General features: G+C 35.0%; 2 protein-coding genes across 6 annotated transcripts; one reads left to right on the top strand and one right to left on the bottom strand.

Moving 5' to 3' along the window:
* Positions 1 to 2525: 2525 nt before the first annotated feature.
* Positions 2526 to 66447, bottom strand: atos (atossa). 3 transcript variants are annotated; one of them, XM_068765649.1, is made up of 10 exons: positions 66223 to 66447; positions 9632 to 9787; positions 9211 to 9321; positions 8692 to 8825; positions 7497 to 7634; positions 5560 to 7197; positions 5323 to 5441; positions 4744 to 4907; positions 4128 to 4366; positions 2526 to 2928 (listed from the first exon to the last, which is right to left on the bottom strand). In XM_068765649.1, exons 2-10 carry the CDS (start codon positions 9785 to 9787, stop codon positions 2613 to 2615), a joined length of 3015 nt encoding a protein of 1004 aa, XP_068621750.1. In that variant the 5' UTR covers positions 66223 to 66447; the 3' UTR covers positions 2526 to 2612. The 3 variants fall into 3 exon arrangements, with proteins under 3 accessions (XP_068621750.1, XP_068621751.1, XP_068621749.1); XM_068765650.1 differs by lacking the exon at positions 66223 to 66447 and adding an exon at positions 23461 to 23507; XM_068765648.1 differs by lacking the exon at positions 66223 to 66447 and having other exon boundaries at positions 9632 to 9802.
* Positions 66448 to 67035: 588 nt separating this feature from the next.
* LOC137922809 (testis-expressed protein 9) lies at positions 67036 to 80904 on the top strand. Of its 3 annotated transcripts, none has more exons than XM_068765886.1 (6): positions 67036 to 67210; positions 67279 to 67681; positions 69889 to 69986; positions 71292 to 71432; positions 72554 to 72721; positions 80712 to 80904. In XM_068765886.1, the coding sequence occupies exons 1-6, from the start codon at positions 67106 to 67108 to the stop codon at positions 80865 to 80867; spliced, it is 1071 nt and encodes a 356-aa protein (XP_068621987.1). In that variant the 5' UTR covers positions 67036 to 67105; the 3' UTR covers positions 80868 to 80904. The 3 variants fall into 3 exon arrangements, with proteins under 3 accessions (XP_068621987.1, XP_068621985.1, XP_068621986.1); XM_068765884.1 differs by lacking the exon at positions 80712 to 80904 and adding an exon at positions 74013 to 74228; XM_068765885.1 differs by lacking the exon at positions 80712 to 80904 and adding an exon at positions 74013 to 74228 and having other exon boundaries at positions 67282 to 67681.
* Positions 80905 to 123385: the final 42481 nt, after the last annotated feature.

Consider the following 123385-nt stretch of genomic DNA (forward strand, 5'->3'; position numbering starts at 1 on the left):
ATTTAATAAATTAATCGTTTTCCTGTATTACAAAAAGTCTAAAAGATAATATATGTGACAATATTTTTACTATTATAAAAGGGAATACTTTTTTTGAATAAGTAAGGTTCATTCATTTTAATGTTTACATAAAACCACTAAGTGCATTTTATAAATTAAACTAAATTAAATTTGATTATTCATAAACAAAAAAGATTTTAACGTATTACGTAAATATAACAATTTTCATGTTGTAAGCAAAAAAGGGTGTAATCTATGTTTGTCCTTAAAGAACGAAGGGGGCAAAATAAAACCTATTTTCATATACAATAGTCAACTATTCTAGCTTTTGTACCTTATTTTGATCACAATGTCAACTGCAAGGTATAAGCCTCCTATATAGATCGTCACGATGATCGCTCTTGCGCTTTCGTCCGAATTCCCGACAAATTGTCCATTATCGGTAAACCTAGAAGGTGTAGGGGGAAACTACCCACTCTTAACTGTTGTATTTTTTACTTATCCTTCATATGAAACTACTGTACCGTGATATTTTATAAGTTACAAAATTAATCAGAGACATCTTGCAAATGTGCTAAGCAACTCTTGTGAACAAGAACTATTTTTAAAACATATAACCAGAGGAAATGAGAGAATTTATTGATTATAATTAACATAAATTATTTTTTATTAGTTTTAATTCCGATATATTTAAATAGAATGCTTATATGTTTGTAAAACATAGTCATATATATAAGATACGTGTGAACTGATATTTTCTTCCATCTTACTCAATTTTGGGTGAGAAAACGCAGTTTTTCATAGCGAATGTATGTGTTAAGATGTAATAAAATTAACTTATTTTTATTATTTATTGTTACTAAGTAAGCAAAGACGGTTTGATCGTATTTATTTTGTGTGATTGAAATATATTAAGTGCATTTGAATATCGTTGTTTTAATACGGACTTTTATAGCCATTTACAGCTTTAACCTTTTAACCATAGACCAGTTTACAATGAAAACAGTAGAGGGCTTCCCGAGTAGTTTAAGATGTCTTTAAATTACTTATTACTCCAGATTGAAAGGTCGATAAGCTCTTAGGTGGATGCTTCATGAAATGGTCGAAAAAAATAGTTCCAATTAAAGAATGGCACATATATAATTATATAGTCCTATATCTCCCAGAGCGACAGGATGTAAGTCTACAACTAATGTGTGTTACTGGTGACGACTTCTGGCATGTGGTGGACCTTGGCAAGAACAGTCTCTTCATCCTATTGGTATGTCCAGAGAGAATTCGCTAAACCTTCTTGTAGTACTGCAAGGGGAAAATATGTGAGACTATAAAAAGAAACAAGTCCGATAAGCAATGAAAGGAGAAAACGTAAAATTAAAAAACCTTGATAGAAAGTGTGATATGGAAGTAGGAGGACCGGAAAGTAATGTCGTTTCTGTCGATATATTTTACAGAAAAATCGATTAATTTTTACCGCTTCGGAATTGAAAATTTGTGTACTAGATGGCAAAAGGCTGTTGATAACGAAGGTGAATATATTGTTGATTAGAAATAAAAACATTAAAAATTTAATCGTGTGAATTTAACTTAGGAAAACGACGTTACTTTCCGGTCGCCCTAATAAAATAATAATTAAAAAGTAAACATTGAGAAAATAATCAAAAAATAAATATAAGGAATAAATTAATTTGTTTTCAATAGTATTTTGGAAGATTGACACCGGAAACGATGTATGGAAGGACAAGGCATGGAAAAGAATATATAGAAAAGGTGACGAATAATAGAGGAATGAATTGAAGACTAAGACGTAGAAAAAAGTAGAAAAAAATCCCTGTCCGTTCATGACAGGAGAGGCCTTTAAAACAAAGCTTACAGTTTCTCAACGAGCAATTTGGAGGAACATGACCGGGAACCCCCCCTCCCTTTTAATGTACCACAGAAGATGACGTAACTATGTTTGTACAATCTATTTAAATATGTTTTTGTCTGCCTACTATATCTTTGCACTACCTTAGGTTGACTGGTAGAGAATGCCTATAATTCAATAAGTCCGCATTTGCACAAACTGCCTCAGGGTCAAAGTGAATATGTACTTATTGAATCTGCGGATTCATCTGCGACCACATAGTCGTTTTCCATCAGGCAAGATATCACAAAGAACCAGTCTTTATTGTAAAGCTATCGAAGATGCCTACGTCCAGCATGCAGTCCAGAACGCACTATGCTTCAACTACTGTTTTAACTAATGATGCTATATATAATTAAAACAGATATAACTAAGACTTAAAAATATTTCATTATTACTACCGGTAGCGAGGCAAATAACGCAAACGAGGACATGAAAGCCAAAGAGAATTTGTAAAAAAGTATATATATATATATATATATGCATGTATATATATAAATGCTAACTAAAGTTTTTAGATTAGAGGGTCTTATATGGTGTATATGGTCCCGTTATACAAGTTGTAAAAGATTTGTATAAATAAATATAACAAGACTTTTAGGTCATAAAAAAAATCACAGAGTCTATAAAACCAAAAATATATTCATCTCATTATTACATACATATATTAACACATAAAATCAATGCAGCGACAGGCACATACACGTATTCATCGTGGTGAGTACTTTGGGTTGTCGGGGGCGTATGTGAAACTGCGAAGTTCGTAAGGCACGCCGGGACTGTTTTCGTAACCGATTTCCGAATAATCACTCTTGACCTCCGTGTCGCAGTCGCCGCAGCCTCCGAACACGCGGTTTGGTGTCCTACTACCCTCTCCCTCGTTCTGAGGTTCGCCCTCCTGGCTGTTCTGTATTGGCCGGAAGAGGGCGGAGTGGGCAGTTGCAGTATCCAAGTCAGCTTTCCTCGAAACTATTATTCGTATGTCTGTATGCAGATACAATTTGCCGGATTTTGAGGTCATAAATCTGTGGACAGAAATTATGTTGTTAAATCATAAGGTATATGCAACAACATGTATATATAAAACAAAATCACAAAGACTCAGTTTGGTAGGTCACTTAGAAAGAACGAACCACACTAGGTTTATGGACCCAAGAAGAGGTAGCAAGAATATGTTAAGGAAGATCTCAGGAGTATCAGAAGGAAGACACAGGCAAACAGCGGCAAGAATAGAACAAGATGGATGAGGATCGTAGAGGAAGCCAAGACTCATAAAGGGTTGTAGCGTTACAGGAAGAAGAAACAGTCCACCGTTACTTAAGGTAAGCAAATAATTAACGAGTGTCTCTGTATAATTTTAACAAAATTACCTCCACATTGATATAAAAAATCAACAGACGCATATGTTCATCTCTAGTTCACGCCGGTGACAAATCCTCATATGTGCGACATATCAGAGACATTATCAGCTTACATGGTGATGATATATTGAGACCACATGAGATCTTAGAATGTTTCCCAACCTAGGGCCCAAGCCCCACAGGTGGGCAATTTGATTGTCATGGGGCGTAATACAATTATGAAACAAACACGAGTTTAACCTTTCGCTTCAATATAAAAATCATGTATTTCCTAGGAATTTCAGTAAGTCTTAGAGCCTTAAATTTATATGATTCTATGTCGTCATTTCAGCCCATAAACGCCCACTACAAGGCATAGACTCAAAAGTTATATCAACTCAAAGGTATCTATGGGTCGATATACCTTTATAGCCACGCTTGATAGATAGGTTGGCGATTGTAGTGTGGTATTATGGTACGCAGAGGACGCTGCTGTCAATCCTCTAGAAACTTGTTTCTGGGCTACGACTGCTCAATTTAATTGCTCGATTCTATATATGCAATTATTAAGTTATATAATTATCGACCTAGGATTTTTTAAAGTGAACACTTACATATGTTAAAAGAAGAATACCATACAAGCCTTATGTAATAAAAACTACAGACAAAGGCATCCTTCATATTAAAGCTACGCGGGGTTCCAAACGCACTCCGATCTTAAATGAGCCCATAGTAAACTCAGACAGGTTTTTATTGTGGTCAGTTTTATAATTTTCTTATTGCGGTTGTTAAAGCTATGATCGATTATTATTAAAAAGCTCCATCACACTATAATGTTTAATTTAATACATTAAAAAGAAGGTATGAGGATATAAATAACTAACCGAAGGTGTATGAGGTAACGGAGCCACTTGTGGTGGTCTGGGGGTGGGGCACGCGGCGCGGCGGCTGGCACGTACAGGGTGCGCTGCCGTAGGAAGGTGCGCGCGCGAGGCGGCATGTGCGTCAGCTCGTACAGCACCACGAACATCTTCACCAGCGTTCCGTGCGGGTTGAACAGCGAAACTTGAACGGTGCCAGCACGCGGCACTCGGTAACCACCCGCTCCGAGATTTATGTGACCCTGGTAACATCAAACCAATTTAGTTAAATAAAGAACACTAAAAAAACTAGAGTTAGTATAGAATGAGGAGTTCTGTAGACGAAAGAAAGTTAAACACAGATCAGCGGATGAGCAGGTTGAAGTGGCAATGGCAGTACACATGGAGCGCAGTTCTGTTCTGGACTTAAACCCACTGCCTGGTTAGAGCAGTAACAGTAAATACAAGCAGGAGCCAACTGGTCTTATTGGAATTCCATGGCATAGTCCCATGTCCAGCAGCAGATGTCCTCCGGTTGCAATGATGATGAAAAAAAGGACAGCAAAGAAAATCATATCTTGAGTGAGAATTGCCTATCTTGCCTCTCGGTCGTCTTATTTGTCTATCTATTGAAACGTACCATGTAAGGCGCGTTGGTACCACCAGGTGCGTAGAAGAAGACGGTGACTGGCAGACGGCGGTGCGGAGGGCAGAAGGCGCCAGAAGCACCCAGCTCCGCCGTGAAGCCATGCACCGTCGCAACAGGTTCCAGTCGACCCTTCAGAGCAGACTCCTCGAAGCTACCTGAATAGTCCAGAAAAAAAACTTGACCAAAAACTCAAATTATTTTTTGCAAATGTATATATATAATTATATAGATGTTTTGTATGTATACATTGACTACCCACTTCCTTCCACTATTTCCAAACTATGGTTATCCCAAAGATGAAGTCTGTCTAAACGATTTACCGGCTTCCTATGTTTCCGAGTATTATAACCCAGGTCTCTTCAGGGGTAGAGTCAGTAGATATCTACTGGGTGTGCGTACTTCATGTTTGACCACATCATAGGTATTTCAATTGCCAGTGGGCAGGCCCACTTCCAACTACTCCAATTGGAAATCTATAGGAGAGTCGTAAGTCCAGCAGTGGATGTCTTACAACTGAAATAATGGAGATTATTGTACCCAAGGATTATCTAGTAAAAACAACTAGCTCACCAAGCAGGCCGGTGCTGGAACCCACGCGAAGTTTGGGCTTCTCGGGCTTGCGTGGAGGAGGAGTCGGCGTCCGGGGAGTAGTTGGAGCTTCGCAGCTCGCCGGGGGGTGAAAGAGAGCGCTAAGAAATAGAAATTTTTATCAGAACAATACATAGTGTTTAGGTTGATGTAAAGTAAATTTTATCTGGGTAGCAATAAGGTTGTAAATTGAGTTTTAGTATTGAACAAAATGCTCACCTCTTGATACCAGATACACCATTAATAGAGTCATCAAAATCGAAACAGTTATTGCCCCTTCGCAGGGGCGCGGGACTAGACGTCAAAGGGAGACCAGTCTTGGAATGGAACACCATGGAGGTGGCCGAGTCAAATCTCCATCTAAATCGATCCATCTCTGTGGGGGACGGAACTTGGTTCTCACTCTTGGGCTCGGGGAACTTAAACCCGTCTTGCTCCACCGCTTCCTTCGGGGAGTCGACGTCGCATTTGTCGAAGGTGCCATAGTCGCAATTCTCATAAAGAACGTAATCCTCGTTAATAGAATAAGTCTTCTGTCTCTTCGCGTCCGGCTTGGGCACGGAGAAGACTGTGTCATCGTCTCTCAGATTTAGTTCCTCTATGTCCTTCTCCCTGTGCTCCGTGTCGTTTTGGGTTCTGTCCGCCACAATCTTCTCAATCCTGCCGACGATCGGGAAGAACCGTCGCAGCTTCGGCCGTTTAATAATGGACTCGTCCACGGGCTTATCACTAACGCTACTGTCTACTAAACTATCTATATCACACGTTGTATTACTGCTAGGGTTATCACATTTGTGCTTCTTCAACTTCTTGTCGTCCTCCTCGCACTTCCTCCGCGCTCCGTTCTCCTTGTCGACGGACGCCAGGTTGTAGTTTGCCTCCGACCTAACCATTCCTCTATCACAGCTCGCACACTTCATCTGCAGGAGAGTGCCGCACTGGCAGGACATGTCCTCGGTCTGTGTGGACACCGTGTTGCTCTTTCTGAACTCTGAAGGCGGAAGGCTTTCGGTTTCTATGAAAGGTGATTTACTCTCTATCCTGCTTGCTGGCAGTGTGAGATATGTCTGGTTCCTATAGCAACCGATCGCCCTGAACCTGTCGAAGCGCGACGCTTGCAGGATCGGTATTGAGGTATGTGTGGTCTTCAGCTCTCCCTCGGAGGAAGTGCTGTCACAGTGCTTTTTCAGCTTGCTCTCCTTCCTCATCCGTCTCTTATATTTAGCTATCTCTTTCAGCCGCCTTTCATCTAACTTCTTCGTCTCCACTGGACTTACGCTAATGGAAGATCTATGGTTCCCGTCAGATTCCTCGTCACAATTGCACTTGTGCTTTCCGCTTTCGCTGCAGGGCGTCAGCATTCTGTCATCTAGTATCTTAGACTTGTCGGACTCTGGGTTGGAGGTGTAGACATATTCGGTGGAGCCTGGGTTGGAGACGATGGAGAGGCGACGACTCGAGGTGCCTATATTGGAGTTGATCGCGAACTCGGAATACTTGGAGCACCTCGGGCCTAAAGTGAGATCATTGAGCTTGCCTACCAGCTCCTCATGGGCACTGAGGGGCACTTCCTTACTGACGCGTCGTTTGGGCTGGCAGGTGCACTTGACAGTGGGGATGTCTTCTGTCCGCGGCAGGCTCTCGAGGACCACCTTTAAGTACAGGTTGCTGCCGATGTTGGTGACGGGGAAGTGGTGGTCGGTGGGGGTGCGACTGAACTCCGCCATTTTGTAGCTCTCCCCCGGGATCTTGATGGAGTAGACGACGTTCAGCTTGCGCTCGTCGGAGGGCAGTTCCGCGTCGTCGCAGTTCGCCTCCAGCTTTTTGTAGTTGCACGTTTCGCGGCTCAGCTTCCTCCTGAAGTCCACCAAGTTACATTACATCAGTCGTTTTTATAAGACAAACTATTAAAAATCACTTTATATGTCATTGCTTAGTTATTGTATCTATATGTATATATAAATGAAAACTATACCAAAATACCTCTACATGCAAGGTGGGTACACCTTTTTAAGGTATTCAGAAGTCGCTGCATGCAATTTGCTTCCATCCGGTCTTATTGGAAATCCGGAGGGAGGGGGGAGACAGACCTATGCCTAATAGAGGATGTATGATATGATTATGATGATATGCCGATCACAAAAATCGAAAGTTACCGTCGTTGGCCGGGATCCTCGTCCGGCAGGGTGCGTTTGAGTCGCGCACGCCACGCCGCCAGCTGGGAGAAGTGCAGCTGCGAGCGCACTGCGTTCAGCAGCCACTGCGACGAGCTGAACCCTGGCGCCTCGTGGCTCCTGCCACAAAACTGGTCGTCAGTGGCAATCAGACCCGTCATTCCCGAATCACTCCCGTCATCCAAAAGAGCCAAAGAGAAACAATTTAAAAGTGACATTTATTTTCAAGATAAAACATTGTTATGATTTTTTTTTTTAAAAGTACACCCTGAATCTTACCTTATAATTTAAATATCTATACAATCAAACCTCTTTGGTACTATCTTTTTCTTTTACATACATAATTGACGAAGTTATCAATAAAAAATATAAATTGATATCTCGTATATCTAGCAACCAAGACTTATATCCCGCATTCGGGGGACTCCGGCACGGCTTCGAGTGCCGGTCTGGCATTGAAATCAGGGAGGAGACAATACCCTTCCTGATAGGCGGAAAAGAAACCATGAAAGAATTCCTCAGTTATTGCAAAAGAATTATACAATATGCAATAGAAAAAAATAAAAGTTAGGCATCAACAAACAAAAAAGAAATGTAAAAATAAATAATATTAAACTGTAATAAAGATAAACATAAGAATGTGATACAACAAAACTAGAAATTAAGAAAATGTAAAATGAAAAGGGGATGAAAGAATGGTAAAACAGAGCAAAAGGGAAAGAAAGCAGAATTGTGGTATAAAAGAACAGAATGAAAGATTATGTAAAGAATGAAAGAGAAGAGAATGAAAATAAAATAACTAAGTGAATAAATTAAATGCTAATAAAGTCCCTATCCCACCATAAATAGGGGTACGAGAGGCCCCCAATAGCGGGGGTCATAAAAAAACCAAGACTTATAAAAGCGTTTTTAATCCAACAATAGCCGTCGAAAATGATCACCGACTACGTGGTAACTGAGAAAGGTAACTTATATCGTGTGGAGCAGTAACTTGAAGCGACGAATGAATTATGAACGAGTTTACTGCAAGAAAGCTCGTGTATTGTCTTGCTATTTTGTAAGGTTCGCAGTTTTTCTTTACATGATAATCCTCTTTTTATTTATACAGGGATCATAGAACTCCCGAAGAATCTAACTGAGAAGATAAGTGCGTAGGAGATAAAAAGAAAATGCTCACTTGTTGACGAGCGCGCGCATAGTCCAACGTTCCAGGAGTAGCGCCCTCTGTTGGGCGTGGTGAGCGTCGTACGCCAGGTCGTCATCCCGAGTCAGTGCAGCGCAACACTCCTGGCATTCGGGAGCCAGCAGGACCTGCAAATCGAAACGTCCTCCCTTGAGAAACAAGTCTAGAAATCCTATCCCATAATGCATTGCCACGTAGTCTGTTTTACAGCTAACGACCCCACATATTTCCAATAAAACCGATAGGAATTGGAAGTTCATTGACTTATCTGATATAAGTGTAAATAATACTTTGGCTACGTTATGAGGAACAATTTCGATATATCGAAAAATGATTTTCCAGGGTAGTATAAAAGGCTGAAGCACCAGACAAGTTTGCTACGTACCAAGTGATTTTCTCTAAAAGGGATCTATCTTGATTATTAGCTAAATGCCTTTGATATGAGATATATGAAGAGAGAGAGAAGGGTTAAGAAGATTGACGGCATCGTAGTAAATCAAGGTATATTCTCACCTCAATGCAAACGGGGATCTGCTCGTTCCAGAGTGCCTGCACATGGCTGTCCAGCTGCGCCTCGATTCCAGGTGTTGGCTCCGAGGGTTCCACTTTCTGCTGGGATGCCACCTGTAATATCAGACGAAACGTTTACCATTAATTTGTTACAATTTTTTTCATGAAATCGGAAGAAAAATTTTTTACAAGGCTATTGAAAATTTGTCGAAAGATAAAAAAATCTAGTAAGTTCCTCGCTGGATGCAAGCAACGCAAGATCATCGTGGCGATCTTTGAGGGAGTCTTAGGCCAACAGTAAAGGTCTCTCGGCTGATATAATGATAATGATGTTGTTGTTGTTACTTCAGTAATGTCACATATGGCTATGGGCTGAAAAAGAAGAGGTATACAGTGACCATAATTTTTGTCGGAATCAAGGTACCTGGCTGGTGGATGGGTGTGCGGCGCGTAGCTTGGCCTGCAGTCGGTCCGCGGGGCTGCGCGCGCGCACAATGAGACGGCCGAGCTGACGCAGGAGGGCGGGGCCCGAAGCGGGCGCGCTCGCCAGCGCTGCTGGCAGCGGCTCGCAACTGTGCATCTGTTGACCGTGCATTAACATTTAAAGTAACTGTATACTATAGTCGTACTAAATGGTACGACTACAGTATACAGTTACTAACTCAATATTAATATTACGCTCCGGGAATTTCTATGCAATGTCTATGCCTTACTTCTTTGATAGTTACATCTATACAGACTAAATATTCATAGTAACATTTATACTGGACTATTTACAGTAAACTTTTTTTTAATTTAACTAATAGTGGAAGAAAGTAGTTTACATAAGAATGTTATATATTAACATGAATGTAAAATTTCAATTAAAATTTAAAATAATGCTTACAAACACCTAATTATTCCAGTAATGTATAAACTTTCTTTTGAGACAATTTTTTGGTTACATCTATAGTAAATAAAAATTACAACTGGCTGTCTATACAGACGGTAATGCCAAATGTTATTGGCCTGACCGCATTCCTATAGAAAAAAAATTATTGTTACATATTTTAGAGTTGCCACTTTATTTTGATTATATGTAAAATCGATTTAGTTGTTAAATGACAGTATAAATCTTCAACGCGTGATCTGTCAAACGCGCAAAGTTTAAATAGTGATCGAATATTTAAAAATAATTCTCAAAAAATATGCAATTTTCAAACTATTTTTTTTTAAATACAGTACCTTTTTATATATTATTAAATCTATATACAATACAAAAGAAATTTTATGAACTACTGATTCATCACGATATCTCTTGAACCATAATGTTTAGAGACTTGAAATTTAGTACAAATATTCCTTTCCACGAGTAAACGTCAATTAAGTTTTTTTTATGGCGCTTACTATTCTTCTCCGTCTTCCGATCCCTCGTTCCACCCCCTTTTTTATTGGGAACAGAGTTGTGTTGGGGCAATAGATTTTCCAGTTCCTTTTTACACTTTCGTTGCTCTTCTTTCGCTCTTTTAACATTTGCTTATTACATTTTTCATTTCCTTTATTCGTCACCCCACATTCTAGTTCTATTTTATTATTACAAGGCATTACATTATTATTATTTATTCAATTTTTTAAATTTTTTTTGTTTCCTTCAGATAAGAATTTTATAGACACGTGATAAATACGAGAAAAAAATATAAACTCGTAACGTCTAATTAAGTCTTCAAAATACAAATCCTTTATGGTACTAAGTGTACGTATATATAATAAAGTTCCACAAGATGTATAAAATCTTCCATTTTTAATTTTTAAATCTAAAATCAGATCTCATAATACACTATTATGGAAAATTTGTGAAACTTGATTTGTTGACACATTTACATGGTTGATTTAATAATCCACGTATGAAAAATTATTAAGTTTTACCTAATTGAGCAACTGCTGAGTTTCTTCCCGACTCTTCTCGGCATATCAGCGTTTCGAGCTGGTGGTAGCTTATTATTTATGTTAAAATAATCGACAATTCTAAAGCGCACGTAAATGCCCACTTGAATAGAGTAGGAGTAGGAGTTGATTTTTATTTTAAAAAAAAACATGGTTACACTCATAATTAAAAATTATAATTTGTTATACTTCCCGGGATTTTGCAATATAAATTTTAGAATCAGATTAGCCTAGTCATCCCTCCGCCTAAAAAATCCAAACCAAGAATCGAACCCGAAGACAGACATTTTAGTCACTCATCGTATAATACATTCATATTTATATTAAGTAATAATACAATACAAACCTACATTCTAATAATAAAACGTCGATAAGATAATTCGCGTTATCTGTCATTATAGCAGGCAATAACGATAACGGGCCTCGAACGGTAACTGATACCAGGAACGCATACACATTGAAGAGGTAAAGATATGCGAAAATAAGCTATTTAGGTTAGTGGGTTGCAACAAATAGTATGAATAATATTAATGTTTAGTTATTTATTTCTTATACAATGATAAGTTATGTTAGCTTAGTATTTTAATTTCTATTTCGTACATTAAGTTCATACATAACTAGAATCAAATTGAGGATCCCCTATAATAAATGGCATTTTTACATAGGCGGAAATGATCATCATACACACACACACACATATATATATAAATTACGTATTCATATATAGATAGATATTTTAAATTACCAAGTATTTACAATTTAAATTGATGAAATAATTCATTTTTACTAATTCTAATTAAAATATTTCAAAAGTGAAATAGATTTATTCCTATAGCAACCACAAGTCAGTCAGTACTAGGGTTCCAAAATTCTTAGACTTAGGAGGTCAATGGATTCAGATTTAGGGGTTCAGATTACTGCCCTTCATTTTGCTGTGACGTAAGATTTAAGAAGGCCGCCACAAAGCAACGCGAAAGGCTCGCGCGTCACGGACAAACTTGGCCCACATCGTGACCCCGCTTGCTTACTTTCAAACAGTAACTCCATGAATGTCCCACATTACCAAATTAAGCTAGTTGACCGACACTAGGATATCGTCGTTGTCAAAACAAAACCTGCTATTTACGAAAATTATTATTATAAAGTATACATCGTGATTGATTTTATAACTAATTATAATACACCTACATGTGTGTAAGGGTATGAATATATAGCTATATATATATATTTTATATATTATAAAATGAACACTAAGATATATGCATGAAGAGATACCACAAACATTGAACAATGAATAATTCCAAATCTAACATGACCGACCTTTTAAAATGTCTAAATAATTCATACATTGTCCCCCTTTACATGTGAGTTGAAATGGAATTTACATAAAATTATTTACCATAAATATCAACGGAAAAATGTCAATATTAGTTAGAAGTTAAAACAAAACGCAATAGAGTTAAAAATTCTTTGCAGTAAACATAACTCCTGTTGCCATCGCCCGATTTTAAAAATAGAACGCCACTGAATTCAGCGGCTGCAGCGAACGCGCATATTTCATGGTACTGCACGTAGCTGTACGCAAAGCGCTTAAAGCGCTAGTTGCTATGCCGAATCGAGGGCGGGGGTGCAGCGGCGATGTGGGTCAAGGACCGCTTGCAAGCGACCACGCCCTGACCCGTATTCGATTGCTCCACAACGCTCACGTTTGCGTTAGAATCCAAAGGGTTTTTGTACTGAACGTTTACGTAAACGCGACGCGTCTACGCGTTTCTATTGCGTTATGTCGTCCTGGTATTACACGATGTATACATATTGTGTTTTATCATTTTTTTTAATTAGCTCTTTCTTGCACAACATGAAGAAAGAAAAATTAAACGATATTTTTTAGTTACTTTAGCCTTATCAATAATAATTAACATATATATCCATATTATTTATAAAAACATTCTCTCTCACATAATACTCGACTTTGACACACACTTGTACCTTTAAGATTACAAGCTGTCAATTTTTGACATGTGACTGACATTTTGGCTAAAATATCTAAAAATTTATTGTATAAAGAATGTTTCTTTAGCCTTAACAGAGAAACAGTTAAGTTTGTTTCAATATTCTCATAAGATTTCAAGAGATTATTTAAAAAAACAGCGTTTTCTTCGAAACCTTCGCAGGTTTATTTAAAGTTCAAAAATAATATCTTAGTGGAGCCCAATTTGACTCTAGTTTTATCAAGTTAGGCTCTTTTGGCTAACTTCAAATACGCAAATAATTATTACAAATATTGTAAAATTGTATATTAATAAATTTAGAACTTACATAAAATTAGAACAGTAGCAATCTTATGTCCACTGCCGGAAAAGCCACCCCGACATATTTCCAATAGAAAAGGTTGGAAGCGAAGCAAAAATATTTGTTTTAACTTAAAAATATTTTTAAAAGAATATTTTTATCAATGGCAACTCCAAAATAATAACAGAACAAATACATGACACCCCTACATTTACACAGATTAAACAGTAATTATCAACAAAGACTACGATAATATTCTGACATAAACAGCGCAGAAAGCGTACCTTATCACTTAGCAGGCATTCGACTGAATCACCCCACACTACTAGATGTTGGGGCTACCAGAAATGATTCAGAATTACTAATTGGGTTTTCATATAATTTCCCGTGTATAACAATACAAAAATGTATATAGAACCTAACAATCCCTAGCGACACAAAAAAGTACAAATTTTACTACATGTTTTAAAAAGTAAATTACATAAATTTTATACACAATATACTTTTACAGACTATATTTCCCAGTCGTTCAAAAATTACTGGCCAGTCACAATCTAATAAAAAAATAATAATCAGTAAAACGAATTCCAGAGTGATCGACTTTATTTATTGATTTAATATCTTAATAATAAACAACGAAATGTGTTTTATTTTACTTTATGGTATGAATTTTTTTTTAATTTTATTAATCATTTTTTCCGCTTTTTCTCTTCATTAAAACCTGTCCCTTATTTTAACAAAAACATATATAAACGTTCGCGAGTTTTATATTTAGCGACATATTTGGCAATTTTATTTGGTACAGGTTTATAGGAAGATTGGGTATAGGTGTAAAAACTTTACAGGGGTGATTTTACTGCTAAATCGTTAGTAAAAAAAAACTTTAGACCAATTGTTACATTAATTTAATTTTTTTTTCTATTTTAATGGGATAGGACAAAAACTTTTGGCAGTGCAAAATTTGCAGGGATAGATAGTAAATCCACCACCACTAATAGCTATAAAATGACAAGTAAAGGTAGTCTATTTACCGTTATTTCTGCGATCCTAGTACAAGAATCAGTAATGACACATTTAAATCAAAATTATTTGAATCATTAAAAAAAAAGTCCCGTACATTATGATAATGTAAATAGATTGTATGATATATGTTAAAAATACTATTTCTTTAGGTATTGAATTAAAATGCATTTACATTTTTATTTTTTATTACAAACTTCAAGCATTTAGTTGTCTGGCAATAAATATCTTATGTTGTCGTATCTATCATACATTTCAAAACGACTACATGACATTTCAAAAAATCTATAAATTAGTAATTTAAGGCACAGGCTGTGTCTAGTGTAGTTTTTTGTGATGCAGTGGGTTTTATTGTTATTTCGTTATGTTATATATAACAACATAATTGTGATTATTTGATCCTTGTGTACCAATCTTAATGCTGAAAATACTCTAAAAATAAATCCAAAATGTGTGAACGTAATCCCAAAATATTATGGAAGTTTACCAACAACGCAAAATCTTTATAGATATCGTTTAAATATTCTTACGCAACAAAATATAGTAGAATTGTAAAACAACATGAAAACCGTATCCAAGAAACTTATTAAAGATGCGGAAGTGTCCAATCTAAATATAAATTTCACAATGTTGACAAACATTAGTCTGTTCTTCGCACGCGTTGTTTGTCCATATTACCATCCCGCTCTAACAGCAACAAAGATGGCGGACGCGGCAAACTACAAGATCCACATGTTCGCGAATATCATGATTAGCATTTTAATTGTGAAATTGTCTTGTTTAGCTTATATAACTAAAAGTAACTAACTCGTTTCCGTATAAAATATTTTAACAAAGTTTAAATTAATACAGCTATTTTTGCGAGTTGATAAATTTTCATACAAAACGTTCTAATTTTAAAACGGACGGAAACATAAAAGCGAAGTCATTTTTTTATTACAATCAGGTCAGTGGCTCTTGAGATGAGGCCAAAAGAACAAAGGAACCAAACGTTCCGTTTTAGGTACGTTACATTACAATGGCCGCATATTAACAGATGGAGTTATTCTTAAAATTACAAACAAATAATAGTTAAAACCACAATTAACAAAATATATACACAAAGGCCTTAGGAAACGTATTAGAAAAAAATATGTAACATTTGAGTTATTAATCACATAACACGCGTGCAAAATCATGATTTATAACTAGCCTACAAAAAATTGTACGTAATTTTTTTTTCGAGCGGATAACCAGTTAAATGAATCTACAGGCTAGGACAAGTCATTGACACTGCTATGTTTATTAGTATGTTATTTAGTACATTTTATAGATAAAAAAAAATATTTTTCAACATTTTACAAACGAAAAATAATATAGTCGTCTTATAGACATTCGAATTGAATCATGTTTATAATAAGACAATGATATAGTCTAACTACGCACAATACAAGCAATGAAGCTACATGAACAATGTTAAATAGAATTTGATGCAAGTAGTAATTATATTTTTTTAAATATATAATAATACATTAACAATTATAATAATAAATTAAAAAAAGAATATTTCTAAAATTAATTTATGTTAGGAAATTTCGCGCATTTAGGACTGCAATTAACTTTTATATCGGAAGTAAATTAGTCTTTCTCGTTACAACTTTGTATAGTATCAATAAAAAATATTCCGCCTGTTTGGCAAAACAGGATGACGTCATCACTTTTAACCGTTAAAGGATCGATTTTCCTTGATAACTATTAATTCGCGCAAAAGTACTAGGGCAACAGAAGACAGCAGAATATGGAATTCGCACACGTCTACCGGAGTGCTTTAATCAAATCTGTGCTCTAGTACTCAAACAACAAAGTTCAAGTTCAATACCCACAGCGGTCGCCAAATAAAACCGCCACACGGTTATATTGTTTTCATATTAAGAATGGACGACAAAGTTTTAATAAATGTAATTTGAATTTTATTTAAAACTCTATTACGACTACTTAAGATTGAAAACGGTATTTCTTTGATAACTAAACGAACAAATGTATTAAAAACCAACATCAACGATAATCCACTTTAATAATTAATGACTTAGGATACAGTTGAAAATTTAATGCATACTAAGCAACATACGACCTTCTGATAGCAACAGTGTTTGCAAGGCAAAGCAAACTTTATTAACGCACACCGAATTACATCTTAAGAACAAGACAAAAGAGTTTAAACTTAAATAACGCGTGAAAGATAAGCCGTATTTCGAATTAGGTTAAAATTGAATGCAGCGTTACGTCACGCCGCTCCTCACCCCTCCCGGGCCCTTCTGACACAGATACGCTGTCGTCAAGCAGAAAATTCCGCCTAAAGCGCTGTAGTGAAGTCTTTGTTTAGATCGATCTAATGCACAGAAGCGCTGCACCGCTGATGTTATTTAAAAGAGAGACAGTTTATTAAACATACATTCTACAAATCGAAAAATTTCTTCAAATCAAATACATTGCTGATTTCCATATCAAAATAGTAATAGCGACGAGTTGTCTAGACTTCTGTCCCTAAAGCATGGCTAATGCAAACAATAAACCTTGGCATAAATGTATGTGCACGGATTTGAAAATGTTAAAATAATTTTATAGGCACGACATTGAACCTTATTTCTTTGTCTTTACAATCAATTTTACTTTGCATCTGTACTAGTATAGCAACACGAATCTCCGTTAATTTCTGATTACTTGGTACTATTGTGAGGTGAGAGGATATTCTTTTTGTTGTTGTTTTTCTGGTATTTAGAAAATGTTACCATATAAAAATAGTTTTAGTGCATTATTTATATATAAATTATTATTATGTTTGAATAGGGATTTTTTAAGTTGATATTATATATATATTCATTATAGTTACATATGTTAAAATATATAAATAATAATGCTTATCGCTATACACATAACCAATTCCTAGTATAATAATGTAAATGCAATCAATAGGCAATAAGTTATTGAATTTCATACGTGCGTAAAGTGTGAAACGGATTTAACTTATGCAGTTTCCATTTAAAAATCGATTTATACCAGTGTATCTAAATGGCATGTAAAACAATAAAAATCTCTTAAAGAATACACACAAAATTTTCACAATTATAAATAAAAAAATCATACATTCAGGTATGATTTTTTTTATTTTAAATTATATTAAACTAAAGAAGATAATTGTATAGTACATTTGTTGTCGATTAATGTATGGTATATCCCATCCAATATTTATTGGTTTCAGAGACAAAAGACGGTGATCAATTTAGTAAAAAAAATTCGAAATTCGAATTACTATTTTAAATTTATTACTCTTCGTTGTTATTTAATAAACAACATATATTGGCGAGCGAGTGGACTATATAAACATATTAAATAAATGAAAATGATGCTGGTAATTTAATTATAATTTTAACAATAGACTGACAGAACAAACAATAGCATCGCGACACTAACTTTCAACTTAAAAAAAAAATATGTATGAAGAGGTTTTAAATGATTCAGTCAGTCGCCAACAACATCTATAGGGGATAGGGGGTGTTCGGAAAGTAATGTCGTTTCCGTCGACATATTACAGAAATAAGGGTTGATTTGTTACCACTCCGGCATTGAAAATTTGTATACTAGACGGCAAAAGGTTGTTAATAACGAAGGTGAATATATTGTTGATTAGAAATAAAAACTTTTTAAAAATATAGTCGAGTGAATTTAACTTAGAGCGACATTACTTTCCGATCCCACTATATTTCCTGTAAACTTTGTACTAGAAGTTATTGGTCACTAGTATATTCAATATTAAAAATACATAACGTAATATATTATCATATAACATCATATACAACCAAAAGATCCAAAATATTCAACTTATATGTCAATATTAACAATAGAATGTACGAAAAACCGCAATCTTACAAAGAAAGACCTAAGAACTAGTTCATCATCAGATCATTTGCTCATTATTTCAATTTTAGGAAGTCCACAGCTGGACTCACGCTACTCACAGATTCCCAATAGGAAAAAAAGAGTCTATATCCAGCGTCTTGTGATGACCTCGACAAGGTCATCTGCTCACCTTACGTGTGGACGTTCTATACTGCGCTACTTCGAAATCTCCATTGCAAGAAAAAAAAATTAAAAAGCCAGCCGCCATTAATTTAACACGCTATGTGGTCTGTCCACTTTCATTATTTTTTTAAGTTATTTATTTATTTATGATTTGGCTCATATCGATAGCAGTTGGAGTTGAAAGGTTCTATTGTTGACATCTCCCAATAGGCGGATGATCCTCTGCAAAGTTAAGGTCGCGTCCATTCGTAGTATGCCTTGCAGTATATATTCAAGCTTAATTTATATAAGTATATTATAGAACAATAAAACTATATGTAAATTAAAAGCGATAGAAAAAAATATATTGCATGTAAACGGATCTTTATTTTTCATTTCAATTGAAGCCCACTACAATCATATATATAAAGGGCTGTTGAAAATGATTTATACTATCTCAGCAATTACAATACAGAATCTAAGACTGATTGTTGAATATATAAAAACGTGGACACAACACAGCGTATAATGCCACGTAACTAGCAACAAAGGTTGTAAAGTATACGGATTCATTACAAACTATTGTTTGAATGGAAATTTCCTACAGACTAATTGTTTCAATGTACTGTTGTGCTAACAAAACAACGTAAAAGATCTCTAAATCCGTTTACTTTCCAATTTTTTACACGAATTTCACCTTGTATTCCCTATTACACGAATAAACTTCGGACTCCTATCGAAGTTATACGTTTAAATACGTTTAATACCACGCCGATAGATGGTATTTCAGAACTGAATTCATTAAATACTAAATTTATTTATTTCAAATCATAATGGAATGTAACTTCCAATACATAGGATTTCTTTATGAATTCGACCTATGATAGGATTTAAAATCTCAAGTCAATGACATCAGCAAATAATAAAACAAATAAAGAATATATTTCATTGTGGAGAAGATGCTAATTTATATTTAATTTTGGAGAGCAAATTAAATATTATAATTTTAAAGTCAAATGAAAATATACTTCTTACATAAGAGTGATGATTACATATAATAAATCTATAGACACACACAGACAAACAAAATAAAAAAAAAACCTTTAATTGAATGAGAGCCGGCGAGAATCTCAACGTTGCTCTTTACAAATATAGTTTTTTTTACTAGGAGTCCATGACAATAATTAGCTTCCTGAGCAAGCATCAACAAGATTTAATTCCTCGTATTAACATCAGTATAGTAGTATTCTTGGATAGAATAATACACTTTTTTAAATATTTTTTTAAAATAATAATTTTAATTCTCTCCAGTGGCAGATATCTGCTCTAAAATTATTTATTGTATCTTTCCGCCATAAATTAATTATTAAATTTTTAAAGACTAAAACTAGGAGTACACAGTTTATTTTAATTTCCTTGTAACATAGTGTCGGCCATTGTTGTTTTTTTAAATAATTTTGAATGTTTTCGCAAAAAGACATTTATTTATTTATTTGTAGCGGATATATTTATTTATATTAACACATTTCTAAGTACAAATTATATGTGAAAAATAATACTAAGAGTACATAAAATGTATGTGTCAGTAATTTAACAGGATCGTACCAAGTAAAATAATTAATATCTAGTCAAATTTGAATATTTAAAAGATTTTATATTGGTCTTTATTGGTCTTTTGTATTTGTACTTTAAAAGCCAATAGGCAAAAATATCGCAATGGTCACGGAAGTGTTGTATGTACCCTCTCTTTTACCGTTTCTGCCTCTCTTATTGCAGGAGTTATTTGACTTCTTCCATCCATCATGTAGAAGGGTGACTTCTAAATCTCGAGCCTTTCAACGTAAACAACAGATGGTTCATAGTATATGTTGTATATGATATCTATATATGTAAAACAATTTTTATTGTTACAGTCAGATTCATGTTTGTCTGTTAAAGTACCAGGATATCATGAATCGATTGGAGATAATTCGTTTCGAACAAGATAAGGATTTAAAAGGTTTTATACACAAAACGTAACACGGTTTTACAATTAACTTCAAAACGATAACTTTCGAGCGCACTCTTCCGCGTTTATCGAGCAATTGTTCAAACAAGAGGACGACCTTGCGAACGGGGAAATGTATTTGGCACGAAAACAACAAAGCGACGCGGTGTTTACGCCATTTTTGTTGTAAACAATTCCGTTATGGTGCAGAATCATGATGAACAAATTATAATACTTTTTTATTCGTGTGACGCGTAGATACTTAAGATTTAGTTCTGGAGAAGAATGCTATACTTCACCTGGAAGTCTTGATACTTTAAAAACTCAAAATGAGGCTTTCATCTATTAACCTACAAAATCCTTGAGTGTTTTTGCCAGTAAAAAGATTGATGAACATCACGGTGATAAGCTCAATGCTCTGGACAAATATTTGCAGTATTTGACGGCGACAAAATGGTGTAAGTCAGCTAAGTTCATCACCATTTCAGCTGTCGACTGAACTTATTCTTCACCGTTTATAAACGTTTTGATGTTCGTAGTATATAATCACATTACCTTGTACATCTCTCAAAGATTCCTCTATCAATTTTCTCCAGGACACGTTCATAACGTGCCATCATCGCGAAGTATAAATAAATAACATTGTTTCAGTTCTAAGTCCACAGCTGGGCATAGACCTCTCTCATATATTTCCAAAAAGGTACCAGTCGGAATCTGCCTGTTTTGACTGTCTTCCGACGACCTTAAAGAGGTCTGTGGACTTCCCTTCAGAACCTTAAAGTCCGAGCGGCCATTGTACTTGCAAAATCACTCTATTCTATGGATCACCTCATTCCCTAGTTAAACTACCACAGTTTTTACATAGATAAGTATATTATCATAAGGAAATAAACTAGAAATAGAATTATTACTAGTTTATACAATCTCTTACATACAGAAACTAGTTAATATAGATAGACTAGAATATCAAGTACTCCACCGGATATTACGATACATTCGCAGTAGAGCAGACATTTTATTACTACTAATTAACTCTTTACTGCGTTACGTAATCTGACATTATAACCAACAAAGTGTGCAGTAGGGTGACTATGAATAGTCAAAATTTGCGGAACGTATCGAGTTGCGGTTTCGATTTCCGTCACACCATCCTGGTCACCTGACACCTTCGTTATCACACCGACCGCGCACCGCAACACTATCTATTACACTGATAACATATCGAACTATAACCATCCCACAGCTGGGGTGACACATTTATATGTACTTAATACAAAAGTCTATTAAATCATTACTAATATTGATAGTTTGAACTGGCATTGTGAAACTTTGAAAGATAATACACCTACCCCCGATTTACACGGTATATACGTTCCTGAGAAAAACGTGTAAATCGAAAATTAAAAATTTTCAATTCAAAACCGTGTAAATCGAAAAGCTTTCAGAAAATGCATAATTTTGCTATTTAACAGTTGTGATTTTTTTCAATATTTTTAGGTGTACATAGAAATAAAAATTAAAATGCATTGTTAAAATATTTAATATATAACGGAAACACTGTTTCTTTATTTAATTATAATACATTAAACAGAAGGACAAAAAATAAAACCAAAGGTGTTTTATTATTTTTATCACTGTCAGAAATTACTCTCATTCTTGTTTTAGGAATCGAAGGTTCGAATTCACTTTCATCACTCGAAGTTATTTGTGCCGATTCGATGTTTGAAGCAGAAATATTTACATTATGAGAGATGGTAATAGGATGGGTTATTAACAATTGCTTAAATTTTTTTGTGAAAAACGTGTAAAAGCGAAAACGTGTAAATCGGGGGATAGGAGTATATTTAAAAGTAGTACTCTAGTAAAGGCGGAGTGAAGAAACTGACGTAAGAAATGAAAATGAGGTATAGAAAGGAATGGAAGAGAATGTGATGAATAAAAAAAAGATAATGTAAAAGATGATGAAAGAATGAAAATAATAAAGTGAGTAAAAAAATAATTGAGGATATTTTATTCCCTCGTAACTAAGACAGGGGAATATACGAGAAGTTCCCAGTAACGGGGGCCTTATAAGAAATCTTTAGAAGACCTATGTCTTGCAGGGTGTCATGATATGGACTCTACTTACCACGTATAAAATAACGGTCGTGAAAGTTAAAAAAATACTGTCGTTGGTCTGGAGAAGACATTAATCAAAGATGACGTCCTTGCGAATGAGGCTTTCACCGCACCGAGGCTGCTGTTCGCCGTGGTGACCCAGATTCGATGCCCGCGCGAAACCAACTGTCATTTGCGTAATCAACGTCGATTTGTAGAAAAAAAAATGCACATCTTTGTACTCGATTACTGAGAGAACAACACGTAACATATCTTTTCAAAGACTTAGACTTATTTTTTTTCAGCACCTCTAACAATATCCCTTGACTGAAAACGTACTAGGGTACCAGAAACATCATGGTATAAAATACACCATAACAAACATGTGTTTTTTATATCTCTTTCACAAATATTCTTAATACAATAGCTAGAGTAATTTCAAGATGTATTACTAAAAACCTTTGAACAATACAATTTAAAGGTAGCTGTGGACACGATCGTAGAACAGAAGGCTTTTGTAGTTTTAATATTTTTAAGTGGAAATCGCGTACGGCAAGGTTGTTTTTTTTTTCGACTACATATAGACAAAGGCAAGTTAGTATAGGTCCTGTCAAAATCGGTCCATCCATTTCAAAGACGAAAGTTAAAAAATAATGTTTTGGTATATGTAGCGTATATACATCCATACGCATATAGTAAAAAAGCGGTCATTTTAATGTTACAAACAGACACTCCAATTTTATTTATTCGTATGTCATATCGTTGTCGAGTGTTCTCTGTCAATGAAGATTCTAACCGCGCGATGCTCCTTTTATACATGCGGAAAACAACTAGCGCCATCTGTCGACGCCTGCCGAAACTATAGTTTCGACTTTGATTTAGTTATAATAACTTACCTCCAGTAACTGTGTTGCATTATCACAAGTTTTGAAAATATCCACACACTGACCTGTAACAAATAAAATATACATTAACATTACTAATATATAAAGTAGGAATACTACTACTACTACTTCAGAAACAAACAGGACATCAATTATTATAAAATAATCATCGGTTGACTTCAGCTTAGTATTAAATAGCTTTTAAGATAGTAAATAGTTTAAGAGACATACACTAACATGCAAAAACGTAAACCAATTTTTTTTTCGAAATTCTAAAAACAAAGGCACGGACTCTAATGTCTGTGTAATATGGATAGACCCTAATAGACCCTACGCCCTTGTACCTTAATTGGACCTAATATCGGCCAATTTAACTGGACCCCTAACAAATAACATCTAACCATGAATCAACGAGGCAACCTTATGCCCATTTAACCAAACTAACTCTGTACTTAAAGTCATGGTCGATGACGTCACGTTTTTTAACCATCCAAGATTAGCGCCCACGCGTAAATTTAACTACTTCACAACAAGACAACGTTATATTATATATATTTATTGGTTATAGGCGTAAAAACAAATAAAATGTAATTATATATACAATACCCGGCGATATATAGCACATCGACCTTTAGAAAGAGACAATCGGCTAAATTCGGCTTCCTAGAGCGTTATCTCTGTCTCACGTCTAAAGTAGAGATCGATGTGCAATGTTTATCGCCGGGTATCGTAATTCATTTGATGTCACTTGATGTCACTTAATGCAGATCTCCGCAACCTTTTCTCATCTACGTCACACCGAAAGCTAAATTTGAGAGACGAGTGTCACTGTGTCTCAAATACAAAATATATGTACAATGAAAAATTATCATATTTATATTTATTAATTTTTACCGCTGCGCACTTGTTTTCGACCTACGGCACACCAGTGTGCAACAACACCGATTTAATCTACACACTATCGATAAATAAAAAGTTTCAAAAGTGATAAATAACATATGTAGGAAAAGTGTCATCAAAATTCGGATTTCTACAATAAAATGCTCTTAAAGATTTTGTACACGGAAGTTATTGGCCTGCCACATTCAAAAAGAATTTACTCTGAATTAACATATGGTGTACCGTATCCAAAAACAAGTTTACAAAGGAAGGGCAGCCGTGTTCCCTGTGTACCATAATATACTGCGACCGCCAACCCACCTGCCATGCGTGCACTTTATACAAGGTTGTTGGAAATAGTTTTAAAAAAAAAAACCTTTATACTGCCGGTAAGTCTATTCGTATATATTTAAAAAAATAGCTTTAAATATTTTTAGAAAAATTATAGTAAAATATTACAATTTTTTATTAATTATTAGTTAATTACAATATTACAATTTATTTAATCACCAATATATAGTTTCACCAATAATCAATTGACCATCCGTAACCTTCACCGCGCCTCGAGTCAATCGACTGTCCATACGTGTCGTTGCTCCGACATAAACATTTAAAAAATAAAACCAAAAAGTTTATATAACAAAGATTCTGAACGTCGAGACTTATTTAATGCATCTATCATTTCCCGACCACCGACACCGGCGGACCTCACGAGGGGGGAGGTCTGGGAGTCTAGACCGTGTCTAGACCCGGTCCTGGGTCAACGTTCAGACAACAAAGGGTAGAGGAAACGAATTACTTTTGTCGGTGCCTTGCATCGACTAATACTTGGCGAAGTTTATTCATTTAAACACACATCCCTTGATGGAATATACATTTACTAAATATACACTACCAGCTTCGTGTGGCACTGCCATTTTTGATCGTATCCAATTCATCTTATCTATCTTAAGCTATTTTTTTATCCTTTACAGACGAAGAATTCAACCTCTGTATCGCCTGATGATAAGCGAAGACGAGGTCTAGATACGTGCCTAAAAGAAACCAATTCACTCTTTCTAATGCTACCGGCAATTTAACCTTTTTAAATATGCATCTACCTACGTCATAGTTACGAACAGTAGCTGGATACTCGGAGCATCACCTCGGTGAACGTTGACGAAGAGCTGTCTTCCAGTGGAGGTATATAGGTAAAAATATACACAGATCCAAACACAAGAAAAAAACTATCAAAGATAAAACAAATAATTATCTATGCGTTTGCTGATTGACACCTCATTGATTTATACGGAGAACATACTTCTGGTATATATCGCCTTGAAGAGTATAAAGACATACCTCCAAATCAATATTGTGTGCTTGTATGAGTCGAATAACATCCTCAGGAACATTTGTTCGAAACAACGAAATACATGACTGATATAACAACAGTGGCCGAAGACATCTGACGCCATAAACAACAACATCAACGTCTGACACAATTCTAATCGGCTTGATTCTAGATAACTTGACGACCCTAATTTGGTTAAAAGATTGAAGATAAACCACGTGCTTTTATTATACAGTGAGACCTTTGACTTGCAATCTATTAAAACACACAGTCACATATCACACCGGATTATAAACTACGACTAGATGCACATGAAAGTTTTATGCTTATATGAACTGAAATATGCATTTTTGATCAACTCTTCCTTATTCTTTCGGATGGAATTTCGTAAAACAGCTTCTTAGCTGACCTCTTAGAGTCAAAATGAATATTCCTTACAAACTTCAAGTCTCTAAGCCTTATGGTTATTTTTATATCGTGATGAGTGAGTACACATGTGGAAATCTCTTACGTATCTTAGATAAAATACATAAACATTTATAAATTGGACAACACACTTTAATAACTATAGACCAAAAAAATATATCAACTGGAATCATGGTCAAACTTCATCGCCGGGAAAGATCGCCACGTTGGCCGGTCTAACCCGCTTCTGGATTCTTCTTAATTCACACGACTACATTTTCAACAAGTTTCTATTTCTCATCAACAATATATTCACCTTCGTTATCAACAACCTTTTGCCATCTAGTATACAAATTTTTAATACTGGAGCGGTAACAAATCAATCGGTTCTTCTGTAAAATATATCGACAGAAACAACATTACTTTCCGATCTCCCTAAAAGTACTAATAACTTTTAAAACGTTTTTTCTCACTATATTAACATAACGCCATAAAAAAAAATTACAACAATAAACCCTTAAATGTTTACGCGCTCTTTAAGCGTTAATATAATTACGTATATAATCTGTAACACAGATAAAAAATAATAGGACTGTATGAAATAATTAAACAAACATCTTACGTAACTAACGCATGTTTAATGAGCGCGATAGATGCACCCCGGCAACCTCCGGGAGGCTGCAATGCGGAAGAGAGAGGGGGGAGTAAATGTACCAACCCCCTACACTTCATTAGTACGCGAAAATTTTACAATTATAATGAAATGTTAGCAAAGCTCCTAAAGCATAATAGAGTTAAAAAAAATAATGTCCAATTGACGTCTCTCAACTAATCGTGTTGATCGTTCATTATTATATTAATTTCAACTGTGTGACTGTTGGATTTCTTTTATATCTAATTCTGGTCGGACCAGTAGAAAACGGTCTAATTAGAAATTATATATATATATAAGATCTACCTCCAGTAGATTTTAATACAAATACTACTTATTAGAAACATAAATAAATAGAGATATATAGTGTGCTATAATAATGTTTGAAGATAAAGTTCTTTGACCAATGTGTGTTGTCGGTGATGACATATGAATCCGAGATGTGGTCACTTATGTCGGGCCTCGTAAGGACAACCAGAGAGCTATGATCCGAGTTTCGCTGCGAGACCCAATCACAATCGAAGAAATCCACAGAAGAACAAAGATAAACGACGTAGCTTGGAACATTGCTCGTCTGTGGCAGTGAGCAGGGAATTAAAGTCGCGGGAAGTCAGTAGATGGGAGCAGCCCAGGTCTGGTCATCGTGGTGACATTTGGAGGAACCCAATGCCTTGCAGTGGACGTCCATTGTCCGAAAAGAAGTGTGCCACATTATACGTATATAGGATAGGAAATGAATATCATAAAAAAGCAGTAAACAGAAAAATAGTTTGAATAGATTAACATTTACCAAAAAGCAATTTAAATAAATAATAAGGAAGTTATTACGAGATACCGCATAGTTAAAAAAATTAATATAAGGAATAAGCGGTAAGAAAAAATGTAAAAAGTAGGAATGACAATAAATTTAACAGATATAAAATATATCTGTTTTTTTAAACCCTGGTTTTGAGGGTCATGAGGTGCATTACAATTATCAAGTTAAAAAGTATTATATCTGTTTACATATATGTTACTTCTTTCATACTCCATGATCTTTTATTTTCTCTTCTGTCATCCGTCAGAAATTCGGTCATTCTTTTGTTTCTATTTCTTATATAAATCTTTCATTTTGTATCTCTAATTTTAGTATCTATATTATTATTAGTACTTTTTTTAAATATTATTATTTTTCATATATGTTATATATTTATATTACTTCTATTATAATTTTATTACTAGTTCAATTTGTAAATATCCGTTTTTTCTCCTTTTTTAAAAAAAAAAGAATACATCAAAGTGCTGCCAGCATTTGGTCAGGTGCAAAAAAAAATACAAATTGCATGCGATCTTTCTATATTTTGAAATAAGAACACCGGAATAACATTTACTAACAATCACAATATTAAACCTACTGCTTAGTGAACCTCTATAGATACGGCTTGAATGCAGCGTCGCACAAATGAATCACTTTCAGTTTTCAGCGCTTTATATACATAACCTAGATTCTAAAGCCTTGTTTATAATCGGAAATAATAAGGGTATTACTATACCGTATTCTATTTATATAAATATTTATTAAAGCTATCTCACGAATAAAACAAAAAAATCAACATTTGTCTTATCTATTTCCATATGTTTTTATGTCTTATTTGTTCTTCGTTTCAGCTCATAGATACGCCTATTGGAAAGTATAGGTCTGCCCCAAAGATATCTATGGTGGGATATACTATGATCCCCACGCTAGAGGCAGATTGGCGACCGCAATGTGGTATTATGGTACGCGGTGAAGTCTTTGTTCAACTTTTTAAAACATATTAGTGAGCAGTGGCAATCCTATATAATTAATACACAGTGTAAATATAACATTATGTTCTGGGAATAGAAACCGCGAACTACGATATCAAAGCCTCAATCCTTCACCGCTGTGTTAGACAATAAAAAAAAATTAAAATAAGTAGATATAAATCACTATGTATAAAATTGTAAATTAAAAATGCTGTGAAAAATTTATTACATAGATAATATATTATATGGTATATTATTGTACGAGAAGGAAAAAAAATTGAATACTTTGTCTAATATTGTACTTGGGAAAGAAAGCCACATGGCACTACCATAGCTGTGAATTAAAATCTTCAGGTCGTTGATTCGAAACCAGATAGACGCGCTTTAAAGGGTTTTATGTATAGCTTATTTACTGTAAATTATTATATGGTGCACCCTATACAAAACTCAATGATTTAAAAAAATAATAAATAACTTTATTATTTCGTAGTTAAAAAAGCGGATTTAAAATTCGAATAACATGCAGACTTTACTAACAAATGTTACTGGCCTATCGCATTATGACAGAAAAAAAAATCATTTCCAATGTGAAAACATTCATGCTTTTTACTGATTAATAAACTATACGTTCACCCTATTAAATCGTTTACACCTATAACCAATCATCCTGTATAAAAGCAGTACGATGAAAAAAAAATCGTGAGAAAATATTTAAAACCACACTTGTCCCGCATGGCAGATTACAACCTTTAAACTCCGAGAAAGACGACTTTGTATATAATAGGAAAATAAAAAAGAATTCATTAAAATAGTTCTGGTAAAGAACCACCAATCTACATTAGATCTTAAATCACAACAAAGACAATTAATAAATTTAAATGAATAAAATATCTGTTAATACAGTTTTTTATTATATATATAATAATAATTAATGTACATATAATTTCTTTCTTTATACGTATGTGTTTATTACTAAATAGATTATAAATATACTATTTATCATGTTTATGTAGCATCCAGTATTATGTATTCAAATAATTTTCTATAACATACACATCTGGGTACTAAATGTCTCTATGCTAAGTTAGCCATTGTGTATGTAAAAGGAATAAATAAATATACAAAATGTAACTTAAAATTGAAAGACGAATGCTAGTGCGAAATGAACTGTTCGAAACGGAAATGTCAGAAAAAAAGCACTTCCATTAAAAAACGAATAATCATCAGTGACATCTCAAGTGGAAGCGAAGCGAAACAAAAGCAGGGCTACACATGGAGAACAACTTCCACTCAAAAGCACCAGTGGGGTCCCTAACGTCCCCCGTAAACGCACTCCGTAAACAGCCTCTCTGCACAATGACTGCATCAAGTCATCAGGCGATGTAAAGTTAAAATGTACTTACGCGGGCTGAAGAGACAGAACATCTTGAAAACACTAAAATACTCTCTCTCTTATCCGGAAATTTTAAATTAAAACTTTATTAAATGAACCGTATTTATCGTCATCATTTCAACCTTCGGACGTCCAATGTTGGACGTATCTTGTAAATTAAAATATACGAGAAGTTTTACATAAATAATACAGAGCCCTATAAATAAATCATAAACAAGAAATTAATTTAAAATCAACACCAGAATTATTGTTTTTCAAATGAAATATAAAAGCGAAAATTATTTTGAACACTTCATTCCGGTTTTATCATAAATATACGAGAGCGCGCATGTTGAACGGGGACGCAGAGCGCAAGTCCTCTCGGCACGGCGTCTCACAATAAACTGATCTCAAGCGCAGCAGACTATCAGCTGTTGAGTGTTTCGAACTACCTACACCTACCGGTTGCACCCGTCTAGACGTGGGGATGGGGGCGAAGTTTGAATCGAATACACAGCTTTGATTGGATTTATTATGCATTTCGACGGAGGAACTTGCGGGTCATGAACTTGTCACTTTTTTTTCTCACGATAAACTAAGTTTTAGTATTGCTTACGTCTAAGATAAAATGAATTATATTTTATTTTCTGATTATTGCTGGATGTACGTAATTTTTTTTTAAAGATATATATTTGGGGCGCGTGTTGTACTCTTAAAGCGGAAGCGGGCATTATTTCAGGTGCTATTGTCTAAGATGAACCGTGATTTTTTTACATACCTTCCCTTTTATAGATTGTACTATAATAATGTATAATATTTTTATTTCTGGCACTTGATTTTTCCATACTTTTCCACTTTTCCATATTTTTCCATACCATCCTTAAAAAAACACTAATTAAAATTAGGGTGCGGTAAACCGATATCGGTGCAAATCTAGGGATGCGACAGTTAGCGAGCCGGCTGTTTACGGTTCGGACGGATTCGATTGACCTAGTTCCCGGGAGGTCGTACTTTTTAATTTGTTTAAAATACATTTCGCACTAAAGCATTTTCGAAGCGGCGCTATTCGAAATTTAAACGTAACATTAATCGCACTAGTGATGCCGTTTAAACAGTATTAATTAATAAATACAATTGCTTTTACTTTTTATTGCGAGGTCAGACAATATTTAGTATAAAAACCGAGATCTCTTTACGACCATCATCATCACTTCAATTATAAGAAATCCACAGCTGGACATAAATTTCCAATAGGACCGTTTAGAAGCGCCCTGCATCTAGTGCAGTGATTCCCAAAGAGGTTTATATCGACCCCTAGGGGTCTATGACAACCTGCAAGGGGTCTACGTCAGCGAAAAAAAATTTGGGGGTCCATGAAATGAAAATGGGTGTCCACGATAGTGGATCTCAACACATACACTGTTATTACCTATTTACTTACATCATACTATCTTATAATATCAAAACATTTACATTATTTATAAAAGTACCTATGAAGTATATATTTTATGTTATTTTATTTATAGTTTATTTAATGTTACGTATATTTTACATAACAGATACAAAATTTTATTTTGAGTAGTTTTAATTTAAATTCAATTAATAAATGTATAAATTAACATGTGTTTTTACTTTAAGTTTTTAACACTAAGCTTCACTACAGTTAGAAATTTACAGGAAATCAATATCAGGTAAGTAGGGGGTCTACCCAACACAGAAAAACATGGCAAGGGGTCTACGACACAAAAAAGTTTGGGGAACTCTGATCTAGCGTATTCCTATGATCTTAACACGGTCGTCTGCCCATTTTGTGGGCTAACGTCCTGTGTTGCCCTTACCAGACTGTGGTCTCCACTCCAGAGCTTTTAGTCCTCAGGAGTCATCTGTTTTACCAGTTACTTTCGTCCGTCTACTAATTTCCCCATCTCTTATCTCGTAGAGAAATTCAGAGGAAAACCATTTCCATGTTCAACAGTAAACTACTTACCGACCATACTATTCCCCAGTTTATTTTAATTGAAACATCCTTCCGCGCAATAGATTTTTAATTTCCGAAATACACAAATATGATTAATCAAAATCAAATTATTCTTTATTCGAATCGGCCATTACAGGCACTTTCGAATCATCAATCAACATAAAATGTCTTTGTTGTCTATACAGGAAGTTACCACCGGCTCGGAAGGCAGTTCTTCTGAACCGGTGAGAAACTCAACAGTTTTCACAAATATAGTTTTATAAAGAGCGATTGACAATAATTAGCTTCCTGATCATCAACAATGTTTAAATCCACGCATTAACATCAGTATTTTTTTGGATTTAGCCTGTCCAATACTTAAAAGGCTTTTATAGTTTTCTCGAATTCAAAGGTCAGGATGCAGATGACTCAGATATTACTTGCATATTATCGGATTGAATTATCACCAAGGTTTTTGATCGCTTAGATGGAAGCTCTATGAAGTGATATAGCGGTAGAACCTCCGAAAGAGGACCAGACTTTGACTTCCTCAGTTACTCTTCCTCGGCTTCACGAAAATAAGTTGTAATAATTTTATTTAGATTTGATTTTCAATGTATTTCAGCAAATAAAACGATTCAAAATAACACAAAATCAATAATAAATAACTTAATGATAATATACTGAAAAAAGAGCGTTATTAAAATTCAGATTACTACATATTAAAATTATTAATTGTTTACTATTTGTTACTAAAGAATTTTTGTTGCAGGAACATATTTGCCTGAAGCATTTCAATAAAAATTAATTTTATACATATTTAAGAGAGATCAATTTGTACAGAGTGATTGAAAGTTTGAGTTTGTACAGCCTGTATGCTGCTAGTTAGATTTTCCCGGTTTTGTTCTCTAACGAAAATTTCATTCAATTTGTCGCTATTATCATTCACTCAATGTGATCACTTTAAATCAACAATGTCTCTTTCACGAAAACAACTCCCGGCTTGCCTAAATTTAAATCGGTCAGTCACCTTTCGCGGAAACGTAGAATGAGTCATAAGGGAAGCGATGTGTATTGTTTATAAATATTTGAAATTCGAACGAAACTTGCCGTGAAATGGGCCGATATCATTTGAGTCAAGACAGTGAAGTCACACATGAGTCAGAAATTTGACTCGTCGAATAGACCGCCTTTTAGTCCCGTTGGTTTATGGAAAGCAACATTGGGAGAATCTATTAGTCTTAGAGAAACAATTCGCATTACGATTTTTCTTCGGTGAAGAAAGAGAAATTTATGCCTACATAAGGCAACATGCACTTGTATATAGCGATAACATAAAGATAAAACTCATTTATCGATCGTAAGAACTTTTAACAGCGATTGTAGTGATCGTCAAACTATTATTTATTTATTTATCTTGTCTCATGTTATCTATTTTATTTATTTTATATTCTTATTTATTTTACTTGACTCTACTCTGCTTCGAAATGTGTTATAATTGTGGAGAAGAATCAGCAAGAAACTCCACAACAAAACATCTTTTAATAAAGTTTAACAATACAGATTTATACATGTACACTTTATCAGATATAGCCTATAGAAATGATCAAAACAATCGGGCAATATCACTGCCAAGGATTCAAGTAATTTAAATTTTCGTTTATTGAATAATAAGCCTTTTCCGTACATTCACTTATAATATGAGATTTAAATTTTATAAATCGTAGTTCAATAGTGTTTTACGGAATTTTATTTAAAAAATGAAAAGTAAGTGCAAGTCCTTACACCAAAAGAGTAAAAATGTCACGGCATTTTTCTATGTATATAATAAACTGTGATACGTTTATGTAATACTGAGGTGTTGAATTTACAAATAATAAAGTAACTTGATTTTAATTTTACCAAAAAAACCTTTTAAATCTTATCCAATATTCCTCAGTTCCTTAAAACGAAGAGGTCCACGACCAATATGTGTTACTGGTGATAATTTACGGCATTGGAAGGTGGTCTATCACTTCAGGAGTCATTGGAAAGCTCGACATTCGCTGAATACGTCATGGAAGAGATTCACCAGGACTTCTCTACCAAATAGAGTCAGGCATGAGGAAATACGTAGACGAACAAAAACAACGGACATAGCCCATGGGAGTGACAGTGGGCACTGGGGTTTTTGGGTTCGGGAGTTTTGATCACAGATCAGCAACAGTAAGACGTCTACCTACGATGATCAAAATATATATGTGTTAATATTGTATAGAAAATATTTTGGCAAATACTAACTAATGCACATCCCTAGTGAATTGTTTTACCTCGAGTGTCAGTTACCCCTCCGACGAGTAATAATAAGAGCAAAAATCAAGCCGCGCTAGTGTTGGACGCTTTCATAAAATATCGATATCGACATTATTATTTTTTTGTAATTATTATTTTCAATTTAAATCGTATTTAATTATTTATATAAACTGGCAGTAATTGTAGAAGCTTATTAATATTTAGATGCACGGAATTTGAAGTATAGTAAAAAAAATAGCAGAGATGACAGTTATTTTTTAAAATTATGATAGCATTATCAATGTGCATTAAGGTTAGCAATAGAAATAAAGAGAACTCATCTGAGAAGAATCCACAACAAATTAGATCATGGTCATGTTACTTCACTAGAATCCCAAAAATTATCAGGACAGATTATTTATTGATATAGATAAAGATAAAATTCATTTCTTCAACATTGGAACTTTTAACAGAACTCTTATTGATCGTAATAAAATTCTAATCTATTTTATTTTAGACTCTACTCTGCTTCGAAAGGTGTTATAGTTGTGGAGAAGAAGCAGGAAGAAGCTACATATCATTATTTAGGATCATCTGTAATTAACACGAGTTTGAACACGTCTGTATGTCGTGAGAAAAATGTTAAGAAATGATATCGTCTCCTAACAAATAAAATGAAAATCGCCTTTGTTATTATTATCGGATTTTTAATTATTTGCCATCTACGAGTTCCAATACACCTTGTCTTTTCCATAATTTTAAGGCTTAAAATGGCGGAGATAGGCAAAGTTATCTTTTTTCCTCTAAATTAACAAGGTGTACAAACAAGAACAAATAGATTAAACGCAAAGCTTTAAAATGTAAATATTAAAAGATTGTTCGATATAAAATTAGCTTTACATACAAAGATTACAATTTGAATTGTATCAATTTTTGACATATCACCAATATTTAGTTTGTCTCTCCTGAAAAGTTGCATTTACGGACTTATCACTTATTTTATTCGTCGGGCGTAGCGATTTGATAGGAACTTGAATCAAACTGAGCTTTCATAGCATCTTTAACTTTAAGTTTCGGGAGCCCACTATTAACTTTGACTGGTCGCGTATAAACGCGATTAGTTTGACTTATATCTTTAATACAGTAAGTACAATTTTTTAAACTTTAATATCAATTTAAAAGTTTATATTTAAGACACTTTTAGTTCAGACATAAAACGAGAGTGTTTTGTTAAACCGCACACATAGGCGCCGGATAAGGAGTTTGATCGATGTGGTCTTCAACCATCGATATAGCCACAAGAGTTTCAGGGGTACTGTGACAACACACCTTAGGACTCGTCAGGATAGCACCAGGAGCTGTGGTGATACTTTACTTGGAGATACACGGGTCCCGAAAAAAGAGGGCGACCATCTAGAGGATCTTTATGGCTATAGCACCCACATAACCTAACAATAAAACACTCGAATCTGTAGTAAGAAAAGGACCAATATTTAGCCACTTCCGCACATGCAGTGGTAGTCATGCAACAAAGTGAACCGCCCGCCAGTCCGCTGATAAATGCATATGCGGCAAACAGTGCGAATTACACAACTGCCACCGTTAAACCACTCAACACGTGTTTCACCCCTCCACGGGGCATCTTCAGGAGTTATATTACACCGATTAGTGCCAAACACAGGGTCTCTGTGCATGCGCGGAAGTTTCTAGCTGGTGGGCGGTGCACTTTGTTGCACGACTACCGCTGCATGTGCGGTGGCTAAATATTGGTTCTTTTCTTACTTAGAATGGACTTTGAATGGAGAAGGTAACGCCTGATTCCAATAAATACTCGAATCTGTCTTATGACTTCTATCGATATCTCTGCATCACACGTGTTTATATCGATATAATATAAATAGAGTTATAGATCAACCCTAATCACTTTATCGGGCATTCGTTGAATATCACAAGCTAATGAAGCTCGCGTTGGGGAGACGGTTCGAATGTTTTCACCGATTCGGCGCGCAGAAATCAGGCTCGACGCAATACGAACGCTTTTGTTTTGCTCCCGTGAAGTTCCGGTTCGTTAATTACTTTTCGGACATTTGCCTCAAACGTATCGTTGTATACAGGATGATTGGTTATACATGTGAAAGTTTTAAATGGACGAATATAGCTCATTAGTCAGCTAAAATCTTTAAAGACTCGGTGTTTAGCACTAATCTGTGTAACAACTCCTGAAGATGCCCCGTGGAGGGGTGAAACACGTGTTGAGTGAATTTACGGTGGCGGTTGTGTAGTTGGCATTGTCTGTCGCATGCGCATTTACGAGCGGGCTGGCGGGCGGTGCACTTTCATGCACGACAACCACTGCATGTGCGGAGGTGATATTGGTCCTTTCTTATTTAGGATGGACTTCCGCAATGTAACGCCTGAATCCATTAAATCTTTAAAGATTTGACACCTGTATCTAATCACTCTTTATAAAGTTAATCTCTCTGTAACCAAATATGTTACATTATAATTTTTTTTTGCCCAATAATTTCTGGCACTATAAAATCGGATAGTAAACAATATTGCATTTTAATATGTACTTAGACTTTAATTTAAAAAATGCTTACTATTAACCAACATAACTTTATTTAGTTATTATTTCTTATTTCGTTATTTATTATTTCTGTAACCATAATAGGTAGACGTCGTCGTCGTTGCAGCTTAAAAACACCTTCTGCAAAGTATTACGCCTCTTCTTTATATCTGTGGACTGATATCTCTTCTTCTTCTTCCTTCCCTTTTCCCTTTATTTGGGGTCGGGTCTCCTTATCAATTTGCGCCAAGCCACTCTATCCTGGATTGTCTCTGCATCAAGTTGAAAGGTTTCCAGTTCCTTTCTGATATAAGACCACCACGTAGCTTTTGGACGCCCTCTCCCTCTTGGGAATTCTAGGAGGCTTAAGGCAGTTTTTACCACGTGGTCATCTGGTTTTCGTTTAATATATGTGGACTGATATCTATGAAGGGATATACCATAATCGCCATACTTGGTAGGCGGGTTGGCGATCGCAGTGTGGTATTAATCTTGCATAAACATGCAGTGACGGTGTTATAAATGCACAAATTGTGAATAATTTAAGATTGTATCCCGGGATTGAACCCACGACCAACAATCGCAAGTCTGTCCTCTATCGCTAGGCTACCACTGGTCGAATAGAATATACAATTCACACCTTTAAAGCTTTTACATCTATTAACAATCATCCTGTATATAACCTTGTGTTTTTATAACTGGAGTACAATGAACCTTTACAAATATTGCAACACAGGCCAAAATCTCGGGATTATACGGATTGTTGCATCTAGCAACATTAGTAAGTTAAAGTAACAGGATAAGACATAAGGCGCGTAGAAAATATCACCGCCGAAGCCTTAAGGTTTTCCAGAGTGGAGACCACGGATGTCCACCCAAAATGTGGGCGGATGACTTTGTTAAGGTCTTCGAAAGACGTTGGAGGCATGTCAACACAGTTACAAGATTCTTTTTATATTCCACTAACAATGTAACGGTGTCTTGAGAAATCACGTTGGTTCAAGCAAAAGCTCTTTGTTATACGTTGCTATTTATACCGTCCAACGTGGCTATCTATCTACATTTACAAATATATAAACATGTACATATATTTATGACTTATATATGTATATATTGACTCATCACGATATATCTGGAACCATAAGGCTTACAAACATGAAATTGGGTAAGAATATTCCTTTCGCGAAATAGAAGTCAGCTAAGAATGGAATTTACGTAATTCCACCCGTAAAAGTGGTTGAGGAAGGAGTGGTTGCAAACCTAGGACCAGCTAGTGGTCATATATATTTTGCACACAGAACAAAATGTCAAAAAAACAAAATGAAAGATGAATTGCAGCTGTCCAGCTGTACTAAACGAGACGCAGGATGGAGCCTGTTTACGAAGTTCGCTATAGAAAATGCGGGCCATTGACGTGCGACAGTGCGATGCACCTTAGCGAGTTATCTTTGTGATGGGTAATGCACCCGACGGATCGACTTGCGCACAGAGACTTTAATGGAGTCGCCTTCTTACTATATTTTTTTTTGCAAATTTTATTTACACAAGTCCCTGAACAGATTAAATACGATAATGTTTTAGATTTATTGATATTTTAGTTTAAAGAAGTCAAATGTCTATACACGCGGCGTGGGTGCTCATCCCAATCACTACACGGACAGATGACGAAGTCAAGGTCCTGGGAAGTAGCTGCAGAGCCAGCAAGACGGGTCATCGTGACGGTCTTTGGTAGAAACCCATGTCGTGCAGTGCAAGGCAAAGGTTTCCACTAACATGATGAAAGAAGTCACACCTAACCCACTTTTAACGACATTAATTATGCATTATTTTATACATACGTTTATATTTTTTCCTTCTTATATTAAACCATGGAGTTAAATGGAGGTCGAGTAAAAAGAATTCCATCATCATAATTTCAGCTGTAGAGCGGACATAGGTCTCCCGCATTTACAGGATCATTGACAACAGAAAGGGAAGCAACCTATATTCAATCACACGAGGACGATGAACTGATGAGTTCACCTCATGGGTGAGACTCCAGAACCTATAGGCTCCAGTGGCCACATATTCTGCAAGTCATGATCCTCAGACACCTCCCAGGAATAACCTGTACCTCATCCGGCATCCTCGCTTCACCGCATCAATCGACAATGAAGGATTTGGAATTGAGAGAGCCCTATTCCTTGCAGTGGGTGTCCATCGGCTAAAAAGATGCCAGACGTACCACATGTATTTACTTTATTTATTATAAAATAAGCATTCACTGTTCATTTATAAGAAATTGAATTGTTTATACGTATTCTATTAAAGATAATACAGAAGCAAGACGGAACTTACGCGTTATGGCTTCGTAGTAAACCCGATTAAATAACTATTCGACATCACAAAGCAATATAACTTAGTTCGTTTACACTTAACTGACTCATCTGACCCATAGGCCGGGTCACGGGTTCGAATTTTAACCCAATCGCTACCAACTGACATATAATACAACGTCAACTGTCAAATGACAATGACACATACATTTACAATCATAACTAAAAATCCAACTCTCGTGATATATAAATGTACATATAAATAAAACTAAGTAGCTTAACAAGTAATACTCTTTATTTTATGTACTTCAATTGCCTGATGATGAAGGTTTTGACGTGATCGCTTGGGCTATATAAAGCTCAAGGTCAAACAGACAGCAATGGAGAAGATATGCTTGGAGTTACGGTGCGAGATCGCAGCAATTAGGAGATCAACATAATAACCCAGGTCACCGATATAGGTATAAGAATTGTTCATCTGAAATAGGAGTGTGTGGAACACATCACTCATGCAACTGATGATCATTGGGTAAATCACCCATAACGACGAAGTAGGGTAGCAGAAAATCATTGGACGCGAGCAGCGCTAGACCGGTTGTGGTGTCGATCTTTAGGGAGTGTATATGCCTTGGAGTAGGAGTCTATCAGCTAAAAAGAAGAACACGAAGAAGAACAGAAAGCACAGCGAAGGATATCCGACCACTAAATGGACAGACGACCTTGTAGAATCATCAGAAGATGCTGGAGGAATATCGCTTTAACTGGTCATTTTTGAAATCTATGGAGATGGCATACGTTCACCAGCGGCAGTTTCATGGCTGCAATGATAAGGTTAATTAGATATGCCCTTGTACACCCCTCGAACCTCCACTTTAGTAACTTTTGAACGCAACTGATTTATTTAAAGATAAAGATAAATTTAATTTATCCAACATTAAAACTTTTAAGAGAACTCTTATCGATCGTCAACTTATTTTTTAAAATCTATTTTATTTTTGCCTCTATTCTGCTTCGCGAGTTGTGGAGAAGAAGCAGGATTAGCCAAGAATTTTTGTCATTAAAATATTTGTTTATTTAATAATTCGTTAATTAAAATATGCCTTTGGTTAAGCAATAGAACAATGAAGTTTCAAGCATTCTTAATTCAAACGTATAACATACAATTACACGTCAACACAAACAGAACACGAGAAATAGAACGGGCACAAGATATTTGTGGGTCACATGAATTAGGTCAATTGAAAAAGTTTCGGAGGTAAGGCCTTGCAGTCGCGTCTGTCATTAAAATGATGTACCTTCCATTACCAGATGATCTCAGCCATTGTTCTGTTGTTTTTTGTTATAAAAGTACCGGGGCGTTCTCTCATAACAATGATATAAACAATCCATTCGCGATAATACTCATAGGTGTCTACTAGACACGCCCTTCAAGATAGCCTTCAACTCACTTCATGGAGACATATACTCGATTCTCCACACCACGCGACGACTTTAATATAGGCACCACGGATGAGACGCGACACGTGGATGTATGTAATAGAACATGTGATGGATGGAAGAGAGAGAGAGAGAGAAAATAGGAAGGTTTATATATCACATAGGTCGCCTACTCCTCATTCATAGAAGCTTTATTGGAGTTTTTTTAATTCGTTAAAAAACCAACACCACATATAGTTAATTAAAACAATAAAACAAATTTAACTACAACATAGGCTAATTACGAGTTTGCGTAACTTTTTCACAATTACTTATCGATGTACATGTGGAATACGATAGTTATCTACATTTTTGTAGGTTTTTTTAGATGTCTCAGAAATTTAGATGTAGTTCGTTTAACAGGGGGGTAAGTACATCTACTTCTGTAAGTTTCTGGGTGATTTTGTGTATGTGCGTGTGTGTATGTTCGCGCGTGCATGGGTGTGTGTGTCTGTGTGTGTAAGTTATTATATTTTATAAAAGTAAATAATAACGCTAACGCTTCCCGAAATGGTAGTTTTTTTTTAATAAGGTAGAAATTTAAAAAATAAATAGACAAAATATTTTTTTGCTTAAATTCCACGTGGACGGCGTCACTAAAATGGACAGAATACGGAACGAATACATCAGAGGTTCGTTTAAGGTAGCTCGGATCGGCCCAGCAAATTACAGGAAAATTGATTGCGATATGGCCACATTCAACGAAAACCAGATGACCACGTGGTAAAAACTGCCTTGGGCATCCCAGAATTCCCAAGAGGGAGAGGACGTCCAAAAGCTACGTGGTGGTCTAATATCGGAAAGGAACTGGAAACCCTTCAACTTGATGCAGAGACAACCCAGGATAGAGTGGCCTGGCGCAAATTGATGAGGAAACCCGACCCCAAATAAAGAGAAAAGGGAAGGAAGAAGAAGAAGAATAAAATCCACGTGGACGGAGTCGCGGGCACAGCTAGTTAGTTAATAAATAAGAATCAACGTAGACATGTCGACATACGCACGTTTTTATATTAAACTAATTATATATAATATAATTTTTATATTCGTTTTTAATTATCATAAGCATTTTGAACTTTCTTACGAACATCTACATACATATATTAAAATGAATATGTTTCGTCAAATGAATCAAGCGGACAGAGGAATTATGCTTTGTCAAGTCGTTAAAAATATACAGAAAATGGCATACAGATAATATATAGCACATATATGGCGTCTACACTCTATTGCTGGCCAGTACGGCTATATAACCTTTTAGTGTTTAATCATTCTCGTGCGTTCAAATTAGAACGCAGATTTGAATTCGGAATCCATCAATGACGTGGTCGCCGCCGTTGTTTTAAAGTCATGTAAATTCTAAATAGACTATATAAATGTAAATACACCTTCAATTACTCGTTGTATCAGCCCATAGATGATAGTAATGGAAGATTTCTGAATATCTGTGAGTCTATTATAAAAGCTAGACTGTCCATAGAAAAATTTTGTATATATTAATATACTGGTATATTCTAGGAAGGGATACACCATAATCGCTACACTTGGTAGATGGATTGGTGATCGCAGTGTGATATTTTTTATGAGGCCTCCGCTATTGGGACCTCTCCTTCCACCACTATTTTGTTGGGAACAGAGTTTTTTATTTCTTAACAACTTTTTCACATGATTTTTTTTTATTTTCGTCCTCGTTTTCCATAGTTCACAATATCTTTTTTTCTTCCTTCTATCATTCCATAATTCCATCTTCCTTTCTCAATCATTCCATTCCTTTCATCCATCCTCAAACATTTCAGTTGTATTTTCTATTGCAGTATCACTGCTCTATTTAGTTTATTTATTTTTCTCATGTACATCAATTTGTTTTACAGATTTTAACATTTTTTTTTTAATTTCAATAAATCTATCTTAATAAGTTTAAATATATATTCCTATTAATTACGTATTGTGCAACTTTCCTAAAAAATTTGAGGACGGACTTCCTTGCATCCTTTTCCTCGCAGTGTGATATTATGGTACGCAGAGGACGCGATCCATCCTCTAGAAACTTGTTTGTGGACAGTTGCAATACTGTATAATAATGCACAAAGTGTGAATAATACATAAGACTGTATGCCGGGAATCGAACTCGCGATTTACGGTCGCAAGTCTCAGTCATCTGTCGCTGGGTTCACTGCTAGATTACTATTCATGACAGCGAAGTGTCACCAGTATAAGGAGAGTCAACGCTACACAAATAACTTCGTTCGTGTCACAGAATATTCTTCTGATCTATTACATTTAAAATCTCCCTTAATGGCTGAAAATAATAAAAAAAAGGTTGGGGGAAATAAAATAAACAAAGAGGTTTTTCTCGAAACGACACAGTACACACGAGATCCGGTTTCGAACCCGAGCGTGCGCTGTAAAAACAACCAACTGGGCCGTTGAATCGTCGGAAACCTGTCCTGAGATAACGGACCTACAGACAAAGCCTGAGAATGTATATATGGAATATTCTTTTTACGGCAAATCTCTCGAACGAGCACTGGTCTAATGTACAAGCGGTAGCGATAAAAATTTTATTGTATATATTGATATTTTATTCACACAGCCACATGCAGTCGTAGTCGTGCAATATAATGCACCGCCCGCCAGCCCGCTGATAAATGCGCATGCGGCAAACAATGCGAATTACACAACTACCACCGCTAAATCACTCAACACGTGTTTCACTCCTCCACGGGGCATCTTCACGATTTATGTTACACCGATTAGTGCCAAACATAGAGACTGTCCTTTTCTTACTTAGGATGAACTTCCGCAAAATAATGCCTGATTCAATTAAATATTTTAGACCGGTACTGTGCCGCCTATATAAATTAAAGAGAATTCTAGATTTATAATTTAAGATCCAGATATTCTTTGAAGGATGTTTTAAAGAAATTTAAATTCTAACGGTTGCTTATCAATACGTATTGTTTTTCTCCGCGACCTTGATGACTTGGGGGGGGGCGGGGGGCTACCCACTCCACCTCCACTGGATCATTATCGTCACTCCAGAACCTTTGGGCCACAGCGGCCCACGGCTACAAGTGCAAGTGGTGTTGCTTACTTCTATTTGCATTTTAGTTGTTGCAAATGTGGCTTGTGGCAACGTTTTTAAATGAACCTTGTTCACGGACCTAGAGCGACCCCCATGGTTAAAATGGTTCAATGACAAATGGCGTTATAAGTGGTCTATATGAAAACACTTTAGCGATAGAGTCGGTAAGTAAGGCTAAATCTGACAGTTTTCATGACAAGAATATCATAATTATTTCAGCCGTAGATATTCCAGCGCTGGACATATGACTTCTACATTTCCAGTGATACCAGTTGGAAGCGGCCCGGTATTTAGCATTTTCAGATGACATTTACAAGGTCGGATCTACCTTGTAGATGGACTTCATTTATATGGCCAAAACCATTCACAGTCCAATGCTTTATCGTATTATAACGAAGGTGAACACTTACATCACACCAAGACCATGATACGGGTTATAATTACACAATTATATAATGGGATTGTTTACTGGCACTGAATAAGGTTTCCTGCAGATCAGCGGTGACGTAACAACGATCTGCAAAACGTTTCTAAGTTGTAACTCTTTTCTCCATTTCTAGATCCTATGCCAAAGTCCAGTCTCGTCCAATCTCTGAATGGAAAGTCTCATATGCAAGGTATCTGTACACTAAAACTTTCTTACAGAAGTCTATCACGCAAAACTTCCTCGTCACTGTGGCATAGGCTTCTCCAGAATACATCTATGTGAGGGGTTAAACCATAATCTACACACCAGACGACTTGGCGATCGAAGTCTGGTATTATGGAAGGCAGTAGACGCTGCTGGCCATCCACTGGAAACTTATTTATGAGCAGTGGCAATCCTGTATAATTAATGCATAAAGTGAATATCTAAAATTGTATCCTGGGATTATAATTTACGATCGCAAATCTCATTCTTCTTCTGCTGCTCTACCATTGCTCACAATACCATCCAGCACTCCACCCTCATCATAAAGTGTATTACACTACTGTATAAACTGTAATAATTACTTTTTAAGGTCCCCGCTTTTGTGGACCTCTTATTCCTCTAGCATTTTTTTGGACAGGGACTTTGATTTCACCAAGTTTTTCAGTATAGTTTTATATATTTTTCTTCTTTCGTCCGTTACAATATCTGGCATTGTATCTTCTTCTCTCCTGCAGTTTCTTTCATTATTTTTACTTTTATTTATGTATCTTCTATGCATCGCCTTCTATACTTCTAATATTATATATATATATATATTTATATATATATTTATTTTATATCCCTTTTTTATATTTTCTTTAACAATTCTAATTTTTAAACATATCATCTTACGATAGCACAGATACTTTTATATTACTGTTTATTCCTTTATTATAATTTTTGCATATTGAAAGGAAGTGTATACATTCCTCCTTAGAGAAGCGATGCTGCTAGTGTCTTTTCTGACTCCTAATTCTATTTACATATCTGTTTTCATACCGCAATATAAGACACATGGACATTTATTTGGGATCTGTAATATGCTCATCATTATTTTAATCGCAAAAGGTCTTATACTTGACATTTGTTTTCGATATAGATCTACAGTAGGACTTTGAGAGTGTACATCCTACGTAGCGCCTGTCTATCCATGGTCTCCGCTCCGAAACCTTAAGGCTCTAGTGGTCATTTGCTATATAGTCTTCCCCTTGCAAAATCTCCTGATTCGATCACGTGACAAAATCGTGAACATAGCGCTGATATAGTCAATCCAACTATGAGGTGGTATAGATCTTTGTATTGTCATGCCCAACATTACCTTTCTCTTCAAATTGGTACAAAATTGATATCATCCCCTTGATTGCGTATAAAACATTATGTTCTAACCCAGGGATGAATAACACGTGGCCTGCCAAGCATTTCGAAACTCAATTGATTTTATCAACTTTTCCCAAAAATTATGCAATAAGAACGCGACCCGTCTCTTCGACTTTTGTTGTATTGAATTTGTATATGCTCTATTTACATTATCTTTTAATATTAAATTTTCCTATATATACATTTATATAAAAAAAGTTTTGTAAATCATAAATGTATCTTTATATGCGGCCCGCCAAACAATTGTAAAATGGCCCGTTGAATAAAAAGGTTGCTCACTCCTGATATAACTTACTATCATACTAGTATATATAGCCTAAAGTTAGTGATAAGTACGTTGGTGAAATAATAAATCTTTTACTACTTGTCCTTCACATAAATCCGACTTCATTCTTAAATCGACTAGTGTAACCTCACATTCCGCTTCCACGGTCCAGGCGTCGCGTGCGCGTGTGGTCACCCCACTTATCGATCTTCAGGAACCTGGCGTGATTTTTTAGAAAGTAAGTCAGAATTCGAATCACCGTAAGTTTTTTTCTTTCCATATGCAATCAATGATTTACGTGAAATCCACACGCCATGTTATACACAAAACAAAGTATTGTATTACACATTCCTTTTTTTTTATGTATCGCGTACACAATGACTAGATCTGGAAAGATCGCAGAGTGATAAAAAAACACAAAGGTTGCACTAATGAGAAGCCTGGTATTTCTAATCCTATAAGGAGCCGATGTGATTATAGGATTCTGGATCGTAAATTGATGCCCTGGAAATGTTATGCTGGAGACGGATGCTTAGAATCTCATGGATGGCGAAGAACTAAACATAAATGTTAGGTTATCGTCGACTGTTCAGACATGAATTCTCAAGTTTTTTGAACATGTCTCCCTTAATGAGGATTCAGTGGAATATATGGTGGTAGACCCTCCCCAAGAAGATGGACAGATCTAAATGTAAATGAATGCTCTCTCTCCGCCAAACACAGTTACATGGCGACGAATAGCAGCGGGAGCAACGGAACTGACTAGGGCATGACTAATATCACAAAGAAGAAACACTTCTGAGAAGAAACGTACACAAAACTGGATAAAACCAAAGTATAGAATGAAACAGTTTAGTTTACAATAAGCGATATAATAAGGAAAAACACAAAATATATTTTATATAACACTAATGTTAACCCTTAACTTGGCTGTTTTTTTTTTTAATATTACATTAATATTTATACCACTTGACTTTTAAGACCCATGGATGCCAACAGAAAAAACTGAACAAGCGTTCGAAAATTAAGAAATTACTTAAACATTCACATACAAATGATTACTTTGCGTTCAAAATTGATGCGACTATTTTTTTTTAATTTTGATGTATCTCTACAGATACATTATCAAAAAAGGGTTAATACATATTATATGTAGAGGTACGGAATTTTCTCAAAAAAAAATCACCAATTTCGCATTTATATTTTTCAAAATTTGCAAATTTCGCATAAATTTCGCATTTATACTTTAAAATTATAAAATTTGCGTAAATTAGGCATTTATTAAACAAAAATTTTTGTTTAGTAATTTTATTGCTAAATATGAAAGTAAAATTTAGCAAAATTTTAAGTACAAGTCTTAACATCAAACAGTTTAAATTAATTAAAAAATAACATTGTAAAAAATAAAGATTCGACTTTTTAAACATCGTTTTTTGGTCTGTACGACGAGATTTTATATGCAGAAGAAGCGTTAAGCGTCCACGCTGTTAATTGCACTATGTAATGCTGCTTCAGCAAAAAAAAACGAAAAGTTGCATTTGACGGCCAACAATATGTCCTGCACATTGGGGTTTTTATTTATATTAATGGACCGAATAATTAGCCTATGACAGTGTGCATATTCATCAATTAGCTCATTTTGAGGAAGACCTTGGAAAAAAGAAAAATACCATACATTTCGCATTTATTCGCATTTATGAGTAATTTTCGCATTTATTCGCATCTATTTCGTAAATACGAAATTTCCGTACCCCTAATTATATGTTATATTAAAACTAACCGCTCTTTGTCCTTCTGTTTCCATACTATATCTCTAAGATAGTTTCTTAAAAAATAAGACCCCACATTGTATCTTTTTTTAAGTTATAATGCGTCTATATATTTCTTTTCTGATATGTACTAAATAAGGTTAAGAGAATTAAATATATATGAAAGGTCTCTGCAATTATCAGAGAATCTGAAATTTAAAATGCCAGCGCATTCTTCATCGTTTATGGCCAAATCTTTCACCACACAGGCCGTTCGATTGTGGAATGAATTACCGCTGAATATAAGACGTGCTAAATCACTACCTATTTTTAATAAAATGTTAAGAAAAATATACTAGACCAATCATTATTTATTCTACAATTTTTTTTGCTATCCAAGTTAGATTGATGTATTTATTTATTATCGTATTCATAATAATGTATTACGTCGTATTTATTGTAGGTATAAATGCTATATACATGAGTTTGTAAATATGTATGTTTAGCATATATGTACACATATTAACTATACGTCATTTACACTTCTACTGTTTCCATGTTATGGTTGTTTGTAAGAAATTGCAACGTGTGATAAGACCGCATTGCACTTTTTTATTTACTATTCTGCAATAAGCAATTTGAATATATTTTCTAGCAACTACAATTAATAATATTAACTTAACTTAAATCTATTTTAAATACATCAAAATCAATTGTTAAAGAAAATATTTTGATGTCAAATGTTTGACATCATTCAAAACCAAAAAAAGGAGTTGTTAGAATGTAATCAAATGTCGTGTACCAAAAATTACACTACACACACACACACACACACATATATATATATATATATATATATATATATATATATACACATACATACACACTTCAACACAATATACATTACATTGTTACTAAACTTGCAGTACGTTAAATAATACATATTTTTTTAATTAAGAAGTCACCTATTTAAAACAATATATTATATATTCGTTATATTTAGTTACATTGAAACAGTAAAATCGAAATCACAAGAGCTGTTGTTATAAATGTACATGTTATTATAAATGTACATATACATATAAACAATAGACTGAAGTCAGCGTCTAAAAACATATAACAACACCTCTGCCAGGTGACGTCACAGTTTTTTGTTGCGCCAGACAAGTTGGCGACCGGGCCGACCTTCAAACGTACTGTTGCTATACCAACGCGTACTTAATGTAGAAACAAAAAGTTTATATGTTAGAATTAGTCGTAACAAAGGGTCTACCTAGCATACCGAATTGGTAGACTACATACAGGAGTCAATCAGAAATTAAATTCTTTAGTAAAGTCTACGTTCAACGTAGCAAATACTTTAATAATTTTTATTTCCATTTCTACGTGTCGTCCTATGATACAAAGGTAGCAGAGTTCCTAGGTAGTTCGTTCAGTTTTTTTCCTTGAGAATTCACACCGATTTTAAATACGTAAATAATAATGTACCTAGCCACCTAAGAGTAATAAGATGATGGAAGGAAGGCGATGAAAGCAAGAAGGAATGAAAGAACAAAATGAAAGATATTGTGATGGAAATAAGGTAAGAATAAAAGAAATTGAGAAGAATGACGGTGAGTAAAGAATAAAGATGAAAGATCTGAAAAACTTAATTGTAAACAAAGACCCTGATCCGAACTAATTAGGGGTACGAGAGGCCTCCAATAGCGGGAGCCATTAAAAAAAAACGTAAATAAATGTTATATAAGAGTCAAAAAACATAAAAGTATAAAATATGTGTATTCAATTTAAATATTGAAAATCGAACACATGTATTTAAATTAATTGTTGTCAAATCTTGGAGAAATACTAAAACATACTGAACGATTGTATTTGAGAGTCAAAAATATTCTATGCAAACCGCATGTTGGCCACCCCTGTCGACAACCCATGGAAGTTCCCTCATCTCATCTATACGTTTACACATAAAAGAAGAGAAATGATATTTCAGCCGTTAGACGTCCACAGCTGGACATATGCCTCCCTTATAGATTTCTAATAAGACCGGAAATGGTCTACATTCAAGGTTTTCAGAAGATTAGATTTCTTCTACGCGCTGTGGCCTACCCATTGTCATTTCAGGGAGAGATATAGATATGTGTCTTCATATATACTTATATATATCTATAGCAGGAGTGGCTAAACTGCGGCTCGCGAGCCACATTATTATTTTTAGCTCCGATCGATTATCGTAATATTTCGATACATAAATTTTTGTTATCTATGTCAGCTGCTGGGAAATCGAAACAAATTACTGGTGTGAATTATTATTATTAGACCACCATTAAATTAGCGAAATCAAAACACCGATCATAATTAACTAACCGGCATCTTAAGTATTATTAGGAATACTGTCATATACATGTGTCATTATGTCTAACTTCAACACACATATTTTTGTAAAATAAATAATCGCTTGTGTGTTTTAAAAGCGTATTAAATTGCGGCTCGCGAAAAATTTCAAATATCAAACAATGGCTTGAACTATCAAGGAGCTTGGCCACCCCTGATCTGTAACTATGTGTTAGTTACCTACCAATGGCCGATTCCCAATACTGGCACTTTGAATAGAATCTTAATTTTGTTCGAAATTCAAAAATCAAATTTATAAAAAAAAATATTTTACTTTTTATCAATAAATGGAGTGATCGCTTTGAAATACGTTACATTAATTATATTTATTCTCTTTGAATGCAACAGGCCAATAACTTCTGACAGTACAAATGTCAGGACATTTAATATTAATTAAAAAACAATGGCATTACAATTTCTTTTCTTATCAACTTTTGTTATCGCGATACACCTGTCTTAAATTTTCGTTTTCTCAAAAGTTTTAACAGTCCATTCTTTATTTTTAATAAGGTTACAAGAAAGTTTTATTTACTAATAAATAAACTGACATTACATATATTGCTTTACATAAATACATGCTAATATTTCTACAATCAACAATGACGTGAACAAGAATAAGGGTAGGAATTGCAATCAAAAAAGTAGTTAGGGAAAAAATTCCTTCGCATTTTATGTTAAGATTCGAGACTTTTTTTAAAACTTTATAGACATTTGATATTATTTTTTATTTACATCCAACGGTTGTCAAGGTCTAAATGTTTAAGTAAGAAGAGGACCAATATTTAGCCACTTCCGCACATGCAGTGGTAGTCGTGCAACAAAATGCACCGCCCGCCAGCCCGCTGATAAATGATGACTCTGTGTTTGGCACTAATCGGTGTAACATAACTCCTGAAGATGCCCCATGGAGGGGTGACACACGTGTTGAGTGATTTGGCGGTGACAGTTGTGTGATTCGCGTTGTTTGCCGCATTTATCAACGGGCTGGCGGGCGGTGCACTTTGTTGCACGACTACTATTGCATGTGTGGAAGTGGCTAAATATTGGTCCTTTTCTAACACAGCTTTATTGACAATGTTTATGCATTTTTCTATTTATATATCTGTATACTATATTACAACGATATTAGTATATAAACAACATACAGTTCGATATATTTTTGCCATCTTGTTTGTGATATGACGGCTTTTGTGTAACAATTTAGGGACTTATGATCCAAAAACCGGGACAAATAGTTTAGATCAGTGTTTCCCAACGTGAGGCCCACGCCCTACAGGAGGGCAATTTGATTGTTAAAGGGGGCAATTCGACAGAGGACTCGACACGAGTTTAACCCTTTCACTTTAATATAAAAATATATATGTTACATAGTGGGGCGTAAGAATATTAGAAAAGCTAAGTTGGGTCATGAAACAAAAAATATTCGTTTAAACAGTCCTTTCTTGATGTTACCTTGATGATTGTCTACTTAAAGAATTCTAAGCATACCGATACAAATAAAAATCTAAATACAATATCCGGCAATAAATATTGCACATCGACCTTTGGAGTGAGACAACGAAATACGACTGACAAAACGTCACATATGTAGTGTGGGACAGAGATAGTGCTCTACGAAGCCGAATTTAGCCGATTGTCTCTTTCTAAAGGTGTGTAATATTTATCACCGGGTACTATACAGCGGATCCATTTTCACTTCTCAATTAAATTTAATTTTATTACAAGTAATGTTATTTACGTAAATCGTTTCTCCCCGACGATATAGAGTAAATGCCGCACAGGTCAACAATAAGTCGCAATTATTGACATTAAAAATATACACGCCATTTCGTTTCACATTAACCCAAATTTGTTCTAATAAATGTATAGATACCGAGGCCATTCGTAAGATAAATGTTAAATACTTTAAAACTAGTTCAAATATCAAAACAACAACATTTTATTCTAAACTAGATGTCATTCGACATTTTTCATAATGTTAAAAATTACTAACAGGTGGTGCAAGCTAATGTCAATTTGAAATTGCAGCCATTTTGTTATATATTTAAAAAGAGCTTTGTTTTTAAAAAGAGTTTATTTTAAAGTGTAAGATTGATGACATTAATTAAAAAAAATAATAATGTCGCCCAAGTGGCCACCTCCCAAGTTGATACATTCTTTTCACGGCATTTTTAATTGTTGCTCACAAAATATCGGGCTACAATATGGCGATATCTTTTACAATGTTAGCTTTTAAGGCGATATCTACTACAATGTTAGCGTTTAAGGCGATATCTTCTGCAATGTTAGCTTTTAAGGCGGTATCTCCTACAATGTTAGCTTTTAAGGCGGTATCTCTTACAATGTTAGCTTTTGAGGCGATATCTCCTACAATGTTAGCGTTTAAGGCAATACCTTCTACAATGTTAGCTTTTAAGGCGGTATCTCCTACAAAGTTAGCTTTTAAGGCGATATCTTCTACAATGTTAGCTTTTAAGGCAATATCTCTTACAAAGTTAGCGTTTAAGGCGATATCTTCTGCAATGTTAGCTTTTAAGGCGGTATCTCCTACAATGTTAGCTTTTAAGGCGGTATCTCTTACAATGTTAGCTTTTGAGGCGATATCTCCTACAATGTTAGCGTTTAAGGCAATACCTTCTACAATGTTAGCTTTTAAGGCGGTATCTCCTACAAAGTTAGCTTTTAAGGCGATATCTTCTACAATGTTAGCTTTTAAGGCGGTATCTCTTACAATGTTAGCTTTTAAGGCGACATATTGAATGTTTGAGCACATGCAGTACGTCGACGAGGAAAACGTAAAGGAAATGCACGCTGAAATTAAAACAACAGACTGAAAATTAGACAAATAAGCAGTAATGCCAATTCTACCTTCCAGGTTTATATCACTTCAGTGTTTATTGACAACTAATTCTCTGTATACCTACATCATAAATGTCAAAGCACGGATACATTTGGCGCCATTTGTAAAAATTGAAGCGCGTCCACATTATGACATTACTTTTGCGCTTTCTGTTATGTCTGTTATATTTGTCGAGTAAAAGGAAATTATAAATTCGAAATTAAATACGGGGTGATTAGTTGTAGGTGTAAAAGCTTTATGAGTGTTAGACACGCAATAGTAACTGATCAAATGCAGGTTTGGCACACCCAGGCGCCCTTGAATTGGAATGTAAAACGCGTACAAACAAGCCGATTTTCCAATGGTCCTTCAACTAGGTCACTCTATGGAAGGTCTGTCAGAGCTTGCTATATCGCATATGATCTAACGAACCGAGGTTCCAGAGGAAAAGTGTTGAACTGGAAGGAATGGCGGAAGAAACTCCAGCAACATTTCGAGAATATTCGACAATTGTCTTCTAGGAGTAAAACAGAGTTGCAGAATTTATATAATAATAAAACCTCCTTGGAAGACTAGATAAGTTTTTCAAGGCGCTAGAATATTATCACATTGATGTACACCAGTGTTTCTCAACCTTTATTGTGTCACCCCACCTAATCTTAATATACGCCCCCCTATATAACATACATAATTTTTATATTAAAGCGAAAGGGTTAAACTCAAGTCGAGTCTACTTTCGAATTGCCCCCTCAAATTGCCCACCAATGGGGCGTGAGCTCCACCTTTGGAAACACTGGTGTACACATTTAACATAGCATTCCTTTTCGTGCAGACAATGGTAGGTTACCCTTCAAGGAAAGACAGAAACACAATAATTGGGATATATAATTATTTAATTTGCGAAGCACGTATTGTATTCTTACAGTGGTTTTAAAGAGCACGTCGGTAAAGTAGTACCACGTCTATAAGGCTTATCGACTAGCGCCATCTAGTAGGTTTTTGGAGAAATGTGATTAAAAAAGTTCTATGTATTTAAAATATACCGCCGTTCCATCAAACCTTTTTATTAAAACATTTTATTTTCAAAACAAAAATAAAAGGTATAAGCTAAACCGTGAATTGATGATATTAGCAAATATAAAAAATAGTTTTGATGATATAGACCTCAAAAAACTTGATGTCCGACAAAATGATTCCGCAAAACCAGGGACAGTGGGCCGTCGACCCCTACAGCTTAGAGGTCGATCGCCTAACGCCTGGGCGTTGTAACGGCAAAAAAAAAACAAGTGTAAACCGTAATATGGTAATTGGGTTCCGTATATATTTTTTTAAATGCATATTTTATACGTTATTACTTAAACCCTGCATGGTTGAAGGGCGTGAAAGGTGAAGGAACTCGTCCGACAAAACGTATCCAGGGGCAAAACGGTTTTAAAAGGGTCAAAGAGGTCACTTTCTTACCAAGAAGTGACCTGAATGTGTGAGAAAGGGACAGATCGCCATACCTTGATGTTAATCTGTTGTAAACATATGTCAATATCCTATTGTATTAATATAAATATGTTCTACCTAATATATAAAATTTCCATGTCACACAATGTTAGTTACCGTACTCCTCCGAAACGGCTTGACCGATTTTTACCAAATTTTATATGCGTATTCAGTAGGTCTGAGAATCGGCTACTATTGGTTAGGGGTGCCTAATTTTATTTTTTATTTTTTAGACAAATTTTTTGATTTTTATTTTATTATGATACAGCATACAAAAATATTTACAACTCTAAATTTTCATCTCTCTTCGATCAATCCTTATTTTTTATTTGTTAAATTAATTTTTTTTTTTTTGCAAAACAACGTTTGCGGGTTCAGCTAGTATCTATATAAATATATATAAAACGCCAAATGTTTTGCCAAGACCTAACCTCGTGAAAACATTCGATATACGAAAGGAAAATGTAGTGAAACAGTAAAGTACTATTTATTGTATCTATAGAATGGAAAGGATATAATCAAACTCAATTATTTTTCATTCACGTCAAATGTTTGACAGTTCGGAACAGATAAAATATACTTTGTGGTTTATATGGAAGGATTCCGTGTCCAAAACTGAACGTTTTCAGAGACGTCAAAGATTTAATTTATTGTGAAATACACCGTATATTTACTAACCATAAATGTTTGTATTTTCTTTAAAGTTTAACCAAATCTAAAATTATGTACTAAAAAGCATACTTAACTACCTATAGTCGATTGAACAAAGATTAAATGATTAAAAATGTATAAAAAAAAACAAACAAACACAATGAACACTTTACATAAATTTCATTTCAAATTCATTTCTAAAGGTTTCTAAAAAAGGCATTTAAAGCCCCTAAAATTTATCATTACATATTTTTGAAAGCATTTTATGTTATTTGAGGCATTTGAGGAAGTTGTGCGAATGATATAAAATAATAAAAATCTATTATAAAGATAAAATTTATTCATTCAACATTGAAAATTTTAACAGGTCTCATTGTGAAAATTTTAACAGGTCTCATTGTGAAAATTTTAACAGGTCTCATTGATCGTAACTATTCTTCTCCGTAAGGTTGTGGAGAAGAATCATGAAGAAACTCCACAACAACAAATCTTTTAACAAAGTTAAACACAGATTTATACATATACACTTTATCAGATATAGCCTAATTGAAATCAAAATAATCAAGCGACATCGTTGCCAAGCGTTCTTGTCATTTAAATAATAAAGTTTATTGAATAATACGCCATTTCCTTCAATTTACTTTTTATATTCGCATTGAATCTATTTTAAAATACTTTTATTACAAATTTACAAATTTCTACCAGTCGAAATGAAATAACATATTTAAATATTAATTAAACAAATATATGTTTTGTAATGGGCTAAATCGGGGATTTCCCCGTGGGCGATATTGAACCCATAAGAGGATATTGTTAGAGTAATGCATAGAAATATAATTGATAGATATGTATCATGACGCATTTGTTCCAGCTTACGAACAAACATCATTGTCTCCCAACATCAACTATTCAAGCCACGCACGCCACGTGACCACGAGGAGTTGAAATGCCACCATCCATCCGTCTCACTGCAACCTTTTGTTTATCAACCATTGTCGGTTTTGTTACGTAATTATTTATTGTTTTTAACGCCATATAGCAACATTGTAATGGCATTATCTACAAAGAAACGCCATGTGATCGTGACTCTTAGGCTATATATATATATATATATATTTGGTTGACATTTGGTCGAACATTACGTAATTGGAAGACGTATACAAGATGGCAAAAGGTTGTCGATAACGAAGGTGAATATATTGTTGATCTGAAATAAAAACTTGTTATAAATGTTGTCGTGTAAATGTAACTTAAGAATGCGACATTACTTTCCGGTCCCTTTAATACTTATAATTTATAACTTCATAAACGTATCTTACTTGTCACTTTTGTTTTCTTGACGTCTAACCGTCAAGTCGATATAATGTCACGAGAAATATAGAGTGAAAAGATTGTTACGTTACTAAGAATAAAATAAAGACTCGAGTTCGGGATAGCCGCCTTTGTTTGACAATCCCACACTTACATACATGTATATATATATATACATACATACACACACACATTTTTTGTACATTACTGTATATATATATATATATATATATATATATGTATATTTATTTATATATATATATATATATATATATATATATATATATATACAAACAAAAAGTATTGTACAGAATGTACAGAATTAAACATGCTATGCACGGATTGATAAAGCGTATATATATATATATATATAGAAAAGTGAAAATACCAGTGTTTCCCATCTTGAGGCCCATGCCCCACAGGAGGGGAATTTTATTATTAACGGTTGAATTAAAAACTGGACTTGACACGAGTTTAACCTTTTCGTAGTATGCGTATCTATGAAAAGGTTAAACTAAAAAAAATTTTAAGGTGCGATATGTTACAAAAAAAAAGGTTGTAAAACACTAAAATATACAGTCGGTAAAAAGCTATATAGCTTTGATATCTATTTCTGATCACCCTATATAAAGTGTTCACTGTTAAAATATTCGTTCTATTAATATGCAACACACATATAACTTCTTACAGTAACAAACTATGCAGAGATAGACAGTAAACAATGATTTATTTAAATATGTAGCAATCCGTATTTTGAAAACTCATGTATATGTACCATTTTGTTATATATTATTTAAGTTTTGGACAGGTATATACCACACATTAATAGACGGTAACTCTCTGAACTAATTTGTAATAAACTGAATCAGAATCCTTTTTAAAAATTCCGCAAAAATGTTTTCTACTTAAACGCATATTAAAAGTAAATTGACGGAAAAAGCTTATTATTCAATAAACGACATATTTAAATGACAAGAATCCTTGGTAATGAATTATCAAAGATTATAACATTTTTTTCAAAATGAATATAGTCTCAATATTTCACAGACCTCTTGATGCGAGGGTAATATTTTTCCTTACAGTCACATAGATCAGAGAGTTCATAATGGAATACGCACAAAGAACTAGTTTCGAAGAAAAAAGATCGGCAAAGCGACTCGTAAAAACCACCGTCTCGAGGTTACAGACCTCCGCAAAGGGCCACGGACTTTACGAACGCAACGCAAACTAAATTTAGGCTAGTGATGTACAACTGTCTCAACTTATCGGTATATTTGCTTCATGAAACATTACCGGTTTTATTATTATATTTATTTTTTATAAAAAAAACATAGCATTGAAGTAGAATTTTTTTAAATATTTATTGTCCGATATAATACGCCTATATTATTTATTCATAATAAAAAAATCCTCGCACCAGTGTATAGAGTAGAGACAACGTATATAGATATACTTTATTAGAGCCGAGGCAATATGAGATGTTATTGAAATGGAAAAGTGTTTACTAAATATTTCACATACAGGATGATTGGATACATGTAATAGCTACAGGTAATATATGTACCATTTCATATATCATATACAACGACACATTTAAATGACAAGAATTACTGACAATGATATCGCTTGATTAATTTGATTTCATTTACGATATATCTGATAAAATGTATATATATAAATCTGTATTGTTAAACGTTATGTTATATAAGAGATTTGTTGTTGAATAAAAACGTCTAATTTTCATTCAATTATAATTTAGGTCATAATGTCGAGTCTTATTAAATCGTTCTTGTGTCATTTTTTTTACCTAAAATTCACAGCTGCAATTGTAATTGTAGATTCCGCGTTTATATATATATATAAATATATATATATATATATAACTTCTGGTGCATATTTTCCTCGGCATCGACAAGGAATAGATACGTACAAAGGCAATTACTCTCCACCCGCATAACGCGTATACTCTCTTAAAAAATGCCGAGAAAAAACTTCATGGAAATAACACTAGGGTTTATCGACCCAAGATGGCTATTTTAAGAACAGGACAAACTATAATTATCTCTCGTTCAAGCATGGTTCGATGCATTTTGACACGTGTTTTAATTTTCACCACTCAAAAATACATAAATTGAATATTGAAGCACACAGATAATTAATAACTCCAGACTGTCAATCTATCATGTGACATTTGTTTTTTTTTTGGTATAAACTATAATTTCATAAATATACAATACTATATTAGAGAGATCGGAAAGTAGTGTCACATTCTTAAGTTGAATTCACCCGACGATATTTTTAACAATTTTATTTCTAATCAGCATTATATTCACCTTCGCTATCAACAAGCTTTTGTCATCTAGTATAAAAATTTTTAACACCGGAGCAGTACAAATCAATCGGTTTTTCTGTAAAATATGTCTACAGAAACGACATTATTTTCCGGTCTCGCTAATATATATATAAGATTTAAATAGGAGAAATGATAAATAACGTAATTATAATATAGTTAAAGCGTTTTTAAAATTAAAATCATTTAATTATTGCTCACTATTTTTTCTGCAGACTGTACTGCCAGGAGTTATAAACCTGACGCGTTGCAAAAGAAAAAATAAATTAATGTAACATATTTCAGAGTTTATATTTTATACATGGTGATAAGAAATAGGTGTAAAAATTGTAAACATTTCTACTGTCCAATGAGCTCGCCAACCTACCAAGCGTGGTGATTATAGTATATACCCCTATAGATATCTTTAGCAGAGATCTTGCATTGGGCGTCTATGGACTGAAACGAAGATATTTCTAACATCCAAACAAATTTACAAATATTCCCACTTATAATATTATTAATATTATTCTCGTAATAATATTGATAATAAATAAATATTAACTGAGTCGAATAATTATAATAAATTATGTGCTTGACTGTACCTTCTGTCACGTACACATAGTAATTTTATGTCTATGCTTAACGCACACGTTGCGCCGCGCGTCATTATGAAATGAACTATCTACCTACTTTATAATGCTATACATTACAAAAATATGGTAATGGTGGTTTTAATACACTACCACTATAATTTCAGTTATATGATGTCTACTGTTGGCCATAGACTCTTACATTTCTAAAAGGTCCGGTTTTTTTGCAAAGGCCCTGCTATTGGGGGCGCCTCGCTCTCCCCTATCGTATTAATGGGACAGGGCATTACAATCTTATTTATAATATATGACACACCTAATGAAGATACTTATTTTGTTACAAAATTAAACAATTTTTGCATATTTACATAAGTTTCTGTTTTGTTTATTTTAGATTTATTTCACATTATTGTTTTTTTTTTCTATCCCCTTTAATTTCTTACCCGACCTGTACTATTTTTAGATTAATTACGACCAGAATTATCGCTCTACATTTGAGGAACACAGACCTGTCTTCGTCACTGTCCTTACTAATCCTTTTTGCCTATCAGGAGCTCGGAATCGCACAGGAGTCGTCTGAATGCGGGACAGTTGACCAACATGCACCTGTTGGTCTGGTCTGGTCGACCCCTGGCTCACAGAAGGACCCTCCTCGAGCTTAAAACTGTGAAGGTTTTGGAGATAATAGGCACGGTTAGAAACGGCCTGCATCAAGCATGTTTCAACCCCCTAACAAGACCATTTGTCTACCTTGTTGGCAGACAGGTAGATAGCAAAATCGACAATATATTTAAAACAAGAGATTTTTTAAACTCGATTTAAATATCACTCACAATGACACCAACAAGAATTAAAAAATTTGCTTTCAAAAAGTATCAAAGCGTGACTGAAATATATAAAATACATTACACGAATTTACGTAAAACGTTCGAGATAAAATGAAATCAAGTTAAGTACTTTACAGGGTTTCTTAGTTAAGGTTATAGAGCATGGATGCACAGACCGCGGCCCGCATGCGGCCCGCCGGTCGAATACTGGTGGTCCGCCGACAGCAAAAATATTACTCTCGCACATTCGAAAAATATTGAATTCTATTCCAAAATAAAACCAAAAAAATTTAATTACCTATACTTTGGGCGGCTGGCCCGCCATCAGTTCATAATTTGCCCGAGTGGCCCCTAGTCTTAATAAGTCTGTGCAACCATGTTATGTTATGTTATGATTGGTTATAGGTGTAAAAGCTTTATTAAAACAAATGTTTTGTTGTGGAGAACCTTCCTGCTTCTTCTCCACAACTTAACTCCTTTCGAAGTAGATTAAAGTCAGTAGAAGAAAATAGACTACAAAAAAAATTTAACGATCAATAACAGTTCTGTTAAAAGTTCCAACAAATAAATCAATTCATTTTATCTTTATCTAATCTTAAAGGAGAGAATGTTTAGATAGTTTTATCTATTAATGTATGGTGCACTGTATAAAAAAATAATGGTTTTTGAAAAAATTATATAGTCGTAAATAGCTTATTAAAAATGAATCTTAACTACATATTAAATTTAATAATTGTTTACTATCTGTGCAGACTTTTAACTACCAGAAGTTATTGGTCTATAGTAATAATGTATCAATGTAACATATTTGAAATTGTGGGCAGTGGGAGCGCAGCGGTAGAGCACTGAGACTTACGAACGTAGATCGCTGGTTCGAATCTCAGGATATAGTCTCACTTAGTATATTAATAACACAGGATTGCCACTGCTCACGAACAAGTTTCCAGAGTATGGACAGCAGCGTCCTCTTTGTACCAAAATACCACACTGAAAACGCTCCTTTGTCCCGCCCCGCCTGTCATAAAATGCGATAATGGTATATCTCCCAAAAGATATCTTTGGGGGGGTTTGATGCTGTAGTGGGCGTCTTTAACTAAATTTCAGATTGATCCCTCTAAGTCATGGATGCACAGACCGCGGCCCGCTGATCGAATACTGGTGGCTCAGCGACAGCAAAAATAATACTCTCGTACATTCGAAAAATATTGAATTCTAATTATTATAAATCTTTATTGTCTTTAATTTCCTATACTTCTAGCGGCCGGCCCGCCATCAGTTCACGGGTGGCCCCTAGTCTTAACAAGTCTGTGCAACTATGCTCTAAATGGAGTGATTAGAATAAAAGCCTTTGGGCTTGTTGGCAAATGAGCTATACATTTAACCCATTAAAGCCTTCATCCATAACTAATCACCATGTATAATTTAATCTCATGAAACTTTGTGTATAAACAGCTTTGGTTTTAATACAATATAATATATAGCATTACGTTATTAATAGATAAATGTTTTATATTCTATTTTTAACCAACACGAAAGGCAAAGATCTAAGTTGTCATTCAGCCAATAAAAGTTGTGTAGTTTTTAAAAAAAAAATTAAATACAATGCGTGCATGAATGCGATTGAAATTATTTTTATTTATTTTAAAATATCACGTCAATAGCAATAAAAATAAATTTATATTGGTTTCATACAACAAAGTATAAAATTAAATATGTACTACAGGCGTACACAACTCCCTCTAGTTCTGTGATGTCTGATGTTGTAAAATTTAAATTTGTCCCACTGCCAACTCTACTCGTTCTCGTGCTCCACGTGGATGTCATGTCTCTATGTGAAGCAGGTGCACTAATAGTCTCTCCGGGTGGTGTTGGAGGGAACAGTCTTCGTTCTGTAGCTGTTGCTCTCGTTCTAGCTGCTAAGCTGCTTCTGTAACTCTCTATATTGAAGTTTCCTTCTTTCTTAGGCTACTTCTCTTGGCGTGTCTAGACCGTCTGGTGGACGCATGTTGTTAACCTCTCTGCTATTGATTCTTTTCGCAATGGGCGCTTCGAAGCAGCAGGCTTCCACATCCCTGACCATAATTACACTAGATCATATCTTAATATTAATAAACAAATAAAATAGAAAACAATATTAAACGGCTCCATAAATAATAATAAAAGTCGCGTACAATCTACTGTACGTAAAATTAAATCTAGGCAAGAAATACTTTCGTCAAAGCCATATTAGAAAATAATAGTAGAGTAAAATCGCGTTCGAAATTTAAATTTAACGCTATACACGCGCCGTGATAACGGATATCAATTACAATTCTAGAACCACACGCTTTAAACAAGATAATGTAAGTAAACAACTCGCAACATGTATAATTGCGATCTAATGTTTACTCATATGCCATTTATTGCACTATTTCCTCGTAACAATTACCATATGCAATGCATTTCAAATAGACCCAAGACTATTACACCACAACACCCGTTCTTAGGGGGCGGCCGCCTGCTTCCTAACCGCGAACAGCTTGGGCGAACCGAGGTTGGATCAGGATCCATCCTTGGCTCTCCTGTGGTCCTCGCTGCCGTCTCTAGCCGCAAACACAACATCAACACTACACATCTCTACTAGGGAACAGCGGTTTATACTACATGAGAAAGTAATCTTGAGTTCACGGAGTGAAGGAGTTAGTTCCGATGAAACTTCAAAAGCCGGGCTAACAACAGCATCAACTTCAACCGAAACCAAGCAGCAAGACCATTAGATTAAAGGCATAGGCCCCCCCGCCCCAATCGCCACGACAATCGGTCCGCGTCCAGCGACATCACGTGACCTAAAATTATATTATGGTGCAATATTTGGAAATACTATATTTTTGTCATAATTAAAAAAAAAAACTTGCGCAGTCTCTTTAAAGTAGTATTTTTTCAACCTATTATGTGCCATGCACCACTTTCACCTTTCTACCCCCCCCCCCCCCCGCTCTATGTAACATATATATATTTTGTATATTAAAGCGAAAGAGTTAAATTCATGTCGAGTCCACTTTAGAATTACCCCTCTTAACAATTAAATTGCCCCCTTGTGGGGGCGCGGGTCCCACGTTGGAAAACACCGGTTTAACCCTTACGATACTGTAGGTATATATATGTCCCATCAAACATATGGACTGTTGGGACATAACGTCCCACTGAATTGTGATGATAGACTGCTACGTTAAATTTATAAGCAGTTTGGTTTGAATGGTCCCAATTTGTCTTTACACTCCTTAAATCTTAGTGAAAATTATGTTTATTGCCAATTGGCACAAATAAGTACATTCACACGCCTGAAGTTTGAATTAAATATAATTTCAATTTTATTTCTGACACACTATTGTACTGCAGTATTGAAAGGGTTAAAGCCTAACAGCTGTTTTATATTGATCATAGACGCGGATGTCCCTGGCCAGAATAAATATATCTATCTATATGATCATTACGTTATTACTTGTAAAACCATTGATTTTTGAATAAGGTGTACTCATAATTATTGACAGCAAATAAAGCTATACATGCACTCGCTAAAAGCTTTTACATTAATCCCTTTCAATAACATATTGCAATCAGCCCTTATATAAAACTACAATTTACACTCCATACACCTAGGACATGCGCGTTTTATTATAATCCTACCGAAACCGCTGTACCGCGCCTTAGGAAATCACGACACGGTGGCCGACAGTCCTCACCTCTCCCCCCGTCGCGCCGCGCACATACCTAAGGCGCAATAAAAAACTAAAGGTGACCACTATTAGAATAAATAGTAACCAATAAAAATCTTCTAGTATACCCTCTCAAATCTAAATGCTAAACATATTTCAAGTTAAAGACAAAGTCGTAGTCAACTCTCGAACTGCCAGCCCTTACATCCAGTTATTCTACGAAGCGACTTCCTAAGTTATCTAAGAACTATCTTCTTTCCAACCGTTAGATGCCCACTGCAAGGCATAGTAGCATCCGGCTACTTCCAAGAACTTTACTCCCCGGACCAATCTCGTTAAATTCATAATTGGACACGATTTACTCTTAGGTCATATGGCCCTAATTCAATGGACGCATTTCATTAGTTGAATTAAACCTGTATCGATACAGTCAAGCGACTGCAAGACAACTATCAAACCGGACACATGATAGAGTTAAAAATTTTCCATTCTACTCTTTATTTAGATTAGTCAACGTATCAGCGATTAAAAAAAACACTAAATACTGTACGTAAAAAAAAATTATGCAATGCTGTAACATGAGATGTAGACTATAAAATATTATTAAAAACGACTGTATTGATATCGATATTTGTAACCTCAATCGAGACATTTAAAAAAATTCATTCATATTTGAACTCTTAATATGTTGTATTTTTTTATTTTTGCGTTTTGCAAATAGGGATCTAACTTAGAACCATACTTTATTGCAAAAAAAAACTGTGCATATACTTTGACTAAATCCTTTTTGGTGTCAACTTTAAATATATGAAATAATTAAAATATTCAGTTATGTACCATCTGGCAACGTATAGAACATATACGCATAGTTATAGGTGATATAGAAACCTATTTTGTAGAAACAAATCGATAAGAAACTATTAATTAATTAACAATGTTATAAACTTTAAAACTGATAAGGCGACGCATTACTTATCGGTAAACCGTAAATCATACTATAATTATCAAACACATGACTGTACGCATGCATTATTATAATTAAAATAACATATTAACGATAATTTTAATTCACTATTTGGTCTATCATTAGTTAAATGATCATTAACAAACAGTGAACTAACTATAAGTAAGATTTTCAATACATATTTAATAAACAAAAAAATTTATGACAGACGCTCTATAAATATAAAAAATAGACAAAAATGTCACCCCTAAATTTAGTCGTAAAATACTTCACGGATCTGAGAGTACTCATATAAAGTTCTACAATATATAAAATATACCCTTTCTTTTCGTAATTCAAAATCTAAAAATAATATGTATATTTCATTAAATCTTATTATGGCGTTCAAGATTTTAGTTGACTCATATGCAGGGTTAATATTATATTTTATACGTCAAACATTGTTAAATTTCATTCAACAGCTGTTGAGTATCTGGCAGGTCCTTTTCATTTATATTACGCACACATAACTTATTATAATATTAAAAATAATCGATGATTCTAAAATGCATGTAAATGCAGACTTTAATGAAAATATTTTAAATGTCAATTCTTCTAAAAGAACTATTTAGAAAAGCAATAAAGATTCAACCCTACACTCCCACAAAATGGCGGCGGTGTGAACATATGACGTTAACACATTTTCATCTTAAATTCTAAAATGATAAAGGAAAACACCAGCAGACCTAATAACAACACCACGGATTAAAATACAATACAACATAATTATCAAGCATAAATTATAATAAAAAAAAACACTTTACCGTTAGAGCTGGCACGTGTAAACTATTTCCATCTAACATCCCATTACGATCGACTGCCAATAAAAACGTTTACGTAACTAGTGTTATTCAAGAAACATCAAATAAAAAAAGATAATTGATATATAAGATCACACCATTAGTCTACTCAATTATACCTATATAGTATTACACCTGTCGATCACATTTAATAAGGTGTACTTCATAAAAATAACATACTATTATGGTAGAACTAATATAACGAAAGTATAGCAAATACGTTTTTCAAAGTTCCACATGTACCGTTTTGTAAAACCTAGTTATGAAAACCGGATTATGTCGATAAATTGTTTCCCATCCCTATCGCCTTTGAAGGAATTGCAGGCTGATTTCAGAGTAATGACGTGCAATGTTGAACTTGTACATTGAAATTTAGACTTAATGGTTAAGGTATAAGTTTTGAAGTTGTGTAACATTTACAAAAGACAAATTAACAGCTGTGTACCTTACAATACCTGCTCAACCCGTTATTTCTACATGTCGGAAAGAGGGACAGCACCGTGTCTACCTCTATGTTGAATTAAAATTTAGCTGCCTTTCAAATAACTCAAACTTATGTAAAATCAGCTGATCGTATTTACCACAACTGTCCATATGTGCGTGTTAAACCTAACTGAAAGAATGCGCATGTAATTTATGGAAGATAATAATTTAACTATTTACGTATTCAAACGGTATATGAATCCAATAAAGTACTGAAATAATCGAATGAATTGAGAATGCACGGAGAATAAACTTAAGTGCATACGTTTCAATGTCAACATAAAATGGTTGCTTTACATTTCAACTGGTGAACCTGTCAAACTTTCTAAACAGCAGGAACGAAGCCAAACAGCCGTACGTGGTCAACAGAATTTAATTGAATAAGTACTCAAGGGTGTCTAAGCGTACGATGCGTGTATCATATTAAAAATAAAACAAAGATTACCTTTATGGCAGCAAGCGTTTTCGTCTAACTCCAATTCGACCACCTACGCTATAATATAACACTACGGAAATCGTGTCTTTTTCTCTTCAAATACATTATTGCACTGTTCACAGTATATCCGGACAAGCGAAGGCTGTCCAAATGTGATTTTTTTGTTAATAATTTAGGTCGCTAAGCGAGCGAGCGACCACACACCGCCCGCTTTAGTCGTGGACTAAAAAATGTCAGCTGTGCCAAGTACGTCCTCATTCGTGAATCGATTGAAAATCTGTGAAACTTTAGTTCGTCTCTTTCGCTCTTACGCGTTCTCTAGCTCGCACCTCCAATTAGATTCCACTTTACACTAATTCTACTTATTGTTTTACATAAATAACCATACACGGATAATTTTTTTGACGTCTATTATGATGTCGACGAGGAATTTATAATAATATGGAAGCAATTTCATTATTCCCGATCATATGTTAAACAAAGCATTTGTCAACAATAACAGTGCTCTATTGACATTTCATAACCTGCCCCGATTGGGCTGCGCACAGCTGTTTTTGACGCACCGTTAGTTCTTTATTATCACGCTAGATGGATCCATAATCCGATGATAACAGGGAATCAAGTAAATTGACCGACTTATATTTTTTTAATTCTATATTTAGGACTTTGTACCAAAAGTTAATATATCAATTTAATTTTTATGCGTATTTAAAATATTTTTAGTAATTAATTATTTCTTAACATCAAATAATGATAAATGAAAGTATTTTGAAACACTTGTTGATTATTGTTTGATTGCCATGGTAACAGTTTGAAATTGTGTATACGACTTTTATGTGTTAATACGATCGATTTAATAATAAAGACGTTATTGACAGAGAAATATTAAAAAATGGACTCTTTAGATATTATAGCCCGAGAAAATGAATTCAAGAAACTTAATAGGCAGTTGGAAAAGAAAACTCAGAGTCTAATGAAGGAGATAGAGCAAGTTATGGTAAGCCATTACTAAGTTAAATTTCTTTTTAATCAAAAGTAATTAAAAGCATGTATTCTAAATTTTAGCAGAAACAGGATATGTTCCCGGATTTCTCACATAACGTGTTAAGTACACCATCGCCGAACAATTTAAAAAAGCATTGCTGTGAATCTAAAGTATTCTCACCTAACACCCAAAATAGCCAAATTAACAAAGGCAATCAATTGAAAATCGCCAATAACAGAAAGGAAACAATGCATAACGCTTTTAAAATAAATACGATCAACGATAGTAAAACACGTGTAACAAACAAGGAACAATATAATTGTGGTCCAACGAAACAAAGCATTTCAAATGCCTCGGAACAAGTTATATGTCACAATTGCGTGTTTGATAAAAATGGAAGGTTGAGTAATGATCTGGAATTCTTGTATGCATTTGTTTCTATCAACATAAATGAGAAAATATTACCGCAGTCATATTCGAAAGGTAATTCTTACATTGTGTTTTATATTTATTTAATACTTAAATAGGGGCGTCCCATAGAGCAACAAGTAAAATCCTAGTAATTGTTATCTCATTTTCTGCATTCTGCTTACTTGTAATATATTAATTAAAATAATAAGTCATATTTTAATAAATTAGGTTGAATGGTATAATTTTTTGTAGATGATTTGATTAAAAAATTGCCATTTTTGATCAAAATCAGACAATTCCAGTAAGAATTTTTGTCTGTTGTTTAAAAAAGAGCCTTTTATGATGATGAAGAAAAAAATTCATATATATTAAATTTTCTATACAGCAAAGTTAAACAGATAGGGCAGGTAATGGCTAACTGCAGAAATGGATTTAAAAAATCTCTGTTTTTAATGATTTCTATGAACCCAATCTATTCTTTAAATTACAATAACTAGTTTTAGATATATATAATAATTTCAGCAGTAGGACATCCACTGGTGGGCAAAGACCTCCCACATAGACTTCTCTGTTTGAAGCATCTTGAAGTTCTTGGTAGTTCACAGCATGTAACATGTTATAATGATATAGAATAATAATAGAATATAAGAAAATGTAAAAAATAATGAGGAACGAATGAAAGGCGGTACAGAGCGAAAGGGAAAGACAGTAGAATTGTAGTGTGGGTGAGAGAGGCTCCCAATAGCGGGAGCCATAAAAAAAACATCTTATAACGGCATCAACAAGGTCATCTATCCAGCTAATGGGTGGATTTCCTATGCTGTGTTATTCATAGAAATATTTGCACCTTTGAATGTAGATTTTCCTTTGTAAATATCAAGTGTATGTGTATCTTACATAGCATCTCCAAAATATTATTATCAATTAAGATATTCATCATAGAAAATGTAACAAAACAAAATTAGTATATGCATTTTGTAATGTTCTATTATACATTTTAATAAATGTTGATTTAATACATTCCTTATATATGTCAGTGTTGGAATTCTGAATCATAATCAGTTGCATATATAACAAAGAGTATTAATAGTACTTAATCTCAGTGTAAAACATACTTAAACATGACAGAACAAAGGTAAACAAGTATGCGGACTTAGTCAATGAAATAGAAATAAATTCATAGAGAATTTGCGGTGGAGGTAGAAGGTAGAAGAACTAAGGTTACCCAGGGGTGGGGCACATTGCTCGTGCAATCAATGGTTATTGGCACTGGAAGGGTCTAGAGTGGCTACCACAAGCCGGTAGATGTTGTGAGTAAGCCCCTGCTAGCTGGACTGATGACATTATTAAAGTCTTGTTAAGTCACACTGGATGCAGGCAGCACAAGACCTTCTGAATGAGATCTTCTGAAAAGAAGAAGTTAGAAGTGAGAGGTACAGCAGTGATAGTTTAAATTTCTCTGTAATCTTCTGAAGACATGTCAAGAGTGAATATCAGAAAATTTCTGGAACATAGTTTTAACACAACATTGGTCCATCTTTTAAAATTTCATAAGTTAGGGAGACAAGTCTGGTTGAGAAAATTCATTGGCATAATCTTGTACATATACATTGCACTTTTGTACAAATGACTTATATATATTGTTGCATTTTATATATATTGTTGCATTATTTTTCAATCAAACACCTAGGTTGCTGGAGTGTAGTTACCATTAAAGATTAGAGAAATATTAAAATATATGACGGAAAATATGTAGATGATATGGAAAATTGCTGCAAATTTTTTTTTCAATGTTATTTTTGCATCTGTGAGTCCTACATTTGATTTTTTTTTTATTTATTATCAATTACTTATTACATTGAAAAAATAATAATAGTATTCTGGATTTTATCAATTAAAGATTAAGAATGATATAATTAATATGTATTAACAAAATTTTCTTTTAAATATTGAAACATTTTATAATCAAGAAGTCAATGTACATAAATTATTTCTAACACAGCGTTTACTTAATAATTTTATGCCTATAATTTTATTAAATATAAAACTGATAACTATCAATAAATAGTTTTCGCTGCACATGTTTCTATATCGCCTGGACCCTCTATGGAGTGACTGAGCTCCCGGAGGAGGGTCTAGTCTTGAGCTGTTACTTAAAATGCGCCTAGCAGTCTGATTTGTACGCCTGGGAACCTCATCACCTTTAGTTGCATATTGCTTATTGATTATTTATGCCTTTGTTAAAGCAAAACCTATATCTTTAATATTATGTTTTTCAGAGCCGATAACTGTGGAGAGGGTGTGCAAATTCTTAGCATCCAAAATCAAACTACTCGACGAGCAAATCGCCAAAATGCAATGTGCATTAGATAAAAAGGTATGGTGTAGTTTTTATATTATCTTTATTTTATCATCCTTTATACAGGGTGATTGGATATAGGTGTATCTTTAAACAGGCTATATATAAACGGGCTATATATTTAATATAGCCCATTTGTTGTCAATAAATATATGGTACAGTTCCTAGAAATCAATGATAAATAATTGAAAAAATTCAAAGAGTGTATTTAAAGTAAATTGATGGAAAAGGTTTATTATTCAATAAAAGAATTATTAAATGATCAGAATCCTTAGCAATGATGTTGCTTGATTATTTTTATTTCATTTAGGCTATATCTGATAAAGTGTATATGTATAAATCCGTATTGTTAAACATTATTACAAGATGTGTTTTTGTGGAGTTTCTTCCTGCTTCTTGTCCACAACTATAGCACCTTGCAAACCAGAGACAAAATAAAAATAGATTAAAAAAGTTGACAGTTAATAAGAGTTCTTTTAAAAGTTCTAATGTTGAATAAACGAGATTATCTTTTATCTATTTCATCCAGCACAAACAGTTATTTAAAAAAAAAAACTTAATGCAATATATAATTCAATATTGTACTTTATTAGTTAATATGAAGACAATTAAGTAAGTTAAGATGACAATTCAAAATTTACTACCATAAATAATAATAATTGATAATAATGAATGAGGAAGGAGGAAAACCGTGTAGACCAGAGTTCCCCAAACTTTTTTGTGTCGTAGACCCTTGCCATGTTTTTCCGTGTTGGGTAGACCCCCTACTTACCTGATATTGATTTCCTGTAAATTTCTAACTGTAGTGAAGTTTAGTTTTAAAAACTTAAAGTAAAAACACATGTTAATTTATACATTTATTAATTGAATTTAAATTAAAACTATTCAAAATAAAATTTTGTATCTGTTATGTAATATATACGTAACAAACCACAAAGCGAATACCAACTTCCTACAACTTACACAATTTTATAAACATATATAATAAATTTTTTACTTCATAGGTACTTTTATAAATAATGTAAATGTTTTGATATTATAAGATAGTATGATGTAAGTAAATAGGTACTATCAGTGTATGTGTTGAGATCCACTATCTTGGACCCCCATTTTCATTTCATGGACTCCCAAATTTTTTTTCACTGACGTAGACCCCTTGCAGGTTGTCATAGACCTCTAGGAGTCGATATAGACCACTTTGTGAATCACTGCTTTAGAGTAACTGACTTAAAACAAAGTTTCCATACAGGTCAAAGCAACTTAATATTCAACGAACCAAATGATATATTCCTGATTCATTATGATGAAGTTTGTGAATTGCAGACCCGGCAGTGTGAAGGCCATCTGACCCAGCTGGCGGAGTTGGAGAGTGAGAGAATGTCCCTCATCAGCAAAGCCAACAACATGCGTGGAGAGACTATTGAAACCAAATCCAAGTACACGGCTCTTAATAACAAGATGGAGGTGAGTAAGAGGAACATCTTCTCAATCATCCATTCATTTCTGAAGATCCAGTTATTGACTTGGCTTGATCAGACCAGCAGGTAGATGGTCATCCACATAATCTATAACCATCTACTTTCCCTACGACCAGTAGTTTATCGAAGTTATGTCTGGTCCTTTGTGGGTCATGTGATATAATAACATATTGAAAAGTATAATCAAAATTTACTTCCTTGGTCATGTCTTCTTTTCTTGTCTTGTCTGTGGGGGTTGGTTTTCTCAAATAAGCGGCACTGCGCTCATTTTGCGTTGTGGTTAACCTTATTCTAGCCAACTCCTCAAGAAATTCCAGCAGACCCCTGATGTTCCTTGGACTTCCTTCGTCATTTTTATGTATAGGATGTACCATAAATCCACGTCAGCCGGAATCATTTGCCAATTGTAAATTAATTTCCTGGTAAACTACTATGTGCCATATCATACCATTTTGGTTTGACGTTAATTTATGGGACACATTATATAAACACGCCTATTAATCTCCTTTTCAAAAGGCTTTTTTAAAAACATTAATTAAAAGTTGAACTAGTAATTTCCTATTATTTACGTATTATATTTATTATTCAAAAAGTAGCAGCATGTAAACGCAGCTTTAAACTTTTTGACTATTGTTGACGCCCACTTGCATGCTTTGTCTCTTTCACATGTTTAAAAAAGTGGTGGGTGTCGAGAGTGCCAATTCTGACGGGCGTATAAAGTATACAGGATGATTGGTTATATGTGTAAGATTTTAAAGTTGTAAAGTTAAATAGCTTATTTGCTGCCAATTAATGTATGAGTCACTCTTTTTTAAAATCAATGGTTTCAAAATTACAAAATAGTATCATTAATTATTTTTACTATCTGTCCGTGCAGACTTTGTATTGCCAGAAGTTATTGACATGTCGCACTCTTATAGAAAAAAATTATTAAAGGAACTTATTTCAAAGTGATAACTTTATACAGGATGGTTGGAAATAGACATAAGAGTTTTAAAATTTTTACTGACAAATGAACTATACATTCACATCTTAAAAGCTTTTTTAATGGTAAACAATCACCCTGTATATTCAGTTATAATAAATTGGATGTGATTTTATTTATAGGAGAAGGAAAGTCTTTACAAAGAACAAAGAAGTATTAATGATAGACTGACTGTAGAAGTAAAACAGCTTAGAAGTAAAAACGCTAGTTTAGAAGCACGGTGCGTGGCCCAAGAAGATGCCGTGGACACGCTCAAACAACAGCTGGAAGCTGCTAGAATATCGGAGAAGGTATAACAGATAGATATTTAATTTTGTAATCTGTCACTAAAATACCGTTATACCTGAAGGCGAAGATCTTTGATTAGTCTGTGTTGCCATTGATGATATACGGATCCTAGACCTGGTTGCTTATGATGGGTCTAAAAAAAAATGGCTCAGTCACCCAGAGAGCAATGGAGAGAGCTATGCTCGAAACTCCTCTTCGAGATCGAGCCATAAATAAGGACATCCGCAGAGGAATCAAGGTTATTGACATAGCTCATTCCCCTCGTGGGGGCCCTAGTGTCTAGTCACTAGGTCTAGGTTTAGATAGTCTGGCTACGCGCCCTCTATGTACTGTCACCTCAAACCACCAGAACCTAGAAATACGATTTGGGCAGCAGCGATAGTCTGGTCCAAAAGAACATTGCATGACAGAAGTGGTAGTGGACGGAGCTCATCTTTCTTTGCAACCGGCTGGTGGTGGTGCCGAAAGGTTCTCGAGTGGCGGCCACGAACCTGTAGACGTGGCGGGTAGGTCCACGAGGTATACCAACGACATAGGATCATGATAAGTCGCTGGATGTTGGCAGCGCAACCCTGGTGATGTTGATGCTGGTGGAGAGGATGATATCGGCTGATATGATGATGATTTTTTTGTCGTTGATTAAAGTGATTTCTTCATCACCATTTTAGTCATCCAATAAGAACTAACTACAAAGAACTACATGTCATAACATTTACAAATATAGAGACAGATGATATACAGATATATATAAGATACAGACTCTGTGTTTGGCACTAATCGGTGTAACATTAATCCTGAAGATGCTCCGTGGAGGGGTGAAACACGCGTTGAGTGATGTGTGTAATCAGTTGTGTAATCCGCATTGTTTGCCGCATGCGCATTTATCAGCGGGCTGCCGGGTGGTGCACTTTGTTGCACGACTACGACTACTTGTGCGGAAGTAGCTAAATGTTGGTCATCAGTCATCAGATGGTGACTTTAGGAGATTGATCATTCAGTCAACTTAAAAATCACTTTGTTATTCAGAGGGCTGTTGAACATTACAGCCGTAAGACGCCCACTGTTGGACATCGCCTCTACCATAGATTTATAACAGTCCCGATTGGAATTTTTTTGAAGACTTTAACAAGGTTGAACGTCATATGCTTGACAGTCCGTGGTCTTCACACTAGAACCTTAAAGCCCTGGTGGCCATCTGTTTTATGATCTTTCTAATCTACTGATCCACGGATACTTTCGTCTGTCTGATGAGTTTTACTTCTATGGGAACATGCTAATAACTATATATTACAGGAGTTTCGCGATTCTTCCCGAAATCTGTCTGCTTCACATAACAGCGCCATCTCACGGCTCGAAGCGCGCGTAAAACAGCTGACGGGGTGCATAGACAAACAAAATGCATTAATAGTTAATTTGAAGCAACAAATCGCCGTACTTACGACAGAGGGCGCTTTGCAGTCACTCGAGAAAGAGTACAATGAGCTACTCAATCAAGATTTTTCATAATAAATATACGGAAATTGTACTGTGTTTTATTTGTACCTTCATAATCCGATGAGTTTTCTATTATTTTGTCTGTAAGGATAATACTGAAGTGACATTTGTAGATATTTATTTTTAAATACGCTGTGACAAGATGGCGTTCTCGTGGGATTTCCTCCGGTTTTCTAATGGGAAACAACGAAATATTTCTCGAAATGATTTCAAATTTCAAGTTAATTTGACAACATTTGTCTTTGAGGAGTCTCTCACCCGCGAGAAGGTTCTTGCAAACCAAACATATAATTAAGAAAAGGACCAATATTTAGCCACTTCCGCACATGCAGTAGTAGTCGTGCAACAAAGTGCACCGCCCGCCAGCCCGCTGATAAATTTGTATGCGGCAAACAATGCCAATCACACAACTGCCACCGCCAAATCACTCAACACGTTTTTCACCCATCAACGGGGCATCTTCAGGAGTTATGTTATACCGATTAGTGCCAAACGCAGAGTCCTCTCTCACAGAGAGTCTGTGTCTGGTTGGTTCTGTTAGTCTATCAAATTATCATCAATCTTAGGATGGACTTCCGCAAGGTAACGCTTGATTCCATTAAATATCAAACATTTAATTCAACTAAAATTTAGTTTTAATTCAACATACTAACCTAATCAAAATATTGGGTTACTTAATTTTATGATTAATAATATGAATACTAGATTTTTTTTAGAAGAGTGTGGCAACGGACGCTTAGTCCCGCCTACCCTTTATTATATTCATTAGAGTAGAGGAAAGAATTCACTGTCATAAAAGGTGACTAAGGAGCATCGGGCGTATAAGCGAACTCTGAGAGGGCACCTATGTAAAGGGACGCTGTGGGAGGTTAATTTCCCTCCCGTAAGTACCTTGGCATAGTTCTTCGGATTACTTCTGAGCACCGCAGGATATCCTGGACTATGCAAAATTCCGTTAACAACCACGTAAAGTTGTCTTCTATCCTTTTAATTTAGATCTAAGAGCTCATCGGCCTACCAATCCGGTAAAATAGTAATAGCTTTTAAGTTTCGCTACGAAGTTTTAGGCTAGGCGCACACTTAAACAGCAGTGACAGTCTAAAAAAACCTTTCAATTTGATTTTATTCTGTCATGATTTGATCCATTTTATTCGTAAGCATATAGCTGTTTGAATCTAGATTAAAACGTAGCTGATTTATAAGAACAAAGTACCAAAGATGACTAATCATTCGTTCATTATTAACATAATACTTATGTTTACTTCAACAGTTTTCCTTAATAAACAGCTGACGAATCTGTATTAGATCACGGCGTGCGGATGCGATGCGTAATTCTGTGTTGCCATTCAGCACTAAAATATTACAACACCTAAACCGCGAACAGCTTGGGCGAACCGCGGTGGGATCCGGATCCCTTCTTGGCTCGCATGTGGTCCACGCTGCCTAGCATACACACTATATAAACACCACATAGCTCTACTCAGGTAGAGCGGTTTACTATAGTATGTACGAATGTCATCGTAAAACTGGATTTCGTTCAGCTTCTGTTTTATTTTTTAGTTCACGGACCCTTCCGCACCGTGTGCTCAAATCCGATGAAGTTCTACAAGCCCTAGGCTAACAGCGTCAACTTCAACAGAGACCAAGAAAACTAAAATGTTTACTTAATTAAGTAAAAAAAAAAATTTGGAATTAAAAGTTTTTGGAGTGTCGTCAGCAAATCACGCAGCATCTTTTCGGGAGATAAATCTTTACATGGCTTTAATACGCTTATTAAAAAACCTTTTCACTTTTATTTAACTAGCTAATTGGGAGGCAGACACTCTAAGCTTTCATACACAACTTGCATACATAGTTTTGATATGGTAATATAGAAATATAAATATAATCAAACTTGAGAATTATAATTATTTAGATTAAAATAATAAAATTTTTTTGAGATAAGTAAAACACAAGTTGAAGTCAGAAATAGACAGTTTAAAAAGAAAAGCTATGTAGAATTGTGGTAGAAAAGAAGACAAAATTAACACAAGGTAAAACAGTATTGAATATAAGTAAATAAATGTTAAAGAAGAAGTAAGGAATTTAAGAGAGGAGTAAAATACCTTTAGGAAGTAGATTAAAAAAATCGGACGACTTTAATTTTTACCCAGATCACGGGAAATTTATTACAATAGCAACATTAGAAATCCGAGATAAACTTGTCGACCTTTCGCGCCACAATCTAACGAGTACAGAGTGTATCCAGTTCATTCAAGATGAAGACCATCACAATAATAGCTATCATCGCCATCTCGCTTTGCTGTGTGGATGGTGACCACATGGTGGTTGGCAACATTGCTAACAGAGTGGTGTTGGCGGAACATAAGAATGTGGTGTATAATGCAATACCATTTACGAAGAGGGTAAAATATTTCTTCTATTCATCGCCGAACAATAAAATAATTCAGGTAAGCATTGTCATTGATATTAAATCACTTCCATGCATCGTATTTCTCACCACTAAGGATTGTATGCCATCGACGCCGGTCTTCGTCGGTGTCTTTTGCTTCGGCTACTGTGGTCGAACCTTTTCAGTAGTCAAAAGTTTTTTCAAGTCGTCACCGTTTATCCTGTGAAAAAAAAAACTAACGTAAGATATTTAATATATCAGTATATAAAACCGTACTTAATTTTAACGTTCCCTTTGTTTCATAGTTATTCCATGGCAGGCAAAAGGTTCAATTTATGTTAAATGAATCTACGGCTTCTTGAGGTTTTGAATCGGCAAACGCACCTGTTTTAAGTTTTGGACCTTTTATGTTTATTATTTTATATAGCTTATGTAAAGGCGAACTTAATGCCTTATAGCAGAGTTTTTTTTATTTTTTGTCGTGATTTAGAATTTTTTCGTGTTCTTTTTTATTTGCTCACTCTTGTTATATCTTTCACTCGTTCTACTTTTCCCCCTCACACTGTCTCTCATTCATATAACTGTTAAAGAAAAATGTCTTATTATATAAAACTTGTAGGAGTAATATTACGTCTTCGTCAACGGCGAATCGAAAAGGGGAATTCCACAGAAATAAATTTCTTCATTTCTTTAGCCATAAATACGGGCAAAACTCGAATGAATATACACATTTCTACTTCGGGATTTGCGTTGTTATTACCTAAAGACTTACCGGCCCTAGGAAGAATCCCACAAACTACACGCTATTTATACATGATACATAATATATGTATTTTTAATTACTTATGAACACACAAAAGGATATAATTTACGCGTAAAATATATAGATACACATATACTTTATAATTCGCAATTAGAAGTTGCGAGAATTCTCTCGAAGCTTCTTGTCGAACATGTATCGATTTGCTAACTATATAATTGTGATAAGTTTATTCTAAAACAGAACGCTTTAGATAAGAGAAAATGGAACAAAAACCTATTTATGAGAAGGGCAAAGTAGTACAACATTATTAAGACTTTATTGTAATGTTTTTTGACATAAATCTAACAATTCTATAATGATGAGTATATACATGCTTTTCCAATACGGTAAAATGCAAGATACTATCTCTCATGTCAAAAAACTTTAAAAATTCTTGCAACTAACAATCCACGACAGCCTTTGGATTTTTTTATATACTTTGCGAATGCGAGTCTCACTGAACATTATAATTCTTTTCCTTTAAAACCTTCTAATTTTTACAAAGCATTAGTAAACCTATAGATCTTTTATAAAAGAATTAATGAAATTGGTAAAGTAGTTTTAAAACTATGACGTGAGCAAGGAAAACAAGGATTATATTTATATATTTAATTTAATATTTTTTATTGTACACGCTAGAATATATATACAGTTTCATAGTAATAATAAAAAAGTACATGTATAAATCATGTGTAGTTAACGCGTACAAAACACATATATATGTATATAGCATATGTGTAGTAATAAATAAGGTAAAATATATTTTATTAATATAATTATAATCAATATAATGATTAATCGATGCAAAGAATACCTAAATTAACATGATCACCCGGTCATTATTTTATTGAAAAAATAATGTGTTTTTTATTTCAAGAGTCATATACGGGGTAGAATTTAAGTAAATAGATGTAAAAAGCAAAATTAAAAGAAAATCTTAAAATAGGTTTCTGTAGAGAAGGCGATAAAAGTAAATCGATATACGAAAGGAATAATAAGAAAAGGTATGCAAGATATTGTGAAAGGAAAAAAAAGGGCAATGAATTGAAGATATTAAGGAAGAGAGAGGAGCGTGACAATATTGTGAAAAAAATATTAATTGTATAAATAGTCACTGCTTAACTATAGCAGGGGAAAACGAGAGAAGAAAAAAAGGGGAATACCTCCGACTCACCCGTGATCGCTTTAACAAAGCGAAAAGCATTCGAAATATCTATCATAAGAATAATCCTTTTAAATTGGGTAAAATCTTAGAAATCATAAAAGCGGTTTAGGTTTAGTCTAAGATTTTTTTAGATTAAAGATGTAGGGACTATATTACGTCATATTCAGCGGCGCACCGATGAGGCAATGTAGGATTGTTCCTAGAGCTGATAGTTCTCGGAGGTAATAACAATACGTAATCCAAAGTAGAAGTGCGTATATTCATCAAGCTTAGCTCATATTTATACCGATTTAAAACTATTAAAACAATGTTCCAGTAATAAAAATCATCAGCCAATCAAAAGTCGAGAATTATTGGAAAGCGTTCTCTTTTGCTCGATGTAAATAAAGAATTATATTTCTGTGAAATTCCCCTTTTCGACGCTGACGATGACATAATGTAACGCTTGCAAAGTTTTCTATCACGCTTTCTGAACAGTACAGTACCCGGCTATAAATATTGCATATAGACCTTCGGAAAAAGACCATCGGCTTATTCCAGCTTCGTAGAGCGTTATCTCTGTCGCACGAAATACAACGACTGGCAAAACGTCACATAGATAGTGCTCTACGAAGCCGAAATTAGCCGATTGTCTCTTTCCAACGGTCGAGGTGCAATATTTATCGCCGGGTACTATAGCATTATTTAAAATTCTTACCGTCTAAGTTGAAACCTATGATATTGACTAGCATTTTTTACTAATTTATGTTTGTATGTTGTAATGTACATATATATATATGTGTGTGTATTCACTCTGCTGAGAGCTATAATCGGGAACTACGACATCGAATCAAGAATTTGACTGTGATATTGCGTCTCTATTATATATGTTTTATTATATATTTATTGATAATAAATATATATATTAATACCATGTTATCATACGTGTAGTTATTACGTCATTCATGTTTCTGATAAAGTAGCATAAACGCATTAATTATTATGATAAAGAATCCAAACATGGAACCAACTGGAACCTATTTTCGATCTTTACATGGTTTGCTATAGAAAATCTTATTTCACTTTGCGTTGTTTCAATTTGCGTCGTGTTTTTTTGGAACGTAACCACGACGCAAAGTGAGGTATTGGTGTATTATTTTCTAATTTATCACAGATTTTTGGGTTCTTTATTCTATTTTACTATCATTTAATATAATTTATTTCTGCAACTAGAAACAACAAATGTTTCTATTGACCATTATCAATTTCATTTATTAATTTTTGTTACTCGCTTGAAAGTGGTTACACAAAACTTAATTAATGCTGGCCTATTTTGTCCGTTGTTCATTATGGAGGCGATGGTTTCGTGGCTTATTTTAAAGCCTATAATGACTATTATATAAACCAACGATGTGGCCGAGGTCGTGACAAGTCGCTGGTGGTGGGCGGGACAACCCATCATCATGACGACCTATGGGGGAGGCTTTTGCCTTGCAGTAGGCATCATTCAGCTGATATGATGATTATTATTATTGTATCACTTATTAAAGACAGTCATGACATATATTTTTGATTCCATCCTAAGTACATCCTAAGTAAGAAAAGGACCAAGCCACTTCCGCACATGCAGTGGTAGTCGTGCAACAAAGTGCACCGCCCGCCAGCCCGCTGATAAATGCGTATGCGGCAAACAATGCGAATCACACAACCGCCACCGTCAAATCAATCAACACGTGTTTCACCCCTCCACGGAGCATCTTCAGGAGTTATGTTACACCGATTAGTGCCAAATACAGAGTCCTTCTTCACTGAATTTATACATTTAGTATATGTAGATATACATACTTGTTGCCGAATTCTTGCGCTGCTCGCATCTAGCGACTTCCTTGACTATGTCTTCAGTCCACCCAGGCCGTCTCCAACAGCAACGTGGTCGCCACTGGAGAACCTTTCAGCCCCAACATCTCGGTTTCACTGGTGATGTATCCCGCCTACTATCACTTCAAACCGACAATAGTAGTAATTATTTCATTTAGTTTTGTAGTAAGTACATATAAACGTATTGCCCTAGCTGCTTTGAACGCAACTTGGTTAGAAGAGAGTCCACAAATTATGTCTTTATCAAAGATAACTTGGATTTAATGTATTATTTTATTTCAGGGCATCCAAGCCCTGGACGGCCTGCACAGCAAATCTTCGATCAACGTCACCGCTGGTGGTGTTGGACACTCCTTTGTCAATCTTCGCATGAAGAGCGAACGCGGCAGAGGAATCGATTACGACATCGGAATATATGTCAGTCCTGATTATCAATAAACTTCGTCTTTAATCAATAAAAAAAGAGTTTTTTTTTTTAATTGCCGTTTTAAATAATTATATTGCGACGCTTCCTTATGTTATATTTTGAAATTTTTCATAAGTTGACATGACTTTTCATGGCTAACACTGGACAGCTAAACAAAGTAAAATAGTAAAAATTTAAAGTATAAACTGTAATGTATGTGCTGTGAATAAACAACAGTAAATTTTAAAATAAAACAAAAATAGAAATGTAAAAATTTGTATTCTGAAGGTTAAGGCGATGTAAGAAAGGAAAATAAAGAATGGAAAGGAATGAGATATGAGACTAATAAAGAAAATTGTGTGGATGATATTAAGAAGAGCAAAAAATAATGATGGAAACATAATAACTAAGTGAAAAACTTAGTAACACTTAAAGCAGGTACGAAAGGCCCCCAAGGACGAAACGCCTGCGGCTAAAAACTAAAAAGATGGTAATAAGAAAAGAGGCGATTTATAGAAGGAAAACAACGCTTAGAAAGGAATATAGAAAATTGTGATGGATAACAGAAGAACGAAAGCCTCTAAAAACTGGGCCCTAAAATAAAAAGTTGAGCAGCGTTCGGGAAGTTAAAAAAACTTGTCGTATATTCTATCCCTGTATCTGTCAGTGCGTTAAGACCAACGTTTTACTTAAGGAACAGAAAAGAGATCTCTCACTTAGCCTCAGCCATCCAACGAGCTATGGATAGAGCTATACTAGGGATTTCTTTATGAGATCGAAATGAATGATTCCGTAGATAAATGAAAGTGACAGACGTATACTCATTCATTCCATTCATTCATTCAATTTTTCTTTATCATTATATTCATCACCTCCTTTTGCTCGCCTTCCCATCAAAATATATTTTACATGTTCTTCTGTTTTGCTTAATATTTATTTCTTAATTTGCTTCATTCTTATATTTACATTCCTTCTTAATTTAATTTTTACTTTCGTATTATCACGCTAAATTTATCACACATTTAAATATCTATTTTCAGGGTCATAACCTTCTGCAGTATTGTAGAAAGGTTCCGCGACTCTCCTCGTCCATAAGTAATGCGAAGTTTCTTTCTTAAATCCCTTGCTGTAACTGAAAATGGCAATCCGTTCCTAAAGCGCTAAATACGGGACAGTAAAACTGGTTTAGTTTAGCGAATTAGCAAGTTGAAGTGACTTTTAAGTTTTTAACAGTAAACTTCACTACAGTTAGAAATTTACAGGAAATCAATATCAGGTAAGTAGGGGGTCTACCCAACACGGAAAAACATGGCAAGGGGTCTACGACACAAAAAAGTTTGGGGAACTCTGGTCTACACTGTATAATAAAACATGATTTGTCCGAAACGGTAATTTAATATGGTCAGATGGCCTTTTCGAGGTCACCGGAAGACGTTTGATGCGGGCCACTTCTGAAGAGTCCTATTGGAAATCTATATGGGAAACATATATTAAGTCCTATAGATGAAATGGTGATGAACAAATAGATACTTCACGGATGAACAGTGACGTTAAAAAAATATTCAAACTGACGCTGTCACGGAAAGAAACAATTGGTGAACAATTGTCAAACAGTGATTTAGAAACGGTGTTGTAAAAGTATTGTTATGAGTTTATTTTGTTAAGTTTAGCTTTATTTTATGGTATCATGCTCGGTTTGGATTTCGTAGTACATAGCAAATGTTATTTTTCAATTTTTTATGGTAAGCACTAACACTTTGTCATGTAAATATACGTTGTGTGATCGGAAAAGTCAAGTTGAGATATTGATCGTCAAATATTACTTGTATTAGATATACAGGATGATTAATTATAGTTGTTAAAGCCTTATTTCCATCATCAATTACAAATAACTTTAAGATCTTATATTTATTTATTGCTTGGAATGCAACAGACCAATAACTTCTAATAGTACAAAGTTTTTAGGGACAGATAGTGAACAATGTTTAATTTTAATATATCACAAGACGCATTTGAAAACGCTTTTCAAGTAAGAAAATATTACGACGATACGATACCATTACGTTTTTTATTTTTTCTGAAACCATTCATTTTTGGATACGGTGTACAATAAATCAACCGCCTGTAATCGTCTTGTAGATATAACACTCTTTTTATCACAATTTTTTTATCAGTAAATCTGAGATGTGACAATGTAGTCTATGTGTTATGAGAAGATAATTACCAAAGCCAAGACTATTAGATTTCACTTTTAACTTCTGTCTGAAATTATATCTTTTAAACATAATAATTATATTGTTTACAGCTTGTTTTACCTGATGGTGCTTATTAATAGCCACACTATATCTAAAAGTATCACAAAACATGACGAAATTATCAACGTAATTGACAGTTTAGAAGAATCTGAAAACGATAGAGATCATGATGTTAAACAGAAACGTTTTCATATCAGAAACGCGTGCCCCGAAGACTCCACCACTTACCATAAAGAATGGACCCCTAGTAATGATTCTAAATTCGACACGACAACATTCTCCAATGATAATATTAATGTAACTATGGATGTAAGCGATAAGAGCAACGAGTTTCTAGTATCTAAAGGTCGTCGGAAAGGTTTCCTCAGAAGGTTACTGGACAAGATGAAGAAGAAAAAGAAAAAGCAATACGTTAGCGAGATGATGGGTCAGGTTAGAACTACAGCCTTAGTTGGACGCACTGAACAGAAACATCACCGTAACAATGGAACAGTTCGTAAGATGGTTGATAATAATTTTTCCCATTTAAAGCAACATAGCAGAAAAGTCCGACGTTTACCTAAAAGGCAAGATAATATCAATAAATTGAGAACAATCACATACGCTGAAAGTTCAATCAAACCAAGTTATTGGTTACCAGAAACATTTACCTGGCGAGCGGGTTACCCTTTCTCTGCGATAAGAGCATACCAACCGGTGATACCAAAGAACAGGGAGTTAAGTTTGACAGAAATGACAACGAAAATTGACTATCTAAAACATCTATATGGTATGACCCCACATGGATTTGCAAAATTCATGTCCATCATGACAAATCCCATCGTAAATTACAACTCATACCATCACAAAAATCACGAGGAAACGACAACTGTATTACAAAATGAGGATATAGATAAAGATTCCTTAGAAACTTCGCATATTGAGGAGCTGTTAAACAAAATGAAAATGAAGGCCGTTCATACAGTGACAGAAAGCTCGGAGCCCACTTTCGAAAAATTCACCTTGTCTTATGGGATTGCAAGGAATGTTAGGCAAATATTAAAAGATAACAATAAACGAGAATTAATAGCCTCAAATTCAGATAACAGTAAGCTGAACTACAGCAGCGTTGGAGATCTGAAGAAGGTTTACGCAAAAGTGAAGAACCAGTTATCTAAAGAGATTAAAATGAGTGAGAATGTTATTAAAAACGAAACACAGTACTGGGCTAATAAATTAAAAGGCACTACCACTAGTAGAACAAAACAAACGACACGTAAGGTAAAAACAATGCTCCGCGATGTTACTAAAAATTCTCAAATTCGTCAAAAGAAATCGTCGTTCTTAAAAATCGGTAAAAATGAATACACTACATATTCCACAACTCCGCAATCACTCACGGATGACGACTACACATTAATATCTAAATGCGAACTGTTATTAGAAAATGTATACGAAGCAAATGCAATGCCAACTTTGACCACTGAAAGTATAAGCGACAACTTTAGCGGCTATATCATGAGACCAGTTCGAAATTCAAACTACAACGCGTTTGTTGCGCCCAATATCTACGAAGACTTTGAAAATAGATCGAGTGAAAAGCCCATTCTTAAACCGGAATCGAGCACGCAAAACAATCCGGCAATGACCACTAGTTTCAAGGAATTAGCGGATAAATTATACTACAACGACTACGTGAACGGCTACAAGCATTATTTAAAGTTCCAAAAGGAACAAGGCGTGCAAAACTATTCCAATTTAGTTCGTTACCAAGCCCACAGACACCATAGCGTTGATGACATTGGAAAGTTTATACTCAACAAACTGCCGAGAGTTCCGGAACGGCGGTCTAGGGCTTTTTACGATGAATCTGAAACCACAGAGGATCAGGACGTGTCATCCAAAAGCGAGGAGTCATGGTTCAAGAAGCATTTTTACTTATTTATCGACTCAGGGCAACCTAAGAAGTATCACTCGTACCAAACGGTGTCATTGAGGCCTTCAATCACGAAGACTGACAGGCTTAAAACACTTCAAAGCGATATATTAAAGGAAAAAACAAATCCATCTAACATTGGAAAACACAGCGGTGACAATGAACTCGATAATTTGGCGAATATATTAGAAATGTACAAAAGTCGACTTATATCGCCGTCGAAAAACCCTACAAGGCATGGTAAGTAAGTTAAATACACTTATTTTTATATTACAAAAATTAAATGAAATATTATACATGATAAAACTAAAAGGTTTCTTAAACTCAATGTATATATGTTGCTTCGAGTGATACATGCGAGTAAATATAGATGAGATATCTGTTCACTTAATTTCGATCCTCGATGTAGAAAATATGTATGAATAAATATACATTATTGGGAAAGGGAATTAGTATCTAATAGATTTAGGCGTTACCTCGCGGAAGTCCATCCTAACTAAGAAAGGTACTAATACATAGTTACTTCCGCTATGCAGCAGTAGTCGTGCAATGAAGTGCACCGCCCGCCAGCCCGCTGATAAATGCGCGTGCGGTAAACAACGCGAAACATAACTACCACCGTTAATCTACTTTACAAGTGTTTCACCCCTCCACGGGGCATCTTCAGGAGATGTTAGACCGACAGTGCCACCGATTTATATTAATATTTACGATTTTTTTTATAACAGCGCTGGGAGAGTTCGGACGTGTCTTCCGACTTTCCCGCCTCCCGAATTGCTAACTTGCAATAAGGTTCGTTGCCTTGCATCCCGGTGACTCCCGCGCTCTCCATCGTTCCGTGCTCGCAGTGTACTTCCCCCCTGACGTTAGGCAGGGAGGTGCTGAGTAGTCTGACCATACCCTCACCACTCCACCCAACAATGGCACAGTCCTGGCGTCACTACACACGCCCTCTTTTCGGCGAAGATCCGGTCAGCACTTTCGACCGTAAGATGGCCATGAAATACCCGGGCGAGTACAAGGCAGATGCCAAGGACCGTCCCACCCGCTTCTCGAATGACTCCCCGCAGTCACCAGACACCCCCGTTCGCTATGAAGAGCGAAAATCCCTCCCCGTTGAGGACCCACACCTGAGCGACGGCTCGTCAGACTACACCTCTGGGTCCGAGTATCTAGGTTCGGACTCCAGCGTAAAATTTTTAGTCCGTGGACCTCTGTTTCCACAGGCTAAATTTCGATGAAGCTGCACAAAGTCTAGACCGGCTAGCAGCATAACTTCTAATACATCAAATGGCAAAAATGTAGCTCACTCGGTGTTTGGCACTGGTCGGTCTAACATCTCCTGAGAGTGCCCCGTGGAGAGGTGAAACATGTGTATTGTAGATTAACGGTGGTAGTTGTGTTTTGCATCGTTTGCCGCACGCGCATTTATCAGCGGGCTGGCGGGCGGTGCACTTCATTGCACGGCTACTGCTGCATAAGGGAATTAGTGTCAACCTTTATTGCAGCATAAGGAAAAAATAAAATCGGAACTTTGGGTTCATTAAGACAGAAGCATACTAGACAGCTATGGATAAAAGAGGAAAAAGAACGTTAAAGTTGGTAAATAGAATTGGGCAAAATGCAAAGTTTTACGCGTCTCAAGTATCACATATCACTAGTTATAAGAAATTCTCTAAAGACCTAAAATTATTTTTAATAGGTATACTTATAAATATGTAATTGCAAACTTAGTAGATCTATTTAACACAGGGTATAACGGAAAAAACGAAAAGAATTACAACGTAGAAGATGATGGTGCAAATGCGTCAACTGAAATCGATATAAATTTATTGCTACAAAACGTACACGATAGACTCAAAAGAGACTCTTACAATCACATTAGCGATAATGAATATCAATTGTATCGAAGTTATTTGCCTAAAACAGGGTTAACTTCGAAACAGTGGCCACAAGATGACTCGTCAACGACATACCCCGACGTCGATGTGATCACAAAACCTACCGCGGTAATTAATCTACGCAAACACGATGTACACGCCAAGCATCATGATAGTGTGCTGAAAAATTTCTTCAATCATTTTCGCATTCACTTTCAAAAGAACGATAAGAGTGTGACAAAAACGAAAACACAGAAGAATTTACAACGCAAACTAAGAAGTTTGAACCCTTTGAAGAAATTGAAAAAGATGTTTAACGTACGCATAGATGGGAAACCTGATTTTGTTGGAAGTAAAATTTTCGACTACGACATTGTTGGTACACACATGAATCCATATAAACATATGAAATATTACAAACCTTCACCGAATTTAGAAGAAATGGAAGTGGAAATACCAACTGTGATACCGGATTTAACTAAATTGAAAAACTTGTCTAAAGATTCGCTTCACAATACATCTGTGCCACAGAACTCTCTTCTGGCGAAAAAATATTATCAAAACAGCTTAGGGAATCCTACAAAGACATCTGATAATGGCGCTGGTAAGTCTATTGAAATATTATAATTGAAAAGTGATCCAAATTGGTGGAGCAATTTTTACTACGAACACCGTGAAATCGTAACATGAATATATCTTTTACCTGTCCTCTTTTTACAACTTCCGGAATGCTTAAATACAAGATAAATTAATCTTCCTTGATGTTATTTTGTAAAATGAAACAAGCGACAAATATTTCTATAATTTTACTACGAATTTGTGTCAAAAGCTGCTTCTTTATTCATCCTATTAAACAGATATTCAAACATTACTTTTACGGAATTCCAATTTGAAATTTCCGAAACCCCGAAAAGTTTAAAATAATTTTTCGCAAATTGCTTCACCTATACTACTCACTTATCAAAACTATATCTATCCAAATAAATAAAATCGGAGTATTTATATATAATTTAAAAAACAACCGCTTTTTACTACATTCATTTACACGGTATATATATCAAAATCAATTTTTTGTTTGTCTATCTGTTTGTTGGGCTAATCTCTGAGATGGCTGGACCTATTTCGTCGGGACTTATACTGGCAGGTAGCTGATGTAATAAGGAGTAACTTAGGCTTAACTTACTTTTATTTTAGACAACATAATTATTTTTTATAATAAATTTCACTTGGACGAAGTTGCGTGGGCAGCCAGTAATCTGATAAGACATATTTGAATTATTAAAATCCAAAGTAATTATTTCACCCTAGATATATCAACATCGCATTTTTGTTGGTAATTTTACGCAACAATTTGCTGACTCTGCGTAAAATTTCCCGATTATCCGATTTCTAACCAAATTTGCCACCGCTTCCAATTTATTTATTTATTTACTTTATTGGAGACAAACAACATATACGACAAAAGGCTTATAACTTATAACGCTACAATGAATCTGGTCTTGGCAGAATGCATTCATCTGATATACTAGAATGTCAAACCTTTCGTCATTGTCTTTTTACAATAACACCAAAACAATGGACTAATTTATTATGTAATTTATCTATTTATTATTATTGTTATCTCAGAATTAGTCATACGTCATGAAAAGCAACCAATTTGATAGGAATTAAAATCAGATTAAACTGTCATGTAATGGTATCCCTTAGTACAAAGCTACAATAGTTTCAAACAAGCACTGATCTGAGAGGAATCCACTAGAAACTCAGATGGAGTGTTTTGGTTCTTCTTCTTTCAAGCCAATAGACGCCCACTTCAAGGCATAGGAATCCTCCAACGATCGCCACTATGAAAGCTATTGCACTGCCGGTCCTTCTGGTAGCGGTCTACCCACACCGCGTCTGTCAGCTTCTGGTTGTCACTCGAAAACCTTATGGCTTTAATAAAATAGTAGAACTAATTTTCAAGCTAATAAGACTTAACAAATTTTCTCGTAGTTATATGAGCATTTAATAGGATGATAATTCTGAGATATTACTAAGGAATCTACAGTAAAATCGTATAGTTTCTCAGAAAAGAGCAACTGATGTTTTAAACCATGAATATACACTAATTATTATTTCGCAACGGGCTATCATTTGAACTATTTATTACTTTAGTTAAAGTTTATTTTTTTTAGAATCCGGAGCGCAAATGATTGATACAAAAAATTACCAACCAGCAACATCGACCGTTCATAAAACGAAAAATAAAGCTGAATATGGAGATTCAGATTTGATAAATATAAAGGTGACCACCGTGAAGAATTTTAACGAAAACAACTATGCAGCGCATGCATCGCCCGTGATAGCGGTAACCAGTGACACTGACGAAATAAAACCAACTCGAAAAGAACCATCTTCTAATAATATATTCAAGCAAAAATTGCAAAACATCCATTTAAAGATGTTAAAAGGCTTCATGGATACGGAACAAGAAGTAGACGAAAATATTAAATTGAAAGACAATAATGAACTTCAAAATTTAGAAAAATTAGTTCAAGTTACACCAACCGAATCTTACCCATATGCAACGGTCAATATTGATTCGAAAGAGAAAAAGCATAATGGCAGCATCGATAGAAATGAGCAGAACGCTGTACAAGTCTCCATAAATTTGAGTAAAATCAATAAACTTGTTGAAGTGAAGAAAGATAATGACACCAAAACAATGCATCAATACAAAACGGCGCCCGACTATTTCAGTGACTTGGAAATGTGGCACAATGATATACTGAATTCTGAAAACTACACGAGTTGGCAAAACATCTTAAAGCCTATTGAAAAACCGTACCAATACAGACCACCCAATGTGACAGTTTTAAAAAAGGAATTAAACAGACTAAATAAACATATGGGCGAGAGAGGTGAAAACGATACTGACAGTTTTAATATGAAAGAAAAACTATCAAAAGTCACCAATTCACCGGTTACAAATAAAGAAGTTAGTGCCAAAAGTGTTATTAGAAGAAACGGTGACAACAAAGAGTTCAACTTTAACCGGAATATGAACGAAGAAACCTCCAGCTATTTAAATAAAAGTCAAAATTCTGTATTGTTAAACCTTACATCTACCACAAATCAATATCTCAAATTGCCTAACAATCACATAACACACAACGTTCGGAATGAAGGAGACGAAGTAAAATCGATGTCAGGTTAGTTTAGCTCTTTGGTTTAGTCATAGTTCTATTTTCAAAATTCTGAAGAAAATGGAACGTCAAAATTCGAATGCATCAAAATTTCGAAATATAGGTTAGATTCTACAATTTACCCAAAAAAATAGGGTCCTAGTCCATTTGGCAATAGACATGAGTTTCCAAAAGAAATAATATCACAAAGCATATGTTTATTTCTGCATATTAATGTTTTAGGAACCTCAACTGCAAAATACGCGGACACCGGTCCAGAAACAACTCTATCGCTAGACACCACGCTCTTGGCTTACGACGACAGTTTCAATTTTTTAACAGAAACCAATGGTTAGTTTTAAAGTAATTTTTTTTGATCAATTCAGAAAGGAAGTCACGAAAGTACCGACATAGCATAGTAAATTAATAAGTTAGCAAGCAAGCTGGCTCATAGCATGTAGAATAGAAGGTTCTAGAATAGAGACCGCGGACCGGTAATGGCAGCGCCGAATGTCCATCCACCAGGTGGACAGACCTCGGTAAGGTCGTTGAAAGATGCTGGATGTAGACCGCTTCCTCATCATACTCAATCATAACATAACTCATCCTAGTGTCCTAAGGTGAAAGCCTATAATATCGCCCGTATGTTGGTGACGAACGTTAATAATATCTCAATTTTAATTAGGTACAACAAAACATCCTATTTGAAATTATAATCAGAAGTTACTCATAAAGATATTAAGGCATTTATACATAAAGGCATAATATACAATAGAAACTACATAATGGCCGAGAGGTTTTGTCGATTTGACATCGTCACTTTTTAATTAACGTGTCATAAACTATTAAATGAAAAATATTTTTAACTAAATAAATACATATTTATACTTCTCTTGAAGACGCTTGGTAGATTTTTTAAAATTATAACTTGTCAAGTTAAAAATCATCATTATTATTTCAAATGTAGAGCATACACTGCTGTACAAAGGCCATCCCTATTGATTACTAATAGTACCAGTTGGAAGCGGTCTGCATGAAATGTCTTTGACGGTCGTAATAAGATCCTCTGTGGGCGGTCTGTGGTCTTCTCCACAGAACCTAAAGGCTCCAGCGGCCATACGTTCTAAGTGATATGTTACCCGCCCACTGCAACTTCAAATTACTTATCCGTTGGGTTAAATCAGTTGCTTTCTACGGATCTCCTGATTTCTGTTTTGATCTCGTTCAGAAATTCCGAGCATAACCCTCTCCACGATACGTTTATGTTTTAATTTATGACATTGTTAATATATATATAATATATAATTTAATGTATGATTGTTAAATATATCACTTTTGTTACAGATGAACAAACTTCAAAGTCATCGCTTAACTCACATGCTCTAGATACAGTGAGTGCTAACATCTTTTTATAATTTTTGATGTTAATATAGTTCGTTCCTGCTATAGGATATATACCTCTCTCTCTGCCCTTAGATTATTATAATGTTTTGTAATACTTCATCAAAACTAAAATGAAAAAAAATATATTAATGTCATCCAAAGTATTAGAAATTTGTTCTTATAATTTATGCTCAATCTTATTAGCTCCAATATCTTCCATTATCTAACGCATGCAGAAAGAGAATACTTCGAACAATATGTAATGTTCTTTGGTACATAATAAACTCTGAAGTCCACGAACACCTAAAACAGCAACACTCAATGAAGAGCCAAAGCAAAGTTATGCTAATGCCAGCTAGCTGGCTATCCAAACCTTTCGGCTGTCCAACTCCTTACAAGGGCAGGGTATATCAGACCACAGAAGAGGTACAACACTGTGAAGCTTCATGGAAAGATATTGCTTTGTATACAGTGAATTCGTTTGGAAGTCTCCTCTAATGTGGTGTACATTACCGTTAGTACCGCTAAGGGTCAGTTATCAAGTATAAGCGCAGAAATATGATGGTTCTTCGTTAGTCTGCCTAAAACAATCGACTTTTTTGTACTTTCTCGATTAAAATCTCATTTTTTTATTCAGTGTTTGCTAAACACTTTGCAAAGCTATACTTATATAACCACTAGAGCATCCGAACAGATTAAAAATGATCTGCCACTTTGAGATGATATGAACCTTTTTTTCAGGTTAATATATTAACGAAACTGCACAAAGTTCCCGAACAATATTTCTCCACGCCTCTGCCCATGAGAAGTGAGGATTTTGAAGCCTTTCTCAAAGAACACGACATAGACGTAAAGTCTGTCACCGACCCTCTGAACTTCTCGTCCACGGAAACTTTAAAGCCCAAAGAAAGTGATAAATTTCTAAACTTTTACCCTAGTCGTAATCAAACTAGATACAAAGTAATTGGAAAAATAAACAAATTAGATGAATCGAAGTCATCCAAAGGAAAGTCTACAGAGAAGATTCTGAATTCTACACCTAATAAAAACATTGGTAGGTATTATGAGATGGAAAATGATCTAGAAAATAAGTTGGTCGATGATCATAGCTTTATTCCAATGACTAGCTCCAACGATGAAAGGACTAGGCGAGAAATTTACAAGTATTTACACATCACAGCGTCTAAACCTGATGTTCGTGTCACAGGAATCTATAGCAAATATAGTAAGACCAAAAAAAATTTTAGGGAAAAATTCGAAACTGTTCCCCATTCCACTAACCCAGATAATGTCGAAACTACCGAATTTTATTTCGATGATTTAGAACATAGACTTCAGGCTGGCAAATTAGAGGTGGATAGAGATAATGGTAGTGATTTTACCACAACTGAAAAGACTTTAAAACATGACTTTGGAAATCCTCTCCTAGAGCATAATTTTTCACAAACTCACAAATACGTAGATTTCGATACGTTTGAGAATAAAAATAAAAAGAACATTAGCATGTCAGAACTGTCTAGAATATTCTCTGGAGTGAAGCCGAACACGAATTTAAACGAGAGACGTCTAAAACTAAAGGACAAAGAGAAACCCAATTCGAGTTATTCACAATTTGTGCACAATAATTTATTGTTTAATTACATGTACGATAATGGTAAACAAGAAAAGATAAATAAACATAATAACGCGGATGGAAATTCATATAACACGAACGTCGAGAATAGCGTCTTCATGAAGACTAGCAGTCAACCAGAGCAGCAGTTGAAACTACCTAAGATTCAATCAAATCCAAAACGAATACATATAGCAAGTAAATCTTTGAAATATGATATAATATTCAACGAAGATGAGTCCTCCAACAAACACAACATGCATAAATTAGACGAAAAAAGTTAGTAGTTTAAATTGTCTTTATTCATCTTTTTAATTACTTTATGAACTAAGAAAAGGACCAATCAGAAGGTCCTTTTCTTACTTAGGATGGACTTCCGCAAGGTAACGCCTGATTCCATTTAATACTTTATGAACTATGGTATAAGTATTGCACAACATTTCTTTATTTAACTTAAGCCAAAGGAAGCGGGTAAAAATTTAGGTTAGTTTCACTCTTCCATTTATTCTACTTCTTGATAAAGAAAATAAAAAAGATAAAGTAGAAAGGATAAAAAAGAATATCATAAATGAGAAAGAGTAAAGGAGTGTTTAGGATATTCAAAAGTTTCTTTTGGATAATCTATGGTAAACTTAAATTTAAATTACTAAGCTTTGACGTCTAATGAAGGTATAGCGCTGCCCGTGTCGCTCGTGGTCGTTTCTATCAACCGAGAAAATATTTGAGGCATTTTGCAAAGTGGAAAAACACCTTCCTTTGTATAAAATGAAAATAAATTTGCAAACGGATCTAATTAAAGGAGTTGATTATATTTCAGGATCTTCGACGCCGCACTGCAAATTTTTCGAGAACTATGGCTTTTACACGATGAACGCAAAAAACGAATCGACCAGTGATAGTGAGTAAGTTATAATTTACGTATGAATTTTTAAGTGTTTTTTTTTGACAAGAATTATATTCTATCCAATGAGAAAGTATGGAGTACACCATGTTTCAAATAATCTAAAAGTATGAGTGCCTTTTAGTGGATAGGCCTTCTACGAGGTGGATCAACAGCATAGTAAAAGCCGCGGGAAGTCGCAGTATGCGGGCAGGGCAAGACCGGTAATCGAGGCGATCTTTTGTTACCCATTTTAGTTGATAAGAAAATCTTTAGTATAACTTAAAGTAATCGGAAGACGCTTGATGCAGCTTCCAAGTGATTTTATAGGAAATCTTTTAGGGAGGTATAGTCTGATATTTGAAATGATGATGTTAATGTAACCTATATTTTCTAATATATATTATTAAGTTATGCTAATAAAACAATGTCCTTTTGATATTTAACAATTGAAAACCATTTCCTTATTCTTTTAACTGTCTTGTTAAATCATTATCATAATTTCAACCATAAAATGTCCTATAATAGCTTTTTGGGTGCATATACATTAGGCATCATAAAACTATCAAATTAGATATGACAAGAGACGTATAGTAACTGGAGATCCGCAAAAGAATCAAGATCACCGACTATGGTCGAAGGATTGCTCGTCTGAAATGGCAGCGGGCAATGGCCGTTGGGGCCGAAAGATCCTAGAGTAGCCACCACGAGCTGGTAGACGTGTCATGGGTAGCCCTCCCCCCACCGGGTGCACCCAGACATGGTGAAGATCGCCGGAAATCGCTGAATGCGGGCAGCGCAAGACTGGTCATCATAGCGATCTTTAAGGGAGGGCTATACCTTGAAGTGACCTTCCATCGGCTGAAAAAGAAGATATGTTAATAGAGATTGTGAAACTTTTATTGTTATTGTCCTTGTTGATTAAGTTCCTAAAGAGTCCTTAGTAAATTCCAGATATGTATAAATCCTCCCTCAGAGCAGTTTTGTCCAAGCCATCCGTAAAGCAAGTACTTCACCTTCCGACAGAGATGAACAAATTAAAGAATTGGTCAGGGTAGTTGAAGCTGTTGAGAATTTCACACGACCGAACGTTCTCATACACGTTGACCTGCCTACGTACTATGAGCCAGACACGGACTCAACCGATCCCACGCCGTTACGCGCACCAAAGTCGATTTGGAATGATTTTATACTGAAATACGTATCGGGTATAGCTCTGATAGAGTTACTAACTAAATTTGGAATACTGAAAACAGTGGAAACGAACCTTTCGGATGGCATGGACGAAGACGTTAATAATTGTGGACGTTTTAGTGGAATTGCTGAACCGCGCTTTGCAATGGACTTGATGTCGGCCGATCGTAGCAAGAGGATTCAGCGTTATAACACAGGTAAGCTGCAATATAAACTACTCAAAACAAAATAGGGCCCACCATCATTTTGCCCCTTAATTTATGTGCATACATGATTATTAAATTTTTACAATTAGTCGATGTTGAATTAGGGTTTTACACATTAAGTAAACATAAAATAACGTTTGAATTGTTTAATTTTATCGCAATACACTCAAATACACATTTTTAGAGAAAATGAGCACTAAGTAGACTGTCAATAAAAACTTTTATAGTAGTTTCTCTTATATAACAGATGGCGCAAAAGTAATGTCAAAGCGTGAACTGTCTTAATTTTTACAAATGGCGCCAGATGTCAAATCAGCTCGGGAGGTAGTCTTTTGAGCCATATAATTTTTTTTTATTAATGTCATCAATGTCATCAACAACAGAGTTCTTTTTTTAAATTTATGGAAAAATGGCAGCCGGTTTAAACTATGACATTACTTTTGCACCACCTTCTAAAACCTCATTCGCGTTAGGTGTATGTAGGCTTTTCACAGATAAGGACTAAGTGTGTAAGTTGAGGGATTCATTAGCTAAACTTGATTTAGTCTCTATTAAATTGGATTCTTCAGGCATTTCTCTTATGGCGTGGACAATTAGTCACTGTTTAATCCTACGTGTTTAGTAAAAGAACTTATTAATAAATAAATAGTAAAATTATTATACATCCTATAATACTATTATATTACTATTTATTTATTAAGTATAGCAAGAGACGAGAGCCATGGAATCTTTATAATACTAACATTAAGAAATCATTTTCTGTCAACAATAACAATTGTAACTAAGGTTATATAATCCAGGGGTGATCAACTTTTTAACCAACGGGTCAATTTAAATTGAAATGTTTTTGGCGGTCTGCATTATGTGCAGACCGCCAAAAACTATTAATAACATATTTTAATGATTTATATTATTGTATTTATGATAAAAATTACAATAAAAAAAATAATTTACAAAAGGTAGATATTTAACGTACAAATTTTGTTCGATGGTCATCCTTGAATATTTCAGTTTAGTATGTACTATCATTTTATTATAATTAATTTTATAACAGTATATTAATGAGAGAAAATTCATAAAATAAATTGAATTTAAGAAATTTTAGGGGGACCGGAAAGTAATGTCACTCAAGTTAAATTCTCACGACTACATTTTTAACAAGTTTTTATTTCTACAACTTATTCAAAACTCTCTTCAACTATTTATTCACCTTCGTTATCAACAACGCCATCTAGTGTGCAAATTTTCATTACCGGAGTATTTCTGTAAAATATGTCGAAAGAAACGACATTACTTTTCGGTCCCTCTAATACTTGGCGGGCTGTATAAGCATGTTTAACGGGCCGCAAGTGTTTAGCGGGCCGCGAGTGTTTAGCGGGCCGCGAGTTGCTCATCCCTGATATAATCTATCGTCAATAATGAAATTTCAAAGCTTGAGAAAAATATGCGTAGCAATGTAAATATATAACAATAAGAAAGTAACAAATCACTTTCAAAGTCTATTTTATCATATTTTGATGATAAAATTAAGAACATAGTTTTATTGTGTGAGATCTTTATTTGCAGAAGAAGACACCACTACAGATATGTCGACGACGAGTACGTTAGAGCCAGTGAGGAGAGGAACCATGATATACGACCTGAAACAGCAGGGCAGAGCGCATTCAGTTGGACTACGACCGTGGGGTAGATCTTACAAAAGAGGTAAAGGAAGAAGGAAAATTCTTCTTTGCTCTAGTTGGTCTATTGGAAGAACAAAGATATCGCGGATCCGCTACAATCTTTGAAATCACTGTTTACTATTGACAATTTTTGTTTCATTGCAATTTGCTTTACCCGAACTTACGTTTTAAGGTTTATTTTTCACTAATAACTTCATTCATAATTTCGTAACAATATAGAAAAATACATGCTGCCTTTTTTGTCTTCTACTAGACGAGCGATAATGTTATTTTTCACCCTTCTCTCCAACTCAACTTAGCAATTCGACCTTTCTTTTGAGAATATGGGGTAGCTATTTATTACGTGCACTATAGTTTCGTCCGTCGCTGGGTCACAAATATACGAAAGACTCTCTTTGAGTTTAACACGTTCACTGCGGCTTGAGGCCGATTCAGTCTCATGGTAGAATTTGTACTGGTGCGGCGCGTAAAACTCGTGTTTTCTCTCTAGTGCGGCGGCTATTTACACTCAACCGTATGAGATATGACAAAGACAAATATAGCTTTCTTTATGTCTGCGAAGCATTGACTCAATATTGTAAAAAAAAGATTGAAACATGAGGCAGAAAAGGCCTCAAACGCACTACTAGGAAGTTCAGCTTTTTTTTGGATCAGAACTGAGTCCAGCTCGATTTTCCGGAGCGCGATATAAGCCGACTCGACCTCCTGGAAAAATATCCTCGGAGCGAACATTTTTGATCATAGTAACGTTGAACGTCAACAAGATGTGTTGTTTGCTATTATTTTGTACACAGGGTGATTGGTTATAAATGTAAAAGCTCAACAATCCAACAAGTAATATGAATTTCAAGTAGTTGGTGTTACGCAATTTTAATATCTTATAACAACAGGTCCGTCTGTCGTCACGTTGCTTCAGAAGCAAAACGATGCGCCGAACAATGATACAACTCAAATTGTGATACCGAGTACAACTAAAGTAACAAAGCCTTCTACTCAACCCCGTAAAGGTATTTTCTTTCTTTTCTACTTGCAAGGCGCCTATTTGAGTAATGTCTTCAAACTATATTACTGGTGTTAAACCTTGACTTAAGGTTAAGAATTGGACACTAGAGACCGATAAGAGCATCGTTGAATATCTGTCTACAAAGCCGATGCTATCACTCCTTTTGAACATCTACAGGGAAGGTATAAGTCTAGCTGTGGACGTCTTACGGCTAAAATTATGATGATGAATGAAGCGTGTTAAGAAATAGAACGTAGAAGGGAACCTATTTTTTAGGATAACAGATGTCTGGTATCGATTGTTCAAAGGTCGTTTGGAATGTCCCGTATGATTACCGTTTACCTTACCTATAAAATTAGCTGCCATATATCACAGTCTGGTTTGTGATTATAGTCAAACTGTTTTAAGACTAGAGCCTAAGGCCTTTTACCCACAGTGACATCTTGTAGCGATGCCGTCACGCGCTTACTAAACGGATCGCTACTAACACGTTAATCGTATTTGCAATGCGCTAATGCATCGAGATTGAATCACGGGAGATGTACTTCCCTTGTCTTGGGTATACAGGGATGTTATGACAATAATAATTTCTTCACGGAATTCTATTATTTACATCCTCATCTTCTTTCTCTTAATATCAATTAGTCTTTCTTCTTTTACCCCTCACATATTCTTTGACTCATTTCACTTTTGTCGCCCTCCCTCTCCTCCTTTCTGTATTATTTTATTTTTGTTATTTTACTTTCTTATACGTTATGCATTTATTTTAGGTTTTTATTTATTTCTACTCTTTGGTTTTCTTTAGACTTTTAGCAGTATATCACAGTTCTATATATATTGATTTTATTTGTTTATCCCACCTGTTTGTTCCTATTTATACATTCTCCTATGACCTTCTTGCAATGCTCCAGGAAGGTCCAGTGACTACTTTGACTGTTGACCAACGAGGCAATGCTGTTATATTTCAGTTCCATGTTTAAGAGACTAAACTCTCAAACTTATTCCTAACTTAAATCATAAACTATTTAAAACTAAATTGAAGACAAACAATTTATTTCTAAATCAACGGTGTTTGGTTCTAATGACACCTTGACAATGTTCAGATTTTAAAATTTAAGTTCGTATAAACTATATTAAAAAGTATAAACTAAATTATTTCAGTCGAAGTCAACAGCAATTTTTACTTCCTACTACAAGATGTTATTATTTTGTTATTGTTAATTTAGAAACGACGACAACAGAAGCCACAACGACGACTACCAAGAAAGAAATGAATACGGAAAGAGATAATGAAAAGGAGAAATATTTAGATGTGAAGGAAAATAAATTCAGTGATATGGGTGTTAAAGAAACAACAGAAAGAGTTGTGGCTATTAACGAAAATGGGAAGAAAACTAAACATACAACTACAGAAACGAGCAAATTTGATCTAGATGTAAGTAAAATTAACTTAGTCTTCCTTCTATTAGTAAGTGTAGAGTATGCTGAAACGTGTATTTGTGAACAAAGATGAAACAGAAATAAGCTTAGCTGTCGCAGAAGTTTATGGACTTATATTGGTTATTGTTAATAATGCTTGACAGTTAACGTATGGTGAATCCTTTGCAAAAAAAAATTTAGAATATAAAATAAAATATAATAAATTTCTAAAAATATACATAATGTAATAATATTACATATATATGACAGAGGTAAACATTAAACATCTATAAACTAATTAAGCCCATATAAAAGCTAAGAACTCTAGTTTTTTAGATATATAATATTGTGAGTAGCATTGTTTCGTATGGATAGATCGTATCACTTGCTCTGGTGAACACCCATCCGAAACACACACCTTAAAAGTGATGAATGTATAGCTGATCCGCTTTCAATTAGTTTATGATTATACCCTATCCAGAATCCAATAGTTTCGGAAAAAATAACAAACGTAGTGATAACACAGTAAGAATAGGAAGATCTAACATTTGGTACTTTTAACGGAACTCTTATCGATCTTCAAATTATTGTGTTTTAATTCAATTTTATTTTTGTCTACTCTTCTTTGCAAGGTGTATAGAACAAGCAGGAAGAGATTCCACAACACATCTTTTAATAAAGTTTAACAATGCAGATTTATACATATACACTTTACTGATAAAGTATATATCTGAATATAGCCTATAAATGAAATCAAGCGACATCGTTGCGAAGGATTCTTGTCATTTAAATATTCGTTTATTGAATAATAAGCCTTTTCTATCTATTTACTTTTAATATGCATTTTGAATGTATATATGGTTTACTATCCGTCCATACAGGCTATATTCTCAGAAGTTGTTGGCCCGACGCTTCACGCTTGAAAAAAAACTAATGTTACATATATCAGAGTGATCACTTTATACAGGCTGATTAGAAATAGGTGTAAAAGTATTAAAGCTTTTCTACAGACATATGACCTTATACATTTATTACATCTATAAGAAAACATACTGTATATAAATTAATAGAGAACTTCTATTACTTGCTAGACTTTGACAACGAAGATAACCACGCCTCAAGTGAAGTTGTTGAAAGCTTTTGGGACAATCGCAATTCACACTTTGGGAGACAGAGAGCACACAACAACGAGAGACTTGCCATTGCACTCGGGGGATAATACCAAACAGGCACACGAGACAAAAGTTGGCGACTACCATGTGAGTATAAATTTTCTTTTCAGGCTATGGATGCCTAGTACAAGTCATACGCTACAATGATCGCCAAGAAGACCTGTCCTGCGCTGTTCGTATCCAGCGACATTCCGTGACCTTAATTATGTCAAAAAAGGACCAATATTTAGCCACTTCCACACACGCAGTGGTAGTCGTGCAATAAAGTGCACCGCCCGCCAGCCCGCTGATAAATGCGCATGCGGCAAAAAATGCGAATTGCACAACTGCCACCGTTAAATCACTCACACGTGTTTCACCCCTCCACGGGGCATCTTCATGAGTTATTTTACACCGATTAGTGATTGTGTAATGTGGCTAAATATTGGTCCTTTTCTTACTTAGGATGGACTTGCGCAAAATAACGCCTGATACCGTTAAATACTTGATTATGTCGTCGTCCCACATACTGGGAGGTTTGCCCAGGCCGCGTCTACCGCCTGTTGGTCGCCACACAAGTATCTTTCGCCCCCAAAGGCTATCGGTTGCGCGAGTGATGTGCCACGCGTTGTGATTTTTGTTCTTCTACGGATCTCCTCATTTCTAATTCGATCTCCAAAACTCCGAGCATAGCTGTCTCCATTGCTCTCAGAGTGACGATGTCTCATATTCGTAAGTCATCAGCAACACACATTAGTCAAAGACCTTCATCTTCAGACATTCCAGTATTAGTGATGAGAAGAGGTTTCGGAGCTTTACGGGTACTAATAATAAAGATAAATTATTTCATCACCATCAGCAAAATTTTAGTCGTAAGACGTCTATTGCTACACATAGGCCTTCCCCTAAGGTCCCTCGGCGACTTTTTGTAGCGAAGCAGAAGTGACGCTATTACGCGTACGCATCGATATAGTCGCGAAGCATTCGCTCTGTGTGTACCCAACGATTTAGCCGCGATGCAAACCTGATACTGTCGTATTTCTATCGCTTCCTCCTCCGCCACTAATGCGAGAAGCACGCGTCTGCGCGTGCGCCGACCGTTAGGAAGCAGGTTCTGTTGACGCGCACTCCGCACAGACGAGCATGACTCTCGTCCGCCTGCCGCTAGTTGGTCGTATTGCGGGGACAGAAATGTGATTTTTTATTATTGCTATGCGACAGGCCAATAACTTCTGGCAGTATAAATACTGCAGACATAGATACTAAACAGTATTTAATTTTAATATATGGCAATTCGAATTTTGAATAACGCTTTTCTAGTAAGAAAAATATACTATCATTACGTAATTGATTATTTTTGAAACTATTATCTTTGGGCTATCAAAAAGCTAATAGTTGTGTGTACCTACCTATACATTAATTGACAGTTTTAACATATATATATCTAATAACTCTTTGTAATATGAAAAACATACGACTTGCCCATATAAAACATTGCTACTCATTGCCTAGGATTTTATAATTGAAATAGCAGAGGTTGAACAGAAACCAGGTATCAGAAGTTTTATGTCTAATTAAAATGTTTTTCAGTTTTACATAGCGACAACAAAAATACTTTCAAAAGGTTCGGGACAAGATAATTTACAAAAGGAAGCCTTTATAAATAAAAAGCCACAGCTGAGCGGTGATAAGAATGACATGACTGAAATCTCGTCAAGTGTTAGTAAAGTGAGTCCGGTTACGAAGAACGGAATTTCCACAACCACGACTGCTACAACATTGCAAAAAAATTTAAATATCACGAAGCCGCCCAATGTTGAGTTGCTTACGTCGAAAATATTTCCTCTATTTAGTCCTTCTGAGGCGAACGACAGTATGTCAGCTTATGACAACAATTACTATGTAACCAGTAGCTATTACGTAAGTGATTTTATACTTGAATAACATATCACCTTTGGAAATCATATAAATTGGCACTGATATTTCATCCTCATAAGTTTCATCATCTTCATATTTCGTAGAACATTCACTGCTAGACATAGACCTCTCTTTAGATTTTTAATAAGGTCGGTTGGAAGCTGCCCGCGCCCAGCTGCCTCCGATGGCCTTAAAAAGACCATCTTTCCATGACTTCAGTGTACACTGAAGTCAACATTTTCAGTCATGTAGTGCACTGCACCTGCAATATCATGATTCGGAATTAGCGTTCCGCCTAATAAGTGACTATTGTTTCTAAATCATGACCTATTTCATTTCTACATACATCAATTACATCTACAGTAATATTTTAATGCTATATTATTTTCATTTTATCATTTTTTGATTTAGTGTTTAGTTAATTTACATTTTGCTTTAATGGTATGCGGCAAAAACCATTGTTTCTGTGTTTTAAACGATTGAATTAAAGCAGTCATATTTAAAAAAATGTTTCAACGATTTTATTCCAACCACAGCCTCTGTATAATCCGTATTAAGCCTGTAACTTTTTTTACGAAACCTTATAAGCTAGCATATAAAGGATCGAAGATAGCAGCTTCGCCTTCCTAAAGGGCGACGAGAAATGTCGCCCTTTATTCCTAGAATTCTCCAAAAAAGTAGTAAAACTTATTATAAAAAAAGAAAAAGATTAACAGAATAGAATTAAGTCAAAAAGGGTCCAAGCTATTTATGATTAAACCTATATAGGTTTAGTAAATAAGAAAACATAATGGTCATAATTGTTTAAATATAAACTTAGAAATAACAATTACAACAAATTGTAAACTATTTATGCAAAACTGTGATAATGCAGCAAACTGTGGTCTAGGAATAAAGGCGGGGGTAGGAAGGTGATGCATGGGAGACTTTACTGACTGTGGATGACACAAGATGAAAGTGAAACAAAAAATTAAAATTAAAAAATTGTTAACCTGAGCTGTAGCGTCCCTGCCTTACCACATGGTAGGGATGAACGAAAGGTCCCCAAAAACCAAGCTTATTAGAAATATAAGTAATTCAAATCAATTTATTTTTATAGGATTACCGCGGACTAGATAACGATTACGACGACGAAGAAAACAAAAATGTAACGTCAAAAAATGACACCAAAGTCAAAGGGAATTCGAAAATTAAACATGACAAGCGCGAATTAAAGTCACAGAACACTTTTACTGCCAGAGACGTGGCCGCCATTGAAGTTATTGTAGACTTACTGCGACACAATAGGAATTCGAACGAAAACGAAATTAACGAAAACACGAGTAAATCAAGTTTTGCGCATCCATTGAATCCTACACAGACTTCGAGTAGAAGTTCAGGCCCTAGTCAAAGTTCCGGTCCAAGCCTAAAAAAACCCAGTGATCTCATTAAAAACTCTATTCAAGTTCATATCGCAATTCCATGCAATCTGACGTTTGAAAAAAAGAGATCGTTAAATGATCCAGTGAGAATTAGAAAAGTGTTTAGCGCCAAATTGTCTACACCTGTCGATATGGAATATCAAATACATTCAGAGGATTTGGAATCTATATCTACAGAACCTAACGTTCCTGTATCTTCGACAGTTCGTCGATCATCCACGTCGGAAAAATTTTCACCGGGACTATACGTATTGGTAGAAAACAAAAATAATTCTTTCCCAACTGGACAATTTATTTTGAAACCGGTACGCAATAATAAATTACTATTTGATTACACAATAAGACAAGCGCCAAAAGAAATTAGCACTCAAAAAGTAACATCAACCCAACCAAGTAATTTATCAAAAGTAACCCTCAGTAAAGATTTTATAGAAGCTTTGAATAAACATTTGATGGACTTATATAATCTAGTTGTAACACCGGAACATGAAATGAAGGAGAGAAAAATGAGGAGCGTAAAGGTAACCCCGAAATCAAGTCGTAACCGAACGTCTAAGTTTCTCAGGCTAAGGAGAAACGTAAGTTGGGATACGATTAAAAAATATTTTGGCCACGATAAAGTTTGCCATTGTCACTGTAAACCGAATCGCACAATGTGCCGTGCTTGTGCCGCGAGCGACGCTGTTATATCCGAATTGATATTCGAGTTAGACAATTTGGCACAGTACATGAGTGATCATTGTACCGAAATACAAACTTACTTCTGGATGAATCCCAGTGGCGGCAGAAAGCTCAGAGACGCTGTACAAAGAATAGATAAAGCATTGTTAGATTATTACAAACGAGTTAAAGGAAAATGCAAAGGGCGTCCTTGTAAAGTATTTACAACATATATGGATAAACGTGATTTCGTTAGACCTGATAAGAATCCAAATTACATTGGCGACCCTCTGATACGTGACGTGGAAAAAATAGCTGATCAAATTGAGCTAGCATCTCATTTGAATATAGGTGACAAGAACCTCATTGAAACTGGAAATAAATGCCTCGATGCTATGACAAAATGTATGCATTTGAAGCCATTTAATAAAAGAGCCAATGAGAGTGACAATAGGCGTGTCAAAAATGTTTATTCTTTGGATAATGTAAACGTTAATATTATATGCAAGTCTGACACCGTGGAGAATACACAAATGCCCAATGTATATTTTTCTTCTCCAAGAAATACCCCATACTTGACAGAGTCCCCTAGCATCTTTTATTACGATGACACAGGAGATTATACGATGGAGACAAAACAAAAAAAGGGCATCAAATCACTATTGACGAGGAAAAATTATTTAAAAAAGAAAAAAAAAGATAAGAAACTCTGGTTCACATACAACGTAACTTCCAACGACAATTACCTTAGAGGGAATCTGAAAAAAAGACAAGTGACGAGCAATACTGAAATGAATTTACCGCTTGCTGAATACAGTAAAGGTTCGATGTGGTATAACATTTTGAAAAACCATAAAAACAGAAGCCAGTATTTGGGAGAAGGAAAGCAAATAGATGATATTAAATTGAATAACGACGACATCGAAAGTATGTTAAATGTTTCCAAAATAGAAAACAATTCATACAACTCGTACGATATCAGCGTTAATGAAATCGATAAAAATATTACTACCGAAGTTTACCCATTATATTCGAAAGTGTTAAACGACACTGATTTACAGATGGGGCTACATACAAATTTGAATGATACTAAATCCAAACCATTAGAAACTGAAGCGAATAAAATAATGAACATGAATCTTATTAAACTAATAGGCCCTGATTTCAAAGACTTTCTACATATTCGTAGTACAGACGATTTCGAACACATACAGGATGTGAAACCGTTGGGTTCAAACGTCACGCCAATTCAAAATAAAAAGGAAACTTCCGTTGTAGTCGGACCTGAAATTAAACACCAACAAAAACCAAACAATGATCCTTTCCCTCCAAAAAAAGTTTCTACACTCACAACAGCTCCAGATAAAAAAATCAAAAAAGTCAATGTTACACACCAAAATTTTCTCAGAAGATTTAAAGACGCCACATTAAAATTTTTTGACAGTTTTCTATTAGACAAAAAAACTACATCGCCCACTGTTTTTTCCAAGTCAAGTAAATCAAAAAGAAGTTTTAAAAATCACCTGACGAAGATGAAACGGAAAAAAGGGACGTCATTAAATAACAATAAGAATCAAAACGAAAACAATCACGCTATAAACCACGTTGGTAATGAAGAAAACCCATTAAAGGCAGAAGTAGATGATTCAGTAACTGGAAACAAAGAACTTCTCTTATCCATTCTGGATTTCGAAACTAATAAACTTAATGATGAATGGGAGAGAATAGCATCCAAGAAAGGTCCCCATGATGATTCGGACGCGGACACACAAACTGTTTTCCACTTGCATTCAGAAGTTTCCATGTGAGTATATATAGTGAGTATCTAGTGGAAGAGCAATTTTGTGTTCTGTTATTTAATCCGAATGAATTAATGATTTCAATTAAACTATTGTTTGTTTTAAATATCAACAAATTTGAATTATAGCCAAATAAGATTCCATATATCATTACATGTTTACGTTACGTACTATAATATATAAATAAAGTTACCTGTTACTTAAAGTTCGGGATTAGAGATCACGAATCGACACAGAATAGAGGAACATAGGATGTTCTCCCCTCCTCCCCAAAGGTGGACAAACGACCTTGTTAAGTTAGTCAAAAGACGCTGAGACCAATGAGGCCGCTTCTAACTATTCCCGTGGAAAATCTCTATCTCCAAGAGTGGACGTCTTGTAGCTAAAATGATGATGACGATAGTATATGATTATAAATTCAGTTACTCTTAATTTTATATTACTTTGTATGTAAAAGATTCAAGTGATCTAAAACATTTTAGGCCACCTCAAAAACCGCCGAAACCTAAAGAACACACAATAATAGCACCGAACCCAAATCAGTGCCATAAACCATCAACCATACCGGTTCAATCGAAACCTAAAACTAATAATACAAAGAAAACGACAAAGGTAATACAACCTACTCAAAAGAAATCGAACCCGAGTAATGATGAAGACGAATTCTACGACATCAAAAAGGATTTGCCAAATATAGAGCTACGGGTTCCACCGGAGCTCACATCGACTAAGGCGTGTCACGGATTTTTGGACAAGTTTATCAATCAGTTTAAATTCAAAGTCGTTCCTAATCCGAGGAATGTGAAGGTGAGTTCGGCATATTATTAACATATATACACAGGCTGATTTTTTATACATGCTTTAAAAGGATCAATATATAACTTATACATTGATTTGCTGTCAGTTAAAATATGGTACAATCTATCTAAAAAAAAAATATATGCAAAACGAAATACTATACGAAAATGCGTTTTCAGAATTACTTAATAAATGTAAAATTTAATTATTGTTAAATATATATTCCTGATTTTGTACTATCAGAAGTTATAGATCTATCGTATGACAAAAAAATACATTATTGTAATAAATTTCAGAGTGATACAGGATGATTGAAAATAGTTGTAAAAGATTTAAATGTTTTGGTGACGAAAGACTAATTTAACCCATTTAAAACTTTTACATCGGTAATATATCACCATGTATAGTCTTCACACCAGCAAAATGAATACGCGTAGACGAAAAATACAATTAAATAGTATTTATAATCCTATCGCCTATAGCAGTTGCTTTTAGACAATCTTTACTTAGAAGCTGTAAAAAGTCATTGTAAGGACAGTGACATGATATACATTAATCATTCTCTATCTGTGAGATTCTTCCTCGGTAGGTCTAGTAGGTCAACACGAAGTCTAAAGAAGAAGTGTGTTTTTTGATTACTTATATACATAACTTATCCTATATTTATACCGATTCATAAAATTAAAAAACAATATTCAACCCACAAACAGCCAATCATAAGGCGCGAAATATTGTAAAACCGTCTCTTTTCGCTCGACATAAATATATAGGGCTCTGGCGTGGGATTCCCCTGTTCGATGCGCCGCTGACGATGACGTAATACAACTCCTACAGTCCCATACAATTCATTTTCTAATATCATCAAAAGTTAGCAACCTTACAAAGTAAAAAAAATCTTTACAACTTAAATATGATTTTATCCTTTTATTCTTCATAATCCATTTAGTTTATTTACAGTAATTTATAGTAATTATTTGTATTATGAGAAGAATGCTAGGAGACCTAAATTTGATAGAAACTTGAATAAAGTTACCTCTATAACGGTAAATTTAACATAAAAACTAACAGGGCTTCTAACGTGCTCTGATATGAGAAGAAGCAAGAAACATAGACGGTTTTTTTTTTTGGTAACTTTTAAAATGGGTTTATTATCAATTAAAAAGCTTTTACACTGTAATAGGATTTTTAACAAGTTTTTGTTTAATAAACTTAAATTTATTGAAATGATCCTTAGAGGATAAGGTTAATATATACATATATAAATACTTTTTACGATTTTTGATAATATTTGCATTGTTTAAATTTCAAATTTGGAGAAAAATGTTTAATTTTCAAATAGAGTCGGTAGATTTTCAAATAGAGAAGTGGATTTTTTTAAGCAACCTAAAAATGTTTAAAATCTTTTCGAAGGTAGCTAAAAATCATCGAAACGGTCCGAAGGGGAGGTCCCTGAAAAGGAAGATGGAGCACACCGCTCGGTTGCAAGGTAAGGCGCGCGACGAGACAGCCGGCAAGGAGACGGACTTACATACTCCCGGGACCATTGTTATTAGAAGTGAAGTATCCGTATCCTAATATACGGTAGTATGAGTATATCAGGAAAATTACGAAACATCCCTCGGTGTTTTAAGATGGAAATATGCGACTATTGTGCTAGTAAGCTTGCACAGAAACGCAGTTTCTCACTCTGTGCCTTATTGACGTGCTAGCAGTCGCACAAAGACCCTTGAAGAGGGATATGTTCGAATTTTTTTCCATGATATCGAATCAGAAATGACAAGATCCGTAGACGAATGTAGCAAGTTGAAATGGGAAGTAGGCAGGTCACAAAATAGTTTCTGAGACCTTAAAGTTCTGGAGTAGATACTACGAATCGGCACCGATATAGAGCGTCTGATCACAATTTGGACTAATGCCTTTGTTAAGATAGTTGTAAAAGGTTAGAGGTACTACCAAACAGATCGTCGGAAATCTATGTGGTAGACCTATGTTGCTTCCTCAATCACTCATATTGATACTTACAATCATTATTTTACCTGTTTGGAAAACCAAGTTCCTATCTCGCTTGGGCGGAGTAACTTGGCGCAGTCACGAGGAGGAACCCCGTCTGAGGTTGTCACTTAAACGCGTTTAAACAGAATGCCCGAAGAACAAACCATTGCTCGATCCGTTACTATGGTCCCAGTTTATTTGTATTAGTTAAAACAAAACTAAGTTGCTTTTATCATATTATCAAGGTATAATTACCTCATTGTACTACGAGTATATCTAGTCAGTCTTTAATATTGTACTTGTTGGTTTGTAATATGTCATAATGGCAACAGAACACCCAATTGCTTACATATAACTAGTCAACAACATAACCATTAAAGCTACCATTATCTATAAACATATTTGACTTAGTAAAACGCCCATGTGAATCTATTTCAAAACAATTTTAAATTTCCTTCCCAGTCACTGCACTTTCCGATTCAGCTGAACACGCTGAGGAGCTGAAAAGGAACGTCACCGGGTCGAACATAACAACATCCACAGTTGCGGCAGTGGCGAAAAATGCTTCAAGAGCTGTTGAGACCAAGCAGACAGAAGCAAAGGCGGCAGATTCCACAACTTCAGAGCCGAGGGCCAATGAAACGAAATCGACAGATTCGAAACCTACAAAACCAGTAAGTGTCTTATCACCGTACAAGCTGTCTCTACCAAAGTGATGTCTAATTTCCCTGTCGTGCCCTAATCAAGTAGTTGTAGATGTTGCTACTCTCAAAGTTGTAGACGATTATATACACGTGAGACAAACCGTCATGCTTGGTAAGTCCAACTCTGAGAAAGATATTCACTAGCCGAATTCAATTCGGATGGGCAGGGTTCGTGAAGGTCTGAAACCTCGTCTCGTCCAAAACACCGCAACATTTGAAGACGAAAGTCTTTATTCAATGCTTGTTGTCGGTGATGATATACAGATCCGAAAAGTAGTCTCTAAAGATGGGCCTCATAAGGTCGGAGTGTTCGGAGTTTCGCTGCGAGATCGAATTAAAAATGAGAAGAACCAGTCAGGACTTAGCTCGAAGAATTGCTCATTTAAAGTGGCAGTGGGCGGGGCATTTCACTCGTACAACCGATGGCTGTTGGTGCTGAAAGGTTTCAGAGTGGCGACCACGAGCACTTAGACGCGGCGTGGGTAGCCACACCACTAGGTGATGAACGACGATTTAGTTATGTCGCTATAAGTCGCTGACTGCGGGCAACGCAGGGCCAGCCATCGGGGTGATCTTTGATAAGAAAAAGAAGTTATTTAAAAAATAAACTATATAAAAATATTAAATATATCTATACATATATAAAATTTCCATGTCACAATGTCACTTACCGTACTCCTCCGAAACGGCTTGACCGATTTTTACCAAATTTTATATGCGTCAGTAGGTCTGAGAATCGGCTACTATCTATTTTCAATACCCCTAAGTGATAAGGGTTGTTCACCCTTAAATTTTTTCTTATTTTTTGACGAAATTTTTGGTTTTTATTTTTTTATAATGTGGCATTACAAAATCCATACAACCCTAAATTTTCACCCCTCTACAATCAACCCTTTAATTTTTTTTGCAAAACAACGTTTACGGGATCAGCTCGTATATATATATAATATTGCAGGATGATCACTTTATTAATTGGTGTAATTTTTAATAATAAATATATTTAATAATAAACAATAATTACTAGCAAAAATAATTTTCTTTATTCGTACACCGCATGTCCACATAATAATGTGTTTACATTGACATACATGACATATATCAAAATGTTTGACAGTTGGAGACTTGTTTCAATTTAATCTAGTATTTATTGACATGGAATAAGTAATTATTTTCTACTATTTTTCATGTTTCTTTTCCGTGCGAAAAATATGAAGAAAGATCGCTTTTATCGAGATTTACGCTTAGATATATATTTTTGTATATATTTTTAAGATGTAGATTTATTTGAATTTTTGAAGCATTTCGTTATAGAGAAGCACATTTTAATATTAATTTCAAATTGTTCTTTGGCATTATTTTTTTGTGAAACAGGTGATCGTTAGAATTGACTCGAAGTGGAAGAGAATGTTAAAATATGAATGAAATTGATGATGATTTTTTTATATAAAAATCAACACTTGGTCTCATCACCAAATACTTTTAACTTAACCATCACGTTTTATCGATATTATCAAACCTAAATAAATAGAAAAATTTCTGGAAAAAGTTTTTTTGTGTATTTATTTATTAACGTTGTAATTATGTTTGATTATTATTTTTATATGTTTATTAATTTTTTTTCTATTTATTTCAGACTGAAGATAATCGAAAGAATGGAAATAATAATAAATTCTCTGAAGGTAAGGCAATAGGGATAATAATAAAAAAAATATCTATACCCATGTCCAGTACACTCATCATACTATATATCTTGAAGCATAAGGCTTAGAAATTAAAAAAATATTTGGATTATTCTTATTTTGACCAGTGGTAGCTAGAGGACAGACTTTCGGCTATAGAAGGCGGGTTCGATTCGCGAGATGTAATTTTACATAAAATTAACACTTTGTATATTAATTATATAGGACTGCCATTACTCACAAACATATTTTCAGAGGATGGACTGCAGCGACCTCTCCATACCATAATACCACACTGTGATCCAAAACCCGCCTACTTAGCGTGTCGATTATACTATATTCTCTCATAGATTTATTCGCAGGAGACCTATGCCTATGCCTTGAAAAGCCGACGACGGCACCGATTCATATCTTAGCCGGGTACAGGTCAACTAAAAACGAATACTACTAAAGCCTATTCGCAAGTATGGCTGAGGGGGAGACAATTATCACGTAAGAGTCTAAGTCAAGAGTGAATAGGTTTCTTCTAGGCAAGCATGTATGTGCCATCGTAGACCACGTCATCGCTTAAGATCAGGCGAGACAGAGGTCAAATGCTTTGCCTAGAAAGGATAAAAAGGGGAAGTTGATTAACCCTTAATTTTAACTAATCTACAAAGTAAATTTAATTTCTATACGTATAAAGTAGTTGTATTATCCTGATTGTGTTTACGTGGTAGTTTAACACAAAAGTTTTTTAAGAGGTCTGTGAGACCGGCGCCCGGGATAAGATATGCGACATTGATGCGACCCTGCACCACATCCTGGAGATGCACAGGACGCTGTCGCAGTACAGCTTCAAGAGGTTCGTCAAGAACATCACATGCTTCAAATACAAAAAGAAGCCATCCATCTTTCGGATCAGGGCAAAGTCGAAGAAGAAGAAAAGCAGACAGCATGTGAGAAGCGACGACAGCAGTGATCGTTGGAGATGGAATTGGGTGAGAGGGAAGCGATCCTCGGATTCCATGAACCCATCTGAAGATATGACAGGAGACAACGACTTTGATAATGAGTATTTTAATGATGATGTCAAAGATGGAGCTTTTGATTCCAATCGCTTGAAGAAGAGATTAGCGAACACCTTTAAAAATGAGATAGGAGATTACGATCGTCTATATCTGGGTGGAGATGGAGTATACCGAAGAAGGGAGAGCGAGAGGCAGAAAAGAAAAGTTGATATGACGAATGTAGTTAGCGGATTGAAGAGCTTACCGCCTTTACGCGAATTAGTTGTAAGTAAATAATTGTATTAAATATGATCCAATACATTTTTCTATACGTATGGCCACTACAACCGAAGGATGAAAAAAAATATATAATTATTTGTTGCAAAAGAAGTTACGTATTAAACTTATATGCTAACTAATCTGTTTACTTCGAAGTTAAAGCAGAGTATCTTAACCCTTTGACTCCTATGCAATTTATGCAAGAAAAAACTAAAACTGCGGTACATATTTTGATTTGATGTTGTCAAATAAAACACTCTCATTTAGACATATAGCAATCAACTTTCATAATTCTTTTCAAGCAGTGATTATAATCTATTATCTATATATCTAAATATTATCGATATGTACCTCTATTGTTCTTTTATTATAAGTCAAATGTTGCAATATTATACACAATGCAAAAGTAGGCTATAAACCTGCAAAAGGTTTAAGCTTTTATATCTATAAATAATCACCTTGTACAGTATTTTATATATATACATACATATATATATATATATATGTGTGTGTGATATATATATGTATATATATATTTATATATATACAATTTAAATTTAAGTAATAATGAAATAATTTCAGGACGAAGTTTTCGTGATTCGCGGAAATTCGATAACGATCTATTGCAACGTGTCGGGAACGCCGCTCTACACAATTTCGAACTTGACCAACATGTACCGGTACAGCTGGGCGGCCGAGAGGAAGTCGATGCTAAGTACACCGAACCTCAGGATCGTGGGACCCTCGCTGGTCATCAATGACGTTCAGCCGAAGAACTACGGCACCTATACGTGCTGTCAGGCAAGGAATTACTTTAATTCAATTAAACTTTTAGTCATTTATTTATTTACAACACTACGTATATAACACCTTTGTGCTATCTAAATTCTTAACAGTGTGGTTGCTACAATTGAAACTATATATTTTATCACATATTTACTGACCCGCGATTCTCGACCGACGTCACATTTAGCAAATAAAGTATAGTCGTTCCTATACAGACGGCAGACTTTTAATAACGGCTAAAGTGAAGCAGGTTGAATAAACAAATAAAAATCATAAAGAAACGTACTGTAATAGAACTAAGAATAATAAAGTGAAAATAAATAAAAACATAAAGTTTAAAAGAAACGCATAATGTATAAGAAAGTAAAATGACATAAATAAAGTAATGAAGAATGTAATACCTATAAAATTCGGTGAGGGAATGCGACGAAAGTGAAGAGAGGTATGAATGGAACAAAGAATATAATGGAGTGAAAGAATACGTGAGGAATAAAAGAACAAAGAATAATTGACATAAATAAGAAAAGGATCAATATATATCTACTTCCGCACATGCAGTCGTAGTCGTGCAATAAAGTGCACCGCCCGCCAGCCCGCTGATAAATGCGCATGCGGCAAACAATGCGAATTACACAATTACCACCGTTCAGTCACTTAACACCTATAGGTGTCAAGTGTGATGGGGTATACGTGGGTCAAACTGGTCGAAGTTTTAACATTCGTTATTATGGTATATAAATAACAAAGCGATGACTGACTGAGCTCACTCTGTGTTTGGCACTAATCGGTGTAACAGTAATCCTGAAGATGCCCCGTGGAGGGGTGAAACACGTGTTGTTTAGTACACACATTATGGCTGAAAGGTTATAAAGTGTTGACTACGAGTCAGTAGTCGCGATGTGGCTAGGCCCCCCAGTAGGGTAAAGTGACTTGTAAAAGCTACATTTATATTTCAATCCGTCTACGAAAATTTGACAGACATTATATTTCTTATTGTAGCCGAGCTTGTAAATTCATCCATGTATAATAAATATTTCAGAAGTATGGTTTGAAATGTAGTAAAATTTGAATTATTCATTTTCAGGACAGGATAGTAACAAGGAGTGTCAGATTGAACGTTATAGAGATACCACACTTTAACATCGTTTTTACACCCGTTTATAAGTGTTTGGGCGAGTGCACCTATGAGGTAAGTTATTCTGAATTATATTGTGATCGAAAAGTAAGGTGAAATTGTTATTTAAAACTCCCGAACATTAGCAAGGTAGGTATTTTTCTCTTAGGTTGGTAGGACTGTAACATTAGCCAACTGTTTGTCAAAAAAAAATTATTATACTCGTTTGGTGCCAAAATAGCTCCATTTTTGGGGAAAAAGTGTCAAAAACTCGTCTAATACTCGTACATTCCGCAAGCACCGTATTCGCTAGATTTGGCTTCAGACAACTTCTGGCTATTCAGCAAACTCAAAAAGACAATACAGGGACTCCGTTTTTGATTGAGGAGATAAAAACCGAACCTAAAAAGGTCTTATAGGCTACACCAGAAAAAGATTATTCAAACTATTTTGAGGACTGGAAAAAGCGGTGGCAAATGTGTGGTAGTGAGATTATTTATTGATTCACATGAAATAACGGTAAAACATAAAGAATCACTGTCTTATTTTAAAATGCTTTTTCAAGTGGAGGTGAAAGAACACAGGTGGCGTTTAGTTCGATATCTGTGTTCAATAGCTCCCTCGAAAGCCTTGGATCTGTAAAATAAAATAGCTGTGATATTAGAAATGTAAATAAAGTGCGATAAAGATAGTAATAAATTAAATGAAAATTAAAAATAAGCAAATTATGAAATAAATGTATGAAAGCTAAAGAATGAAGAAACATAAATAATAAATGTAAAATAGTAGAACCTTGGAGAGAAGGCGAAGGAAGTGATGCGGTGTATGGAAGAAAAGTATGGAAAGGTATAAAAGATATTGTGAAGGAAATTAGAGGAAAGAATGAAAGACATTGAGAAGGACGAAAGATTAGTATGGACTTCATCATATGAGTTGAATGAAAAGCCTCAACCCTCTACCATCCAATTCTAGGAAAGCTATAATACGAGTACCAATGGGTAAACAGAAATTATAAAAAAATGAAAACTTGCATTTGATGATATGTCTCATCAAACATTTTTCATATTTTATATTTTAAGGACCTCGAGAATATACAGAGCTTGGGAACTGAAATGATAAAAGCGGCGAATTGTTGCGGACACGTGTCTTGTTCCATTCGTGTCGATCATCCCATCTCTCTGCTAAATAAGGTAGGTATTCTTTTTTATTTGGTAAGTGTACTTACCATACGTGGTAAAGGCGTACCATCAAGCCTATCCTCTGGCAACTGAAGATCGTAGGTATCCGCTGGTGTTCTCCAGCTACGGTACGGTAAGCAATAGCTATCTTGCCCTGAGGGAGGTAGAAATTATGACAAGTATGTTTCTCTTAGATACCAACAAGGCCTTTTAAGAACGACAGACTATTCAGTGACGAAGAAATTATTAAAAATATGGCAAGATATTCTTTTTCATTTCGGTTTTTCACAGTTTGTTCGCATGTTTTCTCTCTTCTATTGATTTATGTCAATTCTTTTATTACTGTTCCTTTTATACTCCTACAGTACTCCAGAAAGATCCGGTGTCTTCCCTCTAACTAGCGAGGCAATGTTACTTTCCTCTATCTGTTTCTGCAACCGAAACTGGCAATACTTTCGTTCCGGGACTGTCCGTAACTAGGAGTACCACGATCTGGTGCACTCCCGGGTCACGGGTGCACGAGGGAACCTCATTGAGCTTAAGCCTATGAAGACTACTCGGAGAATCCCTTGGGTCCCGTGGACTTCTGGACCAGAAACGTGTTCAGCTCAAATTGACAAGCACGTAGAAATCCGAGACGGCGTTCTGTAAAAATTTCCGGGTTACCGAAGCTAACCCACTCGCTTGGTATCCAGTCAAATTAGAATGCTATCTAAATATCATTTCTGGCTTCATTGTCAATCTGACATCTGTTCAACACGCCATGGAAAGAGATATGTTCGGGATTTCTCTACGAGATGGAATTAAAAACTAGGGAATCCATAGTCCAATGAAAGTTAGCGATATAATCCAGCGGATTAGCAAGATGAAGTGACAATGAGCAGGCCTCATAGCGCATAGCAGATAGCCAAACTCGGACCGCCAAGCACGGCATTGGAAGTCCAGATCTGGTAGAAGTAAAGATAAGGTAGACAGACAACCTTGTTAAGATCGGCTGAACGCCTGATTTATGTAGGTTCCAATCTGTCTTACTAGAAATCTACAAGGGAAGCCTAATTCTAGCAGTGAACATACGGCTGAAACAATGATGATGATAGGCAAATAAAAAGAAAGTTTCTTATTTAAGCTGGATGTATGATTAAACCACCATTGAAAGCTTACTAGGAGTAATCCATCAAAATAATGATTTAACTAGGAAAACGAAGACCTGCTGAAGCCGACGGTAGTGGTAACTGCAGCGCCACCGGGGTCCATAAACTGCGACCCCGAGTGCCAGCGGGACCTCACCTGTTCCCTTGCCTTGCTCTGGGCAGGCAACGCACCGGCTTTGGCATTTGTTAAAGGTGCTGTAACATTAGTGCTTTTTATATTTTTTATTTAATATTAAAAAAACGTTATAGGTTCTAAAAGAATGTTCGAAACCTATTGGTGGAAGAATTGATGTAATTATCATAAATTTATTTGTTTATTATGTAGCATATGTTTTAGAATATGTTAACTAATTATTAGATAATTTGGGACTTTTAGGTTACGCTAGATGCATGTATTAAGAGATACATTACGTCATCATCAATGACGCATCAAACAGGGGAATCCCACGCCAGAGTCCTCTATATTGTTACGTACTGTGGGTCCCGACTCACAATGAAAAACCACTGGTTCACAAGGAGTCCTTTATTTACATTTCAGATGGTCACCCTACTTCATGTTTGCACAGACTTTTTAAGATTAGGAGCCACTCGGGCAAATCATGAACTGATGGCGGGCCGGCCGCCAGAAGTATAGGTTATTAATTTTTTTTTTGGTTTTATACTGGAATAAAATTCAATATTTTTCGAATGTACGAGGGTATTATTTTTCCTGTCGGCGGGCCACCAGTATTCGACCGGCGGGCCGCGGTCTGTGCATCCATGCCCTACTTTAACACAAAGTATACTTTCGCCTAGTCCAAACTACGCTTCCAAATGGCTCAAGAAATCACTGACCAAATAACTTGCAAAATAGTCACTCTGTATCACAGATCGTAGATCTTAATCGTACAACTCGAAAATAACACTGAACTGTCTACATGGGGAGTACACCTGTTTATACTACGGAGAAGGTTCTAGTAAGTTCGCGATAGTACTCGGTAAGAATTTTCGAGAACCGTACACGTTGTTCACGCGTGTTCTTGATCCTAGGGTTCGGTATTTTTTATTTAGAGGGTTCTGTAACTCAAACAATAGTATTATTATTTCATAGAAATATATAGTGGAACTTGGTTTGTTTTCTCGTTTTTGTGCTTAATATTATAATATATACATCAAACTTCATAAAAAAAGAGCAGCTCTTAAGTTTCAAGCCAGCTGTTTTCTACAGATCAGTATTTTGGCTAGATGGTTGCTTACAACTTATAATGTTAAAATATTTTCAAAAGTGCATGTAAATGCTCATTTGAATTCGAATTTTAATTTTGTGTTTTTTCCAGTTGTAATAATGTACGACAAGTTTAACAACAGCCTTACTCCAGTGGACTGCAACACAGCGAACATGGTTGTTTCGAAGAAACTTAAAAACAAGGGTGAGTTCAAACTAAGACATCGTAGAAGCGAAGTTCTTCTCTTAAAAGCAGGATCTAAGTGCTCGGCGACCTTTAAATGCGCTAACGTAACATGTAATGTTCCCAGCTTAGGTTCCCACAAGAGCCTGCAATCAAGTTGCGTAAACGTGATTTAGTCTGAAAAAATCTTAAATGTCAATAAGACCATTGTTAGAGTTGCTTCACTTGTAGCTATATACCAGGGGTGGTCAAACTGCGGCTCGCGAGCCACAAGCGGCTCTTTGAACGATTATATTTAGCTCCGATTGTTTGTCCGAATTATTTCAATATTTAAATTTATGTAACCAATGTCAGCTGCTGGGAAATCGTAACAAATTACTGGTGTGAATAATTATTATTATTATTCCACCATAAAATTAGCAAAATCCAAACACTGATCATAATTAACCGGCATCTTAAGTATTATTAGGAGTGCTGTCATATACGCGTGCCATTATATCTAACTTCTATACACATACGTTGTACTTTTGTTTAAATAATTTCAATAAAAATATTATTATTGTGAAAAAAACCATCCTTTCCGTGTTTTAAAAGCATAATCAATTGCGGATCGCCAAAAGCTACAAATTTCGAAAAATGGTTCGCATTATCAAAGAATTTGGCCACCCCTAGCATATACACAGCATAGAATGACATCATTTAAAATTTCATGTTTTTAATTCCAGTTATAAACAATAAATTTTATCAGTCTGGGCAAAGGCCTGCCTCACTTGACTTAACCAAAAAAAAAAAATTCGAATACATAAAATAGAATAATATTCGAATTTTTTCAAAAAATTTCGAAAAATGGCTCGCACTATCAAAGGGCTTGGCCACCCCTGCTATATACAAATAAAATATTGCTAGAATATTGGAGCGCTATTATAAAAGAGGTGATAAAAAAATAAAATTTGAAATAAGTAAGTTTCGAGTAAGACCAGACATACAAACAATGTTATTACAAAACAGTATAAAAATACCATAGAGTATAAATATTTTTTATTAGCAAATAAAAAAATACTGTTACAAATATAAATATTATATACTAAATAATATGCAGTAAAATGTATGTATACTAAATATATGCAGTGATAGACAAAACTGTGATATTTTGGAAATGGTGAAGAAGAGTGAAAGGCGATGTGTAAAAAGAAGAGAATAATGCCAAAGTAATGAAAGATCTTGCGAATAAAGAAAGAAGAAAAATGTAAATAAAAAATGTATCTGAAAAAAATATTGCCTGAGTTTGACGTCTGTCATTACACACGGCGGAGGTAAACAGTTCCCTAAAACGGGTGAAAAAGAAAACTATATACATTCGTCCAAATGATAGCCCAGGAGTTCTGACCGAAGTAAGAGAGAAGAGAAGAAAACTCTTCTTCACGATGTACATCGAGAAACGCTTAAAGCGTAACAGGACAGCGTTGGCAAACGTCATCACAGCAATTGTGGTATAAAAGAACAGAATGAAAGATTATGTGAAGAATGAAAGAGAAGAGAATGAAAATAAAATATTTAATTGAATAAATTAAATGCCAATAAAGTCCCTATCCCACCATAAATAGGGGTACGAGAGGCCCCCAATAGCGGGGGTCACTATAAAAAAAAACGTCATCACAGTGTACCATTCATACGCAGCGCGACTGTGGGAACGCTTCAGTAAAGATATAGAACCTCTTTGCTTTAAAATGTATTCCTAATTTGAAATATTGTATTTGCAAAAGCTTACGGGAGTTTTGTTGTTATTACATTTCAGACTCTAACGGTCATAAAGAGTACGTTGATCTGTCGTTGAACATGGCTCCGGGCGACGTCGATGTAGTGGTGGCCTGTCCCGCCGGATTCTATCTGCTCACGGAACAGAAGATCTGCGGTAACTATTACTTACATATACCAATCAATTTCATCGGGATCTCTTGTTTCAATAGTCAAAATATTTTCTAGAATCATTTTGACTATTGAAACTTTTTAGAAATAAAGTTTTGACACCAATTTTTTTTACTATGTTATTGATCTCTATCATTTTGGAAACCATTGATTTTTAGTCGTATATTACTGCGTACTATAAGTTAACTGATTGCAAATGAACCGTACTTTCACCTCACTAAAACTTTTACACCTATAACCATTCACCATGGATATTTTGATTCTTTTATGTACTATGTGTTCTAACTCGGAATATGAAACACCACTGATTCACAATGATTCCTTCATTCACAACTCAGAAGTTCACCCTACTTTAATACAAAGTATACTTTCGCTTAGTCCAAACTTCGCTTCCAAATGGCTCAAGAAATCACCGTCCAAATAACTTACCAAATAGTCACTTTATATCACTTATCGTAGTATAACTCGAAAAACAACACTACTCCGTCGTCATGGGGAGTACACTTATTTATACTACGGATAAGGTTCTAGTAAGTTCGAGATAGAAGGTTGAATTTCCGAGAACCGTACACAAAAATTAAAAATACTTTAAGATCACGCGTGTTTACGGCACTTCTTAATTCTAGGGTTCCGTGTTTATTATTTAGAAGGTTCTGTAATTCGTGCTTTGTAACAATACAAATGTAACTTTTCTCCGTGAGAGTATTTAGGCATGATATTACACGTACGATGTCTATATCATTGAAAATGGCAAAGTTAAACTAGTCGTTGCCTGGTGCTTGCTTGCAGCGGTTTGCCCCGCGAACACGTGCGCTGCCGAGGGAGAGAACACTTGCTCAGCGTGTCCCCGCGGCACCCACTCGGAGCCCGGCTCGGCCGCCTGCCGACTCGGCATCGGCCGCCTGCACAGGTACGATGTACGTAACCCCACCTGTTTATTTTTGATAGTTGAACTGCTATTCTACTCTTTTGCTTCTGGGTATGGTATAGGTTGCATAATTAATCTTATTTATGCCTACTGGTTTAACTATACAAGTAATGTAACACAGTTGCCGAGTGATTAGCTGTAGCGACGCTTGTCCATGTTCTTCTTTTTTATGGGGACCCTTTTTTGGTGACCTCTCGTCCCTCCCTGCCATGTGTGAGGCAGATACATACATGGCGATACATTTTAAGCGAAGGGAGAACTATTGTTCAACTATTTTCCAGACGACGTACGCCTTATTACTGTAGGAACTCTTTATTATATTATTTGCTCGTGTATAACCAGCTATGTAACTTTTTCAGTATAAGCAATCAGTAAAAGCACTTCATAAGGAATAGCGACTTTCTTCACAAAAAGTTTTTCATTTCGTTTGAGAAAGAACTTTAAAGAACTATACGCCTAAAGTTTTCTACATCTAAAGTTCTCCACTTCTATAATAGTAAAGAAGTCTAGAGAATATATCAAACTGAAGTTGATCAATTTGACAATTATGATTGAATGAATGAATAAATGTAAGAATGATTAAATGAATGAATCAATGAACGAATGAAAAATGAACTAAACACGTGTTACCTTGTTGCAGTTACGTTGAGAGATGCGCAGTGGTTCCGTGGCAGTGGTCGGCGAGCCTTATTGTCCTGACGTGTGGTGGCTGCGTGTGCTTGGTGCTGGGGCTTTGGATGTGCCACCGTCATGCATTCCGTCCCGCAGACCCCAACCCTGAAGCTTCACGTCCAAATCCTGAACGAAACGAAGAGAACTGTGCGTTGCTCGCTTTACTTTACCAGGATCTTCGTCAGATCACGATTTATTAGGAACGCCGTTTAGGTAGCAAACGGCATGTACCAGGGTCACATAGACTTTAAGGCTCTTGGGTGGAGACTATAGTTCGACAAGAATAGCAAAGGACGTCTGCCCATAGACAGACATGGACAGACGACTTTGTTGAAATCAAAAGGCGCTGGATGCAAGCCGCTTTCAACCGATCGTAATGGAAATCTATATGGAGGCCCAGCAGTGGGCGTCATACGACTGAAAGGATGACATTTTAATGAATTAAATGAGTTTTCAATACTTCAGACGTGGAATAACTAGGTAGCCTAGTGAACTTTATTAGTTTCTTTCAGTTAGGACCGATCATCTCGCCCAGTGACATGTATTATTTATCACTATACATTAGAATATGTATTCTTTGATATGATCATGAACAAAACAATAGAAATATCAAAACAATTTGGATGATATTCGCACATGCCTGCGACAGAAGAAGTCGAGAAAATACTTCTTAATCATTTTCTTGAAACGTCCGTTTTATAATAGTCCATATTTACCACAAAAGCATTTCACCACCGAACTACATGTATGGCTATAGATTTGGACATGACAATACGCATTATGCGCCGGCATTTTAGATCGCTGATTCTCTGATGATCCCTCGGCCTTTGTGTGTTGTGAAGAAATTCAAATCTAAACATCATATTTTACTTTATATTTTATGTTCCAATCGCTAATCTACGCGTCCATACCTACGTCAGACTTCAATCAAAAGGATTAAAATATCTTCTTGAAGAACTCGGAGTAAAGGCTCAAGTGCATCAGAACAATAACTAATGCGTCGCGTGACTGTAGGAAACCCTCATGATATATATTCGCAGGCATATAAATAGCCTTGTAACTTAGACAATACAATCATTTCCTAATAGCGTTTCGTATAGAACGGTTATTTGATTTACTTTACACAAGTGTTCTATTATATTTTGGATAAAGAATCCACTCACACCTGAACCTCTTTACTCGTAGAAACGTACTCATTAATGCATAAGAGTCAATTTTCTTAAAGTTATTACATATGTAAGCAATAAATTTGTAAGTAATTAAATTTAAACGAACGATTTAAGTTTATTTCTGTGATGACAGCCGAGCAATGTACAGGAGTAGGGCGGAGAAGAATGCGGCGTCCCCTCTCACCGTCGCGAGTTCTCCTGGAAAGACTCTACAAACACTCTCGATCATCATCTCGAGCGACTGGTATGGTCT

The sequence above is a fragment of the Battus philenor genome, unplaced genomic scaffold, assembly GCF_028537555.1.
Source record: "Battus philenor isolate CCGP_79_NKW_IND1 unplaced genomic scaffold, ilBatPhil1.0.hap1 SCAF_20, whole genome shotgun sequence".
Classification (NCBI taxonomy): Eukaryota; Metazoa; Arthropoda; class Insecta; order Lepidoptera; family Papilionidae; genus Battus; species Battus philenor.

What these genes read in the sequence shown, in the direction of transcription:
- atos (XM_068765648.1), bottom strand. Translation starts at nt 9,802, where the DNA reads ATGCACGGTCAACAGATGCACAGTTGCGAGCCGCTGCCAGCAGCGCTG. An exon ending in CACACCCATCCACCAGCCAG is followed by an intron (nt 9,322 to 9,631) that starts GTACCTTGATTC and finishes CTGATATTACAG; the next exon opens with GTGGCATCCCAGCAGAAAGT. An exon ending in AGATCCCCGTTTGCATTGAG is followed by an intron (nt 8,826 to 9,210) that starts GTGAGAATATAC and finishes TTCGATTTGCAG; the next exon opens with GTCCTGCTGGCTCCCGAATG.
- LOC137922809 (XM_068765884.1), top strand. Translation starts at nt 67,106, where the DNA reads ATGGACTCTTTAGATATTATAGCCCGAGAAAATGAATTCAAGAAACTT. An exon ending in ACCGCAGTCATATTCGAAAG is followed by an intron (nt 67,682 to 69,888) that starts GTAATTCTTACA and finishes TATGTTTTTCAG; the next exon opens with AGCCGATAACTGTGGAGAGG. An exon ending in CTCTTAATAACAAGATGGAG is followed by an intron (nt 71,433 to 72,553) that starts GTGAGTAAGAGG and finishes TTTTATTTATAG; the next exon opens with GAGAAGGAAAGTCTTTACAA.